We start from the raw sequence: 144179 nt of genomic DNA, 5'->3' as shown, positions 1-144179 counted from the left end.
ATCTGGATACTGGGGTTGAATATTTGGATTTTTCTGTTTTTAGCTGCACTGACCAGCTATAGACAGAAACAAAGCACTGGCCACTGAGGCTTAGTGTTGACCTGAGAATGTTGTTATAATTAGTGTATACCTGGACGTGTGAGTGCGGACTTTGGAGATCAGAAAAGTCTCTTTTTTTCAGTAGTGGTCTTGAATACTTTTCAATCATGCCTGTACATTAAACGTTCTCCCAAACCGGAAAAGAGTGGACTAATTTGACTACTAGAATTCTACCCCGTAGCAATCAGTTTGGGTCTCTCTTTCTTCCTCAGATTATACAGCAAAGGAATGGTATTGAAAAATCAAACGCTGGTTACTGGATTCATCCTCTTGGGATTCTCGGACTTGTCTCTGCAGGTGCAGCGATTCATTTTTGTCATGTTGTTTTTGTTCTACATACTGGCTGTGATGGGAAACCTGCTCGTCTTTACCATCCTCACGGTGGACCCTGTCCTTCATACGCCCATGTACTTCTTCCTCAGGAATTTGTCCTTCTTGGAGATCTGTTTTACAACCGTCACTATCCCCAGAACACTGGCAAATTTCTTGGTCGAGGACAGAAGCATCTCATTCCTGGCATGTGGCTTGCAAATGTATTTTGCCTTTTTTTTCGGCAGTGAGGAAGGCGTTCTCCTTGGTATTATGGCGTATGATCGTTATGTCGCAATCTGTAACCCCCTACGTTATTCCACTCTTATGAGCAATAAAAAGTGTGTTTATTTGGCTGTGGGGTCCTGGATGATGTGCCTTGTCTTGCAGTTTGGGCAGATCACGTTCATATTAAGCTTACCTTTCTGTAAGTCTAACATAATCCACCATTTTGTCTGTGATATTTCACCCATACTGAAGTTGTCTTGTACTGACACTTATTTTAATGACGTGGTCAAATTTGCAGCATCTGTGGTTTTCCTGCTCATACCATTCCTGACCATTCTTTCCTCTTACATTTCCATTATCTCTACCGTGCTGAGAATGAACTCCAAAGATGGGAGAAGTAAGGCTTTCTCAACTTGTGCCTCTCACCTCACTGCAGTTACCTTATTCTATGGGACTACCATGCTTGTCTACTTACAACCAAGTGAAGGCTATACAGATGAGAGAATTTTTGCTGTAATTTACTGCTTGATTAACCCAATGTTAAACCCTCTTATTTACAGCTTGAGGAGTAAGGAAGTTAAAGGAGCCATACAAAAAAGAATATTGGAGAAAATGTTGCACTTTAGGTTGTGATCAAAGTTCCCTTTAAGGTACATTGTAGTCCCCCAGTCCTACTCCTGCTACTTGGAGCGACGCAGAAATATTGCAGTTTCAATTATGTATTTATTTATTGCATTTGTATCCCGCATTTTCCCACCATATGGCAGGTTCAATGTAGCTTTCATATTGCTAAAAATGCAATTACAAAATTTTCTAGTACATAATACCTACGTGTTTATTGTACCCTTCTCCACCACCATCAACTCCAGGCCCCGCCCTTTCTGCCTCGCCTCACCCCACGCATGGAACAAACTCCCCAAGCCCATACGCCAGGCCCCCTCCCTGCCCATCTTCAAATCTCTGCTTAAAGCCCACCTCTTCAAGGTCGCCTTCGGCACCTAACCTCTACACCTCTACCCAAGAAATCTAGACTGCCCCAACTTGACATTTCGTTCTTTAGATTGTAAGCTCCTTTGAGCAGGGACCGTCCTTTTTGTTTATTTTGTACAGCGCTGCGTAACCCTAGTAGCGCTCTAGAAATGTTAAGTAGTAGATATGTTAGCATATTGTGAGAGAGGTTAATATTATTGTTTTCTGTTTCTGAACTTTTCGTGATGTATGGTGGTGTTGGATTAGGCAGATCCAGGGGGACAAAACTTCTTGAAAAGATGTGTTTTCAGGTTTGTTCTGAATGTAGGTCGTTTTCTGTGAGTTTCAGGTCTTTGGGAAGTGAGTTCCAAAGTTGTGTGCCTATAAACGAGAGAATGGCAGCATGTGAAGATTTGTATTTTATACCTTTGCAATTGGGGTAGTGAAGGGTTAGGTAGGTTCTTGCTGTTCTCGTCACGGGAGGTGGTGGAAAAGAAAACGGTAACGGAATTCAAACATGCGTGGGATAAACATAAAGGAATCCTGTTCAGAAGGAATGGATCCTCAGGAGCTTAGCCGAGATTGGGTGGCAGAGCCGGTGGTGGGAGGCGGGGATAGTGCTGGGCAGACTTATACGGTCTGTGCCCTGAAGAGGACAGGTACAAATCAAGGTATACACAAAAAGCAGCACATATGAGTTTATCTTGTTGGGCAGACCGGATGGACCGTGCAGGTCTTCTTCTGCCATCATCTACTATGTTATTGGTAGATCGATAATCTGGTGCGAGTCCGTAGATGATTCTGTGGACTATTGTGCATATTTTGAAAGTTATGCGAGCGCTAATAGGAAGCCAATGTAAGTTTCTTAGGAGGGGTTTAGCGCTTTCGAAGCATGTTTTTCTGAAGATGAGTCTGGCAGCCGTGTTTTGTGCTGTCTGTAGTTTTCTTATGATTTGATCTTTGCAGCCTACGTAAATACTATTGCAGTAGTCTACATGGGTTAGCACCATGGTTTGGATCATGTTGCTGAAAGAATCACTGGGAAAGTAAGGTTTTATACGCTTGAGCTTCCTCATAGTGTGGAACATTTTCTTGGTCGTGGCTTTCTAGTGTTAGGTTGCAGTCAATTGTTATGCCTAAGATTTTCAAGTGGTCTGAAATTGGGAGGGATGAACCTGTGCGTTAATTGCCGAGGGGCAGAGGAAGCAGAGAACCAGCGGAGCTGACACCCCCCCCCCCAGCGGCGTGCACCCGGGGCGAACCGCCCCCACCTTGCTACGCCACTGCTCGGAATGCTGTTTATTGAATAACACTCCATGTGAATTTTTTTGGCGCCCAAATTTGGGTTCCATTTACTTTATCTGGCCCTGTATGTGTGCTCAAGTATTTTATAAAACACTAGTAAAACATGCCCATTTCAGGCGCAAATGAAACGGGCGCTAGCAAGGTTTTCCTCCCGAACCCCCCCCCCTCCCTGCTCACCCCTTCGGTGTTGTGATGGCACTGACCGCCATTGTTGAGGACCTCGTCAACGCACGCCAACGCCACCTTCAATGTGCTGAGTCGTTGGTCGTGAAGCCACTGACGCCATTGCTCCGCCCTCGACGTCATCACGTTTGACGCGAGGGCGGGGCCCCAACACAGTGATTTCGGTGGCTTCACCACCACGAACCCTTCGAACCGGAAGGAAGTGCCCGGAGGAACTGACAGTGACGTCAGTGTCCTCAGAACGTTGAGGGTGAGTTTTATTATATAGGATGTTTGTAAATCAGAAATCCATCTCTGCTTTGCCCAAGCTACATCCCTAGGAATGCATATGCACAGATCACTTATTAATAGGTGTGCTCTGCATATAAAACAGTCTTTCTGTGATTTACAAATTTCCCTCATAATGCCATGAAAAGCATGAACAAGCATGTATGATACATGAAGGGCCATATTCGAAATGACATCTAAGTCTAAGAACCAAAACACATAAAGCCCGCACCCAGGGTTCAATAATGCTTCAATACAGCCACTCTGAATTCTCATCCCCTGGAATCTCACCACACTCATACCTCTACTCACAGAAAATGTATTCCATATGCTTTCTTGTTGTTCTGTACTGCCCCTTTTAGTTTCCCGTTGTTTCCCCCAATGTTTCACTGCTCTTTTCCATTGTTATATTCCTTAATGATACTCTGAGTTTGTCTCGCTTAACTCCTCACAATGTAATCCATAACCGAGTAGTAACAAACTGTATTTCTATCACTCACAGCTTATTGTAAGCCACACTGAGCCCGCAAAAAGGTGGGAAAACGTGGGATACAAATGCAATAAAATAAAATAAAAATAAGTTCAGCTTTGGATGTTTTGCTAAAAACCATCCAAAATTCAAGTGGGGAATATAGCCATTTTCAAAACAGAAAAACGACTCTCTTTTTCGTTGTTCAAAAATGTCTATTTGCTAGATGTTTTGGCGCTCTGTGCATTTATCTTCTTGGTCCGTTTTGAGGGGAAAAAAGTCCAAGTGAAAAAAAGCACAAAATCAAGCCATAGGGATGTAGGAGGAGCCAGCATTCTTAGTGGACTGGCCACACAGATATCCCGGGAGAGCAATGGGGCCCCCAAGTGGGCACTGCTGTGGACTTCACGCTCCCATGTACACATGTCACTGTTGTTCCCTCATCTTATCTGCTGTGCCCCTCAAAACCCACTACTCCTAACTGTACACCACTGCAATAGCCTATATAACATAGTAACATAGTAGATGACGGCAGAAAAAGACCTGCACGGTCCATCCAGTCTGCCCAACAAGATAACTCATATTTGCTACTTTTTGTGTATACCCTACTTTGATTTGTACCTGTCCTCTTCAGGGCACAGACCGTATAAGTCTGCCCAGCACTATCCCTGCCTCCCAACCACCAGCCCCGCCTCCCAACCACCGGCTCTGGCACAGATCGTATAAGTCTGACCAGCACTATCCTCGCCTCCCAACCACCGGCTCTGGCACAGACCATGTGGGTACAGAGGGTTTCTGGTGAATTGTGGAGGGCTCACAGTTTCCACCACAAGTGTAACAGGTGGGAAGAGGTATGAGACTAGGGCCCCCTGTCTGCAGTGCACTGCACCCACCAGTAGAATACTCCAGGGACCTGCAGGCTGCTCTAATAGACCTGAGTATTACATCTGAGGCTGTCATAGAGGCTGGTAAGTAATGTTTTGAATCACATTTTTGGGGTGGGTGGGAGGGGGCTCATCCCTGATTCCTGCTTGTGTTGGGCTTACTGCCGCTTAGGAAAAGGGGCCCAAAGTAAGTGACGGCAGATAAAAACCTAAACAGTCCATCCAGTCCGCCCAACAGTCACATTCATTCTCATGATGAAATCAACAATGAATGTGATATTATGTACTTGATCACGAGTCCTTCTTTGGTGTTTCTGGGACATAGACCATAGAATTCCACCCGGTTCTGTCCTTATGCTCCACCTACTGGATTGCCATATGCAGACACAGACCTACAAAGTCTGCCCGGCACAGGCCTTAGCTCTTTACAGCTGGAGTCGCTGTCCAAGCGTCATTCACACATCCACCCACCTGTAGCCATTGAAGGTTTTTATACCATTTATTGGTATATGGGTATGGTTGGTACTTATGAACAATTTCTAAGATATTTGCATACATTTACATCACATAAGCAATTGTTTAGATAACAGATTTTAATCTGTGCGTATACTTTTCCTGAGGTGGCTTTCCTTTTGAAACCTGAGGTCAAATTCACCTATAAGTGCAAATATAATGAACTTATAAGATTTCCTCAAAGTGATACCACCTCATTTCCCCAAACAGTATTCTTCACTGTCAGATATTCACAATGAATTGTCAACATAATATCACTACAAAACACGCACACAGTTTAACAAGGTCGTTGTGGAGGTCATTAGAAGTAATTAATATCCAGGGACAAGCGGCATGAACAAATACCTCCAGGGCTCTCTTTAAGGCACACACACAAGTACAGATCCAAATCAGAGAATATCACCAGCAGATGGAGTTGGAGAAGAATGATGTCTATTGTGAGAACACGGGGAAGGAGCGACAAGAATATAGACTAGGATGAGATACACAAGGTAGAAAAAAAATGAGAATGAAGACAAGAAGGTTACACAGTAGGTCAAGCAAACAGTTTAGTGCATGGGCTAGTTACGAAGCTTTTAAATAGGCATAAAAGCCCAGCGTTACTGTGGTCACAGCTTCATCTGGGATTGTTGTCTTCCTGTTTTTCAGTTAGGGGTGGCTGAATTAGGATGAGCAACTAATTCATGTCATAAAAAGGAAAGATAAGCTACTCCCGGTTTGCACTGAATTCGCCACAATCTGGATTCCTCCATCTCTTATTGTGCTCTTTGGCGTTCCAGCTGAAAATTGTCCTGACTTTCTGTGGATATCTAAAATATTTAGATCCAAGGTAAACATTGCTCTTGGGGTGTACATTTTTTTGTCTCTGTTTTCTAATGCATTTCATTTCTGATTTTAATGACATAAAGTTCAGAATTTTAATATGTATTCCTTTAAACGTTTCTTGCCTTACTGTGCTGGTAGAAATTCCTCTTTAGCTATGCAGCTCATTTACATCACTTCAATCTCTTTTACAGCGTTTTTTGGAAGTTCATTTCTGATGTGTATCAAAAAGGACTCAGTGTGTCGTCAAATTGCCTAGAATCTGATTAGAGAACAAAGGATAAGTTCACTATAGATGGAACTAACCCTTTGGATGTCATTCTGATTAAATCTGTGTCAACAGATATCATTTTCTAGAATAGGATTTTTAATTAGTATTATTTTTCAATGATTCTTAGTTATTTAGAGGGTAAAATTCAGCTGCTGGTGGTCAATATTTCTTTAAGTGTTGGCTGCTGGTGGCTAAATTAGACCCAGGTGTTGAATGCTCATCCCCTTTCCCCTATCCGGGTACTGGCACTAAATATCCAGGCAGAAGGTGACCACTCAGAGATACCTGGGTACCGATGGTATTCAGCAGCAGTACCCGGAAAGTAACCGGTTATCTGAGAAAAGGCTTTTTTTCTGTCCTAAGTCCACTGGATAGGTATCCAGATATCACAATTGATTATTGGCTCCCTGAGTCTGTCCCTAGATTGCCTTGATAGTGTGGGAGCAGTCACAGTTGGTTAAGTTCCACTGAATATCAGCACCAGGGGTTCCTTTTATTAAGGCATGCTGAAAAATGGCCTGTGCTGGTATAGAAACGTGTATTGGATGCGTGCATGTCCACTTTTCAGCGCGCCTCCAAAAAAGGACTTTTTTATTTTGGTCAAAAATGGACATGCGGCAAAATGAAAATTGGCATGTGTCCATTTTGGGCCTTAGACCTTGCCACCACACGTTGACCTAGTGGTAAAGTTTCACGTGTTAACCAGGCAGTAATGGGTCTATGCATATACGATGCCGATGACCTCCTGGTTATCGCCGCACGCCAGAAATTTTCCAGTGTGCTTAGTGGACACATGTAAAAAATTAAATTACCGCCTGGGCCACGTGGTAGCCGGACAGTAGTTCAAAACTGACGTGCATAGGAGGCTTGTACATGCCTACATGACTTAGTAAAAGGGCCCTTCCTAGTTAACAATATAACAGTCTTTCCTACCCAGTTAACTAGAGCTGGATAATGACCTCCTTAGAATCCAAGGCTCCAATACAAATCATCTTATGCAACCAGCTTTTCCTACATAAGTACACAACAGTGGAATGCACTACCAAAAGCCGTGAAAACAATATACGACCATCTAAACTTCAGGAAATCACTAAAAACCTTCCTGTTCAAAAAAGCATATCTTGCTGACACAACCTAAATGCTTGAACCCTGCTACACAACCAACTAAGCTAGAAACGGACTTAACCCAACTCCTCCTCTCTACGATTCCAAATGTGTCTGCCACACCTGTATTTTATCCTATCATAACTCCAACTCTGTATTTGTTCTTTACCGGTTTGGCACACGCCTACGGTACTATGTAAGCCACATCGAGCCTGCAAATAGGTGGGGAAATGTGGGATTACAAATGTAACACATAAATAAATATTGCGTGGAACAAACTCCCCGAGCCCATACGCCAGGCCCCCTCCCTGCCCATCTTCAAATCACTGCTTAAAGCCCACCTCTTCAATGTCGCCTTCGGCACCTAACCACTACACCTCTACCCAGGAAATCTTGACTGCCCCAACTTGACATTTCGTTCTTTAGATTGTAAGCTCCTTTGAGCAGGGACCGTCCTTCTTTGTTTAATTTGTACAGCGCTGCGTAACCCTAGTAGCGCTCTAGAAATGTTAAGTAGTAGTAGTAGTAGTAATCAAGGTTACACTGGCTGCTGGTAAAGACAAGAATTGAAATTAAGTTACTGATGTTCATTTGTAAAATACTGTATTAGCTCCAGATTATCTTCAAAATATGGTCTCCCTCTACTCAGCTACTAGACCACCACGTTCATCTCAGGAAGTTAGACTAAAGATACCTCCAGTCTCCACTTGTCGAAAATCTACTACTAGACAGAGATCATTGGTAGCTAGTGGTCCTGATATATGGAACAAATTACCATGTGATATTCAAGAAATCACCTGCTATCATTCATTTAACAGAGCGGTCATACCTTACTTATTTGCTCGATATCTGACAAGTATTTAAATTAGATATTTTAAACTGTTCTTAATTCTCTTGTAATTAAATGGGATTTGACCCATTTTTTTTTATTTTAGCTGTGATCCAATTTGAGCCATTAAGCAGAACAGAAATGACCCTATTAAATTAGATTAAATTAATAACACTTACCAACATTTTTGACATGCTACTCTAGGGGGTGTTAAATAGTGTATATTCTCTGGAGGGGGGGGGGGGGGTTGTATATTTTGCAAACACAGTTGTATTTGTATCTGAACTATGATTACACGTATTTAAATAAATGAGCTCAAGATGTTTAAAAAAAATGGAACACTGGATTTGCTGCAGGTTATCAGCTTCTTTCTCTTGTCATTTTCAACCAATAAGATACAGGAGTAAATGATAACCACACCTCAATGAAATGTTTTATCTTTTCAACAGAAACCTATGATTCAAGACATCTCTGTACTATTACATTGTAAGCAGTTCATGAATTCAGAATTTCAGGGCAATTTTTGTGCATTGTAAGACTCAGCATAAAATTTATCGAGGAACAATTTTGAAAGCATTTTTTCATGATGGGCCATTATTTGAAAAAACAAATGTGCTAAGCACTAAAATTTCAGCATTTTGATAAATGTCAAGATGTTTCACTTTTTTTTGTTTGTTTCTTGGCCTCTTTTGTGAAAATATTTCGAATTTTTGATCATAGGCTGGACAATATGAAAAGAAATGTATTAAGCCACTGCTGATAAGCTGAAATTATGATGGATGTGGCAAGTGATTTATTCAGGTCTATGAGACAGCCAATAAGAGTCTGGGAAATGAAAAATTAACTTTCAAGATGACGACAGATAAGGGGATATGTTTACTACTACCTACTACTTAACATTTCTAAAGCGCTACTAGGGTTACGCAGCGCTGTACAATTTAACATAGAGGGACGGTCCCTGCTCAAGGAGCTTACAATCTAAGAGACAAGTGAACAGACAGTCCGATAGGGGCGGTCAAATTGGGGCAGTCTGGATTTACTGAACGGTAAGTTAGGTGCCGAATGCAGCATTGAAGAGGTGGGTTTTAAGCAAAGACTTGAAGATGGGCAGGGAGGGGGCTTGGCTTAAGGGCTCAGGAAGGTTGTTCCAAGCATAGGGTGAGGCGAGGCAGAATGAGCGGAGCCTGGAGTTGGCGGTGTTGGAGAAGGGTACAGAGAGGAGGGATTTGTCCTGTGAATGGAGGTTACGGGTGGGAACATAGGGGGAGATGAGGGAGGAGAGGTAGTGAGGGGCAGCAGACTGAGTGCATTTGTAGGTAAGAAGGAGAAGCTTGAATTGAATGCGGTATCTGATTGGAAGCCAGTGAAGTGACCTGAGGAGAGGGGTGATATGAGTAAAACGGTTTTGGCGGAATATGAGACGTGCCGCAGAGTTCTGAACAGATTGAAGGGGGGATAGATGGCTAAGTGGGAGATGACGACAGATAAGGGGATATAAGTTTATAATAATATTTTATTCTTAGAACTTTCAATTCAATTTGACTAGAATCAAGTGGTCAACACGGAGTCTTTGATATGAAGTAGACATGGGATCTGGAAACAGTATATAGAAGAAAGTATTTTGCATAATGTACAGAGCTGCTGGGTGGAAGATAGAAGAACAGCTTCTGAGCTATTTAAATCGCCCACCATAATGAGAACATGCTAAATCATACCTAAACCTACATTACCCAAACTGCAAAAGGCTAAAATACAAAACATCCTATGCATCTAGCTTCTCCTACATGAGCGCACAACTATGGAATGGACTCCCGTATGCAGTGAAAACAATACGTGACCACCTAAACTTCAGGAAATCATTAAAACACCACCTCTTCAAAAAAGCTTACCCCAACGATCCAACATAAATCCCCACACCCAGTAACACAACATAATCAATGATCGTATTGGACAGTTTACTATCCACTACCCCTCGACCCCATGACACCTGATTCACTTCTATGAGCACAACACAATCTTGTATTTGTTATCAACCGAAATGGCAAACGCCTCTCGGTACTTTGTAAGCCACATTGAGCCTGCAAATAAGCTGGGAAAATGTGGGGTATAAATGTAACAAAAAAAAAAAAAAAGCAACACTGGGCCTTCAAGACTGAGACAACAGGAGTGTTTTATTGATAAATGACCCGACACGGGCCGTGTTTCGGCGTTAAACAATGCCTGCCTCAGGGGTCAAGGTTTGGGTGTAAGTTGTGTGAAGTTTGTATGTCTCCAATGTCTCCAAAAAATGGGGACAGAAAAAACTGAGAGGAAAACTGCAGGCCTCTATAGAGACAAATCACCTGTGTTGATTGACAACCTTTTAAGGTTAAGTGTTTTCCCATTACTGTTCCGGATATTGTCAACAATATTAAGCTCAATGTTTTGGTAATATTATTTTTGTGTGAATAATACAAAAAATTACATGGAGGTTTTTTATTGACCGATGAATTAAAACGGAGTCGTTATTGAGCCATCTTTACACAGGCTTAAAATACAGCTGCATTGGGTTGGTTAGTGACTGCTGAGGTCGTTTTCCTCCATTTGCAAAGAGAAAATATAATTGAGTGCTTTTTTTCACCACCCATTTCTCAGACTGAGGGGGTCCATTACCAAGGAGCAGTAACGTTTTTAGCTGGCACTAAATGCTGAGATTCCCATCATATTCCTTTGCGCATCTCAGCATTTAGGGGTCCTTTTAATAAGCCCAATTGCATGTCTATCTTTGTAGAATGAGGGGTAACATTTCTCTCAACCTGCAAATAAACCAGGGCTAATATGGTTAATAGAACCCTACCATATAAGAATCTTAGGAAATGTATTAGCAAGGTGTGTTCTCTCTTTCTTCTTCAGGTTGTACAGTGAAGGGATGGCAGTGGAAAATCAAACCCTGATTACTGGATTCATCCTCCTGGGATTCTCGGACTTGTCTCTGCAAGTGCAACGATTCCTTTTTGTGCTGATACTTCTCTTCTACATACTCGCCGTGATGGGAAACTTGATCGTCTTTACCATCCTCACGGTGGACCCTGTCCTTCACACGCCCATGTACTTCTTCCTCAGGAATCTGTCCTTCTTGGAGATCTGTTTTACAACGGTCACTATCCCCAAAACACTAGTGAATTTCTTGGCCGGGGACAGAAGCATTTCATTCCTGGGATGCGCCATGCAACTGTATTTCTTACTTTTTTTTGGCGGCGAGGAAGGCGTTCTCCTTGGTATTATGGCCTTTGATCGCTATGTTGCTATCTGTAACCCCCTGCGTTATTCCACTCTTATGAGCAATAAAAGGTGTGTTAATCTGGCTTTGGGGTCCTGGATGATATGCCTTGTCTTGCAGTTTGGGCAAACCACATTCATAATAAGTTTACCTTTCTGTAAGTCGAGGATAATCCACCATTTCTTCTGTGATATTTCACCTATACTGAAGTTGTCTTGTACAGACACTTATTTGAACGACGTGGTCAGATTCACAGTATCTGTACTTGTTCTTATCATGCCATTCCTGATCATTCTGTCCTCTTACATTTACATTATCTTCACCGTGATGAGAATGAACTCCAAAGCTAGGAGAAGTAAGGCTTTCTCCACTTGTATCTCTCACCTCACTTCTGTTACCTTATTCTACGGGACTGCCATGCTTGTCTATTTACAACCAGGCGTAGGCTATGTAGATGAGAGAATTTTTGCTGCGGGTTATTGCTTGATTAGCCCAATGTTAAACCCTCTTATTTACAGCTTGAGGAGTAAGGAAGTTAAGGGAGCCCTTCGAAGAAGAATCTTGGAGAAAATGCCACTCTTTAGGATGTGATCAAAGTAGCCTTTAAGGTGCATTTTAGTCCACCACCCATGCTCCTTCCATTTGGAGCGATGGAGAAATATTGAAGATTTAATCATGAGGGGCAGGCAAGTTCCTTAGCATTCCCAAAGGACCTTCTCACCCCTTGTGATTGAAACTGTGATCTTGATGCACCAGTCCAATAAGTAGGAGCCTGGATGGCAGGTTCCTCCACAGCTTAGAGAATAGAGATGTGCTTTCAATTTAATCAACATGGAAAATATCAATGACATTTCCCACATGAAATGATGGGGGAAAAATAGAATTAGGGGGGAAGTTATCAACATGGGTTATTTTACCCCAAATCGCATCATTTCAGCACAGAGTCTCATTGCAAAAGATGGAACCTTGTGCTAAAATAGCACGACGATTGTTAAACAACCCGTCTTAACAGTAGCCCATGTTGACAACTTCCTCCCTTAGTGAATATGACAATGAAGTAAATTATTACTCATAGATATTTCTGATACTGGGAATGCCCCTGAGTTCCTGCCAGAATTAAAGGACTACCACTTTCAAGTGAAGGCATAGGTACATGTCAGCTATGTGTGTGCGCATTGTCTGAAAATTTAGACTGTCCAATATTCAAAAATATTTAACCAGCCAGGCATGGCACCTGGCCGGTTAAATACCATCAAGCTGGCTATCTGCTGATATTCACCAAGAGATAACCGGATACTTCCCGCTGAATATCCCAGTCACCGACCATGTCTCACGAGTGTCAGTGGCCAACCGGTTAAGTTTAGCAACCAGATAGACCCATATAAATAATAGTCAGCTGATGAATATCAGATTAACTGACTCTGTTTGCAGCACCAAAACCCATGGGTTCGCCAGTGACAGCGGTCTCAATATTGGGGCCAATATATGTATATACTGTAGTTCCTTCCTTTCATGAAAGTGCTGTATTATCAGAACACTTCTAAGAGGGTGCAAACACTTTTAGGTGCCCTTATATGAATTTTTATGAATTATTTTCTGTAGCCATGGTTTTTGATTGATTATTTTCACTCAAAATATGACCGATGATTTTGCTTTGTGCAACAATTATAAATTTTGAAATGCGGTTGTTCGTTTTAAAAGCATATAGACTTACAAAGTTGCCAAGCAACCTACGGAACTGTCGAAGTCTATGTGCTTTGAAAATGAACCTCCACCTGCCCATGAAATACCATAAGTTTTCAAATGTCTCAATGGTTAGGTAGTTTTGTTTGAGGCAGGGTAATTAACATGTTGTTTTACTTAATCTTAGTAAAGAGGAACCAGAATGAAAACGTATTTTACTCTTCTGTTGTTTGGCATTTCATACTATTCAACGAATCAGAGGAGAGTTTTCCATAACTACTTTATGACTTTTCCATGAGTAGAGAGGTGTGGTAGCCATGTTAGTCCACTTTTAAAAGTAATCAATAGAAATAAAACAAAATAAAACATGGAAAAGATAATAAGATGATACCTTTTGTATTGGACATAACTTAATACATTTCTTGATTGGCTTTCGAAGGTTTCCCTTCTTCGTCAGATCGGAAATAAGCAAATGTTGGTAGATGACAGTATATATAAGTGAAACATTAAAGCATTTCAGTGGCAGTCTAACCGGATGGGGGTGGTACCAATCAGGATGTCACCTCTGTGGGGCAGCACTTTACAAAACCAGAACACTGTGCCAGTGATTTCATGTTAAGAATCTTGAAAGGGAACTTTAAAACAATACAGGAACGTAAGACCTTTGAAGTCAGAATGATTAAATATTTTGACACCCACCAGACGGGACTTAACAAAGATCTGGGTTTTCTAGCCCATTATAAACCATAAAATTGCACTGCTTTGACACCCTCCTGTCTCCATGCATATCTCCCTGTCTCTCACCTACCCACCCCCATCCTGTTAGACTGTCACTGAAATGATTTGATGTTTCACTTATATATACTGTCATCTACCAACATTTGCTTATTTCCGATCTGACGAAGAAGGGCAACCTTCGAAAGCTAATCAAGAAATGTATTAAGTTATGTCCAATAAAGAAGTCATCATCTCATTTTCTTTTCCATGTTTTATTTTGTTTTATTTCTATTGATGACTTTTCCATGAGTTCTACTAATGATTTCCCCGACTCAGAAGTACCATCTAAAGAATCAATCATATTCACTAGTGCATATTAAAGTGCCCCGGTATGCCAATAAGCATTGAAGAAGGTCTTTATCAAATAGTGTTGAGCATAGGATTCCGTGCTCAACTTTGGCTACGAGGACTTATGCCAGCAGACATTTTGTGTAAATCCTGGCACAAAAATTGGGCGCAGATTCCTGCTATCCTGTTTCACTGTGAACATCCTTTTCTAATTCCACTATATCTTTTTTGAGATGTGGCGACCAGAATTGAACACAATATTCGAGGTGCGGTCGCACCATGGAGTGATACAAAGGAATTATCACATCCTCATTTTTGTTTTCCATTCCTTTCCTAATAATACCTAACATTCTATTTGCTTTCTTAGCCGCAGCAGCACATTGAGCAGAAGGTTTCAACGTATCATCAATGACGACACCTAGATCCCTTTCTTGGTCCGTGACTCCTAACATGGAACCTTGCATGACGTAGCTATAATTCGGGTTCCTCTTTCCCACATGCATCACTTTGCACTTGCTCACATTAAACGTCATCTGCCATTTAGACACCCAATCTCCCAGTCTTGTAAGGTCCACTTGTAATTTTTCACAATCCTCCCTCTATTTGATAACTTTGAATAACTTTGTGTCATCAGCAAATTTAATTACCACACTAGTTACTCCCATCTCTAGGTCATTTATAAATATGTTTAAAAGCAGCGGTCCCAGCACAGACCACTGAGGAACCCCACTAACTACCCTTCTCCATTGAGAATACTGACCATTTAACCCTACTCTCTGTTTTCTATCTTTTAACCAGTTTTTAATCCACAATAGAACACTACCTCCTATCCCATGACTCTCCAATTTCCTCTGGAGTCTTTCATGAGGTACTTTGTCAAACGCCTTCTGAAAATGCAGATACACAATATCAACAGGCTCCCCTTTATCCACATATTTGTTCACCCCTTCAAAGAAATGTAGTAGATTGGTGAGGCAAGATTTCCCTTCACTAAATCCATGTTGGCTTTGTCTCATTTATCCATGCTTTTGAATATGCTCTGTAATTTTGTTCTTAATAATAGTCTCTACCATTTTCCCCGTCACAGACATGAGACTCACCGGTCTATAATTTCCCGAATCTCCTCTGGAACCTTTTTTTAAAAATCGGTGTTACATTGGCCACCCTCCAATCACAAAGAGCTGCAGTGAAAATTGAACCCAGTTCTCCAGGATCTCAGCTCACTGTGGTAACCATTAGACTACTCAGGTAGTGGACGATAAATTGCATGTATACTTGTCCTGAAACTGCTATCTTTTGAAACCTGAGATCAGATTTGCCTATCTACAATGAACTTACAAGAGTTCTCAAAGTCATACGATAAGGGAACCGTGCTCACCAAGTTTAAAATTTCCACTTTTTATCAAACAGTATGCTTTGCTTTAGGAAATTCACAACGAGCGGGAGAAATAACATCATTTCAGAACATGAAGACAGTTTAACAAAGTTATTGTGGAGGTCATTAGCAGTAATTAATATCCAGGGACGAACAGCATGAATAAATACCTCCAGCCTTTCTTAAGGTGCACTCAAGTACACACTTAAATGAAAGAATATCACCGGAAGATGGAGCTGGATAAGAATAACACTTGTGAGATAACAGGAGAAGAAGTGACAGAAATACAGATTAGGATGAGATACAGAGGTTAGATAAAGAAGAAAAACAATGTTTTACTGTAGTAGGTCTGGCAGGCAAGTTGGCGAATGTGCTACTTATGAAACTATTAAACAAGCATGAAAGTTCAACTTTGCTGTGGTTAGAGCTTCAACCGGAATCGTTATCTTCCTGCGTTCCAACTAAGGGTAGTTGAATTAGGATGACAACTAGCTCCATGTCATAAAAGGGAAAGCTATACTACTGAATTCACCACAATTCGGATCCTCCATCCTTTGTTCTACTCTGAAATTTGTCCTAACTTGCTGTGGAAATCTAAATTGTTTAGATCAAAGGTAAAACATACCCTGTTCCTCATTAAGTGTAATTTTTTGTCTCTTGAATTTTTTTAGTGCATTTTAATCAGATTTTAATGTCATAGAATTCAGAATTTTAATGGGCATTCCCTTAAAGGTTTTTTGCCTTACTCTACAGGTGCAAATTTCACTTTAGCTAAGCAACTTATCTACAGAATTTGAATCTCTTTGACAACATTTTTTTTGGGGAAGTTTACCTAAGGATGCAACTAAGGGCACTTTTTAATGCAGTTTGGTAAAAAGGTCCCTATGGGGATGCTGGGCTTGATGGACCTTCGGTCTGTCCCAATATGGCAATACTTATGTTCTTATGTTGGAGGGGAATTTTCAATATGATGTCTAAGTCGGACTTTAGACGTTTTGAACTAAACGTCCAAAATCCGACTAGGAAATAAGCCCATTTTTGAAAAAAAGAAAAAAAACATCAATCTTTTTTTTTAAAATACTATTTCAAACAAGGTTCTATGCTTTCCACATTTTGTTCTTGTCCAAGTGCACAATGTATAGAATCAAGCCATTGGGACGTAGGAGTGGCCAGCATTCTTAGTAGACTGGAAAGCAATGGGGCACCCTAGGGGTCATATAAATGCTCCCAGGTACGCTTCTCACCGTTGCTCCTTATCTTGTCTGCTGAGACCTCCAAAGCAAACTCAAAACCCACTACCCCCAACTGTACATCTCTAGACTAGCCCTTATTGTTGAAGGGAGCACCTACATGTGGGTACAGTGGGTTTCCGGTGACTTTTGGAGGGCTCACAGTTTCAACCACAAGTGTAACAGGTGGGGGGAGGTATGGGCCTGAGTCTTCTTCACTACGTGCACTGCACCCACAACTCCACTACTTCAGGGACCTGCATCCTGTTCTAATGGACCTGGCTGTAGCATCTGAGGCAGTCATAGAGACTGGTGAGTACTATACTATTTTTATTCGCATTTTGGGGTGGGAGGGAGTCTGATTCCCTCCAGTGGTCACCTGGTCATTTAGGGCACCTTTTTGTGCCTTACTCATTCTAAAAATAGATCTAGACCAAACTGTTTAGATTTTTGCCCTGGACATTTTTGTTTTGTTCCAGTATGGCTGAAAAACATCCAAGTGTTAGGTACACCCTGATCATGCCTTTGAAATGCTCCCGACAACCCCCCCCCCCCCCCCCCTTGTGATTTGGACATATTAGAGACATTGCATAGATAAACGTTTCTGTTATACTTAACAATATTGTTGGTACTTGCCCATATACTATTTAAACAAATCAGATCTATTAAAGGCAAGGTATCTCTCCACTACGATGATACTTACAAATTAATAGAGGAAAAGACTTCAGAACCTTGGTAACTGCTGACAACCTTTTTTTATGAAACAGCTGACCGCTCTGCTCCGCGTGGCTAAATTTAAGCTCACGCTGGCGAGAATCCTCATTAGTCAAAAAAACCTCTGTAACACTAGCAATGATATCCTTTCATATGAATGCTATGTATAAACGGTACTATACAAGTACTTAGCTGTGGTTGTGCGGGAGTAATTACGGATGTCCGCGCTCGACAGCGAGCTCCTGTTTCGCTCAGCGCTTCTTAAGGAGCCGGACCATACAACCCTTCACAGCACCTTCCAAAACCGCCAGCTGTCTTGATTATATAAACGTTTGGAAATCCACTTTAAAAAATACTGATTTGGACATTTTTGTGAGAAAAAAAATGCCCAAATGATGCTTTATGGCACTTTTTAAACATTTTTCTCTTTCACAAATGGGCTTCATAATGTATTAAATACATCGGTATGCCTGACTGCCCATAAAAGTGGTCGGAGTTGAATCTGGCACTCTGCACAGGTTCCAGATCTCCATGATTAAATAGTTTTGTACACAATAACAGGGTTAAATCACCTGAAAATTAGCCAACAATATATCAATGTATCTACCAGTATGACTAATGAATTTTTTTAACAATATCCAATATTTAATATTTTAATTAAACATCTCACATCACAATATCACAAATGGCTTTGTTAATACAACTTATCACACCTAATCATGCACACTTTCCTAAAGAGTTTCCCAATGAATTATACATGTAACAAGAGACAAACGTTTATCCATACTGCTGTTGAGGACTACACTCGGTGATCAAAATCACCCCTGGTTTAACAACAACATACATCCAAACTTGTATTCAGCTCCAAATGGCATTCTCATAATATCCATATAATATGCTGTTAATGCTGTAATCGCAGTAATTACTGCTGTATGTCCATTCTGTAGCTTTGATATTTTTGGAAAAAATAAGCTGACACTTCAATTAAAAGCTATTTCAAAAGTCCACAAACTGATACAACCGCTGATATCAATTCTCTGCTCAACGTTTCAACGTTCATCGGAACATGTCCTGAAACCTCTTCATCCATGGTTGTATCAGTTTGTGGACTTTTGAAAGAGCTTTTAATTTATTCAGTTCCACTACTCAACAGTGGTGAATTTCTAGAATTTGTTTTTTTGTTTCAATCGATGGCTTTAGGGGAAACCCCCCCCCCCCCCCCCCCCCCCCACTAACTGCTGTGTCTCAGTGTTGAGCTGAGAATGCTTACACATTTAATGCACAACTGGCTGTGTGATTGTCAACTTTCAAGATCAGAAAAGTCTATTTCTTTAAAAAAAAATATATATATATTTATTAAATTCCAACAATTTACAAGTTCAAAACTCTTGCATCAATCAAAATAGTAAGAGGAACAAAGGATATCGTAATATATTCCAAAAAAGGAGGAAAAAGAAAGGAAAAAATAATCTTAATCAATTTCCTTTATAACAAAAGAAGAATTTCTAATGTTACCCTTCCTTAGACCCCAAAAAGTGAGAGGGAGAGGACCCATTGATAAGCAGATCCAAAAAATAAAATAAGGAAAAGACCTAGCCAGAATATACAGCCAATACTTATAACTAATTCCATGTAGATGGTACACTGCTGGTCACTTCCTTTACATCAAGAAAAGATTGAAGATGTTCTGGGGCAAAAAAGACATATTTCATTCCCAGGTATTTCACCACAAATCTACGCGGGTTTGCTAATTTAAAAAAAGTACCACCTAATCTCTCATCACAAGGGATTCTTTCCATCTTTCCTGTGCTGTCTTAATCACATCTGGGTAAAACCAAATCTTTTGACCATAGAAAAGAACAACAGAGTTTCTAAAGTAAAGTCACATAATAGAGTTTAGGTCTTGATCAAAAACAAAGGCACCTAACAATGTCCCATGCTCGGAGGTTTCAGAAAATTTTTTTCCAAAAATGCTGAGAGATCTTTTAACTCATCCTTATTAGAAGAAGATTGAACTTGTGTATCCATCACTTGCGGACTGTGAAGTAAATTCTCTGCGGGATTTTTCTGAGCAGTTGGCAAAAAGTGAACTTTCTAAAACAGAAGCACAGCTGCCTGAGGCAACTTCAAACATTCCATAAGAAATTTTTTTTAAGAATTTGCAGGAGTTATTCCCATTAATTTGGGGAAATTCCTGGGCTGCTGCTGCCGAACAAGGCTCCCACCCCCGTGCATGCTCACTTTTCATGTATGCGTGGGAGACAGGTTTATCTCGCACATACTCAATTTCACAATTGTGGTCTTGTACATTAAACCTCAAATTCCATAAAAGTTGCTTAAATTTGCATGTGCGAATTTGGGTGAGTGCTCAATTTAATTGAATTGTGAACCAATTAGCACTGATAATTGGCTTCTTATCAAGCAATTATTGTTGCTAATTTGATTTAATTATAATTTATGCACATAAATTTAGACATGGGATCCATACCTAAATTTTATGTATGGGTTCAAAAAGAGGAAGTGGCAGTGGGATGCTTGGGGTGGATCAGGTGAGTTATATTCAGGTACACTGACTATTTCTCTGTCCCAGGAGGGCTCACAATCTAGGTTTGTTCCTGAGGCAATGGAGGGTTAAGTGACTTGCCCAAGATCACAAGGAGCAGCAGTGGGATTTGAACTGGCCACCTCTGGATTGCAAGACCTGTGCTTTAACCACTAGGCCACTCCTCCACTCCACCACATTATGAATGGGCTGTGTTGGCATTGCTGCTCGTCAGCCGCGAGCACGGCTTTATAAACAGCGGGAATAGGTAATGGAACTCTACCCTAGCAAGCTGTGTTCTTTCTTTCTTTTTTCTTCAGGTTGTATATAGTGAAGGGATGTCTGTGGAAAATCAAACCCTTGTTGCTGGATTCATCCTCTTGGGATTCTCGGATTTGTCTCAGCGGATGCAGCAATTCCTTTTTGTGATGTTACTTCTCTTCTACATACTCGCCGTGTTGGGAAACCTGCTCGTCTTTATCACCCTCACAGTGGATCCTGTCCTTCATACGCCCATGTACTTCTTCCTCAGAAATTTGTCCTTCCTGGAGATCTGTTTTACAACAGTCACTATCCCCAGAACACTGGCGAATCTCTTGGCTGAGGACAGAAGCATCTCATTCTTGGGGTGTGCCTTGCAAATGTACTTTTTCTTTTTTTTCGGCAGTGAGGAGTGCGTGCTTCTGGGTATAATGGCCTATGATCGCTATGTCGCAATATGTAACCCTCTGCGTTACTCTACTGTTATGAGTAATAAAAGGTGTGTTTATTTGGCTGTGGGGTCCTGGACGATGTGCATTGTCTTGCAGTTTGGCCAGATCACGTTCATATTAAGCTTACCTTTCTGTAAGTCTAACATAATCCATCACTTCTTCTGTGATATTTCACCCGTACTGAAGTTGTCTTGTACTGACACTTATTTTAACGACATAGTCAGATTCGCAGCATCTGTGGTTTTCCTACTCATCCCGTTCCTGATCATTCTTTCCTCTTACATTTACATTCTCTCCACCGTGCTGAGAATGAACTCCAAAGATGGGAGAAGTAAGGCTTTCTCAACGTGTGCCTCTCACCTCACTGCTGTGACCTTATTCTACGGGACTACCATGCTTGTCTATTTACAACCAAGTGTAGGCTATGCAGATGAGAGAATTTTTGCTGTGATTTATTGCCTGATTAACCCAATGTTAAACCCTCTTATTTACAGCTTGAGGAGTAAGGAAGTTAAGGGAGCCATACAAAAACGAATATTAGAGAAAATGTTGCACTTTAGGTTGTGATCAAAGTTCCCTTTAAGATGCATTGTAGTCCATCACCCACCATTGCTCCTGCTATTTGGAACCATGCATAAATATTACAGTTTATTATTATTATTATCATTTGTATAGCGCTACCAGAAGCACGCAGCGCTGAACACCTGATACAAAGAGACAGTCCCTGCTCAAAAGAGCTTACAATCTAAGTAATACAGACAGACAAGACAGTTACGGGTGAGGGAAGTAACGGGAGCTAAAAAGCAGCAGTGAAAAGGTGGGTTTTCAGCATGGATTTGAAAACCGGTAGAGATGGGTCTAGACGTATAGGTCCAGGAAGTCTATTCCAGGCATAAGGTACAGCGAGAGAAAAGGAGCAAAGCCTGGAGTTAGCAGTGGAGGAGAAGTTTCAATTACGAGGGGCAGGCAAGTTCTTTAGCATTCCCAGAGGACCTTCTCACCTCTTGTGATTGAAACTGTGATACTGATGCACCAGCCTCATAGGTACGAACCTGGGTGGCAGAGTCCCGCATAGCTTAGAGAGTAGAAATGTGCATTCATGTTAAATTAGTTCCCCAAAAAGCGGTATCCTTCTAATATTTCTTCAAAATAATTACAATATAAACAACTCTGTGGCCTTGATATTCGGACTATAGGAGATAGCAAGGCAGTCTCCGCAGTCCTCGCTGAACCCGGATATTCAATGCCGGGCTGTTTCCGTTGACCGACATTAAATATCTAGGTTGTTTTTGGCTGTTTTGAAGATAACATGTTATGTCAATACTCAGACATAGTCGGCTATCTTTAAACTAGCCAAAGATATACCAGGTATTGACATGGCCAAATCAGACCACCAAACCTGGTTTAAAAATCGGTGGATAGTCGGTTATATCGCATGTGTGACAAGGCAAGCCCCACAGACTCCCCAGTGAAGCAGATGAGCCCAGAACTACGGGTCCCAGAAGTCCTTGCTCTTTCCTGCCCGAAGAGGTCACTAGACCACCAGGGCAGTAGTAAGGTAAGGGGAGGAGGGTGACGGGGAGGGGGAGTGACAGGATGTGTGACAGGGGGGAGGGGAAAATGTGACAGGGGCAGGGTGGGGCGTGAAAGGGGCGGGGCATGTGTCCTCCCTTTTGGGGGACAAAATATGGTAATCCTAATTATGCTGATGCAAGCATTGTTGACATTAATGGTCATATTGGCAACTACTCCCTAATTTTATAAATGGTGCGCACTGTTGCATGCAAAAATGTGCGTACACTTTATAGAAAACCGAACTTTTGAGTGCAACTTAATTGTTCGTTTCACTAATTAGTGCTAACTAGCTCTAATTAGCACTAATTAACAGTTACATGTGTTAGAAAGCTATGCCTCTATTCTATGAAGTTAGCACCTAAATCCTATAGCATGCAACTGCAATGGGGGCAAACACATGGGTGGAATATGAGAGGGTCAGGGGTGTGCCAATTATTTTGGCTCACACTTTACAGAATACTGGCAGTGATGTATGTGACTGATACATTTAGGTGCAAGCAATTAGGCCTGCATAGAGCAAGTTTAAATGGTTGTGCCTACCAGAGGCATAATCAGACCTCAGGTTTTACGGGGGCCTGAGACCATGGGGGGGGGGGCACAATTTTGCCATCTTCCCTTGTAACCCCACATACCTGAGCTGGTGAGGGCTGCAAGCCCCACCAGCAGAAGACCTCCTTCTCCTTCAGCTGAAGCCCAGCACTTTTCCTGGGCTGCCGCTGCCGAACAAGACCCTTTCACAAAACTGAGCTTCCTGTTCTTGCTCAGTTTTTACCCATGCATGGGGGGAGGGGAGGTTTCTCTTGCACATACTACTACTACTACTATTTAGCATTTCTATAGCGCTACAAGGCGTACGCAGCGCTGCACAAACATAGAAGAAAGACAGTCCCTGCTCAAAGAGCTTACAATCTAATAGACAAAAAATAAAGTAAGCAAATCAAATCAATTAATGTGTACAGGAAGGAGAAGAGGAGGGTAGGTGGAGGCGAGTGGTTACAAGTGGTTACGAGTCAAAAGCAATGTTAAAGAGGTGGGTTTTCAGTCTAGATTTAAAGGTGGCCAAGGATGGGGCAAGACGTAGGGGCTCAGGAAGTTTATTCCAGGTGTAGGGTGCAGCGAGACAGATGGCGCGAAGTCTGGAGTTGGCAGTAGTGGAGAAGGCAACAGATAAGAAGGATTTATCCATGGAGCGGAGTGCACGGGAAGGGGTGTAGGGAAGGACGAGTGTGGAGAGATACTGGGGAGCAGCAGAGTGAGTACATTTATAGGTTAGTAGAAGAAGTTTGAACAGGATGCGAAAACGGATAGGGAGCCAGTGAAGCGACTTGAGGAGAGGGATAGTATGAGTAAAGCGACCCTGGCGGAAGACGAGACGGGCAGAGTTTTGAACCGACTGGAGAGGGGAGAGGTGACTAAGTGGGAGGCCAGCAAGAAGCAGATTGCAGTAGTCTAAACGAGAGGTGACAAGGGTGTGGATGAGGGTTTTGGTAGAGTGCTCGGAAAGAGTTTCAGAAAAAGCAAGCATGTGAGGGGGGGTGCAACGTGGCAGTGGCCCATAAAATGTAGCAGGCTTTGGTTGGTGGAGGGCTCCTGCTAGCAGGACGTGGGGACCTGTGCCAGCCAAAGCAGAAGACAGAGTCTCAATTTTAGGGGCAGAGGTCCCCAAGGCCCCCTTCTGGCTATGCCACTGGTGCCTGCATTTAGTCGCATCTTTGCTGACTTAAGTGAGTATTCTATAAATCCTTTAGTGAATACTGGCTTAGCCCTCACTTTCTAGGTACTCAAATTTTGGTGCCCCTATATGTCATTGTCGACGTATACACAGAAGAAGCAAATCCTCGCAGAGTAGGAAATGTAGAACACAACAGTGAAGATGACTCAAAAAAGGCAGAGGATGCTTCAAATGATCTAAATGTTTATTATGAAGCAAACCAGGCTCGACACAGCCTACAAGCTCATGTGAGATTTCGCTTCTTTTAGCGCACAGAGCGCTTTATGCGTTGTTCGTTTTTTTCATACCGATTATAGACATCATTCCAAGTTGACGTTTCAGTGCAATTTAAGAGACTCCTGGTGCAGGCCTTGTTGGTCGAAACACGGCTGTATTGAGTCTTGGTTGCTTCATAATAAACATTTAGATCGCTCGAAGCATTGTCTGCCTTTTTTGAGTCATCTTCACTATATGTATACCCTAACCTTACCTGCCCCTTATTTTAAACTGTATTCGTTTAATATCTACTGGACTTGGCGATCGCCTTGACGGTATTATGTAAGCCACATTGAGCCTGCTAATGGGTGGGAAAATGCGGATACAAATGCTACAAATAAATAAATATGTTATTGTCCCATATTATTTTATTAGCACAAGATGCACTATATTTAAATGAGCTAATTAGCATAACAAATAACTCATTAAAATGTTAAAAACCATGCAAGAGATGAAAACTAGCCACAGAACATCTTTCATGTACTAATGTTGACTTAATGCGCATTAATCACGTCAATGCTATTCACCCTATTGGCACTAGGTCACATCAACAGATCATGATCAAGAGAGGATTGGATCCTAAGAACTCGTTGCCGTATCAATTTACTGTACCTATTCCTGATAGTTCTGTACTTAAGTAAGATTATCTATATCCCCCTGGTCTTATCAACATAATTGTTGGAAACAATTTTGTCTTATTATTTTCTGTGTCATTTCGTCTCATTATTTGGGCCAGGCACTTAGGTCTTCGTTAGACATAAAACAAAATAAAAACCACCCTTGGAAGAATCCACAGAGAACCTTAATGAATCCAACAGGGGGCCTAGGAAGTCATCCACAAGGACCGTTTCATATAAAGGTTCCAGACCAAAGTTTTTTAAAGCAGACCTATCCATTTAACAGCCTTGCGTTATAATCACATCAAGTCTCCCAGTTTATTTAAGAATTTTCCACCCCACTCATCAATCGAAGATGTCTGAGCAGCTCACAGCAAACGATGTTCCATGTTTTCCTCTGTCTTGAATGTTGGAAAAAAAAAATCAAACGAGCATTGCATTGCAATTCAATTAAAATGCCACTATTTTAATGAATTTAAGGGCTTTTGGTGAGTGAAAAATTGCTGTTCATTAGAAGTATATTTTCTTTTCTGTTGTTCTATTATTGTGGAAGTTGCATTGACTTCCTAATTCTATAAAGTGCACAAAAGTCATGCAACAATTAGCTGTGTAACAGAAATTATGAGGTCCTTTTACAAAGTGGTAGAAAGCCAAATGCGAGCTTACCGCTCGCTAAAAGGGAAGTACCGCCGGTAGTTCCCAACCCCAGCATGCATCAGCGTGTACCTGGCAGTAATCGGGCAGTGTCACGCACTGTCTGGTTACTGCTGGGTTAGCGTGGGAGCCCTTACACACCACCTCAATGGGTGGGTGGGGTAAGTGCTTTCCCCTCAAAATGCCTTTTACCCGCTGCGGTAAATGCATCAAAAACACGCATCATTACCAGCGCAAGCCCCCTTTTTTTTGCCACAGTTTTTTTTTAAAAAGGGGCCCTAAGTGCCTAAACGGGGGTGCGTGGGAGGGACATGGTATTTACGGACTAGATTCTCTATATCATGCCTAAAAAATCTGCACGGATTAAAAATACACATAGGTGTATTCGATAAAGTCCGCCTACATTTAGATGGACTTTATAGAATAGATTTAAATTTTCACACGGTGTATAGAATACACTGAGCGGCTATCCGTGCAGCTAGAATTAGCGGCGGCCATTTATGTCAAGTAAAGCCTTCTATTCCTTGTGCAAAATTCAAGGTTGGTAGCACATAGCACAGCTGCAGTGTGGCTGGCAGGGATCCCCAAGCCCCACCAGCTGAAGACTCCCGCCATCTCTCCCTCCCTTCTTCCGCAGGTGATCGGGTTGCTCAACTCCATTCCCCCACCCCTCCGGTACCTTTTGAAGCCTTCAGTTCTTTGCCAGGAGCGAGTAGCAACTCATACTCAGTGCTCATGCTGGCCAGAGCCTCCCTCTGACCTGGTCCTGCTTATGCGGAAACAGGAAGCTGCATCAGAGGGATACAGATTGTGAGCCCTCAAGGGACAGAGAAAGTACCTGCATATAATGTGTACAGCGCTGCGTACATCTAGTAGCGCTATAGAAATGATTAGTAGTAGTAGTAGTATTCTATGTTACATTACAGCTGTAATATTCTCCTGACTCTAACAATTGTAATTCTGTTTACTATGTAAGCCGCATTGTACCTGCTTTTGTGGGAAAGTGCGGGGCATAAATGTAATAAATAAATAAACACCTAAATTAGGCATGGAGCGAGTCTGACCGCAATGTGGCTCACTAACACGCTCCATACATCATTTTTTACTTTCTTATTGTAACTCCGTTTTTTTGTGAAGCTTAAATTACTCTAATTACCAACATTTGTGTGTGTCCAAACAAAAATCAAAAACCATAAATCTAAATAAGAAAACCTAAAATTCAATCATTTCAATCACACAACCCCAATGGGTACAAAACGTTTTCGCACTGGATAAAGGGTAACAGGAAAAAGCTTATCTGAGTCTTGACCAGTTCGTCTCCATAATTTGAGCAGAATTGTAGAAGAATTTTCCTGGAAAATTATTCACATCCACGTCCTACAGAAATTTCCGGTTCAAAAACATAGTGTATTTTGATTTTGACCCTCCTGTTGGATTTCCTCATTGCATTGATAATTTTCGTCAGTACATTTGAGACACTGAGCTTGTTCCCAATGTAGGTACCCTTTCAGTAAGACGCGTGAGGCACCTAGACGCGTACAATTTGCGTCAAATTAGACCTACCACACAGCTACCGTGTGCCTCTGGCAGTAATTCTAATTTCTACGCGTGTCCAATATGCGTGGCAGCAAGGTCTCAGGCCCAAAATGGATGCGTGCTGATTTTTATTTTGCTCCATGTCCATTTTCGGCAAAAAGGGCCTTTTTTGCAGGTGCTCTGAAAAATGGACCTGCTCGCATCCAATACATGCATCTACACTAGTGCAGGACATTTTTCAGTGCACCTGTATTTATTTTTTGTTACATTTATATCCCACATTTTCCCACCTATTTGCAGGCTCAATGTGGCTTACAAAGTACTGTAAAGGCGTTTGCCATTTCGGCTGATAACAAATACAAGATTGTGTTGTGGTCAGATGAGGTAGAAGTGAGTCAGACGTTAGGGGTCAAGGGGAGAGGATAGCATGTTGTCCAGTACGATCTTTGATTATGTTGTGTTGCTGGGTGTGGGGATTTATGTTGGATCGGTGGGGTAGGCTTTTGTTTTGAAGAGGTGGGTTTTTAATGATTTCCTTAGTGAAAGGAAAAAAAATCAGCGTCAAAAAGAGCGCTATTTTATGAGCCATGCTTAAAGTTATGCACGGTTTATAGAATACTGCTTAAGCCCAGGGGGCCATGCGTAAATTTAGGCAGGTCCATTTGCACCAACGAAAACATGGTGCAAATCTATACGTTGAACCCCCTTATTCTATAAACGTGCCTGGAACCAAAAACCACAGCAACAATCTGCCCCGAACCACCCACGACCCTCCCATTGGCGTGCCCCCTTTTCCGGAACCTGCGTAAAATGTAGGTGTGGATCATGTGCTCAAATTTATGCACCTACAACTTACTTGATTCCAATTAGCGCCAATAATTGCTTGTTAAAAAGCCCGTTATTGGCACTAATTGGCTTGGTATTCAAATAAATTGCGCATATGACTTATGAATAACGTCATTGCTGTACAAGAGTCTATATTTTACAAATGTTGAATTGGTCTACTACCACAAGCTCTAACTTTATTCTTTTTTTAATGTCTATATAATCTTCCTACAGTATGGACAAAACCTCTGGGGAATGGATGAGAAAAATCAAACAATGATTTTTATTTTGTTGGGATTTCCGGGTCACTGGTACTTACATGTACTTCTATTTAACTTCTTCCTAGTAATCTACATTTTAACTCTGGCTGGAAATGTAATCATTATCTTAGTGATATTCTCTAACCCCCACCTTCACAAACCCATGTATTTCTTCATTGGCAACTTCTCCTTCCTAGAGATATGGTACACCACAGCCACTGTCCCTAAAATGTTGGCCGGCTTCCTGGCCGAGAAGAACATGATTTCATTCACTGCTTGTTTTGTGCAATTGTACTTTTTCTTCTCCCTGGGAGCTACTGAATCTCTGGTCTTAACAGCCATGGGATACGATCGGTATTTGGCGATCTGCAATCCGCTCCGTTACTCTACAATAATGAACAGCCGTGTTTGTACCAACTTGGCTGTGTCATGCTGGGCAGCTGGATTTACAATTTATCTGCTACCTATAAGTTTGATAGCTAGCTTGCATTTCTGTGGACCCAACGAAATCAACCATTTTTTCTGCGATGCTGGTCCTTTACTTGAATTATCCTGCTCTGAAGCACATCTCACTGAAATCATTTGTTACACTTATACATCCATATTAATCCTTTCAGCTTTCTTATTAACCATGGTGTCATATATTTACATTATATTAACCATACTAAGGATCCCGTCCACTTCAGGACGTCAGAAGGCCTTTTCCACCTGTGCCTCTCACCTCATTGTGGTAATAATATTTTACGCGGCCATTATTTTTATGTATGTGAGATCTAAAGCAAAGTACCCATTTGACCTGGACAAAGTAGTTGGGATATTCTATGCCATTTTGGTGCCTCTGCTGAACCCTCTCATCTACAGTTTACGAAACAAAGAGGTGATAAAAGGTTTGAGGAAAATAGTACACAGAAAGAGCAGGCTCCCAAATTTCTTAGACTAGACATATTTATTGGATTTTTTTCTTGATCTGTTTGGTCACTATGGGGTCCTTTGACTAAGTGGCAGTAAAAAGGAGCTGCGCTAGCGTCTGAATGTGCTTTTGATGTGCGTTGAGGCCCCATTTTACCGCTGTGTGGTAACTCCAGACTCTGTTCCTTTTATCTTGCTGCACCATATTCCTGGAATAGACTTCCTGAGCCGGTACGTGAAGCTCCATCTCTGGTCGTCTTCAAATCTAAGCTAAAAGACCACCTTTTTGATGCTGCTTTTAACTCCTAACCCTTATTCACTTGTTCAGAACCCTTGTTTTATCATCCTCACTTTAATATTCCCTTATCTCTTGTTTGTCCTGTTTGTCTGGCCTAATTAGATTGTAAGCTCTGTCGAGCAGGGACTGCCTCTTCATGTTCAAGTGTACAGCTCTGCGTAAGTCTAGTAGCGCTTTAGAAATGATAAGTAGTAGTAGTAGTAACTGAACCATTTGGCGCGCGGCCATTTCAGGGGGAAGCAATTACTGCCACCCACTGAGGCAGTAAGGGCTCCCCTGCTAACCCGATGGTAACCAGGAAGCTTATGGCACTGCTCGATTACAGCTGGGAATATTTTTGTAGCACTGGAAATTGCACACGCTAAGGGTGGGAACTACCACCAGTCTCTTGCGGGTTGCGGGTTCCGGGTTGGTGCATGGCAAGCCCGTTGCCACCTACCTTAGTTTGTCTGTTATTTTGCAAAAGGTATTTTATTGTGGATGATGGTAAAGGGTAAAAGGTACGGGGATGAATTCATGAAAATTCATGTTTGATCAAATTCGATGAAATGAAATTTGTTTCATATACTTCTACCCCATTTGTATAATTTGTTCATTACCAAAAAGAGTGAAAGCGATACATGACCATCTAGAATTCCAGTGAACTTTAAAGACCTATTTATTTTGTAAGGCCTACCCTTCTGAATCTGCCTAGCTGCTTCAACCCTGCACTGATTTAAAAGACAATGTTATTTCTTATTTCCTTTGTCATTTATTGTTCCCATCTACCTCTACCTTCCCTTACCCTATTTCTGATTGTATTTGTTTAACATCGACCCAATATGGTGTCTTGTAAGCCACATTGAGCCTGCTAGTGTGTGGGAAAATGGGGGCTACAAATACCGCAAATAAATGAATACATTTTTATTTTGCTATTTCTGTTAATCACTGATGGTTCTACATTCAGTGAAAGAAGTAGAAGAGGCTTTTCCTTTGATAAGTCATACTGGCTGGGCCATATTCAGATTTTCACTGTCACTATCACTTTAGTGCCAGGGTGGTCCGGGGGCAGAGTCAGGACATACACAGATGTTATACAGGCAATGGATAAGGGCCAGCACTGCATATCTGTGTCTAAATCAGCCCGCGTCTTGCACCATTAAAAAATATTAACCAAAGTAATTTTAATTCCATGGTGTTCCTCCAGTTCATTAAAGGTACTGTCTCATTCTTATGAGGTCATGATCATTTGCAAAAATTAATTACTGACAAGACAGAATGGGGTGTATTGGAAATGTAAGATACACAGGGCTTTTTTTGAGGGGGGTACTTGGGGGTACTGAGTACCGGCACCTTTTCCATTGTTTGCTAAAATTGAGCCATGGTCCCCAAGTTTTAATGAAAGAGCTCAGTCTCTACACACCAATTCTGCCTTGTCATAGATTCTGTGACTGGTTGCAGGGGCCCTGGCTATTGTGGGGTGGGTCCCTCAGTGATCACCCCACCCCTGAAGGGTGGCCTGACATTTGAGTATCGGCACCTCTTTTTGCTAGAAGAAACACACTGAAGATACATGTAATGTGTGGGTATCCATGATACATCAAAATATTATAGAAGGGGGAACAGAAGCAGAAGGAGCTTTCAAGAAGGGGGACATCAACTCAAGTTTATTAGACATAACTGACACTGTCTGTGTTTTGGCAGAAACTGCCTGTGTCGTGGGTCTTCAGACAGTGTACAAATGTTCCAGAATTGCATAAGTTAGCGATGGAACACTGCTCAATCTGAAGACGCTAAAAAGTAACACCAATACAGCAGTATTCTAAGTATCAAATCAAACCGCTTTGGTACAAAGCTGGGAACTGGCTGTATTTGTGGTATTTTTCCATTGCTAATTTATTCAATTCTTGGACATTTGTGCACTGTCTCAAGACCCCTGATGCAGTCAGTTTCTGCCGAAACATGGACTATGTTGGGTCTGTCTAATAAACTTGAGTTGACGTCCCCTATCTTGAAGGCTTCTTGGGCTTCCGTTCCCTGCTCTGGCATGAGTGTACTTTGGTTTTTCTCTCCTGCGTTTACAGAATATTATTTATTTTATTGCATTTGTATTCCACCTCTTTGCAGGCTCAATGTGGCTTACAATTCATCATGGATACTGGAAATAGAAGTGAATATACATTTGGTTTACAGAGGGTTTTGTGTTACATGGTGGTGAAATACATGATGGTGTTGAAGCAGAAAGACATTATAAGACAAATCTGGAAGTTTTAAAGATTTTACAGTTACACATGTTGATCTTTATGATATATCTTGTCGATAGTTTGCGGAAATTGGTCAATTCATAGAACACAACTTCCACAGTTTTATAATGATACTGTGACTCAACTGAAAGACTTCCTAAGATAAAATTCAGTTCATGACTTTGAGAACGAAAACCACTCAACTCAGAGTGCATCTGTCTCTTCATACTATTCAGTCTTTAAATTCTTTTGAAAGCTTAGTGATAGGCAATATTCAAAAATATAAGCTGATAATGTTCATGCTTAACCTAGTGCAAGAGAAGTCTCCACATTGTCTATTTTCATTTCTAATACCATGAGTCCTCCCAGCCTATAGGTGTCTACCTTCATAGGTTCTTTGTAGCACCCTCATTTATGCCGGTTAGGAAAAGTAAGACATGTGCTTGGATTTCCTCAGGGGCTGCATCTGAGTTATGGAATTTACTGTCACTTACTATCAAGAGCTATAATTGCTTTTTGGAGACAGGTAAAATGCATATAGCTTCCAGAAACAGACATTTATCATACCATATTAAAGCCTGCAAAAAACAAAAAATGTTTTAAAATTATATTTTAATTACTTCCATTTTATATTTGAGTTTCGTGTATTTTGCTTACATTTTTCATATGCTTTTTATAAACCACTTAATAAAACTTTTTGTATACGTATTTTAAAATAAATGCATACATAAAAATGCATTTACAAATGAAAATTCAAATATTCAGTGAATCCAGACTGCCCCAATTTGACTGCCCGTATCGGACCGACCGTTCACTTGTCTATTAGATTGTAAGCTCTTTGAGCAGGGACTGTCTCTCTTTGTTAAATTGTACAGCGCTGTGTAACCCTAGTAGCGCTCTAGCAATGTTAAGTAGTAGTAGTAGTAATATGAGGGAGATCTAGCACTACTTTGGGGAAATTAGTCCATGGGGAAAAAAAAACCCAGATACACTTTTTTAAAGACTGTCCATAGGCAGGGTCTCATGTTATTAAAATAATTTAAATGTTTTAACTAAAAATTAAAATCTTGGGAGAAACTGTGCAGTGGAAAAAAAAATCCTGAAAAGCTCATATGAACTCTTTGTGTGTTTTAAGTTTATGGGCAAATGAAAGTTCAAATAATGATGGTTAAGCTCTGAAATTAATGTAAGTTCTTGCAGGCTGAGATATGTAAAACTGGTGCAGCACAAGGATTAAGTAAAAATGTTATTGGATAAGAGCTCAAAACTCAGACCTGGCTCATGGATAGCAGATGCCCTAGGAATGGCTCAAAGGGCTATGACCCCACTCCCCTGTAGGTAAGCGTCTCCCCTTTGACTCTCTGTGCCCCCAAGTTGCCAGCATTTCCCTTTCTCCTTTCTACCTCCCCTCTCTCTACCTCCGCCCTCATGGTCAGCATCTCCCCTTCTCCTACTACTAGTATTTATCATTTCTATAGCGCTACAAGGCATATGCAGTGCTGTACACCATACACAAAAAGACAGTCCCTGCTCAAAGAGCTTACAATCTAGATAAGACAGGCAGACAGACAGAACGATTAAGGGTAAGGGAATAAATAGGTGAGGATAAAGGACAGGGCAAGTGAGTAGTTGTTAGGGGTCAAAAGCAGTGGTAAAGAGGTGGGCTTTAAGTTTGGATTTGAAAACGGCCAAGGACGGGGCTAGACGCACAGGCTCGGGAAGTCTATTCCAGGCGTTGAGGTGCAGCAAGACAAAAGGAACAGAGTCTAGAATTAGCAGTAGAGCAGAAGGGGACAGATAAGAGAGATTTATCTACACAGCGGAGTACCCGAGGGGGGCATAGGGAGAGACGAGAGTGGAGAGTGGCTGGCATTTCATCTTCCTTTCCCTACCTCCCCCAACCCCATGTCTAGCATCTCCCTCCTTCCTTCCTTCCCCTTTCCTCTTTTGGGCATCTACCAAGACACCCTACTTCCTCTCACATTGACTCAAAGGTTATAAAAGATTTTACTCTGTGAGGACCCTGTGTTCTCTCCCCCTCTGACAGAGTCTGTCTTGGAGGTGGTGATGCTGCTCAACACTGACTTTTTAAAGCTTTGGGTTGGTGAGGGAGAAGGGAGAGGCAGCAGCAGTGACAGGCCCAGCAATGGGAAGACTCTTGTGTGCTGGAGCCAAGCCACTGCCCCGAACTCTGCTGCCCTAGGCAAGTGCCTAGTCCACGTTAGCGGACCCTGTCAATACCAAATATATAGACTACAGACAAGGCAACATGTGATGGAAAGCACTTTTCAGAGGTGAAAGTGTGCTTCACTTTCTTCTTTACAGTACACACTCTCAGCATTGATACAAAGAGTTGGAGTATTTGACTCCTGATGTAGGCGTTTATGTCATGTTTCTTGAGTTGTGAGCTTTTATGTGAATCATGGACTGTTCCATTTTATATTATTTAATGAATAAATTGAAGTGACTTTCCTTCACATCTGATGGACTCTTCGGTCTTTGACCATTTTACTAAAACACCCAGTTTCAGTTGGCATAAGTCTTTGTGTCCCAAGTTGGGTGCATGAATCCCCTCTAGGTGCTATTCTAGAAAGGGTGCTTATCCTGGGTCACTCTTTTTAGAAAGCCCGATGTCTAGATTTCTCCTAGTGGCTATTTACTGAATCCAGCCCTCGAGTATAAATGTTTAGAACACTAGAATATAGATGTCTATGTACTATTATGCTGCTTAAGCACTATTTTGCAAATACCCACTAAACTTCCATAGTACGCATTTGCAAGAGGATGGGCACAGGGATGCATGGGTAAGACATAGGTAGAGCTTCTACTTACATACAAAACTTACACCCCCTGATACTCAAAACCATTTAACCAGCAGTTAACCTGGCTAGTTAAGTGGCACTTAACCAGCTATCTGGCAATATTTCGTGGGGGATAACCAGTTATCCCCGCTGAATATTCCCAATTAGCGCCTAGGAGATAACCGGCATATTGCGCAATATAGCTGGTTATTCCTGAATATTCAACTCATATCCAGCTATTTTAAGTGGCCACATTGGCTTGCTTAAATAGCTGGTATAGCTATAGATGGTTTAAAAATAACTGGCTATCTTTGGATATCGACTTAGCCAGTTAACTTTAAACTGGCTAAAAATAAACCGGATATTCAATGCTGGTCATTCCTGTGGTCTGAATATTGGCCCAGAAGACTACAAGCGCTTACACATACACCAGCTCTATAGTAGGTGTAAGTGTGAGCAGCGAATGCTAGGTACGCACATACCAGGTTATGCTTGCATTCTGTAATGAAATCTAGTCATCTACATTACTTTTTAGAATAAGCTCCTAATGCATGCACAGAGGGCACTTAAATGGAGGTGTCAAGTTGTAGAATTTCCCCCTTTGCGGGTGAGAAGTATAATCTTGAACCGGATGAAACTATATGATACTGATGGCCAATGGATGTTTTGCAGTTTCTTTAACTCCAAGATTTTAAGTTTGCTGTAGACTGAGTTACAATAGTCTAATCGAGAAATCACTGTAGCATGTATCAATGTAGGTAGAGCCAAAATATCTAGGAAATATTTCATAGACCAGATGGACCTAAGAGCTAAAAAACCCCACATACCTTTACCATCTGAGATGAAAAGTCCAGTTTAACGTCAACAGTAACACTAAGAATTATGAAAGCATCTTCGATAGAAATTGAAGAGCCAGCTAGCAGTGGTGCAATGTTTGGTTGAAGGAGTCTACTGGTAATCCACATTGTGGCAGATTTAAGAAGATTCAGTTTAAGATGACTGCCAATAAACCATCTGACGACTACCTCATGACAGTGATTAAGAAGACTCTGATCACGAGTTAGAGGGTCAATATTCTCAATAACTGGATGTCACCAGGTTAAAGGAACCGAATGAAATCAAGTTATGAATTAGACCAAAAGATGTTGAAAATTATTAGGGCCAGTCCTGAGTCAACAGTGCAGTGAGCGATATGCAGAGATTCAACAATCAACTATTTACCTAACCATCCCCAATAAAGTAGTCAACTAAAAATCAATTAATCACTGTGCAGACTGATTTAATGAGACATTTTGGGGAAACCGATCCTACTCCACATTGTTTTCTTCAATGCTCTTATCACTTCTTTGTTTCTTAAACTATAGATAACCGGATTTATCAGTGGCACTAAAATGGCATAGAATACACCAATCACTTTATCTAGATCAAATGGGTACTTTGCTGTTGGTCTCACGTACATGAAAATAATAGAAGCAAAAAATATTAATACTACAATGAGGTGAGAGGCACAAGTGGAAAAGGCCTTTTGACGTCCGGTGGTGGATGGGATCCTTAGTATTGCTAATAAGATATTCATATAAGACACCATAATTAAGAAGAATATAGAAAAGATTAGTATGGAAGTGTAAGTGTAGCAGATTATTTCAATTGTGTGGGACTGGGAACATGATAATTCCAGCAAGGGACTAGCATCACAAAAGAAATGGTTTATCTCATTAGGACCACAAAAAGGTAAGTTTGCAATCAAAACTATGGGGATGACGTAAATCATAAATCCAGTTATCCAACAGGATAGAGCGAGGTTGGTGTAAACTTTGCTATTCATGATTGTGGAATAACGGAGTGGATTACAGATTGCTAAATATCGGTCGTATCCCATGGTGGTTAAGATGAGACATTCAGTAGCCCCCAGGGAGAAGAAGAAGTACAATTGCAGAAAGCATCCAGCAAAGGATATAGTGTCTCGTTCAATTAGGAAACCAGATAGTAATTTAGGGACAGTTGTTGTAGTGTACCATATTTCTACAAAAGAGAAGTTACCAATGAAGACGTACATGGGCTTGTGAAGGTGACGGTCACATAGTATCACTGCAGTAATGATAAAGTTTCCAGTTAGAGTTAAAATGTAGAAAACTAGAAAGAGTAGGAAAAGTAAGACCCGAGTAAGGGGGTGGCCTGGAAATCCCATCAGAATAAACTCAGTCACTCGTGTCTGGTTTTCCATTCCCATCTTCAGAATGCCTTCTTTCCCATCTTCAGAATGCCATCTTTCTCCTAGAAGAAGAAGACAGGAAAATGTTGGAACGTTTACACAAAATGATTCAGAACACACAAGGGATAACGCTTGGGTTGTCAACTAATTCTGTTTCTAGCTAGCTGCTTGTACCAAATTACATTTTAAATATAGCGAATGATGGCAGATAAGGACTAAAATGGCCATTCAGTCTGTGCAGCTGAGATTGATGTTTGTATTTACATTCTATCCAACTTCTTCCACCCACATCTTTTACTTGACTACTTATACCCTTTTCCATCTTTCTATATCCTCTCTAACATGTCCAGTACCAGATAGTATGATAGTCTTTATCACACCTGTTGGTAGGCCATCTTCAACTTTACTTCTGGCAAAAGCAACATTTCCGTCAACACTCGGGAATGCTTCCTTGTTAAAATTTGGTCTAGCCTTGTTCATGGAAGTTTTGGATTTAACCATCTCCAATCTTTCTTGGACATCCAGTTAATGATACTAATATCTTTCAGAATCGCAACTGCTGTTCCATGCAGGTTCTTCCAATGCCCTTCTTTGATGCCCAGTGCTGATGTGTGAAGGGTATCTGCAAATCCATGCAGGGCTTCAGTCCTATCATCTTGCCACTAAGTTGTCCCTATGTATATCCTATGTTTTTGGGGGGATTCCATTGCCATTTGTGTCATAACCACTTCCTTGTGGAGGTTATTCAACTGAATTCAATTTCTTCTATCTTGCAATTACCCCAAATAGAGTTCGATGTGGTTTACAGGAAATAAACTGAGCATTCCCAGGAGCTACAAATTTATTACATTTTAAATTATCAATTTTTATCTAATATATATTTTGAGCTTTAAGAATTGTAGAAACACACCATAATTAATCATCATCCTAATTTTGACTGGTAATTGAAACCACCACTTAACAGCGTGGAGGGGCATTTTCGATATAACGTCTAAGTCCAACCTTGGACGTTTTGCTCAAAATCTCCAACATTCAAGTGGGGAATATAGTCTTTTTCAAAACAGAAAATGTCAATATATTTTTTTAGAAGATGGCTATTTTCTTTTTTTTAAATGTTATTTATAAGTTTTGAATAACATTCAAGCATAATACTTGTACAGAAAGGTTACCTGGTTTCGGTTAAACAATATATAAAGTCAAAGTATTACATTTATGAAAAACATAAGAAAAGAAAAATATTTTCATCAGGTAATCCTCAAGTCCACAATTTGGTAATTCAAAATGTTACATATATGGATATTTAGTTCAAATAACTAAAAAAACAAAACAGGAATTTGCAGAATCTGATTCCCAAAAAGGTTCAAGTTTATTTTACGCTGAAGTATTCTCACCCCTCCCAACAAGCTCCTTAGATGTTAAAAAGCGGTGAGTTGTGGTGGATCAAAGAAAATATACGTATTTGTCTGATATTTAACAACGCACTTACAGGGATATCTTAGAAAAAATGTCGCCCCCAAATGAAGAACCCTTGGCTTCATCATAAGAAATTGTTGTCTACGCTTCTGAGTGTCTTTATTCACATCAGGAAAAACTCTGATTTTCAGTCCAAGGAAACTTTTTTCCCTGTTCTGAAAGAATAGTCTCATTAACCAATTTTTATCTGGCGTCAATGCCACAGTTGCAAGTAAAGTCGCTGGTATTACCGTTTCACTTTCAGAAGCTTCTAGGATCTCTGAGACATCAAGTTCTTCAATCTGACGCTCTCTCATTTTTGTTGGCAAGTAGTAAATTTGAGAAACCAGGGGAATGGCCTCCTTGGCAACTCCCAATACATCTCTTATGTATTTCCTTAGCATATCCCTTGGAGAAGTCATAAATTGTTTGGGGAAATTCAAGAAACGAAGATTATTATTTCTTATAGCATTTTCCAACGATTCAGTTTTTCTTCTAAGGAATATTAAATCTCTAGTCATACATTCTTGATGTGATTGTGACTTTTTAACTTCATTTTCATATTCCTTATTTTTATTTACTATTATATCCATTTTTGACTCAATATCTTTAGTCTTTTGCTCTAATACAGATAAATCTTGAGTCAGTTTTTTAACCTGTGGAGAAAATACTTTTCCCAGCTCTACAATTAATGTCCATAAACTCTCCAGCGTTACTTCACTTGGTTTATCCAATAATATAGGAAAAGAAGTCGTTGTTACCTCTGTATTAGTAGGAGAAAGTTCATGTTCCTTCCTCACGACTGGAGTTTCTTTTGGTGTTCTGGGAGTAGATAAAACTACTCTATCAGCCTGGTTGTTTAGGTCTCCCTCGGTCCGGACTGCTCCGGTTAGCTGCACCTTCAAACTCTCTTCCCCCGTTCCACTTGTGGGTTTCGGGATAGAAGACGCCATCCGAGGAGTACTACAACCCGATGGTTGATGAGGAGGAGTTCTTACATTGGGGCTGAGCGAAAGCTCAAGCCCTGGGAGCGATACGGGGTCTCCATTCACCCCAGAACAGACCAGCGGGCTGTTCCCCGGCGTCTCTGGAGCCGTGTTCCTCTGAAGAAAAGTTTGTAAAGTAGGCTGATTAGAGGAAAAGCTTTGCCGCTGAGGAGGACTCATGGCTGCCTTTGTGATATATCAGAAACTCTAGAATATCAACAGAATGTATCAAGGGCTGTCTTCAAAATTGTGAAAGGGGACTCAGGGCTGTGAACGGGATGCCTCAGGAACTCAAGGCTGTCAATGGGATGTGTCAGGAATTCAGGGCTGTCTTTGGGATTGTGACTGGGGATTTAGGGCTGTGAACAGGATGTGTATCAGGAATGCAGTACTTTCAAGTGGTAGTCCTGTGCTAACCAGTTAGCTTGCGGTAATGTAGCCATGAAGTGAAGAAAGGTACAGGTAAGAGTAACTTATCAGATGAACGGAGATACTGGGGAGGGGTATAGGGAGCAATACGAGAGGAGAGGTATGAGGAGGTGCAGAGTTTGAATTGTATATGGAAATAGATAGGGAGCCAATGAAGTGACCTGAAGAGATGGGTTATATGATTTTAGCAACCCTAGTGGACAGATTGAAGGGGAGAGAGATGGTTTTACTGGGAGACCTGTGAGGAGCAAGTTACAGTAATCTATGCAGAAAGTGATAAGAATCTGAATAAGGGTTTTGGCAGTGTGCTCAGAGAGGAAGGGACAAATTTTGGTGATGTTATACAGAAAGAATCAACAAGTTTTAGCAACCTGTTGGATATGTGCAGAGAAAGAAGATTACCTCAAAGTTACAAGCTGATGAGACAGGAAGGATGAGAATGCAATCCACAGAAATAGAGAACAGGGAAAGAGGAGAGGTGGATTTAGGGGGAAAGATGAGAAGCTCAGTCTTGGCCATGGTCAGTGTCAGATGGCGATGAGACATCCAGGGAGTAATGTCATACAAGCAGGCTGAGTTTTGGGCCTGGATTCCTGCAGAAATGTCTGATGTGGAAAGGTTGATCTGTGAGTCATCAGTATAAAGAGATATTGAAAACCACAAGAGGACATCAGAGCACTAGTGAACAAGTATATAGAGAGAAGAGGTCCCAAGACAGAGCCTTGGAGCTGCACCAACTGATAGTGGGACAGAAGTGGAGGAGGATCCACCAGAGTGTACACTAAAATTCCGGGGACCCGCGTTCAACTTGCTTGCCAGGATTTAGACCAGGTTTCAGTTGGTATAAGTCCTCGCACTCACAGTTGGGCACGCGAATCCCTGCAAGGCGCTGTTCTATAAAGGATGCTCATCCTGGAAGAGGTAAGAAGTAAACCTAGACAGAACAGTGCCTCAAAATGCAAGTGAGGACAGCATATCAATGAAGAGCTGGTGATCAACAGTGTCGAAAGCAGCAGCTTGCAAACATTTAACATTTACAATCAACTAACCCTCCATTTGCCTGAGATAGGGTATTGAGCTGGCAGGACATGTCTTTCGATTTCCTTTAGTAATGGTTCAAAATCATCCCAGTCTCAAGTGCACACAACTTTATGCATCTAAACTCCCACTCGGATACATGCCTGCATTTCATTGAGCAAGTACCTCTATATGACTTACGATAATTATTTTCTCAACCAAATTCATTAAATCGACGAAAGCAGTGGCTCTTCACATATTTGAGCTTATGGGAAGTAGTAGCACTGATTTAACAGCAGTTGTCAGAGTAGAATGATATTTCAGGTTATTCACCAATGCGAAATAACCTCTGTTGTTCTGAGATTATCATACTGTCTGAAGCATGAGTTTGGTTAATAGTACTTGAGTGTAGCAAGACCAGTACAATCTACCATTCATAATGGTGCCCATGGCAATCCTTTATTCAGTTTTAAGTATTGTGTCAGTAGGGATTTGTTCACAGGAGGAGTCATTAATTTTGTTTTGATTTGCGATAAATGGGTGCACAGTGCCTGGCTATTTGATGATGAAATCATCTGATATTTACAACTCAATGAGAAAATTAACTGTAAATACTCTGGAATTTTTCTCTTTCTAGCCATGTTTGTGAAGGTGAAAAGGGGGCCTTTTTACTAAAGTGTGGTAGTCTTTGCACCTACTGCACATTTAACACAAAAATTGAAGTATGATAAATACAAAGCCTTCACAGTAAATGCAGGGGGGGTGTCTTGCATCTTCCCTACATTTAATACACAGAGCAATGAGTTAATGCACCCTCATTTTCTGGCACTGCATGTAATATGGTGCTGCTTACTGAAAATAAATAAAGCTGAAGAGGTGGCACACCCCCTTTTCTTCGTCCTTCCCCCAAGCTAATCCCCCCAGTCAAAGTCTCATATCTCTGATCTCCCATCTAATATTCCCAGTCACAGCCATGAGTCCCTGATCACAATTCTAAAGACAGTCCTGAGACCCCAACACATCCCTCACTGGGATCTACCCCACCCCATGATACAACAACTTTGACTCTCCAGATATCTCACCTATCCCCTGACCCTCCCTGGGACCTAGTTGGAGGCTTCACTGGTAGTTCAGGGGGTCCCAAGCCACAGCAATCACTCTCTGCTGCTGGCCAGCACCATCATCCCAAATGGTTCTTTTGCCCACTAGCTGTTAGGTGCAGTGTTGGAGACTAACTACTATCTTCAGGATTGTGATTGATGACTCATGGTTGCCTTGGGATATGTCAAAAGCTCTAGATTGTCATCAGGATATATCATGGACTCAGGGCTGTCTTCAGGATTGTGATTGATGACTCATGGTTGCCTTGGGATACAGTATGTCAAAAGCTCTAGATTGTCATTAGGATATATCATGGACTAAGGGCTGTCTTCAGGATTGTGATTGATGACTCATGGCTGCCTTGGGATATGTCAAAAGCTCTAGATTGTCATTAGGATATATCATGGACTAAGGGCTGTCTTCAGGATTGATGACTCATGGTTGCCTTGGGATATGTCAAAAGCTCTAGATTACACAAGGGCAGACGAGGGCAGACATTTTGACTTTCAACGATCTGCTTCATTTTCCAAAAGCTCTAGATTGCCATTAGGATATATCATGGACTAAGGGCTGTCTTCAGGATTGTGATTGATGACTCATGGTTGCCTTGGGATATGTCAAAAGTTCTAGATTGTCATTAGGATATATCATGGACTCAGGGCTGTCTTCAGGATTGTGATTGGGGACTCAGGGCTTTGAATGGGACGTATCAGGAACTCAAGGCTGTCAACGGGATATATCAGGAACTCAGGGTGGTCAACAGGATGTGTCGGAAACTCAGGGCTGGCTTCAGACTTGTGACTGGGGGAATCAGAAACATGCATGGAGAGGCAGAATCAGAGGGGTAGAGGTGCATCCATGATAGAGGACTGTAGCCATGCTACTGGACTGCCAACAGCGCTGCTGCATTTACCACTTCCTCGAGGTTATGCCCCTCTCTACACAGCCTAGCATACTTCTGGCCACAGCCGTTGCCGTGTCGCATTGTTTCATCGCTTTCAGATCCTCTGACACCAGCACCCCAAGATGTCTCTCCTGAGTCAAGCTTACTAATCTCTCCCCTCCTATCCGGTATCTCTCTTTTGGGTTTCCACACCCCAAGTGCATCACTCTACACTTCTTGGCAGACCCTCGATCATTCTTCTAATGTTCAGAGATCCCTTCTCATCGTTTCTACTCCCTCCAGGGTATCCACTCTATTGGCTATTTTTGTATCATCCACAAAAAGGCACACCTTTCCTTCCAGCCCTTCAGCAATATCTCCTACAAATATATTAAACAGAATAGGCCCCAGCACCGACCCCTGAGGAACCCAACTGCTCACCTTCCTTTCCTCCGAGCGCATTTCATTTACCACCACCCTCTGTCACCTGTCGGTCAAAGGGGACTTTTGTTCTTCTGTGGTTGTCAGTAAAATAAGCATACATACAGGGCTAGATTTTGTAAATGGAATCTAAAAAATAGATGTGTCCAAAAAAAGGCTTAGCGCTATTCTTCAAACTGCGCCTAAAGTTAGGTGTGGTTTATAGAATAATGCATAGGGCCAGGGAATGTGCCTACGTTTAAGTGCGGCCATTTATATCACTAAAAACCTGGTGTAAATATCCACACCTAAATGAAGTCACCTTCTCCCAAATTTTATAACCATGTATGTAAATTTGAGGAATGCCCCAACACAACTGCACTCCTCCCGTAGCCTCATCTTTTGCATCAAAGACTTTTGGCAATTGGACGACTTTGCAACTCAGTGTTTTTTGACTCAACGAGGATATTGTAGAATTTCTATAGCCAGAACTTTGACAACATTTCTCTTTGTTGTTAAAAATCTTCACCACAACATCAGAGATCTACTTGACCCCTGAGGCAGGCCTTTGTGCCAAAACATGGCCGTGTCAAGTCGTTTTTCAGCTGTTTCCAATAAAGATTACTTGATACCCTCCTCGGTTCTACCTCACTATTTTGTTCGTTACTCATGGTCACGTGAGGTTTGCTCCTCCTTTTCGCTTGTCTTGACCTAAATATAACTTCATTACAGCAAGATAACCTACGTTACAACCCTTTAAGTAGCATTAAGAGGCTAAAAATCCAGGTCATTGCCCTAATGCAACTTGATAACGTCCCCCGTTAGAATGTCGAGCAACCAATAAGTCATTCAAAGAAATCTCCAGCCAACTAGCAATCCAAATATCTAGTCAAATAATCAACTATTTACTTAACCACACCAATAAATGTTGTATTCAGTTGATCATTGTACAGACTGATTTAATGAGAGACATTTGGGAACAATCCTACTCCATATTGTTTTCTTCACAGCTGTTATCACTTCTTTGTTTCGCAAACTATAGATAACTGGATTTATCAGTGGCACTAAAATGGCATAGAATACACCAATCACTTTATCTAGATCAAATGGGTACTTTGCTGTTGGTCTCACGTACATGAAAATAACAGAAGCAAAAAATATTAATACTACAGTGAGGTGAGAGGCACAAGTGGAAAAGGCCTTTTGACGTCCGGTGGTGGAAGGGATCCTTAATATTGCTAATAAGATGTTCAGATAAGACACCATAATTAAGAAGAATGTAGAAAGGATTAGTATGGAAGTGTAAGTGTAACAGATAATTTCAATAGTGTGGGACCTGGAGCACGATAATTCCATCAAAGAGTTAGGATCACAGAAGAAATGGTTTATTTCATTAGGGCCACAGAAAGGTAAGTTTGAAATCAAAATGATGGGTACCATATTAATCGTAAACCCAGTTATCCAACAGAATGCAGCAAGGCTGATGTAAGTTCTGCTGTTCATGATTGTGGAATAACGGAGTGGATTACAGATTGCTAAATATCGGTCGTATCCCATGGTGGTTAAGATGAGACATTCAGTAGCCCCCAGAGAGAAAAAGAAGTAAAACTGAAGAAAGCATCCAGTAAAGGATATCGTGTCTCGTTCAATTAGGAAGCCGGATAGCATTTTGGGGACAGTAGCTGTTATGTACCATATTTCTGCAATGGAGAAATTACAGATGAAGCAGTACATGGGCTTATGAAGGTGATGGTCAGACAGTATCACTGCGGTGATGATAAAGTTGCCAGTTAGAGTTAAAATGTAAACAAACAGAAATAATAGAAAGAGCAAGATGCGAACATGCCAGTGGCCTGGAAATCCTCGCAGAATAAATTCAGTCACTGTCGTCTGGTTTTCCATTTCCAGTTTTAGAATGCATTGTCTCTCCTGTAAGAAGAAAAACCAGATGAGAATTTCAGGATTCTCACACAAAGTCATTCAGATCACAATTTAAGAGACAGGCGTTCAATACTTAACTGGCCAAGGTACACACATAAAATAGCATTATGTTACGCTTTACCTGCTTCTAATCCCACGTGATATTTTATGCACCCTCTTTGCAACAGTTCTGAAATTCTTATTCCATGATTGCCATGATATTCTTATGCACCTTATTTGTAACAAAATTCTGAAATTCTTATTCCACTAATGTGATTATTGTTTAACATATTGTAAGCCACATTGAGCCTGCAAATAGGTGGGAAAATGTGGGATACAAATGCAGCAAATAAATAAATAAAAGCCAGTCCGATCTTTATGTGGTGCTCAATAGCCAATTTAGGGGTCTTTTTCACTAAGGCGTGCCTACAGATTTAGAGCATGTTATTAGCATACACTGAATGCTAATACATCCATTATACCATGATCAAGTATATAATCTCACGTTCAATTGTTGATTTCATCTTGAATTGATCATGAATGTGACTGTCGGGATGCACTGCATAGAACGTCATCTTAAAATGGGTTTCAAAAATAGCAATTTGGACGTTTTTGGCAAACAAAACATCCATCTACCACTTTGTGCCGCTGTTTGGACATTTTTCTCCTTTGAAAATGAGCCCCAGAGTCAATCGAAACGGATTCCAAACTTCAAAGATGACAAATAACAAAAGTCACTACACCATTTGTAAGAAAAAGGGGCATCAATCAACAAGACAAGCATAAGCCCGAGAAAAGAAATTTTATTTATTTATTATCTCATTTGTACCCCACAGTTTCCCAACAGCGTCAGGCTCAATGTGGCTTACAACGCACCACAGAGGCAGACGCCAATGTAATAAGGTAAAGCTAATACAGCAGAAAACCTACACAAGAAAAAGTGGGGAGGATGAGGAAGGGACGGAAGGAGCAGGGAAACCAGGAGAGAGGAGGGAAGGGAAATATGTCCAAAAATTTGTCTCTAGATTGATGTGTGTCCAGCAGAGGAGACACATGTTGAGTCCTTGGGATAAGCTTTTCCAAATAACAAGGTCTTAAGCGATTTCCTGAAAGATAGGTGGTTCAGGCTCTTCCTTCAAGACAGCAAGGAATGAATTAAGGCATGATCACTTCCACCAGTCCTATAGCTGGTATAAATGATTGTGTCTGTGTTTTGCAAGACTGTATGTAAATTTATGGCATTCTGCAATCCATACGTGTATTAGTTTGTACTACCCACGCTCTGTCCGTGGGCAAACCTATAGTGAACGTCATACAAGTATGACACGTCTACTTGTATTTTGTTAAAGGTCACTCATGTGCGTATGTTTAATTAATTAATTCATTCATACATTTATGACACTTGTACCCCGCATTTTCCCAAACATGTTTGGGTTCAGTGCAGCTTACATCCAACAAATTAAAACAATGACAATAAGTAAACTAAACCTAAAATACAAACAGCAATAGGCATAACATCAAGATTCACCAAAAGATTAGCAATTGCCAACAACTGTTGTGATTCACTCAACAAGAATGCTTTCAGTAGTCTATGAAATTTCAAGTAATCCGTAACATATCTTATTGGCTTTGGTAGAGAATTCCATTTCTTAGTAACTCAATAAGAAAAGCTAGCATCATGAATTGACTTGTAACGCAGATTCTTGCAACACGGAAAACGGAGAAGAAGATAATCTCTCGATGATGGACGGGCATTAAGTAAAGGCAATTCCGATGAGCTTTGCATGTAATTAGGAAAAAGTACAAATAAAATCTGAAAAACAAGTACACATAATTTAAAGGTGACCCTTGCATAATTATTAATTTATTTAGATTTTGCTCACACCCTTTTTCAGTAGTAGCTCAAGGTGAGTTACATTCAGGTACTCTGGATATTTCTCTGTCCCAGGAGGGCTCACAATCTAAGTTTGTATCTGAGGCAATGGAGGGTTAAGTGACTTGCCCAAGATCACAAGGAGCAGCAGTGGGATTTGAACTGGCCACCTCTGGATTGTAAGACCGGTGCTCTAACCACTAGGCCACTCCTTCACTATAACAACATTCCATGTAGAATCTCAAATATTATTATTTAATTATTTAGACTTTGCTCACACCTTTTTCAGTAGTAGTTCAAGGTGAGTTACATTCAGGTACACTGGATATTTCTCTGTCCCAGGAGGGCTCACAATCTAGGTTTGTACCTGAGGCAATGGAGGGTTAAGTGACTTGCCCAAGATCGCAAGGAGCAGCAGTGGGATTTGAACTGGCCACAACTGGATTGCAAGACTGGTGCTCTAACCACTAGGTCACTCCTCCACTGGAAGCCACTGCAACTTGGGGCTCCGTTTACTAAACTGTGCTGTAGCCACGCTAGCATTTTTAGTGTGTGTTAAAAAATGAGCTTGCCCTAATACTAAAGACACCCATATGCTGTATTCTGAGCCATGTGTTACCACTTAAATAAGAAAATGACTACAATACCTGTGTCCTTATTCTATGTATCTAAATGCTATCTATGCATGCAGATATTTAACCCATACAATTTATTTACCTACTACTTTCATGAAGCATGCTACTGAGCTTCCTGGAGGAATCTTTTCATTGGGGTTAGCAATGATTCTTATTCATTCCTGGTTCCTTGTGCATCTAAAATCTCATTCAGCCACATGCTTGCTTATCCTTAAACAACCCCTATACGACTTGCAATAAAAATTCTTCTCAACAGAAATCATCAAATCGAAGGATGCAGACTGACTCTCACTGTCAAGCTGTGAGAAATAGTAATCGTGACTTAACAACATTCTCCATAGTGGTGTGCATGTATTAACTTTTGTTTTCTTGATATCTGCATCCTGTTTGAAGAGTGAGTTTGGCTAGTGATAGCTGAGTGTAGCAACCCCAATACCGGCCGTTGATAATGAATGCCCATGGAAATCGTTTATTTGATTTGTAAGTACTGTATCCATAGGGATTGATTCACAGAAGAAGTTATTAATTTTTGTTTTGATTTGCAATAAACGAAGGCGTGGTTCCAGGGTATTCCCGGCAGGCTGAAATAATCTGTGAGAATGAGAAAATGAACTGTATCGTACATAAACAGAACAGAATCCTTACAGACATGTCTGCTCTGGAAAAAGCTGGATCCTTTGTGGTTTCTGATCGTATTAAAAAAAAACAACAACAACTTAGCAGTACTCCAATTGCATCCCTTGTAATCAATGGCCACCTAAATCCCCTTCTCCAATGTGATCACTATTTTCTAATCAGGTTGCAAAAAAGTTGTTACGTGTGTGTGTGTTATTGAAACCAAACTATGATTCGGGCGAGTCACAGGGTGGTTTACCTTGTGTGAAATGAACCACTGCCGAGGCTCTTTCATGACGTCAATGAGTATTAAAGTGTCAATCTGAGATTGGGCTGGCAGAAGAGGAATTCAGTCATTCTACTTATGTCCACTTCTCTGCCTCCGTTCTTTTATTTGAGCTATAATGACATATGCTATCGACAAGGGATGGACTTGTTGGCAATGTCATAGGAAGTGTCAATCCATGTAATTACCACATGAAAATGAACAGAAATAATTTTCACCCTGATTCTATTAAGGCTGCTAAAAATTGTGTGTGGAAATCTAAGTGCATACCCAATTTGAATGCACAATTTAACAGAATGAGCCAAATTAGTGCGAATAATTAGCTTATTAACAAGCAATTATTAGCACTAAAGTAACATTGTAGATGACTACAGAGAAAGACCTGCATGGCCCATCCAGTCTGCCCAACAAGATAAACTCATATGCGCTACTTTATGTGTGTACCTGACCTTGATTTGTATCTGCCATTTTCAGGGCACAGACCCTAGAAGTCTGCCAAGCACTAGCCCCGCCTCCCACCGCTGGCTCTGCCATCCAATCTCCGCTAAGCTCCTGAGGATCCCTTCCTTCTGAACAGGATTCCTTTATGTTTATCCCACGCATGTTTGAATTCCGTTACCGTTTTCATCTCCACCACCTCCCGCGGGAGGGCATTCCAAGCATCTACCACTCTCTCCGTGAAAAAATACTTCCTGACATTTTTCTAGAGACTGCCCCCCCCCCTTCAATCTCATTTCATGTCCTCTCGTTCTACCGCCTTCCCCTCTCCGGAAAAGGTTCGTTTGTGGTTTAATACCTTTCAAACATTTGAACGTTTGTATCATGTCACCCCTGTTTCTCCTTTCCTCCAGGGTATACATGTTCAGGTCAGCAAGTCTCTCCTCCTACATCTTGTAACGCAAATCCCATACCATTCTTAGGGACTTCTGTATAAAGTAAGTACGGAATCTGCACCTAAAATTTATGTGTGGTCCAAAAAAGGAGACACAGAAATGGTAGGTTCATGGGTGTTTCAGGGTGGTTTGGGGGTGTGGTTTAGAGTTACACGTGTAATTGTAGAATAACATTACTCCACATATAAATTTAGGTGCTGGCATTTGCACCATAGTTTCATTGGTGTGAATGAGCACGCCTAAATTTACATGCAACCTCTCTGCTTAAGTGTTAATTCTATCAATCGTGCTGAATTTTAGGTGTGGCTTATAGAGTATCGCTTATGTGGAGGGGGGTGGAGCTAATTTTTTAGACATCATATATAGAATCTAGCCCTTTGTGTTTTGTTATTTGCCGATGATAGTGTGCATGATTTGGAAACAGCGTGCACTATACGGAAAGATGATGCACTATGTCAGAAACAGTGCACACTATTTCTTGATAGTGGAGCCACCCTGCATGCACGGGCCGTGCACGTGCACAAAATCAGAAAAGAGTGTGCCCTCTATTTCCAAACCATACATGCTATCACTTGAAATTGATAAAGTGAATGAAATGTATTTATTTTTATTATTATTTCTTACATTTGTATCCCACATTTTCCCACCTATTTGCAGGCTCAATGTGGCTTACATAGTACCGTATCGGCGTTCGCCAATTCCGGTATGAACAAATACATGTGATGCTGTGGTAGAATAAGGGTCATGTGTGACAGATACATTAGGGGATCTTAGAGAGGAAGAGTTAAGTTATGTCCATTACGAGCTTTGGTTTCGTTGTGTTGCAGATATTCAGGCTTTTATGTTGGGTCGGTGGGGTATGCCTTTTTGAACAGGTTTGTTTCTAGTGATTTCCGGAAATTTAGGTGGTCATACGTTGTTTTTACAACTTTTGGCAGTGCGTTCCATAGTTGTGCACTTAAATAGGAAAAGCTGGATGCATAAGTTGATTTGTATTTGATTCCTTTGCAGCTTGGGTAGTGGAGATTTAGGTATGTTCGAGCTGATCCTATTGTGTTTCTGGTTGGCAGGTCTATGAGGTCAGTAAACAACATGAGAAATTACAGAAAATGAAAATTTTCAAAGGTAAAACTGCTTTTATACAATATCATCAGGGAATATGCAGGTAAACGTATGCACAGTGACATGAACACATATGTATTTGTGTGATTCCCCATTTGGGCGAGTTTAGGGAAGGAGGTTGGACTCATGTTTATACACTGTAGTGGAAACCAAGTAATCAAGGGACACTACCATGAGAGGCTCCTGGCCAGTTAAATCACGTAGAATATAAGAACATAAGTGTTGCCGTACTGGGACACACCGAAGGTCCATCAAGACCAGCATCCCGTTTCCAACAGTGGCCAATCCCGGTCACAAGTACCTGGCAAGATCCCAAAACAGTACAATACATTTTATGCTGCTTATCCTAGAAATAAGCAGTGGATTTTCCCCATGTCTGTCTTAATAATGGCTTATGGACTTTTGTTTTAGGTAGCTATACATACCTTTTTTAAACCCCGGTAAGCTAATTGCTTTTTTCACATTCTCTGGCAACAACTCTCTGTTGAAGGATAGGAAACAGAGAGTGGGGATAAATGGGCAGTATTCACAATGCAGAAGGGTAGTTAGTAGGGTTCCTCAGGGGTCTGTGCTGGGACCGCTGCTTCGTAACATATTTATAAATGATTTAGAGATGGGAGTAACTAGCGAGGTAATTAAATTTGCTGATGAAACAAAGTTATTCAAAGTTGTTAACTCGAGACAGGATTGTGAAAAATTACGGAAGGACCTTACAAGACTGGGCGGCTAAATGGCAGATGACGTTTAATGTGAGCAAGTGCAACGTGATGCATGTGGGAAAAAATAACCCGAATTATAGCTACGTCATGCAAGGTTTCATGTTAGGAGTTGTGGACAAAGAAAGGGATCTGGGTGTCGTCGTCGATAATACACTGAAACCTTCTGCTCAGTGAGCTGCTGCAGCTAGGAAAGCGAATAGAATGTTGGGTATTATTAGGAAAGGAATGGAAAACAGGTGTGAGTATGTTATAATGCCGTTGTATCGCTCCATGGTGCGACCGCACCTTGAGTATTGTGTTCAATTCTGGTTGCCACATCTCAAGAAAGATATAGTAGAATTGGAAAAGGTGCAGCAAAGGGCGACTAAAATGATAGAGACGGCTGAGGGGAGACATGATAGAGGTATATAAAATAATGAGTGGAGTGGAACAGGTGGATGTGAAGCGTCTGTTCACGCTTTCCAAAAATACTAGGACTAGGGGGCATGCGATGAAACTACAGTGTAGTAAATTTAAAACAAATCGGAGAAAATTTTTCTTCACCCAACGTGTAATTAAACTCTGGAATTCGTTGCCGGAGAAAGTGGTGAAGGCGGTTAGCTTAGCAGAGTTTAAAAAGGGGTTGGACGGTTTCCTAAAGGACAAGTCCATAAACCGCTACTAAACGGACTTGGAAAAATCCAAAATTCCAGGAATAACATGTATAGAATGTTTGTACGTTTGGGAAGCTTGCCAAGTGCCCTTGGCCTGGATTAGCCGCTGTCGTGGACAGGATGCTGGGCTCGATGGTCCCTTGGTCTTTTCCCAGTATGGCATTACTTATGTACTTATGTATCTGGTCGGTAATAAAAGGAGCTCATTGTGAACACTATCCACCCTAAAAGGTTGTTTTGAGGCTGTACATGAGGAATTGTGATACTGAATAAATAAGTTTGTTTTTGTTCCTAGTCATGCATCAAGAAAGCCAGATAATCATGTTAGTGGAACATAACCACGGAGGCATGGTATGGTTTGTGCAGCGCTGCGTATGCCTTGTAGCGCTATAGAAATGCTAAATAGTAGTAGTAGTATGGTTGCATTTTCAGCATACTAGAGTCTAGCTAAGGAACAGGTTATTTTGAGTTGTTCTTCACAGGACCAAACTTGCTTTCCTTGTGCCATGCCATCCTGCTGGATAGGCAGTGTCTTAAAAGGTGGAAGATAAGGGATTATTTTTTTTTTACATTTATATCTCACATTATCCCAAAAGAACTGAGGTTACCACCCTTAGGATTCACCTACAGCAAAGGTCCTTAATATGTAATACTTGGTAGCAGTCATGAAACGGTGATGAAATATTTACAAAGCAAGCAGCCTGAGCCAATAGAGTTATTTTCCACTGAACATAATTAACTTCGTGTGAACTTGGAAGCTAATATTGTGCTCAACTGGACAATGTTGGTACATTTAGACTGACTGTGCTTTTGAGGAAAAAAAACGATGTTAAATGCTCCCAGGTTTCAACCTAATTAATGTAGCATAGAAAATCCAGTGATACAAAAATAATTATCCAGTACAGAGAAAACAACCAGAACAGGGTACTTTTTATTTCTCTCTGGAATTTTTTTGTATACATTTCTGCACCTGTCGTAATGAAAGCAAGAGTTCTTCATTTAGGAGGGACTTTTCTACTTAAATTTCTATGTAGATGTCATATATCTTTGGACTCTATTAATTTATTACCAGTAAAGAGTGGCATAGTATTTATCCTGGATCATAAGCGCTATTAATCAGTTGTGCCAACTCAAATTCCTTCCATCCTATTGATAAATATTGTACTGATCTAGAAGTGGGAATGACGAGTGAGGTAATTAAATTTGCAGATGACGCAAAACAATTCAAATCTGTTAAAATGCCACACGGGGGGGGGGGGGCGCCAACTGATAGTCTGCAGGGCGGCACCAGAGACCCTAGGTACGGCCCTGTTATGGTGTATCTAGGAAGATCAGAACGGGGGTCTTTTACTAAAGGTTAGCTCGAGTTATCTGCAGGAGGGCCCATCTCTGATAGGCGATGGTTGGGTTTTGTACCATTTCCTTTAATTTGGGATTCTCTTTGAAGTTTACTTTGTATTCGTTTGGTTCCTGGAACTGAGGAGTAGGAAACATATCTTTCAGTAATTCACTCTCCCTAAACAGCAGTTGAATGTCTTTCATAATTTCCCTTAGGTTTTCTAGTTCTGGATTATGTGCTACTAAAATTTCTACGTGCTACAGTTTTTCTTTCCTTGTGTTGGAGCAGATTTTGTCTTGGTTTTTGAGCAATGAAGCTTTCTTGGAGATTATTCTGGGGAGATAGCTCTATTGTTTGTAGAGTTCAGTCAAAATTTTGAAGGGATCAATATTTAAAGAGATTTAAAGAGGCAGGAGAGGTTCCTGGCCAGTCAAATCACCTGTGTATGGCTATTTGTGCATTTTCAATAGGACTTTGCCAAATAATGCTGCTGAATATCCTTGTTAACCAACTAAGCTATATTGTGGGCAGTCAAGTTAAGGGTGGGGAGTAAGCTCTTATTTTATTTATTTTAGTTAACATTTGTACCCCACACTTTCCCACTCATGGCAGGCTCAATGCGGCTTACATATTATATACAGGTACTTATTTGTACCTGGGGCAATGGAGGGTTAAGTGACTTGCCCAGAGTCACAAAGAGCTGCCTGTGCCTGAAGTGGGAATCAAACTCAGTTGCCCAGTTCCCCAGGACCAGAGTCCACCACCCTAACCACTAGGCCACTCCTCCAATTTTAAACAATTACAGTTTAAAATCTTATGTTCCACTACCCCCTAAAATAGTTTGGTAAATTACAATATAAGACAACTAGAGCAAATGGGAGTTTTACTTTTCTTAAGTAATCCTCAATAGAAATAAAGTAAACTAAAAGAAGTGGCCTAAGATGGCTACTACATCTCTCTACTTTTTTTTAGGGAATGCAACTGGGAAATCAGAACTTCAAACCCCTGTATATAATGGAGTAAACCTAAGTGGCTCAATCTGGTCAGAGAAATCGCAGATCCAGGATGGCTTCTAGGAGTATTTCTCTTGCCATCTTTTAGGCTAATCAAAGGTCAGTTTCCCTAGCTCATTTTTAAAGCTAATTTAACAGGAGAGTTGATTTCTGGCTCCCAGAACAAGGAGATTATGAATCCCTGAAGGTCTTTAAAAGCCCCCAAATGCCTGGATTTAAGCCACCCTGGTAAATGCAACTAAGTAACCTCTGTAGCAACTTTGCTCAGTTTCTGCAACAAAGAAACTCCCGCGCGCCACCCAACAGACCCAGCCCCACCCACAGAGCGAGACAAAGGTGCGCATGCTCCGAGCATCCCCGCGCCGGAACTGGCGTGAGCGGGACAGGAAGTACTACGCGTGCCCAGAGAGAGAGAGAGAGAAAGAACGCCCGTGACGTGCAACGGGAAGAAACGCGCATGCTCGGAAGCGGTTCCTAACCAACGCCCTCTCCCCCCCCCCCCCCCCTGTCTGGCTTCAGTGCGCGCACTCCGAAAGCGTCTACTTGCGAGCAGAAGTACTGCGCATGCTTTGAGATAGTCCCACCCACTCCCCTGCGCAGCGCGCGCCAAAAAAGTGTGCAGGAAGTTGCCTGAGTCTATCTGCCTAACAGTTATTCATGATTTGAAGTCCCTCGCCAGACCTTTTCTAAATGCAGCTGCAACACTATTCAGGAGCAGTTCCCATAGCTTATACAGAAAACATGCTTAATAAAATGTGGTTTAAGCCTGCCATTTTAATTGGAAATGCCCAGGGTGGCTGAATGTAAATCACCTTCAGCTAGTACTGAAAAAGGTGAAGCAAAGAGCTCAATAAATAAAATTTCAGTGAATGCCATGTAGGTTTAGTACAAAAGTAATGCCACACTGGGAAAAGACCAAGGGTCCATCGAGCCCAGCACAGCCAATCCAGGCCAAGGGCACCTGGCGAGCTTCCCAAACATACAAACATTCTATACATGTTATTCCTGGAATTGTGGATTTTTCCCCAAGTCCATTTAGTAGCGGTTTATGGACTTGTCCTTTAGGAAACCGTCTAACCCCTTTTTAAACCCTGCCAAGCTAACCGCCTTCACCACGTTCTCCGGCAATGAATTCCAGAGTTTAATTATGTGTTGGGTGAAGAAACTTTTTCTCCGATTTGTTTTAAAATGACTGCACTGTAGTTTCATCGCATGCCCCCTAGTCCTAGTATTTTTGGAAAGCGTGAACAGACGCTTCACATCCACCTGTTCCACTCCACTCATTATTTTATATACCTTTATCATGTCTCCCCTCAGCCGTCTCTTCTCCAAGCTAAAAAACCCTAGCCTCCTTAGTATTTCTTCATAGGGAAGTCGTCCCATCCCCTTTATAATTTTCGTCGCCCTTCTCTGCACCTTTTCTAATTCCACTATATCTTTTTTGAGATGCAGCGACCAGAATTGAACACAATATTCAAGGTGCGGTCACAGCATGGAGCGATACAAAGGCATTATAACATCCTCATTTTTGTTTTCCATTCCTTTCCATTGCTTTCTTAGCCACAGCAGCACAGTGAGCAGAAGGTTTCAACGTATCATCAACGACGACACCTAGCTCCCTTTCTTGGTCCGTGACTCCTAACGTGGAACCTTGCATGACGTAGCTATAATTCGGGTTCCTCTTTCCCACATGCATCACTTTGCACTTGCTCACATTAAACGTCATCTGCCATTTAGACTCCCAGTCTCATAAGGTCCTCTTGTAATTTTTCACAATCCTCCTGCGATTTAACGACTTTGAACAACTTTGTGTCATCAGCAAATTTAATTACCTCACTAGTTACTCCCATCTCTAGGTCATTTATAAATATGTTAAAAAGCAGCGGTCTGAGCACAGACCCCCGGGGAACCCCACTAACTACCATTCTCCATTGAGAATACTGACCATTTAACCCTACTCTCTGTTTTCTATCTTTTAACCAGTTTTTAATCCACAATAGAACACTACCTCCTATCCCATGACTCTCCAATTTTGTCTGGAGTCTTTCATGAGGTACTTTGTCAAACGCCTTCTGAAAATCCAGACACACAATATCAACAGGCTCCCCTTTATCCACATATTTGTTCACCTCTTCAAAGAAATGTAGTAGATTGGTGAGGCAAGATTTCCCTTCACTAAATCCATGTTGGCTTTGTCTCATTTATCCATGCTTTTGAATATGCTCTGTAATTTTGTTATTAATAATAGTCTCTACCATTTTGCCCGGCACCGACATCAGACTCACCGGTCTATAATTTCCCGGATCTCCTCTGGAACCTTTTTTAAAAATCGGCATTACATTGGCCACCCTCCAATCTTCTGGCACCACACTCGATTTTAAGGATAAATTACATATTTCTGAATAGCTCCACATGCTCATTTTTCAGTTCTGTCGGTACTCTGGGATGAATACCATCCAGTCCAGGAGATTTGCTACTCTTCAGTTTGTAGAACTGCCCCATTATATCCTCCAGATTTACAGAAAATCCGAATCATCAGCTTCGAATACCATACGCATTCAATACGCACTCAACTGTGGGTGCGAGGACATACACCAACTGAAATCAGGAGTAAATCCCAACGCGTGAGTTGGTTCACAGACCCTCATGATTCTAGAACACTGCAGCCCAATGTCCCTCCCATCATTTTGCCCCTTTTGCAGATCCACACAGAAATACTTAGTTGCTATTCTATATACAGACACGTAAATGTGTTTTCGTGTGGATCTGCTGTTTCGGCCCTTGCATCTATTAGAACACTTTTTCATGAGAAGAATTTGGCGTGGAAATACCTCATAATGTTAGACACCATATATAGAATCCAGGAGATAATGTCCAGTGTTCTATAACTTATGTGCATCACTGGGAGCCCTGCTCATGCTACACCCGTGTGCATACCTCTTTCCATTTATACACTCTGTACATTAGGTGTCCCTTACACAATAGCGGACAAAAAAAAAACACTGAATGCTGCCAGCTGAATATTTTCCCCTAGGTTTCTTAGAGAGTGGGTCTTTTAGAAAGGCGCGGTAGCATTTTTCACGCGCACTGATTAGCACATGCTAAATACTAGAGACGCTCATAGGAATAATGGGCGTCCTCCCTGCCCCCCATTTTGATAGCATGGGTGACTGAACCTCTTCCAAAGATGCAGCTGACTGAGTCATTAAAGGATAACCATTCCCTTACTATAGTAAGCTCCAGCACAGCTTACATCCACAACAGGCAGAATGCTGGTACTACAGTGCTAACTCCCCCCCCCCCCCCACACCCCAACCTGGTGTCTGAGGTGGGTGCCCATCTACACCTTCCGGCAGCCCTACATATGTATATGTAGACTGCATAAAATATGCAGATTTGTATGAAACTCCACTGGCACGTTTTTTACCGAAATTTTATGCTTTGTGTTCCATTCGCAGAATTTGACATTGATACTATCACACAATTAAAACAGAGGAAGCAAGCAGTGAATGCCCTTGTGGTCAATTAAAGATGCTCATCAGGTCGAGCTACTAGGGACACTAATTATGACCAACTGGGAGAGCAAAGCTCAAACATTAAGCACGGAGAAAGAGTTTACATGGAGTCTTTCTTCAGAAAACACAACTAAGACTCTTTTCCTCTGAGTGTAGCTGGGCCTAGAACAATGAAAACAACACCGTGTAAATGTAAGTAATAAAAAGTATCGATGCGTGATGGTCTGTTTCTAATACTTCTTGAGCTCAAATTCAGAATCAGTTATTCAGTTGGTGGTGGCAATATCCACATAACTTCATTTTTTAAAAATGCACCCTAATTTTTTAGCTAGCTGGCTTTTCAAATGGCCAAAATTATTATTATTTATTTTTCGGGCCCAACTAGGAGTGTTCTAAGGCTGGCCAAAAACGTATCCCTTAAATTAGTTATATTCAGTTATGGGATAGATGGCATCCATTTAAGTGGCATTTTAAAAATAGCAAATATAGGGGTCCTTTTACTAAGCCATAGTAGCGTTCTTAACTCATGGTAGAAATCAGTTGGTGGTAAACGCTAAGACACTCAAAGTAACATAGAGGCATATTTTCAAAGCACTTTGGGAGGCTAAGTTCCATAGGTTTCTATGGAACTTTGGGAGGCTAAGAGGCATATTTTCAAAGCACTTAGCCTTCCAAAGTTCCATAGAAACCTATGGAACTTTGGAAGGCTAAGTGCTTTGAAAATATGCCTCTAAGTGCTTTGAAAATGAGCCTGATGGTAACATAGTAGATGACGGCAGAAAAAGACCTGCACGGTCCATCCAGTCTGCCCAACAAGATAAACTCATATGTGTATACCTTACCTCGATTTGTACCTGCCTTTTTCAGGGCACAGACCGTACAAGTCTGCCCAGCAGTATTTCCCGCCTCCCAAGCACCAGTCCCGCCTCCCATCTCCGGCTCTGGCAGACCGTATAAGTCTGCCCTCCACTATCCTCGCCTCCCAACCACCAACCTCTCTTCCCCCACCTGCTCCGCCACCCAATTTTGGCTAAGGAATATAATGGACATCTCTGTGTTTATCACTAGCTGATTCCTACCATGTCTTAGTAAAAGACCCCAATAAATTCAAATGGATATCTTTCTCCAATAAATGAACAGCACTGATGGATAGTTGCATAGAGTTAAATGGATTTAAGGTTATCGGGCGGATGTTGATAGTATTTTATAAGACTAAATTAATGTGTGACAAGCTTTCAAAAGTTAGTTTCTTTATCAGATCTGTGAATAAACAGCACAGTTACACTGAATTTAAAACGTACAGAATAAACAATGTCTTACTCTTCTTATATAAGCCATTGCAGGTCAGAAAAAGAGGAGGTGTAAGTAACATAGTAGATGACAGCAGAAAAAGACCTGCATGGTCCATCCAGTCTGCCCAACAAGATAAACTCAAATGTGCTACTTTTTATGTTTATCTTACCTTGATTTGTACCTGTCTTTTTCAGGGCACAGACCGTATAAGTCTGCCCAGCACTATCCCCGCCCCCCAACCACCAGCCCCACCTCCCACCACCGGCTCCGGCACAGACCGTATAAGTCTGCCCAGCACTATCCTCACCTCCCAACCACCAGCCCCGCCTCCGCCACCCAATCTCGGCTAAGCTCCTGAGGATCCATTCCTTCTGAACAGGATTCCTTTATGTTTATCCCACGCATGTTTGAATTCCGTTACCGTTTTCATCTCCTCCATTTAGCCCAGTACCCGTCTTCCCAGCAGACATAGATGAGGCAGTAACATTATTAACTGTATCTGATATCATGAAATGACAATGTTAACAAATCTATGTAAGCCACATTGAGCCTGCAAATAGGTGGGGGAATGTGGGATACAAATGCAATATATAAATAAATAAAAATAAATACATTTTCCAGCTGAAAGTCCGCACATAAGATAATGGGGGAGAATCTCTGGGGGTCTTTTTACTAGGACGTGGTAGCGTTTTTAGATCGCAGTAGAAAACAGCTGGCGCTAAAAGCCAAAATACCCATTATATTCCTATGGGTGTCTTGGCGTTTACCACCAACTGATTTCTACCATGAGCTATCAATAGAAATCAAACAAAATAAAACATGAAAAAGAAAATAAGATGATACCTTTTTTATTGGACATAACTTAATACACTTCTTGATTAGCTTTCGAAGGTTGCCCTTCTTCGTCACCCTCCCACTCTGTCAGACTGTCATAGTAATGCTTGAATGTTTTCACTTATATACACTGTCAGCTAGCACATTTGCTTATTTCCGATCTGACGAAGAAGGGCAACCTTCGAAAGCTAATCAAGAAATGTATTGTTATGTCCAATAAAAAAGGTATCATCTTATTTTCTTTTCCATGTTTTATTTTGTTTGATTTCTATTGATAACCTTAAGAGTGGACTAACACGGCTACCACACTCCTCTATTTACCATGAGCTAAAAATGATACTGTGGCTTAGACCCCCTCTGTGTCTCTACTGAAAATTTCTGTGTTAGTTTCTAACTTCAGAAGTTCTCCATTCCTATATAGTTCTCACATTTCCTTAGGTATCTTGAGTCATTACAGGATCGATCTTCCTTTGAGAAATGTTCATGGACTGTGCTGTCATTCTGTTTTTCTCTGTGATATTTTATGGTGTATCTAGGAAGATCAGAACGGGGGTCTTTTACTAAAGGGTAGCTCGAGTTATCTGCAGGAGGGCCCATCTCTGATAGGCGATGGTTGGGTTTTGTACCATTTCCTTTAATTTGGGATTCTCTTTGAAGTTTACTTTGTATTCGTTTGGTTCCTGGAACTGAGGAGTAGGGAGCATATCTTTCAGTAATTCACTCTCCCTAAACAGCAGTTGAATGTCTTTCATAATTTCCCTTAGGTTTTCTAGTTCTGGATTGTGTGCTACTAAAATTGCTACGTCCTACAATTTTTCTTTCCTTGTATTGTAGTAGAAGCTTGGTTTTTCATCAATGAAGTTTTCTTGAAGATTATTTTGGGGAGATAGCTCTATTGTTTGTAGAGTTCACTCAAAATTTTGAAGAGGTCAATATTTAACTGGCTCCTGGCCAGTCAAATCACCTGTGTATGGTTATTTGTGCTTATTCAATAGCACTTAAGCAGTTAATGTTCCTGAATATCCTTGCTAACCACCTAAGCTATATTATGGGCGGTCAAGTTAGGGGTGGGGGGTGGGAAGTAAGCTCTTATTACAATCTAAAATCTTATGTTCCACTACCCCCCAAAATAGTTTGGTGCATTACATTATAAAACAACTAGATAATCTCTTGTGAATTACAAAGCAAATTAAATATAATTAAGAACTATTCCAACATCAGAATAAAATGTTTGAAAGAGAAACACTTTCAATAATTTCCTAAACTTTAAATAACGATTCTCAGATCAGACATGCAAAGAGAGTGAATTCCAGCAGTGTGGAGCTTGACAAGCAAAAGTAGCAGAATGAATGCTTTTGTGTTGCTCCATCGTGCAAACGCATCTTAAATACTTTGTGCAACTCTGGACATTGCATCTCACCAAAGATGCAGAGGGGCATTTTTGACATGACGTCTAAATCCGATTTTGGACATCTTAGTTCTATTTTCATGAGAACACAAATGTAACAGATCTTTTGATAAGATATCTATCTTCTTCGTCTTTTCAGATTAAGCAGCAAAGAGACATGGGAAGAGGTAACCATACTGCTGTGATTGAGTTCCATCTCATTGGATTCCCCACCGATGATAGGATGGGTATCTTCCTTTTACTATTATTCTCAGCTATCTACATCTTAACCATTAGTGGTAATGTTGCCATCATTGCTATAATTAGAGTGGACCCCCGCTTACACACCCCTATGTACTTCTTCCTGGGTAACTTCTCCTTCATGGAGATCTGGTACACCTCCGTCACTATCCCTAAAATGCTGAGAGATTTCCTGGTAGCGGAGAAAACAATTTCCATCAATGGATGTATTACCCAGTGCTATTTCTTCTTTATGTTGGGTGCCATAGAGAACTACTTGTTGGCGGTCATGGCCTATGATCGATACCTAGCTATATGTAACCCTCTGCGCTATGCAACCATTATGATCCCTCAACTTTGTTACTTGCTTGCTTTTGGGTCCTGGATTGTTAGCTTCCTAGGCTCCTTGTTTCCCATCTTTTCCTTGAGTAGACTTTCCTTCTGTGGCCCAAATCAAATAAACCACTTTTTTTGTGATGTTGTCCCTTTGTTGAGTCTCTCTTGCACAGACACATCTTTGTTGAAGATATACTTTTTCAGCATGTTATGGATGATCGTCTTCAGCTGTCTTCTTTTCACAATAGTTTCCTATGCCAATATACTCTTCACCATATTGAGAATCCCTTCTGAATCTGGTCAGCAAAAGGCCTTCTCTACCTGTGGTTCCCATCTGACAGTGGTCATTATATATTATGGATCAGTTATCTTTATGTATGTGAGGCCTCCTGGAAAACATACCTTTCAGTCTGACAAGGTAGTGTCCATTTTCTATGCTGTGGTAACTCCTCTACTAAACCCCATCATTTATAGCCTCAGAAACAAAGAGGTGAAACAGTCTTTAATAAAAACCTTGGGCAGAAGAACAATAGCTATGAACTAGAATTCATGAGATATTTCTTGTGAAAATACAATGGATTTTGGAGACAGATTTCTCAGCAGGACAGATTTGGGACTAATACATTTTTTGAACTGAATTGTACAGATTTTAAAAAATGTTAGGGAATGGATGTCTACCTTACTTGTTGTGACACCTCCTCTGGAGTTTTCCCTGGATTTGGAAGGGGGGAGGGAGTTTACCTGACAGATGCCCCCACCAGGGCTCGCTCTATTGTTCCCCCCTTTATATATCTCTGTGCTCTGATGTCATCACCCAGAGAGTATTAAAGGGTAGATTCCCCTTCTGTTCCCCCAAGGAACTACTATACAACCTCAGTGAATTCAATTTTCTTAAATTTCTCATAGCTATTCCTCATTAATAAGCTCTGTCCAATCTGACAGCCTCTCAGAGCTCCCACAAAATCTCTCACACCTCTGTCACATGTGATCTCCTCTCAAAATCCTTCATCCCTCTGTAATCTGCTCACTCTGACAGACATCACACAACTCCCTCTCTGTCTCTGAGCCAAGAAAACACCCACTGCAGGGTTGCCAGATTAACCAGTTGAAAACCCGCCCAAAATTTCACACCCCGCCCCCGCCGTCATCAACCCCGCCCCCGCCGTCATCAGCTCCACCCCCGCCATCAACCCCACCCCCACCGTCATCAGCTCCACCCCTGTCATCATCAACCTCGCCCCCATCATCATCAACCCTGCCTCCGCGTCATCAACCCCGCCCCCAACGTCAACCATGCCGCTGCGGGGCGAAAACCCCCAGCCGGCCAAGAAAAAAAAAACGCCCGGCCAAAATAAAAGCTGGCCAAAAAATCGCAACCCGCAGCGGTCAAAAATTTCCCGCAGCTTGTCGCGGAAAGCCGCCCAATTGGGCGGGAAAACCACCCATCTGGCAACCCTGACCCACTGCTATTTCCCTTCTTAGAAGCTTCTCCCCCTTCTGTATAGCTCCAGCTACACCCACTGATATTTCCCTCCTTAGAAACTCCTCCCCTTCTTCACAGCCCCAGCTACACCCACTGGTATTTCCCTCCTTAGAAACTCCTCCCCTTCTTCACAGCCCCAGCTACACCCACTGGTATTTCCCTCCTTAGAAACTCCTCCCCTTCTTCACAGCCCCAGCTACACCCACTGGTATTTCCCTCCTTAGAAACTCCTCCCCTTCTTCACAGCCCCAGCTACACCCACTGGTATTTCCCTCCTTAGAAACTCCTCCCCTTCTTCACAGCCCCAGCTACACCCACTGGTATTTCCCTCCTTAGAAACTCCTCCCCTTCTTCACAGCCCCAGCTACACCCACTGGTATTTCCCTCCTTAGAAACTCCTCCCCTTCTTCACAGCCCCAGCTACACCCACTGATATCGCCTTTCTCAGAAAAGTCCTCCCCCTTCTTCACAACCTCAGTTGCCATGCAGAAGACAAATTGATACATTTGCTGACCATTTGCCCTGGTGTCACTAATATGACATCATCAAGAACTGCCAAGAAATCACCCAGATCAAACTGTCAGTCTGCTTAACATACACAAACTATACTCCATCACAACTCAACGCATAGATGAGGTTGCATTAGAACAGTGATCTGAAAACAGGGAAGCTAAGGTTCAAATCCCATTTATACTCGTTATGGCCATGGACCTCCTACTATCTCAGCTACAAATATAACAATTAGCACTCACTAAATGCCATGTGACCCATTATATTTCTATGGGCTGCATGGCATTTAGCCTTAGTAAAAGGACCCTCTAGATTGGAAGTCCTCCAGATACAGGTACATATTTGAATTACTACTGAAAAAGTGTGAGCGTCTCTAAATGAATAATAAATACATCTAAATCAAGTTACGTTAGGCCCAAACTATTCTCTTTTTTATGCATTATGGTTGCCATGTTGATTCACTTGAATATGTAACAATAAGGGTCATTGAACAAGGTGTAGATGATAAATTTTTATTGAACTAACTTAATATGTCTGTGACTAATTTTTTTATAGCTATTCTGCCTTCATCAGGTCATTGATAAAGCAATTAGGATGATGACGTCATGACAGTCAAAGACTTAACAAGAATAATAGAGTGGAGGAGTAGGCCTAGTGGTTAGAGTACCAGGATGACAACAAAGAACCCCAGTTAAAATCCTACTGCTGCTCCTTGTGATCTTGGGCGAGTCATTTACTGGTAATTTCTCTTTCTTTCAGGTACAAACGTAGGAGTCCTTTTACTAAGATACACTAACAATTAGCGCGCGTTAAATACTAAAAAGTCTATGACTTTCTTAGCAATTAATGCATCTTAGTAAAAGGACCCTGAAGATTGTAAGTCCTCTGGGGACAGGCAATGCCTAATGTACCTGAAATGTAACTCACCCTTGTGAGCTAAATCCAGTCCTTTGGGACTGTAAAATTGTACTTTCTCTCTCGCCTATACCAGCTTCCATCTCCGAGTCCATTCCTTTAATAGGCTGAAATAACCTGCGCTGTGGATTTATAAAATTAGCTCATAACCTAAGAACATAAGCATTGCCATACTCGGACAGAGAGAAGGTCCATCAAGCCCAGTATCCTGTTTCCAACAGTGGCCAATCCAGGTTACAAGGATTCGATCTTATCACCAACCTTGACAGAATTGACTAGCATTGGCTAGTGCAGCGGACTTAGGTTCTGGCAACCTGGGTTCGATTCCTACTGCAGCTCCTTGTGAAAAGATATAGTAGAATTGGAAAAGGTACAGCGAAGGGCGACGAAAATGATAGTGGGGATGGGACGACTTTCCTATGAAGAGAGGCTGAGAAGGCTAGGGCTTTTCAGCTTGGAGAAGAGACGGCTGAGGGGAGATATGATAGAAGTGTATAAAATAATGAGTGGAATGGATCGGGTGGATGTGAAGCGACTGTTCACGCTATCCAAAAATACTAGGACTAGAGGGCATGAGTTGAAGCTACAGTGTGGTAAATTTAAAACGAATCGGAGAAAATTTTTCTTCACCCAACGTGTAATTAGACTCTGGAATTCGTTGCCGGAGAACGTGGTACGGGCGGTTAGCTTGACGGAGTTTAAAAAGGGGTTAGATAGATTCCTAAAGGACAAGTCCATAGACCGCTATTAAATGGACTTGGAAAAATTCCGCATTTTTAGGTATAACTTGTCTGGAATGTTTTTACGTTTGGGGAGCGTGCCAGGTGCCCTTGACCTGGATTGGCCACTGTCGGTGACAGGATGCTGGGCTAGATGGACCTTTGGTCTTTCCCAGTATGGCACTACTTATGTACTTATGTACTTATGTACCTTGAGCAAGTCACTTAACCCTCCAATGCCCCAGCTACAAAAACTTAAGATTGCGAGACCATTGCATAGGTGCTATAGAAATGATTACTAGTAGTAGTATGGGCAGCTGCAAGTCTAGGGATCACCCAGTTAGAGGGAGATAACCGAGTTATCTCCCACTGAATATCAGCCTCTTAAAAAATATATCCAAAACTTTAACTAGACCCTTTACATATAATCATTATATATCATCATAGTCTTTTATAATCAGGTCCCTGATTGGACTACAAAGCATCATGGTTGGTCCATGAAATCCCCACGTTGATGGCATGGATGACAGACATCTTCCAAAGATGCAGCTGCATAGGAGTAATGAAATCAGTAAAGGGGGACCAGGCTAGTTGTGGTTGTAGCCGCAGTGTAACCTGCAGTTGCTTACATTCACAGTGCTGCCTCCTGCACCCCCCACCCCAACTGCTGTTTCAGATGGGTGCCCATCTATGACAGTTCTTCTGGTAATGCATTTTATTTATATGTAGACTGCTTAAAAGATACGGATTTGTATGCTTTTTCTTTATAGAACTTTCAAGCTCTGTGTTCCATTCACATAATGAACTTTGATGCTATCACGCAATTAAAGCAAAGGAAGAAAGGCAGTGAACGCCTATGTGTTCACTTAGAGATGATGATCAGGTCGAGCTACTACGGACACTTATTCTGACCAACTGGGAGAGCAGTTCAACCCCCCCCGGAATCTATATATGGCGACTAAAGTTGCATATGCAAACTAGCGAATAGCTGATTTGGATGCGTAATGAGCCAATCAGCACCAGTAATTGTCTGCTAGCAATCAATTATATGTGGGTATAGTAGGGTTTTAGTGACTTTGGGTGAGGTCACAGTTTCCACCACATGTGACAGGTAGAGGGAGATAGGGACCTGGGTGTCCCCCCCTCCCACCCTCCCGTGAACTGCACCAACCACTACACTACTCCAGGGATCTGCATGCTGCTCTAATAGACCTGATTTTAACACATGAGGCTGTTATAGAGGCTGGTAAGTCATAATTTTATTTACATTTTTGGGGGGTGGGAGAGGGGGGTCAGTGACCACTGGGGGGTATTGGGCGGGGGCTAATCCTTGATTCCCTCCTGTCGTCATCTGGTCATTTAGAGCACTTGCACTGCCTTATTAGTTATAAAAACAGGTCTAGCTCAAAACATCTTAGTTTTAGTTTTGTTTTGTTCCATTATGGCTGAAAAACGTCTAGGAATGCCCAAATCCCACCCTTAACACACCCCTGACACCCCCCAACATGCCCCCTTGAGATCTGGATGCACTGCAGGTGAACATAATAAAAAAAACGTCTGAAAAATAGGTTTCAAAAATACCGATTTGGACGTTTTTGTGAGAAAAACATCCAAACACTGCCTTATGCCACTTTTCAGACTTTTTTTTTTCTTTCAAAAATGAGCTCCATGGCGCATGAGCATGTACACTTTTGCATGCAGTGTTCAAACTCTGAAACCCTTCAAGCGTCTTTCTTGACTTCAGCTTTGGCGTCCTTGACTTGAACAGGCCCCACGACAACGCTCAGCTCCTTCAGGTAGGAACTGGTGTCTCTCTTGCGCCTCCTTAGGCAGCCCTGGTAACAGCGGGAGGAGTAATCCCAGGTTCTGCAGACCACCAGCCTGCACTGCAGGAAAACCACTTGGTAGCGGTTCACGAACGTGAAAGAGTTGAACCGGAACCGAACAGTGTTGGAGGACGGGGAGCCGTAAGAGTAAAATGTTGAGTCTCTAACGCATCTAAAAAAAAAAAAAAAAGAAGATAATGAAAAACAATGAAAACTAACTTATTAAGAAAACAAACAAAAAAAATTGTAGGCATTACTGATGCCAGGAATGCATGCATTTCAAATTGCAAAAGTGTAATGCCATTAAGCCCTTCACTTTCATGACATTTGCATGACATTTACAAAGATTTTGAAATGTTAAATTAATAATATATTCTTATTTTGCCTCATTGTCTCTCTCTTTTTTTCTCTGGCTTTCCCTCTTTATTGCTACCATAAAAGCTCGCAATATCTCTCTATATAAAAGGCAACCCCAACGTTCTAATGAAGCCTCCACGGAAGTTGAGGCGCCCGAGATATCCGGTGTGCCCTGGAGTGTCTGCACCGCCCTCGCGTCAAAACGTCATGACGTCGAGGGCGGAGCAATGACACTCGAGGGCCGAAACGGAAACGCCACAGGCACGGCCACGGAGGCGCAGCAAAAAAAAAAAAAAAAACCCTCCCCACACACAGCGAACCCCGAACAACGACCGACGGTCACACGGAGGCAGGCAAGTAGCTCGGAGGGAGGGGGCCCCTTGCTAGGGCCCGTTTCATTGCGCTCAGAAACGGGCATTTTTTCCTGGTTTAAAATAAATAGTTATCTTAACTGAATTTAGCCATAAGCCAATTGACTTGATATATTAGCCCAGTACCATATTATTTCCTGCTTTATTTATAAGAATAAATGAGACACTTTTCCTTTATAAAGCTGTTTCAGTCAGGAACTGAGCCCAGGCTGTTGAAAAGTGTTAGTGGTGGCCGGTAAGAAAAGCTCTTGTTTAAAGGTCACAGTGGGCTAATGCTCTCTGCAAGGCAAGAGGGACCATCACCTGTTCCTAAATCCTCACTCTTAGTAGCTGCAGAAACATGTGCATTTCTGAGGACTTTTACAGGGGCGTAGCCCGACTTCGGCGGGTGTGGGGGGGTCCACAGCCCGAGGTGAAGGGGCACATTTTAGCCCCCCCCCAGCACCGCCGACCCCCCAGCCATTATCGACCCCCCCCCCCCGCCGTTGCCAACCCCCCCTGCTGCCGCCGCCAACTTTGACGACCCCTGCCGACGACCCTCTCGACCCCCCGCTCCCACCGCCAACCCTCCCTCGCCGTCGCCTACCTTTGCTGGCGGGGAACCCCAATCTCCGCCAGCCGAGGTGAAGGCTTCGTTCTGTTTCTGACGTCCTGCATGTTGTACGTGCAGGACGTCAGACTCACAGAAACAGAACGAAGCCTGGCTGATTTGCCTGGGTCATCGGCAGGGGGTCCAGGGCCAAATCTATGGGGGCCCAGACCCCCCTGGCCCCACGTAGCTACGCCACTGTTCTAGCATATAACTAGATAGGCCCCCACTGGCTCAGTGGCTTAATAGATTTTTCCTTATGTGAAAACTGTTTCCGCAGGGAATAACAAACTTCTCATAGACTGTTCCTCATGATTTGGCATCACCATAATGTTACAAGTATCATATCTATATGTTCTTACCCACTCTTGATTAAATCATAAGTTCTGGTTACAAAGTCCAAGGCATTTGGAGATGCCACACAAGAATCCAGGAACAGCACCAGGTTTTGATCTGAGCTGTACAGTCGAGCTTGGACATATACGTCTTGGTTCAGATCCACGTAATAAGGCCACTCGTGGACAGGATTCATGAAGGATGAAGAGTAGTAGAATGAGAAGCTCACATTGTATCGACCATATTGTGTTTCATGGATGTCAACTGTATCGTTGCTTATGTACACGATATCGAATGAGGTGTTCTGGAAAAGCCTGCAGCGAAGGTCAACATTCAGTTTCTTTTGCCTTGTGATGAGACTCACAGGTGGGTAAGCCCGAAGCGTGTTGGAGTAGACTATGGTACTACCATCTACCTGAAAAAAAAATTACAAAATGAAATGTGATCAATAAAGTTGGCACCCAATATGTGGCGAGGATTTTTAATTGATATTTGGGAAAGAAATGGATTTTTTTTTCAGGTAGTGTTACATTCTAGGAGGAAGTTTTGAAAGCAGTCAGGGATGCTCCAGGACCACAGATACTTTTCTATTCTGTTCTGTGGCTTATATTGTGCTTTTATCTCAGCAATTACTACTACTACTACTACTATTTAGCATTTCTATAGCGCTACAAGGCGTACGCAGCGCTGCACAAACATAGAAGAAAGACAGTCCCTGCTCAAAGAGCCTACAATCTAATAGACAAAAAATAAATAAAGTAAGCAAATCAAATCAATTAATGTGAACGGGAAGGAAGAGAGGAGGGTAGGTGGAGGCGAGTGGTTACAAGTGGTTACGTGTCAAAAGCAATGTTAAAGAGGTGGGCTTTCAGTCTAGATTTAAAGGTGGCCAAGGATGGGGCAGGACGTAGGGGCTCAGGAAGTTTATTCCAGGCGTAGGGTGCAGCGAGACAGAAGGTGCGAAGTCTGGAGTTGGCAGTAGTGGAGAAGGGAACAGATAAGAAGGATTTATCCATGGAGCGGAGTGCACGGGAAGGGGTGTAGGGAAGGACGAGTGTGGAGAGATACTGGGGAGCAGCAGAGTGAGTACATTTATAGGTTAGTAGAAGAAGTTTGAACAGGATGCGAAAATGGATAGGGAGCCAGTGAAGAGTCTTGAGGAGAGGGGTAGTATGAGTAAAGCGACCCTGGCGGAAGACGAGACGGGCAGCAGAGTTTTGAACCGTCTGGAGAGGGGAGAGGTGACTAAGTGGGAGGCCAGCAAAAAGCAGATTGCAGTAGTCTAAACGAGAGGTGACAAGGGTGTGGATGAGGGTTTTGGTAGAGTGCTCGGAAAGAAAGGGGCGGATTTTACGGATGTTGTAAAGAAAGAAACGACAGGTCTTGGCAATCTGCTGGATATGAGCAGAGAAGGAGAGAGAAGAGTCAAAGATGACCCCAAGGTTTCGAGCTGAGGAGACAGGGAGAATGAGAGAGCCATCAACAGAAATAGAAAACGGGGGGAGTGGGGAGGTGGGTTTGGGGGGGGGGGGGAAATGAGAAGCTCGGTTTTGGTCATATTTAATTTCAGGTGGCGTTGAGACATCCAGACAGCAATGTCAGACAAGCAGATTACAAAGGGAAAGGGGACTTGATATACCGCCTTTCTGAGGTTTTTGCAACTGCATTCAAAGTGGTTTATTTATTTATTTGTTACATTTGTATCCCACATTTTCCCACATAGTTGCAGGCTCAATGTGGCTTACATAATGTTGTGAAGGCATTCGCCAAATCAAGTACGGGATAGGTACAAAATGTTGTATTGGGATAGGGAAGATAAGATTCAATCAAGTTGGGTTGAGGTAAAAGAGTTCATCAATGTCCAATACGATCTTTAATAGTGAAGTGTTGCAGGGTTGAGTCATTTAAGTTGGGTCATTTGGATATGCCCTTCCGAATAGGTGAGTCTTTAATGACTTTCTGAATTTTAGGTAATCATAAGTTGTTTTCACCACTTGTGGCAATGCGTTCCACAGGCGTGTCCCTATGTAAGAGAAGTTGGACGCATGGGTTGTCTTGTATTTTAGTCCTTTGCAATTTGGGTAATGGAGATTCAGGTAAGACCGTGATGAACTGGTATTATTTCTGATTGGGAGATTGATTAGGTCAATCATGTAATCTGGGACTACTCTATAGATGATCTTATGGACTAAGGTGCAGATACTTATTTTGTATCTGGGACTACTCCATAGATGATCTTACGGACTAAGGTGCAGATACTTATTTTGTAACCAGGGGCAATGGAGGGTTAAGTGACTTGCCCAGAGTCACAAGGAGCTGCAATGGGAATCGAACTCAGTTCCCCAGGATCAAAGTCCACTGCACTAACCACTACTCTATGATAACAAACTCTTAAGTAGAAGGAGTTACAGTAAATTAAGGTGTCCTTTTACAAATCCGTGGTAAAAAGTGGCCTGCGGTAGTATGGGCTCAACTCTTGGGCGAACGCTGGGCCACTTTTTACTGCGGCTGGGAAAAAGACCATTTTTTTTAATGAGCCATGAACTGGGCGTGCACAAAAATTACCCAAAGCCCACTGAGGCTTGCTGTTATTCCTGCCCAGGCACCCAGCCCCCTTCCTCCTGGCAACTTACTCCATCTAAAGATGACAGCAGTGATCTCTAGAGCCATTTATAGATTTAAAGCTAACCATAGATATGTTGATCCAATAAATAGGTCATGACTGTGTACTACAATACTTTAAAATAATGTTGGAATGTGTTTATTTGTACGATAAGATTGAGTAGCAAGGTGGGTCACCAGGTGAGCGACCGCACCCCCAAAAACGGACTTCCGATGGTGCCGGTGTCTATTTTTCACCCGATCTCTCACTCTCCTTTTCTCCCGAAGCCTCAATCCATGAGTGGAGGAGTGGCCTAGTGGTTAGGGTGGTGGACTTTGGTTCTGAGGAACTGAGTTCGATTCCCACTTCAGGCACAGGCAGCTCCTTGTGACTCTGGGCAAGTCACTTAACCCTCCATTGCCCCATGTAAGCCGCATTGAGCCTGCCATGAGTGGGAAAGCGCTGGGTACAAATGTAACAAAAATAAAATAGATACTATTGGAGATTCTACATGGAATGTTGCTATTCCATGTAGAAGGCTGCGCAGGCTTATTTTCTGTGAGTCTGATGTCCTGCACGTCAGACTCACAGAAGCAGAAGCCTGCGCGCCACATTGGTGATCTGCAAGGGCCGACTTCTAGTGGAATAGCAACATTCCATGTAGAATCTCAAATAGTAGCAACAGTGGAGGAGTGGCCTAGTGGTTGGGGTGGTGGACTTTGGTCCTGAGGAACTGAGTTGGATTCCCACTTCAGGCACAGGCAGCTCCCTGTGACTCTGGGCAAGTCACTTAACCCTCCGTTGCCCCATGTAAGCCGCATTGAGCCTGCCATGAGTGGGAAAGCGCGGGGTACAAATGTAACAAAAATTTAAAAAAAACCCAGCCTGCTTTTGATGCTAATGCCTAAAGGAGTGGAAATCTATCATTTTGTCGTACCTTGTGTCACTTCATGTTGTTTTATACTATGTAAGTATGAAATGCTTACCTCTCTTACTGTGCCACAGCCATTGTAGCTGATGTTAAAAATCACATGGGTCCCAGTGATTTGAGATGAACAGTAGGGGTCATTCATAGTCAAGCTCCAGGGAGAGTAACCGAGTGACTGCAGATAGGCTCTGTTTACCGCTGCCTGCATAGCATCAGTGGAGCATGTGAGCGTAACTAGAAAAAGCAAAAAGTTGAATGTGTTATAATCTACCTATTCACGGATGAAGGACAACATCCGTAACTCCTTAAGATAGAAAAGTTAGGGGAGACTTTAAATACCATGCATTGACTGTTAACTCGTTTAAATGAACCATCCATTAGAATGGAAGAGCCTCTTACCAGATTTATTGGAAGGCGGAGAGACTGAGTAAAAGTGAGCACGGAATCCACCACTTGTAACACTAACATCACTGGAGAAGAGAACGGTAATAAAGTTTGAAGAGGAGGTGAATGTGGAGTTTGAGATCTGGCAGATTCTACGACGTGGAGATGACGATTGGAGAGGTCCATCATAGACTTCGATGAAGTCATATATACAGTTGCTGGAATACTCCAGTCTATGAATGAGGAGTGGGAAGGGACATTGTTAAAATGCGACAAAATGAGAATCTGAACACCTCCTACCGTACAACTGAATTATTTCAGTGTTATTAATCACTATCAATTTGGTACTACTACACACTTTTTAAACATTTTGGTCGTTGCAATTTTTTTGTGTTTTGGGAGGGTCAAGTTTCAAAGCCCCTTAGTCTTGTCAATTGACTGTATGAAAATCTCCCTCCTTCCAAGCAGCCCAAAGTGAAACAATGAGCACACTTTTAGCCATATGTAGATGAGATATTCCCAGAGGTATGTTTAATTCAGGGAGAGGCTCCTGTTTGCTGAAGTCCCACTCACTGGGTCAACCGTGAATTTTCAGAGGCACTTAACCAGGCATTACCAGTGAATATTGACTCTGACTGGCCTTTTTTGAAGTGCCGTTTGACTCAGCCTTGGACATTCAATGCTGGTGTCCAGACATGGTCCATCATCGAATACCTGGGGCAAATTCTGTCTGTGGCAGCTAGCGTTTAAGAAATCTGTCCACCGTGGGCTGAATATCGACCGGGTAAGTGGCACTTTTATTTGCACTTATGTTGCCAGGGCATACATTACTGAATGGAGAAAAGGGGTGTAAGGAAACAAGTTCCAAGACTCACAAGAATACAATCCAAACAAAGTTTATTCATCTAAACCAACGAAAAAAAGCCAAAGAGTGGCAAAGAGGTATCCCAAAAGACCTTACATGAGCCGTGCTTCAACACTAGGCCTTCCTCATAGGCCACCTGGGTTAAAAAAACTTCATGACTTCTGGATTGGAGAAATGAAAGGATCTGAACAACTTCAGATCTGAAAACGACGTCTACAGAGTGTCACGGAATGTTCAATCAGCATGAGGTTGTTCCGTTTTTTTTTAACTCAGTTGTCCCCTGAGGAAGGCTAAGTGCCAAAACATGGCCCACGTAGGGTTTTTTTTTTTGAGCTACCTCTTCACCACTCTTTGGCTTTTTTGGTTGCTTTTGATGAATAAACTTTGTTTGGATTGTATTCCTGTGAGTCTTGGAACATGTTTCTTCCACCCCTTTTCTGCATTCTGTTTCCTTTGTGGAAGTTCCATGGCCCCAGTGGCATAGCAAGGGCGGCTGCCACCCAGGGCGGTTTGCCGCTGTGCACCCCCCCCCCCCCCGGTGCAGCACGACACCCCACCCTCGGCGCATCAACACCTCCCCCCAATGGCGCATCGACACTCCCCCCCAGAGTGCATTCTTACCTAGCAATTTGAGTGTCATAACCCTGGACCCATTATATATAAAGGCAGTGGCGTAGGAAGGAGGGAGGGCGGGAGGGCCGGTCCGCCCCAAGTACACGCCGCTGGGAGCTGCATCGGCTCCGCTGGTTCCCTGCTCTCTCTGCCCCGGAACAGGAAGTAACCTGTTCCGGGGCAGAGGGAGCAGGGAACCAGCGGAGCCAACCCCCCCCCCCCCCCCCCCCAGCGGTGTGCACCTGGGGCGGACCGCCCCTCCCCCCTTCCTACGCTACTGCATGGCTCTACCTGTTTGGACCATGCATTACTGAATACACTTAGCCATAGAACTGCCCATCATAGACCTAATCAAAGCTTATTTACATATGACACATTCTCATTTTGAAGAGGATAAGTGTTCATTTTATTGCTCACACATTGGTGTGCATGGGGACTATCCCAACATACATGTTACATTTTTTTTAATGTGGGCTTTTTAAAGAGAGATCTGAACCTGTGAAAGAAAGCATGAGTGAAGGTGTCTTGTGTGGTCTACATGAATCAGGGCAACCGGTCTGTTGAAAACTAGGGTAGGAATAATAAAATCGATGGTGACAAGCAGTCAGAGTCTCAGAGGACGTCTTATCTGTGTGAGTAACTGGCATATCAGGGAGAGTGAAATACTCACCGCAAATCCGAAAAACTCAGCTCAATGCGATAATTGCTTCTGACTTGTATCTCCCAGATACATCGGGCATTGTTAGGGTAATTACTGGGGTAAAAGGGACTGGAGAATGATCCGGAATCTGTCAGTAAACCTCCACAGGTGTAGTTTGTTGGCGCTGAGGGAATTTAAAAGTGGACATTAGAATATGTAAAAACATTGACCAGAATTCTCACATATTTTTCATTTAATGGGAAAAAAACTACCTAAATATCTAAACAACGTCTCAAAAAAGTAACCTTAGTACACATTGAGGCATATTTTCAAAGCACTTAGCCTTCCAAAGTTCCATAGGTTTCTATAGAACTTTGGAAGGCTAAGTGCTTTGAAAATATGCCTGACTATCACCTGGATTCTATGTATCATTCCGAGATTTCTGCGTAGAAATTGGACCATATTCTATAACAATGTGCATAACTTAATTGGTTGACAAGCAAATCAATGCTGATAATTGAATGTTAACAACCAATTGTCAACACTAATTGGCATTAGTTAGAATTTATGGGCAGTACTTGCTAAGCGTATGCTGTAAAGTGATATGCATAAATTCTAAGTCACGTGGAGGGGCATAATCGAACGAAAACGTCTATCTCCATGGGCGTTTATCTCCGAGAACGGGTCCGTGAAGGGGCGGACCAAACCGTATTTTCGCAAAAAAATAGACGTCCATGTTTTATTCGACAATGTGTGAGCTGGGCGTTTTTGTTTTTCAGCGATAATGGAAAATGAAAGCGCCCAGCTCAAAAACGAATAAATCCAAGGCATTTGTTCGTGGGAGGGGCCAGGATTCGTAGTGCACTGGTCCCCCTCACATGCCAGGACACCAACCGGGCACCCTAGGGGGCACTTTTACAATAACAAAAAAAAAAGTTAAAAGAGCTCCCAGGTGCATAGCACCCTTCCCTTGTGTGTTGAGCCCCCCAAATCCCCCTCAAAACCCACTGCCCACAGGTCTACACCATTACTATAGCCCTAAGGGGTGAAGGGGGGCACCTACATGTGGGTACAGTGGGTTTGGGGGGGTTGGACGACTAAGCATTAAGCAGCACAATTGTAACAGGTAGGGGGTGATGGGCCTGGGTCCACCTGCCTGAAGTCCACTGCACCCCCTAACAACTGCTCCAGGGACCTGCATACTGCTGCCAGGGAGGTGGGTATGACATTTGAGGGTGAAAATAAAAAGTTGTGAAATATCATTTTTTGTGGTGGGAGAGGGTTAGTGACCACTGGGGGAGTCAGGGGAGGTCATCCCCGATTCCTTCCGGTGGTCATCTGGTCATTTAGGGCACTTTTTGGGGCCTTATTCGTGAAAAAACAGGGTCCAGGAAAAGTGCCCTAAATTCTAGCTACAAACGCATACTTTTGTTCCATTATCGGCGAAAGATGCCCATCTCTCTTCAGCCGATAACCACGCCCCAGGTCCGCCTTCGCCACACCTCTGACACGCCCCCATCAACTTTGTCCGCACCCGCGACGGAGTGCAGTTGAAAACGTCCAAAATCGGCTTTGGCTTATACCGCTTTATTCGTTTTTGTGCGATAAACGTCTATCTCCCGATTTGGGTCGCAATATAGGCATTTTTCTCTTTCGATTATAAGCTGGATAGTTGAAATGGGGCATGGCCAAGGGTATGGAATGTGTGGGTTTCTAAAATCTATACACATTGTTATAGAATTAGGCTTTGCCTAATGTAGGCAACAGTATTTACACCAGGAAATACTTGGCATTACTTCCCGCAACTAAATTTAGTCACATAGACTAGTGTATTCTATAAATCACGTGAAAATTTAGGCTTATTCTATAAAGCATGCCTAATTTAAGGCATATGTTATAGAATTCACTTAAGCAAATTTTATTTTGGCGCAAATTTTTAGGCATGACATTTAGTTATTTATTTGTTACATTTGTACCCCACATTTTCCTACTTCTTTGTAGGTTCAATGTGGCTTACATAGTGCCGGAGAGCAGTTGCAGGCTCCGGTGTATACAAATACAAGGTGAAGTTGTGATAGGGTAAGGTTCATGTGGTAGGACCACATAGAGGAATCGTTCGACGGGAGAGTTCGGCGATGGCCATTACAAACGTTTGCGTTGTTGTGTCTCAGAGATCAGGCATTTACGATGGATCTGTAGGGCATGCCTTTTTAAACAGGTGGGTCTTGAGTGTCTTTCTGAAGTGTAGATGGTCGTATATGGTTTTCAAGTCTTTTGGCAGTGCGTTCCATAGTTGTGTGCTGATGTAGGAAAAACTGGATGCGTAAGTTGATTTGTATTTGAGTTCTTTGCAGCTTGGGTAGTGTAGATTTAGGTACGTTCGTGTTGATACGGATGAGTTTCTGGCTGGTAGGTCAATTAGGTCTGTCATGTAATCCGGTGCTTCACCGTATATGATTTTATGAACCATAGTACAGATTTTGAAGGCAATGCGTTCTTTGATTGGGAGACAGTGTCGTTTTTAGCGAAGGGGTTTTGAGCTTTCAAATCGTGTTTTTCCGGAGATGACTTTATAGTTTAGTCTTGTAAGCTCATGTATTATAAACATTGATGGTTATAAATAGAGGGAGACCTTCAGTCAGCACTTCCCACCCCTTTTTAAATTGATGTAACACTCAACTTAGCAAAGTATAACAACAATAACCTCTTAAGGGGTATCGCCAATTTTCTCTAAAACTACACACAGTGGCAGTGGAAATTAAAAGGGAATCAATCACATCATCGGCCTGCCTCTATTAAGTCCCACCATCCAACCAAACTCATGTCCATAGTTAAAATCAAATTCTGAGAGAAAGCGCTTATCTCAATCCCAGCATTGTATATCACTCGCTGAGTTTAACTGAAGGTCTCTCTATTTATATCCCTGAGATTATAACTGATACTAAGGTCACATTTTTGAGAAGCTGTTTTGATAGTTTGTCACACAGTATCAGCTTCATTTACTGAGAAACATGGGTTACGGATTCCTACCGAGCCTGGCATGCATGCTCTTTTACCAGCTAGTGGACAGAAGCTTTGCAAAGATGCCTGGGTAACCCCTGAATGTTGCCACTGTACCCATTATAAGTGACACACGCTTCCAGTGGTGTAGCCACAGGTGGGCCTGGGTGGGCCAGGGCCCATCAAGTTAGAGGGCAGGTCCACCCAACAGTAGCAGACATTTGGTGATAGCTGGTGGGGATCCCAAGCTCAGCCAGCTGAAGACTTCCCCTTGATGGTAATGAAAACAGTACTGTCCATGATACCGGCACCTGCTCATGCCTGCTGCAGACTGAAAAGGTGGGAAGAAGCATTTTCCCACCTGCTGAGATTTTTTTTGGGGGGGGTGGGTGGGTGGAGGGAGAACACTTGGTGCCCACCCACATCTTGCCTAGGCCCACCCAAAATCTGTAGTCTGGCTACGCCATTGACGCTTACATACCCATACATATAAGTATACACTCAAATGCATATTTATTTAGCGGGATTTATTAACTGCCTTTATGAAAAGCTTCACTCAAGGCGGTGAAGACCTTAGGGTCCTTTAACAAAGCAGTGGTAAACCCAACGCAGGCTTACCCCTCGCTAAAAAGGAACTACCTTCGGGCTTCCGCAGCAGCCCAGCGGTAATCGGGCAGTGCCGCACGCTGCCCGGTTACTGCTGGGTTAGCGTGGGAGCCTTTACTGCCACCTCTTGGTGACGGTAAGGGCTGCCCTGAAATGGCCGCACGGCAAGCGCTTCACTTGCCGCGCGGCCATTGCTTTAAAAAAAAAAAAAAAGAAAGACCTCCCTTGTACCTGTTGCGGTAAAAGGGGGCCTCGGCACGTGTCAAACACACATGCTGATGCCAGCCCCCTTTTGCCACAGCTTGGAAAAAGGGGCCCTTAGCTAGACAGTCAGAGACAGAACTATGTACAAAGTCAACCAAAGAGACAAACCTCCCAAAATACCCAAGCGTGAAAGACCTGCACGGACAAACTATAAACATGCATTTTTCTAGAAAAAATATACACAAACGTGCACAGAGATGTATTATTACCAGTAGTCCATGGAAATGGTGTTGTTGTATAAAAATGCCCTGTAAAAAGAAAAGAGAAATTAAACAGCGGATGTAAGTAACTCTGAGACATGATTTTAAACATTCAAGTCTTTTGAAAACTGGTTCACTCTGCATGGATGATTCTTTGAGGATGCAGAACTTCCATAAAGATGTGCACAGCCAATAAAGATTTGAGGGGCCTTTTATTAAGATGCATTAACAGATGCGTACACTACCAATTAGCATGCACTAAATGATAAAATGCCCATAGGAATATAATGGATGTCTTAGCACTTAGTTTGCACAAGTTGTTAATACATGCAGAATCCACTGGTGTGCCTTAGAGAAAGGACCCCTTGGTTTATTTTCATTTGTTCAGAATGTTTTCCCCTGTTTTCTGGCAGTTCTCTCACACATTTGATTTTAATGTGTTTTAAGCACACACATGAATTGTACATGTGTTAAATTGTGGTCAAGCCACCAAAATGAACCAAATTCACTTGCTATCTCAATTATTTTTAGATTTTGCTCATGCCTTTTCCAGTAGTAGCTCAAGGTGAGTTACATTCAGGTACTCTGGATATTCCTATACAAAATGGCTACAGCATATATACATAGGTGCCTCACAAGTGATACAATTATTGTCTTAAGGGTCCTTTCACCAAGCTGTGGGAAAAAGGGCCCTGCACTTGCAGCAGGGTCCATTTTTCCCGCACACCAAGGCCTTTTTTTTTACCTCAGTAGGTAAAATGCCACCAGACAGGCCCACCCACTTTAGGCTCAGGCCCACCCATAAGTGGCACAACTGATGTGGCTGGCGAGCCTCAAGACTCATCAGTAGAAGACTCACAGCATCTCTCCCTCCCCTCCTCCAAAGGTATTTTGGCATCTGTCAACTCAACCCCCCCCCCCCCCCCAACCACTCTGTACCTTTTCAATTTTTCAATGTTTCGCAAACAGCGACTCATACCCGCAGCTCGTGCCAGTTCAGAGCCTTCCCTCTGATGTAACTTCCTGTTTCCACAATAGTGGTACCAGGTCAGAGGGAAGGCTCTGGACTGGTGAGAGCAGCAGGTATGAGTCACTGTTTGCTGACAGTGAAGCACTGAAGATTTGAAGAAGTATGAAGGGAAGGAGGGGAGGGTGGAATTGAGAAATTATTGGTCGCCTGGGGGGGGGGAGTGGAGGGAGAGATGCCGGATGGGATTTTTATGCCCACTCACTTTAGGCTCAGGCCCACCCAAAATTGGGTGCCTGGCTAAGCCCCTGCCGCCAGTGGTCACGTTGGGCCAGCAGTAGGCCTGATTTAGCATTCGGTAAGCCCGCATTGAGCTTACTGACGCTTTGTAAAAGACCCTGTTAATACATAGTAACTAATGAGTTGGAAATCTCTTGGAACACATTAATAAATGCTTTGAACGTATTTTGAGCTTATGAATTAGATGACAGCAAATCTTGGTGGGACTGTGTCTCGCCTGCCTTTGTGCAGGACAACTATGTTCAGAATCTATTAAATTTTTTATGGTGGCTGAGAGGTGAAAAATTACCTGTGCAGATGACGCCTACATCTTCATAAGAGGAACAGTTGTGATTGAACCATCCATTGTGATAGCACCTCCCCAAGTTGGATTCATAGCCTGAGCATTGCACATTATCAAGGTAGATGGTTCCATTGCCCGGCCCAAAAGAGACAAGCGAGGTGTAAACATCACCACAGCCCAGCTGGCGGCACAGAACTCGAGCGTTCATGAAACTCCATCCATGGTTACAAACCGTTCCCCAACCGTAACGGTAATAGACTTCCACAAGCCCAGCGCACCTGCTCCATCCATTCACTAGTCTGGCTGGAACATCTGTATAAGTCATAAATAAAAAGAACAGCTTAATTCGTTATTTTCCTTTATCCATCTCCCCTTTTCAGTTTGATTGGTCAACAGTTAATATCATTGTGTCAAAATGGACCAATTATGATTATTCCAGCCACTTCTGATTCTTCTTGAATACCTTTACTCTGTTAAATGAGGCTGTCTCTGAACACCAGAAGGGTCAAGAGTCAAGAGTTATTTACCCATGTAATTGATATTGGCATTATTTTAAACTTGTCCAACGTCTGTGCAGGTAAAAGTAAGTTGCATCATTCCGTAATGCATGCGATTTCACTCATATTTAATGCAAGTGTCCCCTGGGACAGGGCTAGGGAGGGGAAATGCCAGAACACATGTAGGTTTCCTTTTTTAAGACCAAGGGGGCATTTCTATGAATTGGTGCTTTGGTCTAGGTGCCCCAGTGCTGTGCCCTTTAGTGCCAATTCTACAATGGGATCTTCACACCAAGATTCCACAATAGAATACTAGGGAAAGGTTTGTATTGACATGCTTATGTGTAGACGCACCCTCTTTCGTCATGCCAATGGCAGGTATAATTGGCATGCCTAGGTGTACCAACTGACATCTGTAGTTTATAGTATTCTATACTGTGAGCTATTTTCTAGATATGGTGCCAAATAAATTGGAGCCAAAAAATGCTATTATATAAGCCGAGCTTCAAGTTAGGCGCAGTTTATAGGATAGCATTTATGGACAAGCACCTAAGTTTAGGTGTGGCCGTTTGTACCAACTGAAACATGGTGGAAATGTAGGGGGGGAGGGGCAAATTGCTTGTTCTTTTGGCCGCTGTCGGTGACAGGGTGCTGGGCTCGATGGACCCTTGGTCTGTCCCAGCATGGCGATGCTTATGTACTTATGTAGGTACCTAACTTAGTTGCATATGCCCCTTATTCTGTAACAATGTGTGTAAATGCTAGAATCATCCCTGTTCCACCCATTACCCTCCCATTTCTTCACCCCCTTTTCCCGATCACGCGTAAAATGTAGGCGTGGATCCTGTGCCTAAATTCATGTGCGTAAAGTCCAGTTAAATTTAATTAGTGCCAATAATCACTTGTTAAAAAGCCAATTATTGGCACTAATGGGCTTGTTATTCAATTAAATTGTGCCCCAATTCGTGCATTGAATTTTTGGCTGCTCCACCCACATGTACGCCCCCTTGTGGTTGGGCACTATAGCACTTAGGTGCTATCTTACAGAATAGATCCTAGTGTACCTAGAGGGGCATAATTGAACGAAAACCTCTATCTCCATGGGCGTTTATCTCCGAGAACGGGTCCGTGAAGGGGCGGACCGAACCGTATTTTCGCAAAAAATAGACGTCCATGTTTGATTCGACAATTTGTGAGCTGGGCGTTTTTGTTTTTCAGCGATAATGGAAAATGAAAGCGCCCAGCTCAAAAACGAATAAATCCAAGGCATTTGTTCATGGGAGGGGCCAGGATTCATAGTGCACTGGTCCCCCTCACATGCCAGGACACCAACCTGGCACCCTAGGGGGCACTTTTACAATAACAAAAAAAAGGTAAAAGAGCTCCCAGGTGCATAGCACCCTTCCCTTGTGTGTTGAGCCCCCCCAAATCCCCCTCAAAACCCACTGCCCACAAGTCTACACCATTACTATAGCCCTAAGGGGTGAAGGGGGGCACCTACATGTGGGTACAGTGGGTTTTGGGGGGGTTGGACGACTAAGCATTAAGCAGCACAATTGTAACAGGTAGGGGGGGATGGGCCTGGGTCCACCTGCCTGAAGTCCACTGCACCCCCTAACAACTGCTCCAGGGACCTGCATACTGCTGCCAGGGAGGTGGGTATGACATTTGAGGGTGAAAATAAAAAGTTGTGAAACATCATTTTTTTGTGGTGGGAGGGGTTAGTGACCACTGGGGGAGTCAGGGGAGGTCATCCCCGATTCCCTCCGATGGTCATCTGGTCATTTAGAGCACTTTTTTGGGACCTGTTCGTGTGAAAAGAGGGTCCAACAAAAGTGGCCTAAATGTTCGCTAAAAACGCCTTTATTTTTTTCGATTATCGCCCTAACGCGTACATCTCTCCTCGGCCGATAACCACGCCCCAGTTCCACCTTCGCCACACCTCTGACACGCCCCCATCAACTTTGTCCGCATCCGCGACGGAGTGCAGTTGAAAACGTCCAAAATCGGCTTTCGATTATACCGTTTTATTCGTTTTTGTGAGATAAACATCTATCTCCCGATTTGGGTCGCAATCTAGGCGTTTTTCTTTTTCGATTATAAGCTGGCTAGGTGCCTAGCTGTCAATTTAAGTTGCCTTTGACATGCATAAGCGGCCCTACCTTTAAGCGCCATGCTATCAAATTGCATTTTATGCATCTTGTTAGGAAGAAAACACCCCTGCCAGTGTAAAATCCCGGTATTTATTTCCCCCTGCATTCAATTATTTCACATGCACTTTCACTTAGAGAAGTGGGGACAAGTCCGTGGGTTAAAGTATCTGAGTTTTGGAAGTATCGTCTTATTTTGAAAACTGACCTTCATGTTAGAAGTCTACAAGATAATGCGCGGAGTAGAGCGGACAGATGTGAACATTAATCACCGCTTCTCTTTCTCTTTACCTCACTTTTGCCTTTCCCCCATTATACTTCTAGGACATTAATTGTTTGACCCCTGACTTGCTGTGTGTTTATGTAGATTGTTGTAAGCCACACTGGGCCTGCCCATGGGTGGGAAATTGTGGGATATAAATGCTGTAAATAAATAAAATAAATAAATGTTGTAGGGTATGGGCTGATCAGTTAGATACATTGCCCTCATAGATTTGTTTAAAATATTTAAAATTATTTTTAAAACGTATACCCTGCCGGCACCCCGACATAATAGACCATACAAAAAGAAAAAACCTTCCGAAACCCCCCCCCCCCCCCACAACAAAACAGATTTATGATTCTCACTAGATACCAAGTGTGGATAGTGAAGTCAAGCCGTAGGCAGGTGCCAGGACTTTCAAGTGACAAGCCCTGGACTTTCTCAGTAATTTTATGGCTCCTCCACTTCTTTGTACCCTTCAAATTCGTATCATTCAAAAATAAATCTATTTCACCAGGCCCTTTTGTCAGGAGTCTATTTTGTCATTTAAAACAAATCGGAGAAAATGTTTCTTCACCCAACGCGTAATTAAATTCTGGAATTCGTTGCCGGAGAACGTAGTGAAGGCGGTTAGCTTGGCAGAGTTTAAAAAGGGGTTAGATGGTTTCCTAAAGGACAAGTCCATAAACCGCTACTAAATGGACTTGGGAAAAATCCACAATTCTGGGAATAACATGTATAGAATGTTTGTATGTTTGGGAAGCTTGCCAGGTGCCCTTGGCCTGGATTGGCCGCTGTCGTGGACAGGGTGCTGGGCTCGATGGACCCTTGGTCTTTTCCCAGTGTGGCATTACTTATGTACTTAAGATACCATGGGAAGGTGAGCAGGGTTTAACAAACTGGGGTGAAACTTAATTGGAGGGGCTCGGGGTGAAGCAGAATGATGGATGCTGACTAGTGGGAGAAGTGGGCGAAAACTGAGAGTTGCTGGGACAGGTATGCATCGGGAAACAGAGTGTGTGTTGGGGACAGGTGGGATAGGGCGAGATGATATGAAGAAGAGACAGGGTGTTGGGGATTAGACGATTTTTTAGTTACATATGTCGCTTGGCGTTCGTCTAAGGAACTGTTGGTTGGCTGCATCATTGCAGGAAGTCCTTCACTCCCATTGACCCATAGCCCAGGGAATCGTGTAATTTGTTCCTGCAGTCACACGGAGGCTTGTTTGCTAAGGTAGCTCGAACTGAAGAATTAGTGAACACTTCTCTAAGTTCTTCCGACAGGAACAGCACAACCTGCGATTTATCATCTTATACTGCGGCATACAAATGTTCAAGAATTTCATTAATAAAGGTTAATACCTATAGGTATAGGATATACGGTTGGATGAGCTGTTAAAAAAAACAAGAAAAGATTTCATTAGGAAATGTGATTAGAAGAGACAGCATTTAGCTCTATCATCACTGCTACTGTATATATTATCACTAGATGCTTGCAGGCCTGAACAGATACACACAAGAGATAATTCCTTCTCTACAATTTAGACAAGAGATATGTACAGGCTACACGAGAAGCACTTATCAGGCCCGATGTGGCTTACATAGTGCAGTAGTGGCAGTCGCCAATACCGGCAAGAACAGATACAAAGTGAGGTTAAGACAGGCTAATGATCTGATTTGATAGACTTATTGGGGGTCAAGGGGACGAGTATGTTAGGTTATGTCCAACATGAACATTTGTATTGATGTACTGCGGGGTTAGGCATTTAGGTTGAGTCGTTGGAGTATGCCTTTTTGAACAAGTAAGTCTTTAGGAGTTTCCGGAAGATTAGGTGGTCGTATGTTGCTGAAATTTTACTGAAGCTTGCTGAGGATAAGAGACAAACCCACACCAGGTTCTGAGTATGTCAACATTTTAACAATGGAAACCTCAAAAGCTCTCTATAGCATCCTTTCTTGACCAGGATACGATGCACTTATAAGAGCACCATTACAATCATTGGTTTCCATCCTCAGCAAGTTTAAGCAACATTTCAACTATTGTTCAGCAAATTTTAGGTTGTGTACTAACTAAAATTAATATGAACAGTATTCAGCCCATAGCTTTTAAGCCATCTCTGGACACTGGAAATGAATATCCATGTCGGTTGCAGCTACGTGGAACCAGCTGATATTCAGACTGGTGCATGGTTAACTCTGTGGATAACTATATCCACTTAATTACCAGGTTAGCAGACTGGATATTGCTGCCAAGCAAGTAAATCCTGTCTCAGCTTCAACTTTGCACCAGATCACTCTGGCAATACCTGAACAGTCCGTGGCACTTAGAGGTGATATTCAGCAATACTTTCCAATATTAAGCGCCGCTGAATAACCCTCCATCCCGCTCAGAGTGGTTTATCTGAGCAGACGCCTCTCCTGCCTAGTTAAACCCCTTTTGAATATCAGATTAACATCATGTAAAATAGAATTAGGATTAAAAGTAGGCTTACAATGATCTGTTTATAACCCAGAGAAAGAGAGGGGGGGGGGGGAGAGAGAGAGAGAGACCACATGATATATGGACTCAGGAAGTCCATTTCAGGTATAGAATGCAGCAAGGTGAAAAACACAGAATTGCAGGATAGCAGTGGAGGAGAAGAGTGACGTTCTCAAAAAATGTATTTCACGTAGAAGGGCATAGGGTGAAAGAGGTGAGGAAGAGCTGCTGAGGGAATGCAGTGGCTAGTATGTAAAAGAAGACTGAACCAACTCAGTGGTTTGAGGAGAAGGGTTGTGTAGTTACAGTGACATTGGAAGAAAGATAAATTCATTTTGCACTGGAGGAAGATGACTCTCTGGAAGACCCCTTCCCCCATTCATCAGGTTGCAGTAGTCTAAATAGGAATGCATAAAAGATCGGGAGGGGGGGTTGGTATAGTAATATTCCTTACTCTCCTGTTTAACTTAACTGGTTCTCAGCTTGCACACAGAGCAGGTTGAAAGATATCCAGGTAAGTGTATCTGCTTAACTTTTACCACCTCTATCGAGAGGGAGCCATAACCAGTTAACACCCTGCTGATCATCCAGATCAACTTAAAACTGTTGACCAGCCTTGCTAAATATCCTTCTGTATGGTATTTGTACTCTCATAAACTGTACCAGAAAGTAATTATAAGAGGTGATTGTATATTGTAGTGTCATAATATGATGTTATGGAATGTGTGTTAATTTAATTATGCATGTTAATTTGTAACCCGTTCTGGGTGTTATTGGTGGAGCAGGCTAGCTACATGAATAAAGAAAGAAAGAAATTAAACAGAAAAACGTATTTAAAAACAATTATTTTTACCGGTGGTTGCTGTTTGATTGTCAGAGGTGCCTGTGAAAAGGAAGATTAGTGAAAGTTAGTCATATTTTTTTTGTGGTAGGTCCATGACATGTTTGATGCGAGGCAGTTTTTCTCTTTTAAGGTAATACATTGCATAACACAATCCCCCTGCCCCAGTCATCTCTCTATATAAAAGGCAAAACCAACGTTCTATGAAGCCTCCAGCCGGAAGTGTGAAGGGGGCGAGATATCCAGTTTCCCTATGAGTGTCTGCCCCGCCCTCTCTGTAACACAGTCAGTGAAGGAAAACAGCAGAGCACGAAATCAAATCGCTGGCTCTGTAACAGTGAAGGACTCAGAGGGGGGAGGGGAGAGAGGCCAGAGGGCAGGGACACACACACTCCCACATGCACACAGAAGAAAACATTGCTAGCCCCCCGTTCATTTGCATCAGAAACGGGGCTTTTTTACTAGTATATAATAGTTTACTGATCCATATTGTTTTCAGAGGTATTGGCTTACATGCAATAGAACTAAAATGAAACTGTTCTATTTCTGTGTGAAAAGAGGTGACGGATAAAATTGTGGTGACTAATACATCAATATAAAATGAAAGTGGGAGGACGACCAAGGATACCAAAGGCTGAGAAGACGTATAAAAATAGAGAAGTTTATTGAGGTCTTCACACCTCAATAAACTTCTCTATTTTTATACATCTTCTCAGCCTTTGGTATCCCTTGGTCGTCCTCCCACTTTCATTTTATATTGTTGTTTTCCGTGGGGTGTCTTGAGTTCTCCGCCTCTTGGCGGATTTTTCTTACTTTTGACTAATAAATCAATATCAATAGTGCAGGAGTGGCCTAGTAGCTAGGGTGGTGGACTTTGGTCCTGGGGAACTGAGGAACTGAGTTCGATTCCCACTTCAGGCACAGGCAGCTCCTTGTGACTCTGGGCAAGTCACTTAACCCTCCATTGCCCCATGTAAGCCGCATTGAGCCTGCCAGGAGTGGGAAAGCTCAGGGTACAAATGTAACAAAAATAAAATAGATACTATTGGAGATTCTACATGGAATGTTGCTACTATTGGAGATTCTACATGGAATGTTGCTATTCCACTAGCAACATTCCATGTAGAAGGCTGCGCAGGAAGTCAGACTCGCAGAAGCCTGCGCGGCCACATTGGTGATCTGCAAGGGCCGACTTCTAGTGGAATAGCAACATTCCATGTAGAATCTCAAATAGTAGCAACAGTGGAGGAGTGGCCTAGTGGTTAGGGTGGTGGACTTTGGTCCTGAGGAACTGAGTTTGATTCCCACTTCAGGCACAGGCAGCTCCTTGTGACTCTGGGCAAGTCACTTAACCCTCCATTGCCGCATTGAGCCTGCCATGAGTGGGAAAGCGCATGGCATGTCTTTTTTCGAAGCTGCAGCAAAAGGGGGCCATGTACTGGCGTTGTCGCGTGTTTTTGATGCACACCGAGACCCACTTTTACCGCTGTGGGTAAAAGGCAGGTTTCCCTTTTCTTAAAGAAATGGCCATGTGGCAAGTGAACCACTTGCTGTGTGGCCATATCGGGAGGGGGGCACTCACTGCCATCCATCTTTCCCCCTAAACCAACCTCTCCTCTTCCCCCGTTCTCTATTTCTGTGGATAACACTCTCATCCTTCCTGTCTGATCAGCTCGTAACTTTGGGGTCACCTTCCACTCCTCCCTCTCCTTCTCTGCACATATTCAGCAGACTGCCAGAACCTGTCATTTCTTTCTCTATAATATCACCAAAATTTGCCCTTTCCTTTCTGAGCACACTACCAGAACCCTCATCCAAAGAATATGCCTTGCCGGAAATGTTTACCATGCGGATTTTGTAGGTGTTTTATATAGAATTTGGCCCTTTATCTTCAAGAGAAGACTTTTTATGGGGTAGTTTATTGACTTTTACTTTTGCCTCTGTGATACCCGTCTTTCAGCAGCAACACAACGTTCAGATTCAAGATAACTAATTCGATGAGAAATTACCTATGCAGATGACACCTGTGTCTTCACCATGGCCACAGTTGTGATTGTACCATCCGTTGTGGGAGCACCTTCCCAGATTCCATTCATAGCCTGAGCAGCTCACTTCATCTAGAAGGATAGGGCCAGAGCCTGGACCAAAAGAGTAGAGTGAGGTGGAGACATCTCCACAGCCCAGCTGACGGCACAGAACCCGAGCGTTCGTGAAAGACCATCCGTCATCACACACTGTTCCCCATTGGTAATTGTAATAGACTTCCACACGTCCTGAGCACCTGCTCCATCCATTCACCAGTCTGACTGAAACATCTGTAAAAAAAGAGAATGGATTCAGTCTTTCTCTCCCTCTACCCATCTCTTTTACGATTGATTAAGTAGTATTTGGTCCGATGGTGCCCATACGAACGAAATCTGCTTAACTGGCAAATAGCCTTTTTCGAAACAAAAAGTTGACATATTTCTTGTTTGAAAAGGGCCGTGTTCACTACTGGAGTTTTGGATTTTTTTCACAAAACAGCCAAAATCAGATTTAGACATTATATCAAAAAGTGATGCTACTTGATTTGCTGTCTCACTGGCTGCACTATCCTTCCTTGCCTGATTCCCCAGGGTTCTGGAGTTCAGCAAAGACCCCGCTCTAAACTCTAATTGGTAGCATAGTGCAATTAGAGATTATCTTATATTAAACATGCAAACATAGTGTTTAAACGTTAATACCTATAGGGACAGGTCCTGAGTGTGTGGGATAAGCTGTTAAAAAAAGGAAAAAAAATGCATTAGTAATTGTGGTCCCTTCTGTGAAATGGTTAAAAACGACAGTATGTGGCCATACAACTACTGCTACTGCTTATTCTACATATAGCATTATGAAATCTGTACAGTGTTATACAGATAATGATAATCTTTCCTCCACAATTTAGTCAACACACACAGAAGCAGCTGTGGAAAGTGAATCGGTTCCAGAAAAATGGTTAAAATCAAATAAAGGTAACCTCAGAGTTAAGATTAAAAGCAGCTTCAAAAAACGTAGATTTGAAAAGAGGCCAGAAAGATCTAGTTGTACCCACTCAGGAAGTCTCTTCCAAGCACCCAGTCCTGCAAGGCGGAAAGCACAGAGGAAGAGGTTGGTAGCATACGCAGAGAAGAAAGGATGGATTTTTGGAAGTTATTGAGGAAGAAGTGAGGAGGGTGACCTTCAGCGAGCACTGATTCAGTTAAAGTCAAACTTAACTGGCTAAGTCAGTCTGCACCTATGGAAGGTGGAAAGATATCCAGATGACTTTATTTGCACAACTTTAATCACTTGTATTCCGCCAGACTCTTTACTGAAAATGCAGTTACAATGATCCAAATCTCAAGTTGCGGAAAGAAAGTGAAACAGAAGCAGCGTAAAATTTTAAAACAATTATTTTTACCAGGGGTTGGTGTAGTTATATTGACAGGTCCTATAAAAACAAAAAGATAGTAAACATCAGTCATATTTTCTGTAGTAGATCTACGACATGATTGATGAGATACAGTTATTCCTTTTCATGGCAAGTTACCTGTGCAGATGACACCTGTGTCTTCACCATGGTTACAGTTGTGATTGTACCATCCGTTGTGGGAGCACCTTCCCAGATTCCATTCATAGCCTGAGCAGCTCACGTCATCTAGAAGGATACTGCCATTGCCTGGGCCAAAAGAGTAGAGTGAGTTGGAGACATCTCCACATCCCAGCTGATGGCACAGAACCCGAGCGTTCGTGAAAGACCATCCGTCATCACACACTGTTCCCCATTGGTAGTTGTAATAGACTTCCACACGTCCTGAGCACCTGCTCCATCCATTCACCAGTCTGACTGAAACATCTGTAAAAAAAAAAAAAGAGAATGGATCCAGTCTTTCTCCCGTTTTACCCATCTCTTTTACAATTGATTGAATAGTATTTGGTCCGATGGTGCCCATATGAACCCAATCTGCATAACTGGCAAATAGCCATTTTTTCGAAACAAAAAGTTGACATATTTCTTGTTTGAATAGGGCCATGTTCACTACTGGATTTTTGGGGGGTTTTTTTTCACAAAACGGCCAAAATCAGATGTAGATGTCATATCAAAAGTGATACTACTTGATTTGTTGTCTCACTGGCTGCACTACCCTCCCTTGCCCGATTCCCCAGGGTTTTGGAGTGCAGCAAAGACCCCGCTCCAAGCTTTAATTGGCAGGGTAGTGCAATTGAAGATTAACTATCTTATATTAAACATGCAAACATAGTGTTTAATTAAGAAAAGTCAATACCTATAGGAACAGGTCTTGAGGCTGTGGGATAAGCTGTTAAAAAGAAAAGAAAAAGCATGCATTAGTAATTGTGGACCTTTCTATGAAATGGTTAAAAGCGACATTACGTGACCATACAACTACTGCTACTGCTTATTCTACATATAGCATTATGAAATCTGTACAGTGTTATACAGATAATGATAATCTTTCCTCCACAATTTAGTCAACACACACAGAAGCAGCTGTGGAAAGTGAATCGGTTCCAGAAAAATGGTTAAAATCAAATAAAGGTAACCTCAGAGTTAAGATTAAAAGCAGCTTCAAAAAACGTAGATTTGAAAAGAGGCCAGAAAGATCTAGTTGTACCCACTCAGGAAGTCTCTTCCAAGCACCCAGTCCTGCAAGGCGGAAAGCACAGAGGAAGAGGTTGGTAGCATACGCAGAGAAGAAAGGATGGATTTTTGGAAGTTATTGAGGAAGAAGTGAGGAGGGTGACCTTCAGCGAGCACTGATTCAGTTAAAGTCAAACTTAACTGGCTAAGTCAGTCTGCACCTATGGAAGGTGGAAAGATATCCAGATGACTTTATTTGCACAACTTTAATCACTTGTATTCCGCCAGACTCTTTACTGAAAATGCAGTTACAATGATCCAAATCTCAAGTTGCGGAAAGAAAGTGAAACAGAAGCAGCGTAAAATTTTAAAACAATTATTTTTACCAGGGGTTGGTGTAGTTATATTGACAGGTCCTATAAAAACAAAAAGATAGTAAACATCAGTCATATTTTCTGTAGTAGATCTACGACATGATTGATGAGATACAGTTATTCCTTTTCATGGCAAGTTACCTGTGCAGATGACACCTGTGTCTTCACCATGGTTACAGTTGTGATTGTACCATCCGTTGTGGGAGCACCTTCCCAGATTCCATTCATAGCCTGAGCAGCTCACGTCATCTAGAAGGATACTGCCATTGCCTGGGCCAAAAGAGTAGAGTGAGTTGGAGACATCTCCACAGCCCAGCTGACGGCACAGAACCCGAGCGTTCGTGAAAGACCATCCGTCATCACACACTGTTCCCCATTGGTAATTGTAATAGACTTCCACACGTCCTGAGCACCTGCTCCATCCATTCACCAGTCTGACTGAAACATCTATAAAAAAATAGAATGGATTCAGTCTTTCTCTCCTTCTACCCATCTCTTTTACGATTGATTAAGTAGTATTTGGTCCGATGGTGCCCATATGAACCCAATCTGCATAACTGGCAAATAGCCATTTTTTCGAAACAAAAAGTTGACATATTTCTTGTTTGAAAAGGGCCGTGTTCACTACTGGATTTTTGGGGTTTTTTTTCACAAAACGGCCAACATCAGATGTAGACATCATATCAAAAGTGATACTACTTGATTTGTTGTCTCACTGGCTGCACTATCCTCCCTTGTCCGATTCCCCAGGGTTCTGGAAATAAGCAAAGACCCCGCTCTAACCTCTAATTGGTAGGATAGTGCAATTGGAGATTATCTTGTATTAAACATGCAAACATAGTGTTTAATTAAGAAAAGTCAATACCTATAGGAACAGGTCTCGAGGCTGTGGGATAAGCTGTTAAAAAGAAAAGAAAAAGCATGCATTAGTAATTGTGGACCTTTCTATGAAATGGTTAAAAGCGACATTACGTGACCATACAACTACTGCTACTGCTTATTCTACATATAGTGTTTCGAGATGTGTACAACATTCTACGACTTAGTCAACCCACACAGAAAAAGCTATGGAAAATGTATATGTTCTAGAAAAATGATTAAAATCAACAAACGTCTTTAGCCTTTCCGTATAGGGAAGTCATCCCATGCGCTTGATCATTTTGGCTGCCATTTTTGTACACCTTTTCTAATTCCGCTATATCCCTTGTGTATACTTAAAAATTAGATAAGGATTTTAGTAGAATACACAGAATCCAGACTGCCCCAATTTGACTGCCCCTATCGGACCGACCGTTCACTTGTCTATTAGATTGTAAGCTCTTTGAGCAGGGACTGTCTCTCTTTGTTAAATTGTACAGCGCTGCGTAACCCTAGTAGCGCTCTAGAAATGTTAAGTAGTAGTAGTAGTAGTAGAAAGAAAAGGATGGATTTTGGAAGTTATAGAGGAAGAAATGAGAACGGCAACCTTCAGTGACAACTGTTTCAGTTAAAGTCAAGTAAATAAATTGATATTCTTGTTTCTCCAGTCAAACTTAACTGGTTAAGTCAATTTGCACAAATAGAAGGTGGAAAGATATCAGGACGAGTTTATCTGCACAACTTTAACCACATATTTTCAGCAGGAGACCTTATTGACTATCTAGTTAGAATGATCCAGATCAACTAATTTTAACGACGTTATCCCTGACCTCCATACTGAATACAATCCAGTATTTTATTTGCGCTCTCATACGCTTTTGCAGAAAGAAAGCGAAACAGAAGCAGATAAAATATAAAAAACTATCATTTTTACCAGGGGCTGGTGTAGTTGTATTGAAAGAACCTGTAAAAAAAGAAAAATGAGTAAATATCAGTTATATTGTCTGTAGTAGATCTGTGTATAACAGTGGATGTAGGAAAAAAAACTTTCACCCTTCTGACTTTAATCAGTGTTAATATATGTGGAGAAAAAAGCTTCCGTAACGCCACCCAGCCAGCCCGAAAACATCAGACTAGAAGGCGTGGGCCCAGCGCAACATCATCTAGCTCAAAAAAACTCCACAGTATTTAAATTAAGCTAAACAGGTGATCAATATAGTAGGTTAATTCCAAAATCACAGAATCTCTAACATGTACACTGTAGTAGATCTATGGCATGATTAATGAGATACAATCAGTACTTTGTTATGGTGATTTTCAAAAACTACATGACTGGAGCATGAGGGCATGGGCGGGGCTGCCTCCTATGTGTATACCTTACACAATGTTGTTGGTTGCATCTGCCCTGATGACATTTTGGAAAACGCAGTCATGCCAGGTCTATGGTTGATGTAATTTTGGTTGCGTATACGCTTCCACTCCAGTGCCAGGTTACTCCAGAATTCTATCAATGAATCTCAGTAGCTAGACACCCTTATGAACAGAACTCTCACCCCCAGATCTTATATAATAAAACTCACCCTCAATGTTCTGAAGACACTGACATCACTTCCGTCATCAAGACGGGTTCGAAGGGTTCGTGGTGGTGAAGCCACCGAAATCGCTGTCTCGGGGCCCCGCCCTCGCATCAAACATGATGATGTCGAGGGCGGAGCAATGGCGTCACACACTGAGGGCGGAGCGATGACGTACGGTGCGTTCAGGATGTGCGGAGCAATGGCGTCAGAATGAGGAAGGGGTCCGTAGGTAGATAGGGAGGGAGGGAGAAGGGGGGTGTTGGGGAGGAAAACCTTGCTAGCGCCCATTTCATTTGCTGCAGAAACGGGCCTCTTTTACTAGTTTTATATAAAATGCAAAAAATTAGGCATAAATTCTGCAGCCAGCTTTCCGTGAGGAAACATGAGCCAAAGACTGCAAGGCACCAGAACGGTGCTGAAACAGTAGATCGGTACAAGAAAGGACTTATGACACAACTTATAGAATAGCACCTAAGTGTTTCCATATGCAAATGGGAAGGGGGAACAAATGTTCCATAGGAGGGAAAAGGGCAGGTCAGGTGCATTCTGGACAATTGCATACAGCTTTACAGAATAGCGGGGATCTGCATCCAGATTGTATTCAGGGATTTACACCAGGTTTTAGCAGGTTTATAGGTTCATAGAATATCCTTCCATGCCAAATGTTTTCAGCAGCCAAATTTGGATTCCATTTACTGAATCTGGCCTTCACTTTGCAGCACTGGGCTCTTAAATTTTGTATTTGTGCACACCGGAGCCTGCGAACGCCTCTCCGGTACTATGTAAGCCACATTGAGCCTGCAAATAGGTGGGAAAATGTGGGATACAAATACAACAAATGATAATAATAAATAAATTAAGGCACCACTTAGAGAATCGGCCCGTCTATGCTTATGAGAAAAGATTTAATTGGAAGTAGTTTCATTCCAGTGAATATTAAAAGACAATTATCCGCATAGATCGCTTTATTGTAAAGTGCTATCAGTAAGAGGGTTCTGTGCAGCTTAGAGGGGAGGGGAAGACATTTTGACTGGCATGTTGATACTGTCAGAAATACTTGGAGTCTTGCTTATCTATATATATAAAAGGCAACCCCAACGTTCTATGAAGCCTCCAGCCGGAAGTGTGAAGCGCCAGAGATATCCGTTTTCCCCATGAGTGAATGAAAACAGCACAGCACGAAATCCCTCTCTCTGTAACAGTGAAGGACTCAGAGGGGGGAGGAGAGAGATGCCCTCACTCTCTCTGTAACACAAACACAGCACAGCAGGAAACTTAACACTGAAGGACTGGACTCAGAGGGGGGAGGGAGAGAGGGCAGAGGGCAGGGACACTCCCACATGCACACTCTGAAGAAAACCTTGCTAGCCCCCGTTTCATTTGCATCAGAAACGGGGCTTTTTTACTAGTATCCACATATCATCTCCATCATGTTTGGCTGCCTATATGGTTGGTATCATGTAGACTTGATGACCAGAATTTAAGCATGGGTGACTGGGGCCATCACAGAGTGGTGGGCAGGGTTGTTGCCGCATTGTTGGGCAGACTGGATGGACCATGTGGTCTTCATCTGCCATTATTTACTGTGTTACTATAGAAAAAACACCATTATCTAGATGCACATCTTAGTCTGGCTAATCCACTGATATTCAAGGATATTATCTGGATAGTGCTGATAAAATGTCATTACAGACCACCTTGGCACTATCTAGATGATCCTAGGTTGGCATGGGGCAGAGTGAAGGTGGAGCTGGAAGTAAGTCAGTTATCAGAGGACCTAACTATATGTGGTTAGGTAGCTGAAGAGAGAGAGCTCAATATTGCCACTGTATAGATTGTGGCACCAATCACATATCAGTACTGAATATCCAGATTTTTTAAAAAACAACTCTTATTGCGGCAACTAAATTTCAGCCTGATTGAATTTAACTATCGTATACCTTTCATCCTCAAAATAATGTTCAGATCCTACTAGGTAATAATTCCATTATGTGCCTCTGTGGCTGAGAGATGAGAGGTTACCTGTGCAGATGACACCTGTGTCTGCGCCATGGACACAGTTGTGATTGTACCATCCGTTGTGGGAGCACCTTCCCAGATTCCATTCATAGCCCGAGCAGCTCACTTCATCTAGAAGGATAGGGCCGGAGCCTGGACCAAAATAGTAGAGTGAGGTGGAGACATCTCCACAGCCCAGTTGACGGCACAGAACCCGAGCATTCGTGAAAGACCATCTGTCATGACACACTGTCCCCCATTGGTAGTTGTAATAGACTTCCACACGCCCAGAACAACTGCTCCATCCATTCACCAGTCTGGCTGGAACATCTGCATAAGTCATAAGAAATGAAAATGGCTTCAGCCTTTATTTCCCCTTACATATCTCTTTTCATTTCATCAAGAAACATTTGTTCAGATGGTGTCCACATGGATCAATTCTGTCTAATCAGGCAGCCCGCATCAGTCAAGCTACTCAAGCTGCTACATAAGGGCCTTTAGTCATTATGGGGAGATTCTATATATGGTGCCTAAAAAAATCAGTGTGGAAATCATTGCCGACTAAGCATATTCTATAAGCAGTGACTAGAGTTAGGAGCGTTATATAGAATACACTTAGTTGATATGTCAGGTCCTAAAACTACGCACCTTCATTTACACCAGCGAAAATGTGTGGTAAATCCCGGTGCGTAGATTTAAGTGCACTGGGCCATATTCTATAACTACGTGCGTAAATTTTGGAATGTCCACAGAATTTCCATTTCCCCACCGATAACCACATGCCTCTTTGCCTGTGCGCATTAGAAGTTAGGCACACTGCATTACAGAATGTGCTTAGTGGGTTGTGTGTGTAAATTCTAATTATTGCCAATTAGTGCTCGTTATTGCTTGTTAAGAGATGTCATCAATGCTGATTAGCTTGTTCAGCCAATTAAGTCATGCTCGTTCCAGAATATGCTTGGAGCAGATCTCTAGGCACGTTATAAAGACTCTGGGGGGGGGGGGGGGGTATATGCCAGCTTGACCCCTTTGTGGAAGTACTGCAAAACTACCCTAGGTGGGATGTTTGGAGGCGGGGAACAGGTGGTTAGCGCAGGAACATTGGCGCGTGCTGACCGATTAACACAGGATTAGTATGGAATCCTCCACCGCTTACAAAAGAGGTGGCGGTAAGGGCTCCCACGCTAATATTTGGAAATTAGCGCATGGCCATTAACGGAGAAAAAGAAATTGCAGCTAGTTTACAGCCTCGTTAATGGTAACCTCAACAACGCAGGGAACCTACGTGCTACTGATAGCGCAGGCCACTTTTTACTGCAGCCGTTATAGCATCCCGTAATGTTTAATTAATGAAGGTTCATACCTATAGGATAAGGTCTTGAGTACATTGTGGGATTAGCTGTTAAAAACAAAAGAGGGAAAAGATTACATTTGTAAATTTAGACCTTTCTATGTAATGGTTTGAAGAAACAGCATTTGGTCCTATTAAGATGTGTAGAGTATTCTTAGTAAATAGGATCTTTAAATGGTTAAGTCCCATGAACCATCTAATGAAGATTAACTTGTCTTGATAACTCTATCACCAACCTTCCTCCTAAACATTGCTGCACTCTCATATTCTACCAAAAGAGAGTGAAACATAAAGAGACTAGCACATCTAAAAGTGATTATGTTTACCAGTGGTTGTTGTTTCAGTTGTTGCTGTTAAATTGAAATATTCTGCAAAAGAGAGATTGGTAAAGGTTAGTCATATTTTTTTGTGGTAGGCTCTATGATGCAACTGATGAGAGACAGTTATTCCCTTTTATGTAACGATCATAAAAATATATAGTTCTCTGCCCCTCCTTCACTACATACACATCTCCTACCCCATCATATATAATCATTTGCAGATCCACCTTGCTTCTATTCATGGATCTGGTAGACAAAACTCCTTACGATTTCATTAGTGTCTATGGATTGGGTTGCCCTCAATGGACATAAGTGACATTGCTCCCCATCACTGTGAAACAGTAACGGGAAAATAATGGCTATGACCAATGAAATGATACCATTTTACCTGAAGTCTATGTCCTCCATTTAATTACTATTATCGTTCAAAAAGTAGGTAACATAAGCTATTCTCTAATTATGGCTTAGTAACTCTTGGTAACTATATTAAATCATTTTCATCATTGAGTTCAAATGATTTTGCTACAAAAATATGGATATTGTTGGATTACTGAATGATACCATAAGATATACATATGTCCTTCATGGTTGTTTGGGCATGTCTTCTTTATTGCTAGAACCTCTAGCCGATGGCAGGATGAGAAATTACCTGTGCAGATAACTCCTGTATCTTCATGATGTCCACAATTATGACTGTACCAGCCTCTGTGAAAGCATCTTCCTAGGTTGGCTTCATAACCTCTGCAGTCAACATCATCCATAAGGATGCTTCCAATGCCTGGCCCATAATTGGCTTGTGAGGAATAAACCTCGCCACAGCCAAGCTGCCGACACACAACCTGTGCATCCTCGAATGTCCATCCATCATCACAAATCGTTCCCCAGGTATAGTTGTAATAAACTTCTATACGTCCAGCACATCTGTTTCTTCCATTCACAAGCCTGATCGGAACATCTGTGCAAGGTGATAAGAAGGAAAAGAATGGTTTGAATCGTAGACCTTTCCCAAGCTTTCTTTTCAATTTGATTGGGTTACGTGTAGGTCACTAGTAAAGTGGTGCAGATGCTAGAGAATGAGCTGTGAACTAGAAATGGCCTGTCATTTGCAATTACCTGGATAATGTCAATGAGATATCCCAGGTTGTTGCATGTTAAATGAAAATGCACTAAAAAGACTATGAGGCATATTTTCAAAGCACTTAGCCTTCCAAAGTTCCATAGGTTTCTGTGGAACTTTGGAAGGCTAAGTGCTTTGAAAATATGCCTCTATATGTGTGGTGTGGATATATGGAAACTTCCAAAATAAACATTAGATTCCACAAAATACAAAATGCCTTAGTGTTAAGGGGGAAAGCCTCAAAGAGCTCCGAGACCTAGTTTTTGATCTCATGGGGCTAAACGGACCTTTCCAATGGTCCTCTCTTCATCATAGGCAAAATCCCCCAAGCCACAGATCTAAATAACTGTTTTTGTCTGTGGTAGCTATGTAGTAAATTTAGATATATTTTTTTTTGAAAATAATTTTATATTATAAACAGTCTATTATACTCTGCAGGTTCTTCATTTGCAGCCTGAAGCCCTGAAGAAGCAGCGAAACGCTGGCCACCGTTGGCTCAGGGCAGCAATTTGAGAAGGACCGCACAGCGGAGAGCAGTGTTCAGCAAACACCATCTTATCAAGATAAGTAAAAGAATGTCTATCTGATAATGTGTTTAGCTTCAATAGCGTCCCATTCATAGAACAGATAATAGACTGTTTATAATATAATATTCTAAATATCTAAATTTACTATATAGCTACCACAGACAAAAACAGTTATTTAGATCTGTGGCTTGGGGGCTTTTGCCTATGATGAAGAGAGGACCGTTGGAAAGGTCCGTTTAGCCCCATGAGATCAAAAACTAGGTCTCGGAGCTCTTTGAGGCTATTCCCCCCTTAACACTAAGCCATTTTGTATTTTGTGGAATCTATTGTTTATTTTGGAAGTTAAATGAAAATGGACAGAAAGAATACATTTTGGACTAGATTCTGTAAACGATGCCCATATTTGGGTACCAGCAAAAATAAGCGCTAAGTGGTATTCTATAAACGGTTGGGCTCAAAGTTGGCCATCGTTTATAGAATAGCACTTAGTACCAGGATCTGTGCCCAGACCATTTACACCGACTGAAACCTGGTGTACCTCCTCATGCCTCAATTATACACAGATCTGCCATATTCTATAACACTGAATACAAATTCTAGGAATGCCTCTGAGCGGCCTATTCCCCTCCCATGGCCATCAACCAGCAGGGGGAGATAGAGAGCACTGAAAAACCATAGTGCCTCATGGCCAGCTAGCTCCATCTGCCTCTTCAGTATTTGAAGCTTCCAAAGCAGTGTGACACCGCTACATATAATAACATGAACTTTCCTCACAGCAGATGAACGCCCCAGAACAGGAGCAACAATTCAAAGGAGGGACAAACTCAACCTCCTGTAACGGAACAGAAATCCTGAAGACTGTTTTCCAACTTCTCCCAATGAGGGAACATATCTACAGGAAAAACTGAACATAAAACCAGGATCAATCACATAATGAACCACTGAGGGAGGGCTCATGGATTCATCTGCTATGACTAAAGGAAAGAAAATTACCAAGGTAAGAACCATGTAGAAGCCTGCCCTTGCAGATCAGCAATTAGACCGCGCAGGCTTCTGTTTCTGTGAATCTGACGTCCTCACAGAAACAGAAGCCTGCGTGGCCGCGTTGGTGATCTGCAAGGGCAGGCTTCTACTTTACTACTACTACTACTTATCACTTCTATAGCGCTACAAGGCATACGCAGCGGTGTACACCATACACACAAAGACAGTCCCTGCTCAAAGACCTGCTATTGATGCAGCCAAATTTGGCCACAAAACTTAGCCAGCGAGGCACTGAAAATTGGTAGATAGCTGGTTATATTCACATGATATAAGCGGCTATCCACTAAGCACTAACCGGTGATATTCATCTGAATATTGCTGGATAGACGTTTAACCGGCCAGGTGTCGTTCCTGGCCGGCTGGTATTTAGGAAATGTTGTAAGTTGTCTCAAGTATTGTTTAGAACAGAAGAACAAAAACTCCAAATGATATATATTTTTATGCCTAATCCTGAGACATCCAGCATATATATACATTTTTTCAATTTCACCGATTACATTTTCCCAAGTTCCACACCACACCACGCGGCCACTTTTAGTGCAGCAGCAAAATGGCCGTTTTTTTTTTTTGTAGTGGCCACATGTTAATTTCCCAATTAGCGTGTGGCCATTACCATGGGATCCCTTACCACCACCTATTTTGAAGGCAGTAAGGGGTCCTGTGCTATTCCCATGCTAATCGGACAGCGCCTGTAATGTGCCCGTTCTGCTCATTTTGCATAGGCATGGCTACTCTCTGCCCATGGGCACGCCTCCAGCACTGAAAAATGAGAAATACTTTCCAGCGTGGCATTAGCGCATGCTAAGTGGTGCAGTACTGCAGGATGCCTCAGCATTTTTAGCGTTCAGTTGGCCCACGCTAGGCCTACTGTGGCTTAGTAAAAAGGTCCCTAGAAATGGTATGAAAGGGCTAGGAAGTTTACAGTCAAAATATTTCAAGCATAAATTTGCTAATAAATATATTTGCAAAAAAAAAAGAAGAAGAAAGAAACAGAAATCAATACAATATTTTAACAAATTTGTTTGAACTTTGACAGCCCTGCAATTGTTTTATCCTCTTTTTAATCATAAATGTTGTTGGCCTTTTAAACAATCCCTAGTGTCTTTGTGAACCAAACTACAGAATTTAGACCTTGGTAATTGAAGTTGTAGATGGCATGAAATCCAGTTCTTTGGACACTTCCATCACTGGAGAATAAGACCGTCAACCTGTTTGATGAAGAGATGAACGGTCTGGAGGTGAACGTGCAGAACTTCCCAATCAATGGAGATATGAAGGGTGCCCCGTCGTAGACTTCCACCAAGTCGAAAGCGCAGCTTGTGTGGTATTCCAGGCTGTGGGGAGGCCATGAATCTTTGTTAGTATGTATGTAACTACCCTGCATCCAATCGTGAATTCTCAGACTCATCAATCTTTGATGATTTTTCATGTTAAATGTGCTACAACAGCAAAGACATACAAAATGTATTGTGACTATGGGCCCTGTTTACTAAGTTGCGCTAGCATTTCGTTTCGATAATACGGCCGGGGACGCCCAAATCTCAACATTTAGGTCGACCATCTCTAAGGTTGAGATGGTCAACCTTAGAGATGGTCGTCCCTGGTTTTCAGCCATAATGGAAACCGAGGACGCCCATCTCAAAAATGACCAAATCCAAGCCCTTGGTCATGGGAGGAGCCAGAATTCATAGTGCACTGGTCCCCCTAACATGCCAGGACACCAACTGGGCACCCTAGGGGGCACTGCAGTGGACTTCACAAATTGTTCCCAGGTGCATAGCTCCCTTACCTTGGGTGCTGAGCTCCCCAAAACCCAGTCCCCACAACTGTACACCACTACCATAGCCCTAAGGGGTGAAGGGGGGCACCTACATGTGGGTACAGTGGGTTTTAGGTGGGTTTTGGAGGGCTCACATTTACCACCACAAGTGTAACAGGTAGGGGGGGTGGGCCTGGGTCCGCCTACCTGAAGTGCACTGCACCCACTAAAACTGCTCCATGGACCTGCATACTGCTGTCATGGAGCTGGGTATGACATTTGAGGCTGGCACAGAAGCTGGCAAAAAAAACATGTTAAAGTTTTTTTTAGGGTGGGAGGGGGTTGTGACCACTGTGGGAGTAAAGGGAGGTGATCCCCGATTCCCTCCGGTGGTCATCTGGTCAGTTCGGGCACCTTTTCACGGCTTGGTCGCAAGAAAAAATGGACCAAGTAAAGTCGGCCAAGTGCTCGTCAGGGATGCCCTTCTTTTTTCCATTATCGGCCGCGGACGCCCATCTCTTAATCACGCCCCAGTCCCGCCTTCGCTATAGTGCCAACACGCCCCCGTGAACTTTGGTCGTCCCCGTGACGAGAAGCAGTTGAGGACGCCCAAAATCGGCTCTCGATTATGCCAATTTGGGCGACCCTCAGAGAAATATGCCCATCTCCCGATTTGTGTCGGAAGATGGGTGCCCTTCTCTTTCGAAAATAAGCCTGAAAATTATTTACATATTCTCTGTTGTTAGTAGAGTCAAAATGTCAATGTCAGTATCAAAATGGCTCTTTTTAACCACTCATTTCCTCTAAATAGGGTTCAATGCGGTATACAATAATTTAAAGAAAGCAGTCAAGGATTATAATAAAATGAGTCAAAATTAACAAAAAACCCTAAACATTTTAAAAATCTCATATAATAAAACGCTCTGGGCCCTGTTTACTAAGCAGCACTAGAGGTGTGGTAGCATCAACCATCAAGAAACTCCAGACAGCCCAGAACACCACAGCCAGATTGATATTCGGCAAGGCGAAATATGAAAGTGCCAGACCCCTTAGAGAAAGGCTGCATTGGCTCCCACTGAAAGATAGTACTGCATTCAAGATATGTACCTTGGTTCATAAGATCATTTATGGAGATGCCCCATCCTACATGTCAGACCTAATTGACTTACCAGAGAGAAATAACAAAAGTTCATCACGCACCTGCTTAAACCTTCATTATCCCAATTGCAGAGGACTTAAATACAAATCTGTACATACATCTAGTTTCTCATACATCTGCACACAACTATGGAATGAATTACCGACCGCCATAAAAAACAACACACGACTTGACAAACTTCCGAAAATTCCTAAAGACTTACTTATTCATAAAGGCGTACAACAAAGATTCCCCATAACGATTCGACTCCTAAATTATTCCTATTACAATTATTACGGAGCCCTCCTATTTGTTCATCTTAATTACATCCTCATGACTGAATATTATATCTTGTCCTGATATCATTATGTTATGTTTATTTATCATCCACTTCTATTCCAATGTGATTTACTTATGCACTCTTATTTGTAACAATCGTAAAATTATTATCCCCTTCCTCTCTGAGCACACCACCCGAACTCTCATCCACTCTCTCATTACCTCTCACCTTGACTACTGCAACCTACTCCTCACCGGCCTCCCACTTAGCCATCTATCCCCCCTTCAGTCCGTTCAGAACTCTGCTGCACGTCTTATCTTCCGCCTTGACCGATATACTCATATCACCTCTCTCCTCAAGTCACTTCACTGGCTTCTGATCAGATACCGCATACAATTCAAGCTTCTCCAACTAACCTACAAATGCACTCGATCTGCAGCCCCTCAATACCTCTCTACCCTCATCTCCTCTTATGTCCCTACCCGTAACCTCCGCTCTCAAGACAAATCCCTCCTTTCAGTAAGTACCCTTCTCCACCACCACCAACTCCAGGCTCCGCCCTTTCTGCCTTGCCTCAGCCCATGCTTGGAACAAACTCCCTGAGCCCATACGCCAGGCCCCCTCCCTGCCCATCTTCAAATCATTGCTCAAAGCCCACCTCTTCAATGTCGCCTTCGGCACCTAACCACTACACTCTACTCAGGAAATCTAGACTACCCCAACTTGATATTTTGTCCTTTAGATTGTAAGCTCCTTTGAGCAGGGACTGTCCTTCATTGTTAATTTGTACAGCGCTGCATAACCCTACTAGCGCTCTAGAAATGTTAAGTAGTAGTAGTAGTAGTAGTATTCCGTTAATACGATTGCTATGATATTCTTATGTACCTATCTGTATCTATATTCTGAAATTCTTATTCTATGATGTGTATATGTCGTTGTAACATTTTGTAAGCCACATTGAGCCTGCAAATAGGTGGGAAAATGTGGGATACAAGTGCAGCAAATAAATGAAAAAAAAAATTTCTAGTACATGGTAAAAATTAGCGTGTGCTAACTGTGTAGATACCCATAATATTCCTATGGATATCTCCAGGGTTAGCACACGCTAATTTTTACCATGTGCTAGAAACGCTAGCGCACCTTAGTAAACACGGTCTGGCATTATAAAATAGACATAGGAATCATCTACTACCAGCTCCGAACGTAGCTGTAAAAAATTACAGTTTATCAAACAAGAAGGTTTTTTTTTAAACCTTTCTCCGAAATAACAGCTAATTTTGCTCAATTCTAAACAAGAAAGGAAGGGAATTCCACAAGGACACCCCCATAACTGAAAAAAAAAAAAAAATAGCACTGGCCACTTTAGAAAAATCGAACACATCTGAAAAAAAGGAGGTCTAAGCATCAATTGGTTACGAGATGACAAACTAAAAACAAAGAAGCAAATACCACGCTTATCAATAATTCAGAGGTTTAGCCATTCAAAATTTGGAAAAGCAAAATAACAGACAAGCTGTCTTTAAAGAGGATTCAAATACAAAGCAAAGCACCGAGGGCATTTCAATCGCGGGAAAGACAAGAATCCATGACCGAACAGCCCTCGGTGCTTTTCTTTGCATTTGAATTGTCGTGTGTACTTTAACCCTCTTTTAAACAGGATTGATTCATGTATCAGGAGCCAATGACGTTTAGCGATGTAAGAAGATATATTACTAAACTTATTAAGTCCAAAAAAATCAATCTTGCAGAGGTGTTTGAACCTGGGCCAGTGTAAGTGGTACAATGCATATTGCAAGTGTGGTCATTCATACTAGGACCAGCGCTGGTATAAAAGCCTGGACCAGTACTTTTTAAGTACACATGCAAAATATTATAATTCTATAATTCACGTAGATATGCACCTGCACCTCATGTCATTGATTACTTACTCAATATGTGGAAAGGTGAGGTTTACAACAGAGCCACTTGCCACCTGTATTTCCCAAATGCATCGAGCATTATTAGGATACAGTCCAGGGTAATTTGGTGTTGCAAATGACCCCTTGGGAGTTGTCAGTGCACTGCCACAGTTATAAGAATCTAGAACCAATGCAGAAAACAAAAAAGTGAAAGGATTAGACTAGGTGACAAGGAGACTAGGAGGCATTAGAGTGATCCAATCCAAACAAGCTAGTATATGCAGGAAGTGAGAACCACCGCCCTACATCCCAGGGACGTAGCCAGACCTCGACGGGAGGGGGAACCAGGGCCCAAGGTGGGAGGGCACATTTTAGCCTGCCTCCCCCGCTGGCACTGCCACTTCCGACCCTCCCCCGCCGCTTCCGACCTCCCCTCCGCCACTGCGAAAGTACGTTGGCTGGCGGGGGTGGCTAACCCCTGCCAGCAGATGTGTTGGTCTGTCCCGCACAGGTCTCATATTGCCTCTCCTGTTTTCAGCGCGCCCTGCACGCTCGTTTTTATGAAACTGAGCTTGCACGAGCATGCTCAGTTTCTTTGAAACGAGAGCATACACGGCGCCACTGAAAACAGAAGCAAAATAAGACAGCAGCAGGGAACAGACAAACGCTTCAGCCGCGGGGGTTGGAGACCCCTGCCAGCCAAACCGGGGGCCCCAGAGCCAATTTGGGGGGGGGGGCAGGCACCCGTGGCCCCCTGTAGCTACACCACTGCTTCAGAATGGAGGAAAAAGGGGCCCCAGTGAGTGCCGTAGCCGAAACAATGTTCCAAAAGGGTTTTTAGAAATGGGCTATTATCAGCTCTTCAATCATTGGCTCGCCTGAAAAGAACCTCCAAACGCTCTCTTGAATGTAAAGCTGTGTGTTTTTTTCTTTTTGTTTGTTTATTTTTATAATTTTAAATTATCTTTATCTGTAGAAAGTTGGTCAAATCTTCCTGGACAAAACTAGCTGGTAATCGGTAGTTGACACACACTGGACGCTTACTGCCCGGTTAGCGTGTGAGACCTCACCGTCAAGTCAACGGGTGGCGGTAAGGTCTCAGGCCGAAAATGGACGCGCGTTGGTTTTAATTTTGCTGCACGGCCATTTTTTGGCACACAAAAAAATGCCTTTTTTCCAGGCGCGCTGAGGAAATGGACAAAGCGTGCATCCAAAACACGCGTCTATGCCAGTGCAGGACGCTTTTAGGCAAGTGTTAGTAAAAGGGACCCTAAGGAAGCAATTTTATAAATGGTGCCCAAATTTGGACACTAGAAAAAAATTGGTTCAAAACACTAGTCTCTGAATTGAGCCCATTTTATAGAATAACGCTTACAGCCCATTTTCACGCAAACATTTGGGCACCGGTACTTATGCCTGCTGAAACCTAGTATAAATACCAGTGCCCAACTCTTGGCATTTGGGCATGAAAATGGCACTACTTTATAATTCTGCTTGCAATTTTTGGGACGACCCCTGCCCTGCCCCTAGCCACGCTCCCTTTTGAGTTGCTCACTAGAGGATTTAGGCACATGGGGTTATAGAGTAATTCCCAATAGTGCTCAGTAGTGCAAATTGCCAAGTAACTACAATAACTGATTGCTAACATCAAATTATTGCAGTTAATTCTCTCATGAGTCAATTAATTTGCATGCACGTCTTTGATCAGTGGCCAAATTTCAGCGCCCAATTTTGGGCATCATCCATACACTGTCTATTAAAATTTATTACGTATTGTGTTGACTTTGTAAATAGTACACTATGCCATACTGTTGTTATTTGAATATTTTTACTTTTGTAATTGTCTATTGCTGATGTTTGAGTTATTTTTACTGTTCATTGCCTTGAGTGAATGCCTTGAAAAAGGCAGTAAATAAATCCTAATTAATAATAATAATAAATAAATAATATTTTATATACTATGTGTGCTCTTAAAGTTGTAGAAGGAGGCGATAATTGTTTGGTTTCTCCAGGTCGATAACATCTGCCAAGACTTTCAAACATTGTTTGCCCAGCGGTAGCAGGTAAAAAAGTCTACAAGTCAAATATACATACACGCCCTTGTCTTCCAGGGATAGCAAATGAAGCTTAGAAGGAACGAAACACTTACACAAGGTATCATTACTGGTGACCAAAAGGCTGGTGTTGTAGAGGTCTGTTGAAAGTCAAATTGAAGAATAATTAGTAACTTGTATTCTCAAGGCCAGTTAGTCATTTAGTGCTAACAGGTTTACTGTTGATTTATGTTTAACCATAGCTTCTCTTATTAAAGTTCTTGCCAATCTTCCTGGGATCCTTCAATGCTCATAGCTTAGAGGAAAACAGTTGTAGAACCAGCTGGGACATGGGACTTCTCATGGGATCTGCTCACCCAATGCATTTGATACCGTGAGACAGCGGTAACACGTCTTATGGTTTGAATGTGGTCATCAGATTGTCAAGGATGTAACAGAATAGTTAAAAGACTTTAAACTGATGGGTCCAATATTCGGCCTGTGGTGGTCAGTTGCTTATTTAAATGCTAATCACCATATGCTGAATTGAGTCCTCATTTTCAGTTCTAGCATCTGTTCAAGTACTGGGTACTGCAGTATTGAGTTCATCACTCGGTTGGATGACTGAGGTCCGTGTTTACTAAGGCATGCTAGTGTTTTTAGCGTGTGTTGTTTAGCGTGCGTTAAATATGTTAGCGTGCCCTTAGTGCAGATTAGTAAACAGGGCCCTGAGTTAGCTAACAAGTAGTGGGCTGAATATTGTCACTGTCACTTCTGGGACTGCTCCAATTCCACCCCTGGACCACCTTCAGCACTAATTAGATAGTGTGGGGGTGGTCAAAGGGGATAGACAATGACACTGTCTGGGTAAGTGGTACTGAATGTCCCTGAATGGCCAGCTGAGAACCATTTAACCAGGTAGGAGCCTCCCCTATCAAGTTAAAGGTTTCAAATAATGGGCACTACATATGTAAAAAAAAAAAAAAAATTACATTGCACAACAAATTATCCTCTCCCTCTGTCATCAGATAAAGTTGATAACCAATCTATCATTCTCAGCATGCATGAACTCATAGAATCTCAAAGATCTGCATTAACCATTTGTCCATATTTATTGATTTTATGTGTGTAGGTGACCCAATAATTTTTATTTCATTTTACATTTTTTAAATTTTTTTTGTTTTATTTGTTTTTATTATTTCATCTGAAGCAAACAGAATGAAATGGAACAGAATAAGAAAGAAAGAAAGAAAAGTAACTGAAATGAGAAAAAAATTGAAAAAAATCCAGTGCAAGGACCCTACTAAATATTTTAATTTTGTTAGGAAAGTAAAATTTTACTTCAGTACTCGAATTGAGGGTAATTTTTTTTAATTATTTGGGTAAATAGGCATTTAGCCACAATATCTTAGGGGCATTAATGTACAGGAAGTGAGCCTTTTTCAAATGAAGGAAAACCCTGGAATGAGGGGGCATACGATGAAGTTAAGAGGAAATAGGCTTAGGAGGAATCTAAGAAAGTATTCGTTCGCGGAAAGGGTAGTGGAAGTGTGGAGTGGCCTACTGGTAGAGGTCGTGGAGATGAGGACTGTGTCAGAATTTAAGAAAGCGTGGGAGAAGCACATGGGATCCCTTAGGAAAAGGAAGAGTTAGTGGTTACGGAAGATGGGTAGACTGGATGGACCATTTGGCCTTTATCTCTCTCATCATGTTTCAGTGTTTCTATTGCAAAAACAAATGGGGTTCACAATTTCCACAAAAGTTCAACAGCACAAAAGAAAGTGGAAAAGAAATCAACTTCAAGAGATCAGCCCAAACACCAGGATGAGATGCTCCGAAAACAAACTTTATTTGGACCCTACACGGTCCGTGTTTCGGCTTTTAAAAAAGCCTTCATCAGGAGTCGATCAGTGAGTGCACAGTTGTATACCGATTGACAGTGGAGCACATGAATTGTTGTCTCTAAATAAAAGGAGGTGTACTGTCTCGACCCCTGATGAAGGCTTTTTTAAAAGCCGAAACACGGACCGTGTAGGGTCCAAACAAAGTTTGTTTTCGGAGCATCTCAACCTGGTGTTTGGACTGATCTCTTGAAGTTGGTTTCTTTTCCACTTTCTTTTGTGCTGTCAATGTTTCTATCCCCGTCACCTGCAGGTGAAAGTGCACTTCCAGTTCACAGTTCATTGATGTGTGTAAGGCTTTATTCATTCAGGGGAAAAAAATTGAGGCTGGGAAATATTTTCAAGGGAAAGATGAAATCTTGCACACATCTGAAATGCACAGAAGAGAAGTCGTTTTCTTCAACAGTGAACTAGGTGCAAAATGCATCATATATTTGGAACCTGTGCGGGATAGTCTAATGCTTGGCACTTGCACATCAAACAACGTTTTTAGTGAACCGGCTACCCTTTGTTTTGCCTCCTCTCTTGTAGAGTTGCCCTCGATTCTTAAAGCCTCATTTTGGATAGAATGCAGATATCGAAATTGACACGTTCAGGTCGGCATTTATACAATTCCAGTAGAATTTTAGGGAAGGATCTGCCGACCCAAGCCAACATTTTAGGCAAACCTATATGTGGAAGGAGGTGACTGTAAAACTTGATGTTGAATTATGAAATGGATAATGAACATGTAGATTGTTGACCTGCTCTAACCACTCCCAAACCTTGGCTCACTTGACAGTTATATGTTGTGAGAGTTTACAGGTGTAAATTCCAGATTTCTAAAATCATCCGAATCACGTACAGAGATTTTAAAATAAGGGCTTTAGTCTCAGAAGGTAAACCCCAGAGAATGAAAACAGATCTTCATTTACCAATTTCTTCTGTTTTACCTGGTAACGTGGTGATTTCTACAAGACAAAAATTGTGAAGTTTGGTTACATCAAGACCAGTACAAACCAGTTACGTTTGGGGACAGAGGCAAGTCAGGAGTACAGTTTAATTTTACCTGAATATCATCCACATTTAACACTATCCAGTTAAAGCTTTCTGGTTAGGTTTGGTGGGGGGAAATTGTTGTCCTAAAGTCAGATAACTTAAACTGGATAATTGGACTGAATATCTTGGATAAACTACTCAGTTATAATCAGGTATGTCAAAAGCAAGATATAGCATTTTGAAGGCTGTATAATGAAGTCTTTGTATTTTAGCTTTTAACTCACAGACATGCATACACCCTCCAGCACAGACAAGTAAGACATAGGGAGAGTGGCATTCGCAATCAGATATATCCAATAACAATGCTAATATACCAATATTGAAACAAATTTGTTTTTGAAATTTCTTTCCTCCTGATGATAGCATCAATTTTTTTTCCAGAGCATTTTTTTTTGTTACATTTGTACCCCGTGCTTTCCCACTCATGGCAGGCTCAATGTGGCTTACATATTGTATACAGGTACTTATTTGTACCCGGGGCAATGGAGGGTTAAGTGACTTGCCCAGAGTCACAAGGAGCTGCCTGTGCCTGAAGTGGGAATCGAACTCAGTTCCTCAGGACCAAAGTCCACCACCCTAACCACTAGGCCACTCCTCCACTCGGTCATGTTACTATTAAAAAAATTTTTTTTTTAATTTATAGAAGTCTTTATTGTGATTTGAGAGCATTAACAAAATTGAAAAAATTACAACCATACACATTAGCAAGTGAACACAAAATTGGTGTAATACAAAATTCCACCTTACTTTAGAGAATCGTAAACAATATAGTGAACTCTCAAAGCTAAGGTATCAGCTAAACGCATACTCCTGAGGATTTTAGTTTCGGTAACAAAATTGTACGTTTTATGTTAAACTTGTTTATATCGTCTTGAGTTAATCTCTTCATAAAGGCGGTTAATAAATCCCAATAAACAAACACATGTTAACGGTAGCCTACTTTGATAATATAAACAGGATATTCAAGGTGGAAGTTATCAAATTAATATGTGGTAAACACATAAATGCAGTTTAATAAATACAGCCCACACATTTATAAAATTACTAATGTGCTCAGACATGGCAACTTAATAATATATAGCTTGCACATGGCTATACCTTGTATTCCAATGGTCGTAGCAGTATCTGTCAAGACATGAGAAAAAAAAGTAAACCAATGTGCTTTTAACTGTTTACGGTGCTGTGTGGTATGACAGTTGAAGACTGACCGTTGTGAAATCAGGTGTTCATGATGTTCAAGGCTGATTTAATTTGTCGTCATATTATTTCAACCCTCTTCCCCTCATCATCGTAAGCTAGAGAGAGGTGTTCTTAATATGTCACCATCAGCCATAGCTTATTAGTGGACAGGCTCTGTTATTTCTGGGTTACCAAATCATCACAGCCCGGATAGAAATGTTCCTTAGATTTGATCTTGCAGCATAAGATCTCTCTGTAAGGCATGACCTGGAGATATGTTATCTTCACTATATCCTCTTGCAGTGGCGATCCTAGCCGGCATGACACCCGGGGCGGATCGCCGATGCGCCCCCCCCCCCCCAGGTGCAGCGCAGCCCCCCCCCCCCCGGTGAAATGACACCCCCCGCCGGTGCACGCCGCTGGGGGGGGGGGGGCTGCCGCAGCGCGCGCCTGTCAGCTGAGTTCGCTGACTTCGCTAACTTCGCTGCAGCTCCCTCTGCCCCGGCCGGAACAGGAAGTAACTTGTTCTGGGGCAGAGGGAGCTGCAGCGAAGTTAGCGAAGTCAGCTGACAGGCGCGCGCCGCAGCACCCCCCCAGCGGCATGCACCCAGGGCGGACCGCCCCCACCGCCCCCCCCCTTGGTACGCCACTGTCCTCTTGCATTCTTTGGAAGTGGCCTGTATTTTAAACACAACTTCCTGTCGCTCTGCAGGGAGACCTAGGCATACTACCGTTTGATTCAACATATCCTGAATTGCTGCCATATTTGCTCCAAGGGGGCTCCAAGGGGTTATTTTGGACTGAAGTGATATAACCAAGTCTGTTCCTTTCTGGACTGTGGTTGCTATAATTTTCATTCAGCTGTGGCATGCATTGCTTCAGCTTTCAATAGCTTGTCTATTAGACAGACCTGTAGGTGCAATTATCAAAAGAAAAACAATGGCCAGGATTGAGTGGAAGTTTAATTGTAGAATTTTGTGCACACAAACAAGGCAGATTTTCAACTAGGAGCAGACATTTGAAAGTCCAGAGGATGCCTGGTACTGTTGGCCCAACAGCATGAGTGGTCCCAGAGCATACTAACCTAGACCACTCATGCTGTTGGGCCAACTTGTCGCATTTTAAGTCCTCTGCCTATTCTAGAAAGTTCACTGTTGCCTCTATTTAATGGAGGGAGTCCTCAACTTGTATATATTGGCATGAACTCCGTAGGGTAGTTTGACTATCGCCCTTGGGAAAGATTCCTCCTCCCCCCCATCCCCATCCCACTTAACCCACCTGCGAGAATGCCTCCACACACATGCAACCGATAATGCCAATACTGGAGCTTGGCAAGTTTCCTCCTCTAGCAAACAACATTTTTGATTTCTTATCTCCCTTCCGCAGCTATGATGAATCACTTCAGCAAAAGTAGGCAGAGATGAATATACACAAATGCGTAGTTTTGTAGACAATCACACATACACACACACACACACACACACACACACACACAGGACAGCACTACCTGTCCCATGGAGGAATCCAGTCACCAGCAGCATCCAGAGGGCATTCTGTATGGCCCCCATGATGGGACGACTCCTGCCCAGTGGAGGAAAAGGAACTCTATGCACAGTATTTATAGATGAGCATGAGGGTGTGCCCCTTTCAATCTCTGCTCTACTTAAGCACCAGGAAAGGACAGAAGAAATTTTTTTTATTGGACACTCTTCAAACACATACTGAATAAAAATATAAACAGCTGTACTTCCTGAATAGGTTCATTGAAGATTTGGTTTTTGGACCCAATTAAGTGATATTTGGCAGTTTATAACATTAATAAACTCTCTCATATCAGGTTGACTTATTCCAGTGCAAATATCATGACGACAATGTCCAGATAGTCACAGTTTTCAATGCTCAAATGGTTCTGCATATCTGCAACTTCAGGGGCTTTGAAACCATTCTTCTAATGATCTTAATAAATTGAATTAAACAACATCAATTACCTCCAAGTCGTGCCGTGCTTTTCTTAAGACTTAAATTCTTCAGGTTCTATTTAATAGAACCTTTCCAGGTGATATTGAGCCCGCAGTGGTCAGCCGTTTTAAAGCCACTGACGACTGTGGGCTGAACAAAATTCAGATATTCAATGCCAGATCATGTCCGAGCACTGGCTTTGAATCTGCAGATCTTCAGAAGACCTAGGAGCTAGGTGGAGGCAGGCCTACGGTCAGTGCCAGCACCTGCTTACTTAATTCAGCAAAGAAATCTGTCTGGTTAGGTTTGTAAGCCCCGAAACTGAAGATCACCAGTGCTCTTATTTATTCTGCCCCCGATCACCCTGGCACTATCCAGGGGCGTAGCCAGATTTCGACAGGAGGGGGGTCCAGAGCCCAAAGTGAGGGGCACATTTTAGTCCCCCCTGGCGCCTCCAACCCCCCTGGTGCCACTGCCGCAACCCTCTCGACCCCCCCTTCCCTCCGCCAACCCTCTCCTGCCGCGTACCTTTGCTGGTGGGGGACCCCAACCCCTGCCAGCCGAAGTCCTCTTCTCGGCTGCGCGGCGTTGCTGAATGATCTGATCAAGTTTGAATCTGTTTCTGTGCATGCGTCTGAGGTCAGGACGTCAGACGCACACACAGAAACTTGATCAGATAATTCAGGAAGGAACGCCACGCAGCCAAGAAGAGGACTTTGGCTGGCGGGGGTTGGGGTCCCCCGCCAGCAAAGGTACGCAGCGGGAAGGGGGGGGGGTCGAGAGGGTTGCGGTGGGGGAAGAGTTGAGTTTTGTCCATTATGTACTTTAGTTTTGTTGTGTTGCAAGGATCACGCATTTACGTTGGATCGGTGCGGTATGCCTTTTTGAACAGGATAGTTTTTAGTGATTTCTGGAAGTTTTCAAGGCTTTAGGTAGTGCGTTCCACAGTTGTGTGCTTATGTAGGAAAAGCTGGATGCGTAAGTTGATTTGTATTTAAGTCCTTTGCAGCTTGGGTAGTGCAGATTTAGATAAGATCGTGTTGATTCGGATGTGTTAATTCACACAGGGGCCCTTTTACTAAGCCGTGGCAAAAAGTGGCCTGCGGCAGGGCAAGTACACCTTTTGGATGCACGCCGGGCCAGTTTTTACCGTGTCCTGGGAAAAGGACCTTTTTTTTTTATAAGGGGCCAGAAAATGGATGCGTGTCAAAATAAATACCAGCACGTGTCCATTTTCGGCCTGAGATCTTACCGCCACCGATTGACTTAGCGGTCAGATCTCATGCGCTATCCGGGCAGTAGACATGCAGCGTGAATCCACTGCTGTTTACTGCTAGGTAAGCGCCACGCAGTAGAAAATAGAAAATATTTTCTGCCGCGTGTTTTCAGCACGTGCCAAATTCAGAACTACCGCCCGGGGCATGCGGTAGCCGGGCAGTAATGTTGATTTAGTGCTCCACAATCTTGAAATACCTGTACTTATCTTTCAGTGCTATTTATAGAATCTGGCCCCATATGTAGAGGACCTGGGGTACGAAGTAACGTGAGTAACGTAGTAAATGACGGCAGATAAAGACCTTACGGTCCATCCAGTCTGCCCAACAAGATAAACTCATTTCACATGGTATGTGATACTTTATACCCGAGTTTGATTCGTCCTTGCCATTCTCATGGCACAGACCATAGAAGTCTGCCCAGCACTTTTTTGGTACTAAACGTTCTGAAGATTCTGGAACCCTAAAGAGTTACAAGATTCTGGAATCCCAATTAGTAGCAACATTCCATGTAGAGCCCCAAAGAGTAACGATAGTAGCATAGTAAATGACGGCAGATAAAGACCTGAATGGTCCATCCAGTCTGCCCAATAAGATAAACTCATTTTACATGGTATGCGATACTTTATATATACCGAGTTGGATTTGTCCTTGTTATTCTCAGGGCACAGACCATAGAAGTCTGCCCAGCACTGTTCTTGTACTAAAAATTCTGAAGATTCTGGAACCCTAAAGAGTTACAAGATTCCGGAATCCCAGTTAGCAGCAACATTCCATGTAGAACCCCAAAGAGTAACGATAGTAGCATAGTAAATGACGGCAGATAAAGACCTGAACGGTCCATCCAGTCTGCCCAACAAGATAAACTCATTTTACATGGTATGTGATACTTTATACCAGAGTTTGATTTGTCTTTGCCATTCTCAGGGCACAGACCGTAGAAGTCTGCCCAGTACTGTTCTTGTACTATGTTCTGAAGATAAACATCGAAGCCCCTTAAAATATACACTCCAGCCCATCCCTATCTATTCAGCCTCGATCAGGGTGTGAGAGGCAGAGGCCAATGCTAGTTTATTAATGTGCATGACTCACAAAGCAATTGTGAAGGTGAAACAACCTTTGTGAAACTGCCTTTGTCAAAGCAGACAAATGAATAGCTTTGGAATATATGAAAAAAAGGGAACTTCCCAGAGAAGAACTAATATGAAACATTCTTAAGGCACCACTAAAACCTATTTTTAAGAGTCTACTGTTTCCTTATCAGATTCTTTCTCATAGGAAGACATATTGGATCTGGTTGAGAAGTACAGTGAGCCAGACCACTTATAGAAGTGACATCAATATTTTTAGCTGTGCATAGAAGGTTCCAAGGGTCTTTTGAGGAGTGGAGAGGGGATGGTAGAGCACGAGTCATTTAAACTTGTGGTGTACACCCAGCTTGCCTGTTGTAATGCTTTGATTCCCTCATCCAAAATCATAGAGTTGGGAGTTTCCGCATTCTGATTGGAGTGGACCTTTAATGCTTCTGGGTGTGTCTTCAAGGAAGAGAACTCTGGTTTAGCTCTTCTGACTGAACTGAGACTTGTTTCAGTGGACAAAAGAATTTAAAGACTGCGCTTTGGAAGTGGAATAAATTTTAGTTGCCGCACACCCAGTACCATCCTGACACTACCGATACAGGAAGGTGGAGTAAGAAAAGGACCATGTCCTATAGCGCTTCTCAAGTGGAAGAGAGTTAAGGAGCCGATACAAAGGAACATTCACAGTAGACACTCTGTAATAGCCTGAAGGGTGTCCTAAAGTCAACCTAAAGGTTCCTGAATGTTCCATTTTGTGTTTATATAGATCTGCTTTCTAGATACAATAAGAAGGAAATGCACTATCTGTCAGATTATGTCTGCTCATCAGGGTTTGCACCAGTAAACTAATTTCATTGTAGAATAGCACTCATTGTGTGGCTGATGGTTATTTTTGGACTCTGTATAGGTCACTATAGCCCTTAGGGACTTCACGCACTGCTAAGCGCATCCTGGGGCTGATTGTACCACATGGGCAGTAGATCCTGGCACTGAGCAGAGCCCTGCCTTGTACTAGCCCCCACCATCTCCACTTTGACCGTGGGAAAGCTACTTCATTGTTTATGCTGAGGCCATAGTCCTAATTCCGAAATACGTTGCTTCCTATAAATTGTTAGGGTTTTGTGAGCGAGTATGTGGTTGTGCGACTGTTGCAAGGCTTATCAGAAGGAGCAGGAGAGCTAAGCTGAGGGATGAGGACCTGAGGACCTTGAAAGAGGCTGAACCTGTCTGTGCTGGGCTCTTTTTAACTAAAGGGTTGTCCTACCTCAGTCTCTAACATGAAATTGGAGTGGAGGAGTGGCCCAGTGGTAAGGGTGGTGGACTTTGGTCCTGAGGAACTGAGTTTGATTCCCACTTCAGGCACAGGCAGCTCCTTGTGACTCTGGGCAAGTCACTTAACCCTCCATTGCCCCATGTAAGCCGCATTGAGCCTGCCATGAGTGGGAAAGCGCAGGGTACAAATGTAACAAAAATAAAATAGATACTATTGGAGATTCTACATGGAATGTTGCTACTATTGGAGATTCTACATAGAATGTTGCTATTCCACTAGCAACATTCCATGTAGAAGCCTGTGCGGCCACATTGGTGATCTGCAAGGGCCGACTTCTAGTGGAATAGCAACATTCCATGTAGAATCTCAAATAGTAGCAACAGTGGAGGAGTGGCCTAGTGGTTAGGGTGGTGGACTTTGGTCCTGGGGAACTGAGTTTGATTCCCACTTCAGGCACAAGTCACTTAACCCTCCATTGCCCCATGTAAGCCACATTGAGCCTGCCATGAGTGGGAAAGCGCAGGGTACAAATGTAACAAAAAAAAATTGGCTGCTATTCCTGGTCTCACTTCAATTAACCCCAAATCTAAGGACCACAAGTGAAGAGCTGGGAGATAGGTGCTAGGCCACATGACAATGGACATATTGCAACCTAGGCAAAATTACAGAGTGGCAGCTTGAGGTCTTTCTCATCATCACCTCCCCCACTAGATAAACTTTAAAGGACCGCCATGAGATGCATGATGGGTATTATAGTTCAGCAGCTCCCAGAAGTGTGTTACCAAGGCAATTACATGTTTTTCTAATAAGATAATGAATAATAGGAGGGGGAAGTTTGGGGTTATTACTGGTGCACATGAGGTGGTTGTTATCAACGTGTAATTAAACTCTGGAATTCGTTGCCAGAGAATGTGGTAAAGGCAGTTAGCTTAGCGGAGTTTAAAAAAAGGTTTGGATGGCTTCCTAAAGGAAAAGTCCATAGACCGTTATTAAATGGACTTGGGGAAAATCCACTATTTCTGGGATAAGCAGTATAAAATGTTTTGTACTTTTTTGGGATCTTGCCAGGTATTTGTGATCTGGATTGGCCACTGTTGGAAACAGGATGCTGGGCTTGATGGACCTTTGGTCTTGCCCAGTATGGCAATACTTATGTACTTATGTTATCGTGTGTCTCTGAACTTGTTCATATCTGTTTCCAGTTTGGCTAGATTGCTTTGCAGCCCTATAATCGATGTTTCTTTTTTGATTGGGAGTGTTTAAGATTTATACTTACATGGTCTAATATTCAAAGGATTTATGTACCTCGCTTTGGGACCCTTTTAGAAAAGCACAGTGGGTCGCGTGTGAAATCAGCACTACCGTCGGGGTAGCGTAGGAGCACGTCGACAGGTCCTAAGTTGGCGTGCACAGTTTCCCACAGCAGGAAACAAATTTCTATTTTATTTTTTTACTGCGGGCGGGGGGGGGGGGGGCCATTCCTTGCAGTTATCGGAAGCGCGGAATTGCCGCGTGCTGCCTGATTACCGCGGGGTTAGCGCATGAGCCCTTACTGTCAAATAAGTAGGAGTCGCTAAGGGCTCACGCGTTAAATGGCCAGGCGCTAATTTTTGGACTTAGTGCCTGGCCATTGTTGCCCAAAATTGCAATTTGGGTTTTTGGCAGATGCACTACCTGAGTGTGCGGGAGAAATCACCTGCTAAAAGTAGTGCAGGCCACTTCTTGGCGTGCCTTTGTGAAACAGCCCCTTGATAGTTAAGGTGAAAAACTGGCCTCTTTGAAAATTTACTGGAGCTGAGTGCATACATTTTCATAAGAACATAAGCACCGCCATATTGGGAAAAGACCAAGGGTCCATCAAGCCCAGCATCCTGTCTCCGACAGTGGCCAATCCAGGCCTCAAGAACCCGGCAAAAAACCCAAAAGCAAAAGAAAAAATGTAAATAAATAATGTTCAATGGACTTTTCCTTCAGGAATCTGTCCAAACCCCCTTTAAACTCAGCAAGGCCAACTGCCGTCACCACATTCTCCGGCAACGACTTCCAGAGTCTAACTACGCGCTGAGTAAAGAAAAACTTTCTCCTATTTGTTTTAAATCTACCACATTCTAGCTTCGTCTTATGTCCCCTGGTTCTATTATTGTTAGAAAGTGTAAACAAATGCTTCACGTCTGTCCGCTCCATTCCACTCATTATCTTGTAGACTTCTATCATATCACCCCTCAGCCGCCTCTTCTCCAAGCTGAAGAGCCCTAACCGTCTTAGCCTTTCCTCATAGGGAAGTCCTCCCATCCCTTTTACCATTTTCGTCGCCCTTCTCTGCACCCTCTCCCTTTATATCTTTTTTGAGGTGTGGCAACCAGAACTGAACACAATACTCGAGGTGCGGTCTCACCATGGAGCGATACAACGGCATTATAACATCCTCGTGTTTATTTTCCATCCCTTTCCTAATAACACTCAACAATCTGTGCGCTTTCTTAGCCGTCGCAGCACACTGAGCAGACGTTTTCAATGTCTTATCAACGATGACTCCCAGATCCCTTTCTAGGTCCGTGACTCCTAACGCGGAACCTTGCATGACATAGCTGTAATTCGGGTTCCTCTTTCCCACATGCATCACTTTGCACTTGTCTGCCGGATTCTGTATATGACGGGCAGAGGTGCATGGGTAGATTACTACGCACACAGAGAGACAAAGCGGGGTTCACACTCTCCACAGCAATCGAACACAACAGAAATGGGGTGGAGAGGGCCCAATGTCAAGAGATCAGTCACCACACACAAGGGTAAGATGCTCCAAAAAACTTTAATTAGGACCCAACACGGTCCGTGTTTCGGCTATATCAGCCTTCCTCAGGGGTCTGTGATGATAGTCGTTCATTCAACCCCAAAGAAACCACATGTTTATCCATCGGGCCTACCGGGTTCGGCGTGAAGATTCTGACTTTTGCTTTCCACTAAACCAGTAAAAACAAAATGGCTAACAGAAAACATATTCCTCGTTGCTCTAAAGGGGAGGGGCAAAGGGACGTGCCCGATGGATAAACATGTGGTTTCTTTGGGGTTGAATGAACGACTATCATCACAGACCCCTGATATAGCCGAAACACGGACCGTATTGGGTCCTAATTAAAGTTTTTTGGAGCATCTTACCCTTGTGTGTGGTGACCGATCTCTTAGATTACTACGGGCACCTAATCCTTGTGCGCGCCTTAATTGTTTTGCGTGCCACTTAGTGTTGTTCATCGGCCGATATCAGGAAATTTGGAAAACACATAAAAAGTAACAAAGGGAGATTTTGGCTGTTTTTACTGTAATCACAAACTGCCACTTAAAAATCTCTCACTCCTTTTTTTTTTATGGCAAAATGCTATAAAACTGGCAAACATGATTTTTTAACAAGCTAAGCCAACTGGATGAGTCATTTTGGGTTTTATATGCCATCATTTACTGTACTTCAATAGGTCACTAAAAGGTGAGTCTGTTGACAAGAATTGCAGCATGTTTGCAAAAATCGTTTTGAAATGAACAACTGACTTGCCCACCTTCCTCAAGATTTAAAGAAACCTTTGGAATGTGACGAGAACAACAGACTTGCTCAGTTTTGGGACTATCCCCTCCATCTCTTTCACCCCATCCAGTTCCTCTGTTCTTGCCCCTCTACTTTCTCTTTCTTCCACTTTTCCCATGTTCTCCCCTCCTTTTTTCTTACATTCTGTTTCTTCTCCTGCTCCTTCCTTGCCTCGCATCCCCTTCCCCACTTCCTTCCTTTTGCTTTCTCCCAAGGTCCTCCTTCCTCCAATCCCTCCTCGGTGTTCGTTTTTTTTCCCCCTTTCTCTCTCCCACTATCCTCTCATTATTCTCATATTTTTCCTCTTTCCTGTATCCTTGAACTCCACATTTACCTCTTTTTTTTCAAACACATTTTTTTTCATTCTATGGTCACATTCAGGACTTGAGGGCTGGCAGTTTCCATACTGATTACGCTTGACATAATCTTGGCTGGAACACAAGCAAATACACATTCAATATCTCTTGCGACACTTATTGCTCAACATGCAGGTGACCTGATGGATAGGGTTGCAGGCTTCACATTTGCTGACCTCATTATCTCTTGGAGGTCAGCCATTTCTCTTTCAGGAACTTGTCAGTTTGTGATTGCTGTGGCTTATTGCCTGAGTGCTCTATCACTTCTGTTAACCCTGTGTGTTCCTTGAAGGTAGATGCCGACACATTAAATGTTATGGGAAGAAATGTAAATGGATGACGGAGGTGGTAGATGGAAAAAATGGTAACAGAATTCCAGAAATCCTAGGTTAATAAATAAAAAATAAAACAAACAAACAAAAAAGTAAATAAGGTGATACCTTCTTATTGGACTAACGTAATTCATTTTGGGGGCAATTCTATAACCAAGGTCAGGGATGAAGGACTTCAGACCGCATGCCACAAACAGGTCAGGTTTTCAGGATATCCCTAATGAACAGGATAAAAAAAAGAAGCAAAAATCACCGAAAAAATGTTTCATAAAAAGATGAAATTTATTTACCACAAAAGTTTAAAACAGTCGTATGCCGCACACGGTCATGTTTCGCTCTTCTAAAGGCCTGTGTCAGGGGCTTGATAATACCACCCAGTGGTGCAGTACAAACAATTCCACCTACTGGACTAAAACAACTTCTCTCTTGAGAAACAGCAAATTGGGAGGACGGGCTGAAAATTATGCAAATCAAACATATAAATGGCGAGTGACCGACTCACTCGCAAATGCGCAGTAGAGACTTCCCTCTCTGTCCCGCCCCGCGTCAATACGTGATGACGGGGAGGGGGGGCGGGACAGAGAGGGAAACTGCGCCGCCGAGGTTGCTACCGCTCCCCCCCCCACTCGGAGTCGCCGCCGCCACCCCTCCACCCGGCCCGGGCCCTCTCTTCCCTTCTGAACTTACACATCCATTCGCCGAACAAAGCAACGCACATCAGCTGAGCTGCAGTGAGCCCTTCCTTCTTTGCCTGTGGCCCCACCCTCCTGTGACGTAACGTCAGCGAGGGCGGGACACACACAGGCAGAGAAGGAAGGGGCAGCTCAGCTGATGTGCGTTGCTGCGTTCGGCGAATGGATGTGTAAGTTCAGAAGTGAAGAGAGGGCCCGGGCCAGGTGGAGGGGTGGCGGCGGCGGCGGCGACTTCGAGGGGGGGGGAGCGGTGGCGACTTCGCGGGGGGGAGGGGAGCGGTGGTGACCGCGGGGGGAGGAAAACCTCAATACCAGCCCGTTTTTACGGGCTCAACGGCTAGTAAATAAATAAATTAACCTCTTCCCAAATAAAACTGTGGAGGTCTTTTACAAAGGTGCGCTAGGGTTTTTAGCGTGTGCTAAAAATCAGTGTCGCTAAACGTATAGATGTCCATAATATTCCTATAGAGACGCTAATACACCTTTTTTTGAAAGGGGCTCTATATTTTTGATATCAATCTGTGCTCCTAGTTTCTGAACAGCAAAAAAAAAAAAAAGGATTGAACATTAACTTTGTACTAATGAACTGGACCATTCTATTTTTGATTTTAACACATGCAAAGAGTGTAATGACATGCCATAAAAGATTTCAGGACTTATCTGGATTGCTGATGGGGCAGTCAAGTTGCTCACCTTGGATGGGCAGAAAGAACTTTCAAGGTACATCCTGTTTTGCTCTATTGCCCACACCGTCATATCAATATTATTGTGTTATCAAATCTAGACTATTTGCTTTCCCACCATAAACAGCAAAGGGTGTGCGAAGCAGGGCTCAGAATGAGGAAGTGCCAAAATGTGTCAAGAGCATTTATGACTTATAAATAACAACTCGGAGCTTATACGCTGTCGTTCATTTAAAGATGACAGAGGGGACAGGCTCTGAAACCTTTTGTTAGAGTCACACAGAAATTAAAGTGGAATTCTTCGCTGTCAAAAATGTGCTATACCTTCTTTGCTGGATTAAATTCAACCAGTGTGAAAAGGGTCCACTGCTTCCCAGCAAAAGTGGAGCCGGCCACCCGCCGAACTCACCACACTTGGAGACAGTGGCTAGGTCAAACAATTTTTATTATCAGGCCAATAGCTGTCTCAAACTTCAGTACATACGTTATCCCCAAACAAACAGGTTCCACCCAAAATAGGTTTCCAACCCCGCAGGGTTTTCCCAGAACAAGGCAGGTTTTCAAAGTCAGGCTTTCTATGAGCAGGTAAATAAAGCAGGCTTTCAAAATAAAGCAGGCTTCCAGAAAAGCAGGTAAATAACTCAGGCTTCCAGCAAAGCAGGTTTCTCTCACCTCTTAACACCATTTCCAAACCCTCGGGAGCTGGCCATCCCTGCCTTGGAACTCTCCCACTCCATAGAGGCTTCTCCCCCCCCCCCCTCCTGGGATTCATCCCCCATCTGATCTAACCCCCCCCCCCCCTTCCATAAAATCCATCCAACCATCTTCTTCCCTCTCCATGGGCCGCATGGTATATTGATTGCGTATCCAGGGGAACTGAGCTTCTTCCCTCTGCCTCTCCCTAGTGGGTGACGAAATTATAGGCTCAGCCTCCCTCCTTGCAATGGCTTCTGGTACTTGTATTTCAGGGTCTAACTGCTTCATCCTAGCTGCCCTGGCAGTAGCCTTGTCACACCAGATCTTTTTTAAAAAATGGTAAAATAATATAAAAATGGATACTTTTAAGGATGAAAGATTGGGTTCATTTTCCCTTTATACTGTGATAAACACATTGCACGTGCCCAGTTCTATCCAGAATTAAACAAACAACTAGTATAGTACTAGCCAAGTCATCTAATGATCATATGTAGTTGACAAGTAGACAAAATAATAGCTTGCACACTGGACTTTAACATGCAATGAAAAGGGCAAGAACTTGCTTGTAAAACACACTACATCTAGAGTTAGTACCAATAGAATTGATGCTCTAAAACAACAATATAAATATGGGTGGCAGTTTACAAGCCTCAGAAAAACAAAAAATAACCAAAACAATGTATCTGTAGCTGCCTGCAGCAGTAAAGAGCTTCATAAGAACTTAAGCACCGCCATACTGGGAAAAAACCAAGGATCCATCAAGCCCAACATCCTGTCTCCGACAGTGGCCAATCCAGGCCTCAAGAGCCCGGCAAAAACAAAACAAAAATTTAAATGAATAATGTTCAATGGACTTTTCCTTCAGGAATCTGTCCAAACCCCCTTTAAACTCAGCAGTGCCAACTGCTGTCACTACATTTTCCGGCAACGAGTTCCAGAGTCTAACTACGCGCTGAGTAAAGTAAAACTTTCTCCTATTTGTTTTAAATCTACCACATTCTAGCTTCATCTTGTGTCCCTTGGTTCTATTATTGTTAGAAAGTGTAAACAAACGCTTCACATCTGTCCGCTCTACTCCGCTCATTATCTTCTAGACTTCTTTTATATTTGCAGTTATTTCTTTCAATATGGAGGTCTAAAAATAATGTGTTCCTCTTAAATATCAAGCCCTAGAAAATTTGTCATGGGAGGGGGGGGGGGGAATTCTATAACTAGAGACCTCCATTTAGATGCCCTAATGATGCACAGTGGGATCATATTCTATAATAGAATTTGGGTGCCAAGATTCCATTATGGAATCCTAGTGTAACCCATCATTGGCACGCCTACATGTATGAGCTTGCAGTTTTTTATCAGTCATAGACCTGGCGTAACTGCTGGCTCCTAAATGTGGTGAAGGTGTTATGTAACAAACAATATTCTGTAAGTAGCAGCTCCACCCTTGTGAACGTGGAGGAGTGGCCTAGTGCTTAGAGCACCGGTCTTGCAATCCAGAGGTGGCCGGTTCAAATCCCGCTGCTGCTCCTTGTGATCTTGGGCAAGTCACTTAACCCTCCATTGTCTCAGGTACAAACTTAGATTGTGAGCCCTCCTGGGACAGAGAAATATCCAGAGTACCTGAATGTAACTCACCTTGAGCTACTACTGAAAAAGGTGTGAGCAAAATCTAAATAAATTAATAAAAAATATGGAAGGCAACCTACTTGTGCAACCTTCTATAAATGGCGCTCAAAATTCAGCACCCGAAAGAATCATCACCAAGAGAGATTCTATAAAGCGTTCCTGCCCTTTATAGATCGCACTTAGCGCTGATTCCTTGGCTTAACTGTAGGTAGGCGCCAGAGGTACACCTGCTGAAACTTGGTGTGAATGTCTGCACTCAAGTTACACGAGCTGAGGCAGTAGAATGCCCCTGAACGTGGCCATGCCTCTTCCATGGCTATGCCCCCTTTGAGTTACACGCTTTTGGAGTTAGGCACCTTTAACTAAATTAAGCCCGACGGTGGTGTACCACATGCCAATCTGGAGCTACTGCCGGCCCAACAGAGGGCGCCGGTGGTAGGTTCCACACAGGGCACGTGGCATTCCCAGTGCTAGCAGAAATATTCACAAAAAATTTCTGCAGGGGGTTACCCGGCGGTAATCTGGCAGTGCCATGCGCTACCTGGTTAGATCGGGAGCCCTTACCACCACCTTAATGGGTGGAGGGACGTGTTCCTCCCCCGCATGGCCACACAGAAAGAGCAATCTTACCACATGGCCATGTCTGTTTTTGGCCTTTTTACCCGCTGTAGTAAAAAGGGTCCTTTACCATAGCTATAGTTATTGGTATAGATGCATTTTGAATCTTGTTACTTGTCATTCGAGGGTGGGGGGGGGGGGAGGTTTCTTGAATATAAACTGAGAAATGTTCAAACAAAAATTTTACAAAAAACGATGTACATCCTTAGAACAAGATATCAGGAAATATTTACATATCTCCTTGTCTATTTATTGTTTTTGGTTTATGAACTTTGTCTAGATGATCTCGTTTTGGGTCATTTGTATATATATCCTTAGTGTTTGCCAATATGCCTTCAGCTTTAAATGTTGCTGCTTGATGTCATTAACTCATTCCCAAAACATTCAACTGGAGTCTTCTCCGAGATCCTACTTGTCAACTTAGCTCAACCAAAATTCGATTCATTAATTGCAACTTCTTTTGTTTCCTCTCTGGTTAGTTCTTTTCTTAGTGCCATGTATGTCGTCTTATATAATTGGAGACTCTTCTTTTAATGGTATTTCATATACAAGCAATTCATGGGCCCTTTTACTAAGCCTTGTAAGCGTCTACGCACACCAAACGCGTGCAAAATTGGAGTTACTGCCCGACTACCGTGTGGCTCTTGTGGTAATTTCATTCTTGGTGCGTGTCCGATATGCGCGTCTGAACAATATGTTTTATTTTCGGGTGCGCATAACAGACGCGCGCCGAGTGGCATTTGGCATGCGAAGGTCATTACCGCCTGGATTCTTTACCACTAGGTCAATGGCTGGCGGTACAGTCTCAGACCCAAAATGGATGCGCAACAATTTAGATTTTGCCGCAGGTCCGTTTTCGCCAAAAAAGAAAAGGCAGTTTTTGTAGGTGCGCTGAAAAATAATTCTACGCACACCCAAAGCATGCATCTACACTATCGCAGGCCATTTTTCAGCGCACCTTAGTAAAAGGACCCCTTAGTAAAGAAGAGAGACTTATGAATATATGTTGAGCACAGGATGGGTGAAAGGATTATTGGAACAAGTGTTTTGAAATGTTGGGTTCAGAAGAGAAATATAGGGCCTTGAGATGCAGATGGAGAAACTTAAACATCAAACAGAAATGCATTAGAGTGCCAGTTAAGGAGCTCTAGGCGGGAGGATGGAGACCTTTGTTAAGAGAGAAAACATAATTAGAAACAACATCTGGCATGTGATGATGTTTCCAAGCATCAAAATCTTTTTTTCCCCTAGAGGAGCAAGGCTTCTGGGTTGAAGATACTGATTATCTGAGGACTCATTTCCCTTATTTAAGCCACCCTATCTGATCAACACATTCCAAGTCAACAATGACAATTCTTCTTTGCAGGCATTAGCAAAAACTGCTGCAAATGTATGAATGCAAAGTACCTGGGATTAGTCTCTACTGCGCATTTGCGAGTGAGTACGGTCACTCGCCGTTTATATGTTTGATCAATGACCATTTTAGTAGCTGCCTTCTGGACCAACTCCAACCGGTTTACATATTTTTGAAGGTGCAATACAGAGTACACAGTACTCCAAATGAGATCTCACCAGAGACTTATATAAAGGCTTAAATCACCTCCTTTTTCTTGTGGGTCATTCTTCATGTTTGATGCTGCTTTTAATTCCTAACTTGTCACCTGCTCTTAACCTTATCTTGTCTTCTTCTCTTCAATAGTCCCCTTTCCCTATGTGTCCTATCTGTCTGTCCTACCCTTATCTCTTATTTGTCCTGTCTGTCCTGATTTAGATTGTAAGCTCTTTTGAGCAGGGACTGTCTTTTCTTCATGATCACTTGTGAAGCACTGCGTACGACTGGTAGCGCTATAGAAATGATTAGTAGTAGTAGTATGTTTCATTTAGTCAAGATCAGGAGGCGGGGCTGGTGGTTGGGAGGCGGGGATAGGGCTGGGCAGACTTGTACGGTCTGTGCCAGAGCCGGTGGTTGGGAGGCGGGGCTGGTGGTTGGGAGGTGAGGATAGTGCTGGGCAGACTTATACGGTCTGTGCCTGTGCCAGAGCCGGTGGCTGGGAGGTGAGGATAGTGCTGGGCAGACTTATACGGTCTGTGCCTGTGCCAGAGCTGGTGGTTGGGAGGCAGGGCTGGTGGTTGGGAGGTGAGGATAGTGCTGGGCAGACTTATACGGTCTGTGCCAGAGCCGGTGGTTGGGAGGAGGGGCTGGTGGTTGGGAGGCGGGGATAGTGCTGGGCAGACTTATACGGTCTGTGCCAGAGCCGGTGGTTGGGAGGCAGGGCTGGTGGTTGGGAGGTGAGGATAGTGCTGGGCAGATTTATACGGTCTGTGCCAGAGCCGGTGGTTGGGAGGAGGGGCTGGTGGTTGGGAGGTGAGGATAGTGCTGGGCAGACTTATACGGTCTGTGCCTGTGCCAGAGCCGGTGGTTGGGAGGTGAGGATAGTGCTGGGCAGACTTATACGGTCTGTGCCTGTGCCACAGCTGGTGGTTGGGAGACGGGGCTGGTGGTTGGGAGGCGGGGATAGTGCTGGGCAGACTTATACGGTCTGTGCCCTGAAGAGCACAGGTACAAATCAAAGTAGGGTATACACAAAAAGCTGCAAATATGAGTTATCTTGTTGGGCAGACTGCATGGACCGTGCAGGTCTTTTTCTGCCGTCATCTACTATGTTACTAAGTATATTTTCTTTCATGTTTTATTTTTGCTGCTGATTTTAGATAGACGTTGTGTTCTTGTTATATGTTTTGAAATTTTGCAGTGAACAATGTGAAGCAGTTATACGTACATATTAATTTGTCCATGGTTTTCTATCCAAATCAAATACATGTCAGAAGCTACAAGGGGAACTTGACACAGGCCAATATTTTTACACCAGACATATGCAGGTAAACCTATCCCAGAAAGTCAATTTTACATTCTTGTTCTTTTCCAATAAATAATTGTGCCAGGTTCTAAATATAATTTATATTGAAATCTTTTCAATATTTCCTCTTCAGATGAAACAGAGCAAACAAATGACACAAGAGAACCAAACCCTTGTGACCGAGTTGATTTTGCTGGGATTTTCAGACTTGTCTCTGCCGTGGCAACATTTCCTGTTCTCTCTGTTTTTGATTCTCTATACCCTCACCCTGCTGGGAAACATGATCATCTTTGTGATACTTACAGTTGACCCTGGCCTCCACACCCCCATGTACTTCTTCCTCAGGAACCTGTCTGTTGTAGAGATCTGCTTCATCTCTACCACTGTCCCCAAGATGTTGGTGAACCTGCTAATTGAAAACAGGAGTATTTCCATCCTGGGCTGTGCCACGCAGATGTATTTCTTTATATTTTTTGGAGTCAATGAGTGTTTGTTTCTTGCTGCTATGGCTTATGATCGATATGTAGCGATATGCAATCCCTTGCATTATACAATGGTAATGACCAAAGAAAAGTGTGTTACGCTAGCAGGGGTACTGTGGGTTATAGGGATGGTATTTTCTGCAGGTCGAACAAGTTTCATATTCACTGTACCCTTATGTAGGACAAATGTAATAAATCATTTCTTTTGTGACATTCAACCAGTTTTGCGTTTAGCATGCATAGATACGTTCATCAACGGTCAAGTGACCCTACTATCTGGAGTCCTACTTGTCCTCCTTCCCTTTTTGTTAATTGTTATCTCTTATATTTATATCCTGTCCTCCATCAGGAAGATCAGCTCTTCTGAGGGCAGAGAGAAAGCTTTCTCTACCTGTACAGCTCACCTGACCTCCGTAACACTCTTCTATGGAACGGCCCTTCTGACTTATTTAAAGCCTCGATCTGGTTATTCGGCAGAAAGGGAGAGACTCTTTGCCTTGTTCTATGCTGTGATCATGCCTATGTTGAACCCCATGATATACAGTCTCCGAAACAAAGAGGTGAAAAAAGCTCTAAGAAGAAGAATTTGCAGAAATATGCATGTACAAGGGTTGAAAAGCACTTAGGGTGAATACAAACATGGTACTATCGAACCATGAATTATCTCAGAAGCATATTTATACTTCATCTTTCAGAAATTCACTCAAAGTGGATAACAAGAACATTGTTGTAATTACTAAAAATGCAAAAAAAAAAAAAAAAAAAAGGCACACAACTGCTTACAAAACAGTAGATGAAAAACAACAAAGCAGTGGAATCAAATGTATTTATTGGAACAATACCCGACGTGGCCACGTTTCGCCCTCAGGCTGCGTCAGGGGTATAAACTATTAAAAACAAACAAAACACAAGTATAAAAACATGTATAACCATACATATTAACAATGTCATAAGCATGATTCAACTAATAAAAGGCAATTATATAAAAAAGAGATTCAACATATATAAAACAATCCTTTAAGAGTTCTAAAAAAACATGTCTAGACATACATGATATCATCTGTAAAACAAATATTTATAATTATCATTAAAATCATACATCACATAAAATATTTTATCAGAACATCTACAATTACTCATATCACATTTATAACTCTCAATAAAAAATGTTAAGATCATACAATTAGAATCAAAACATTTCAATGAAGAGGGGAAGAAATTTCTTTATACATACCTATCAAAAGTGTATGTAAATATATCATACACACTAGTAGTTCCAAAATCTAGTTCTACACAGATATAAAAACAAAAGATAAAAATATCATCAGACAAGAAGTATATCTAAATGTGCACAAAACCTTGATCTTAACATTTTTTATTGAGAGTTATAAATGTGATATGAGTAATTGTAGATGTTCTGATAAAATATTTTATGTGATGTATGATTTTAATGATAATTATAAATATTTGTTTTACAGATGATATCATGTATGTCTAGACATGTTTTTTTAGAACTCTTAAAGGATTGTTTTATATATGTTGAATCTCTTTTTTATATAATTGCCTTTTATTAGTTGAATCATGCTTATGACATTGTTAATATGTATGGTTATACATGTTTTTATACTTGTGTTTTGTTTGTTTTTAATAGTTTATACCCCTGACGCAGCCTGAGGGCGAAACGTGGCCACGTCGGGTATTGTTCCAATAAATACATTTGATTCCACTGCTTTGTTGTTTTTCAATTACTAAAAATGCAGAAGTATATAAAATATCACGAAGGCATGAGAAATATAGATTAAAAATGACAATGAGGCATATTTTCAAAGCACTTTGGGAGGCTAAGTTCCATAGGTTTCTATGGAACTTTGGGAGGCTAAGTGCTTTGAAAATGAGCTTGAATGTAATTCAAAATAGTACCTAAAATGTGAGGATGTGGATGAGGTTAGATCAATAGAAAGAAAAACCAGGGTTCAAATCCCCTCTCTGTCATTGACAATCTTTGTGATCTTATTAGATTTACAGTGTCTCCCACCACCTCCTGTACCCCCTTAAATTCTAAGTTCTATAGACAGGGATATCTGCTGAAACCAGGTGTAAGTGCTGGTACATAAGTACATAAGTACATAAGTAGTGCCATACTGGGAAAGACCAAAGGTCCATCTAGCCCAGCATCCTGTCACCGACAGTGGCCAATCCAGGTCAAGGGCACCTGGCACGCTCCCCAAACGTAAAAACATTCCAGACAAGTTATACTTAAAAATGAGGAATTTTTCCAGTCCATTTAATAGCGGTCTATGGACTTGTCCTTTAGGAATCTATCTAACCCCTTTTTAAACTCCGTCAAGCTAACCGCCCGTACCACGTTCTCCGGCAATGAATTCCAGAGTCTAATTACACGTTGGTGAAGAAAAATTTTCTCCGATTCGTTTTAAATTTACCACACTGTAGCTTCAACTCATGCCTAAGATAGATACGCTAAAGACAAATTCTATAATTCCACATTGTAATGGAAGATGTAAAGGATTGCTTTTCAACCCTGCTTTGATTGTTAATGAACTCTGAAATCTTCTGTCTTTGACTGAAAGTAACTTTCCTTGTAAATACAAAAACAAGTTGGAAGACAAGAATTAATTTGGTATGCAAAGGGGAAGATGGTTCTTGTTTTCGGAGTTCAGCTTGGCCACCTGGACTTGGAAAACATGTGACCACGTTCCCACAGTATGGATTGTTCACTTAAACAGAGAAGCATTGTGTAATTTTCCTTAGCTCTGAACATGAGCTCTGAGCATAATAAAAGGGGGGGGGGGCTTGTTGCGTCCATCTGTGAGTGGACGCGCTATGCAGAGGATCTGTTCTTGGTCCAAGAAGGTCCTGGCTCTCGCTGTGAACCGGGGCCCCCCCCCCCCCCAGCTGATGTTAAGAGCCTGGATGATGTAAGGAGCAGTGATGATTGTATGTATAGTGTATGTATTGCTTCCTTTCCTGGTCTATGAACTCTTTGCATTGCTTAGATGTAGAGACCAGTGATGTAATGATTGTTTATGATCATTGTGTGTATATAGCTAATCATTGTATATACCTTAATCATTGTAGAATTTAGCACCTCTAATAAAAGTTTCATTTATCTAATAGGAATCCAAAAGAATCCACGGAAATTATTGAGTAGTCTGTGTCAATGAGACAGGCTGTAAATCCATAGCAGTACACACATGCAAATCTAAGGAATGCCTGTGACACACTCTTGACCATGCCCATTTTTCAGATCTGTGTGAATTGGTTATAAACACTCAATTATTGATATTCCGCCGTTCATTATTCAATATGTTTATAGCCACATTTTTGATGAGCAGGTAAAGTTGGGCACCAATTTTTGAGTGTCATGTATAGAATCACATCCTAATAATGGTCACCCCAACCTAGAATTGAGAAGAAAAACCTTATAAGGTGCCTCAGTTAGCCTAAGAAGGTTCCAAAAGGTTACTCTTTTTAGACAGCAGTTATAAGTTAAATTACAGCTTAATGTAATGGTTTAAAATGTTTATATATTTATTGAATTTGCCTTAATGATGAGATTCACCCAAGGAATATAATAATAATAATTATTATTTATTACATTTGTACCCCACGCTTTCTCACATACAGCAGGCTCAGTGTGGCTTACATTGTAAAAGAAAGCATCTTACATGGTAGAAAATAAAGCAAAACAAGAAAATGCAGGAAGAGTATCATAAACTGTGATGATCATAACTACTTACATAATGGCCATCTTATCATTTAGTATGCAATAATCATTAGCACACACTAAATCTTTGAATGGGCTGTGTTGACGTCACTATAAATAGGAGGGGGGTGGGTAGTGCATCTTAGTAAAAGGATCCCTTTGTTATTTTTTTTTTTTCCATTTCAAGTAAATAAAATTTATAACTACTACTACTACTATTTAGCAAATCAAAGACAACATGAAAAACATTGAATAGAGTGTATTATTTCCTTCCATTATAAAATTAAATGTCTAAATTGGGCATTGATGCATTTTGAGTCTTGTTATTTCCTTGTCATTTATAGGTTGTTTTTTTTTTTATCTTGAATGTAAGATGAAAATTGTAAAACAAAAAATGTACACACCCTTGAAAGGTATCATGAAATGTTTACACATCTCCTCCTTGCCTATATATATTTTCTGGTAAACAATTCCTCTATGGTTCATTTGGATAGTTGAAAAATCAAGTTAATACTCCACCTCCCTTGTATTCTCTCTCCAATATGCCTTCAACTTTAAATGTTGTTTCTTGGTCCTCTGAACTCATTCCCAAGAGATTAAAGTACAGGCGTCCCTGACATCCTGCTTGCCCATTTAGTTCAACTGAAATGATTCATTAATTGCAACCAATTTTGTTCCCTTTTTTGTCAGTTCCTTACTTACTCCCATGTACCTCATCCTCTATAATTGGAAAGCCTTTTTAAAGCTATATGTCATCTAGAAGGTTAACCCAGAGTAACATGGTAGACAAGACAAAAGGATGCTTTTATGATGAGGTGATAGGGCTACTGCCAGGCTGTCCCAGGAAAATATTTTTTAGTTTCACGTGCCAGTGGGCGGGAAGTGGGTGCTGCCCGGTTACTGCCTAGCCCTGATCACTTCCTAAATAGCAGGTGATAAAGGCTCCAGGAGTAGATGGCCACACAGCAATTTTTAAAGTACCACATGGAGTTCAGAATTTGCTTTTGCAAAAGACGAGGCTAACACAGGAGGTCTTCCACATCGCGGCTGTCCTTTCTGACAGCCTCGCTCGGTTTTAAAGATTTTTTTTTCCATCTCCTTTCTCGGAGGCATTGGAGATATATATATAAATTTCATACTATTTACACCCAAACCTCGACCCCTGAGGCAGGCGTTATTTTACGCCGAAACACGGCCCACGTCGGGTCATTTATCAAATAAATACTCCTGTCGTCTCATTCTTGAAGGCCCAGTGTTGCTTTTTTTGTTTGTGTGCTTTTTATGTATGCTGGCTACCCTCTCTGTTTGGCTTTTAAAGTACCACATGACCATTTACTGCCTCTTACCCACGGTGGTAAAAGGTGTCTTTGGCACATGGCAATCCCACACGCAAAGACCACCCTTACTGCCGCTTGGTAAAAGGACCCCAAAGATTTATAGGTGTATAATGAGCACAGGATAGGTGAAGAGATACATTGAGAAAAGTGTGTTGAAATGTAAGGTTCAGAAGACAGATATAGGACTTTGAAAGACAAATGCAGGAACTTAAATGTAAAGACGAAATGTATTAGGGTTGTCTGTTAAGGGACTCTAGGAAGGAGGACGCAGGCACATATTAAGAGAAGAAAAAATAATTAGAGACATATGGCATGCAGTGATGTTTATAAACTCAACATAACCTCTTTATCCCTTGAGGGAAAAATCTCCAGAGTAGAAGCTATCAATTATCTGAATTCTCACTTCCCTTATATAAACCAGCCTATCAACACATTCCAGGTAAGCAATATACTGTTTCTTCTTTACAGGCATTGACAAGAGCATCACAGACTAATATTGGCAAGGCTTTCATGGAAAATTTTGAATGGAACCCAAATCGATCATCTTCCAATATTCGGTTATCTTCCAAAAAATGCTATACCAATTGCATCTCTGACATATTGAAGTGATAGATCATGCAGCGTTTTTTGGTTATAGCCAGGTCTAGCCTTGAAAATACATTCATTTGTCTATGCTTTTAAGTCTTAAATCCTGGCTTTCTATATTTATACTCTTGCTGATTTAAACCATTCATCTACAATTTTTCTTGCTCTTCCGTCTTTGTTAATTTACAAGCTGCACACAGTAGACACTGCTGTTTAATATACCTGGAGAGCAATGCATGTTTTAGTTTTAAGCAGTAGTAGGTGGTAGTGATGGTGATAATTATTAGAAAGTATAGAATACTAGTGATATTTCAAGCTATTATACTTGCTAGATGTCTATCCATAGGTTAGGATAGGAAAGATTCATGCAACCAAAAACCACTCAACCATAAATAGAAGCTTTTTAATATCTTAGAGCAGGTGCATCTCCTGTTTCAAGAAACACCTTCTAAAACCACACCATAAGCAGCAAAAATAAATGAGTCTTTACTAACTTCTTAAAGTTTTGAAAACTCATCTCTCACATCCTGTAGAAGATGGTTCCACTGTACAGGAGTCAACCCCAAAAATGTGCATTGTGATTCATACTGCAAACTATTGCTCAAATTGTGTACTCTATTACGGGCTGCACAAGTGCATGTGAAAATCGACTACAAGTTTTAATAAATGGAACAAATAATTGTCAATGATCCTTAAAAAGTCTGGTAACGTTCGACAAAATTACTATGTGTCAATAGAATCTCAGCCTATATGGAAAAAATGGAGACATTTGCGTGCTATGGCTGGTCAAAGCATTTGTCTGTCTCTTTCTTGTTCTCCATTCACCTTTGTCTGTTTCTTTTTCTAGTTCTGTGAAGGATTATGTTCTTCTACGAATGTGTTTTTCAACAGTAGAAGTCGTACATTGTATTAAATAGAGTTATGGATATTTTTGTGATTTTCCATTAAAATGATATTTGTGAAAAAAATCTACTTTCCATGATGTATAAGTTGTATCATAAACTGATGTAAATAACAGAATTTATGACAGCATTACTTCAAGGAATATTGGGTTTTCCTCATTACGTCATCTTTGGGTTAAACGGACCAACAGATGACACCAGAGAATCAAACCCTAGTGACTGAGTTTATCTTGCTGGGATTGTCAAACTTGTCTCTGCCAGTTCAATGTTTGCTGTTCTTTCTGTTTTTGAGTCTCTACGTTCTGACTTTGCTGGGGAACATGCTCATCTTTTTTATTCTAACAGTGGACCCTCACCTTCACACCCCTATGTATTTCTTTCTCCGAAACCTGTCCATCTTAGAAATCTGCTTGATCTCCACCACTGTTCCCAGGATGCTGATAAGCCTTCTTATCAAAGACCAGAGTATTTCTATCCTGGGCTGTGCCTTGCAGATGTATTTCTTTCTCTTCTTGGCAACTGTGGAGTGTTTCTTTCTGGCCGCCATGGCTTATGATCGCTATGTCGCCATATGCAACCCCTTACATTATGCAACAGTCATGACCAAAGGGAAATGCAGCATGCTGGTAGGAATAGTGTGGGTCACAGGGATGCTTTTCTCAGCAGGAAGAACCAGTTTTGTCTTCTCTCTACCGTTCTGTGGGTTGAATGTTTTAGATCATTTCTTCTGTGACATTTCACCAGTTTTGCGCTTGGCATGCTTAGATACCTACACCAATGACCGAGTGACATTGATAGCAGGGGTGATCATTATTGTCTTACCCTTTTTGTTAATTGTGGCCTCTTATATTTTCATCCTGTCCTCCATCAGGAAGCTCAGCTCCTCTGAAAGCAAAGAGAAAGCCTTCTCGACCTGCTCAGCTCATCTCACTTCTGTAACACTGTTCTATGGGACGGCCATGCTGACTTATCTACAGCCTCGCTCCGGCTCTTCTGCAGATAGGGACAGGGTCTTTGCCTTGCTCTATGCCGTAGTGATGCCCATGCTGAACCCAATGATCTACAGCCTCCGAAACAAGGAAGTGAAAGGAGCCCTGAAAAGAAGATTCAGCAGGAGTATGCATGTGCAAGGACTGTAAATGGCACCAATTTGAGGGAACATTTTACTGAGCTGCAGTAGAGCTAATACGTGGTGCATACCAATTTGACACTACCGCCCAGGTAGTGCGGGTACACAGCAGTGATTTCAAAGTTAGCCCATACTATTTCCTATGCTGGAAAATATTTTTCTAATTTCTACAGAGGGGAGGGAGCATTCCCTGTGGTAATTGGCAGCGCAGCCACGTTAACTGATTACCGCACACGTAGTGTATGAATCCTTACCGCTATGTCACTGGGTGGCGGTAAGTCCTCAGTCTTTAAATAGCCATGTGCTACTTTTAATTTTAGCGCACGGCCATTTACCTCCCCACTAAAAAAAAGCCCTTTTTCCCAACCACAGTAAAATATTACTTAGCATGCGCCAAACTCACGTGTCTAAAGTACTGCAGGCCACTTTTTACCGCAGCTTAGTAAAAGGGCTCTTGAATTTGCATGTACATCTTGCTACACATTATTCTATAACAATGTGACCCAAATCCTATTGTGCAACCCAAAAGGGACCATGGCCATGGGAGGTGCATGGGTGGATCAGAGCCATTCCTAAAATTAATGTGCAGCGTTACTGAATAACAAAGTTGGTGGATGGAATTACACCTGGTTTCTGCAGGCGTAAGTCCTGGCGTCCAAATTTGGGTGCCAAAATTGGCACTCAATGCTATTCTATAATGGGTGCTTATCGTTGACTGCTCATTATAGAATTAGCATTGAGCACCATTTACTGAATGTAGACCATAACGAGCTTCTTTCACAATATGAACTAATTTTTTTTTTTTAATCTGGCATTATAATTGGCTACAGGGAAAAGATAGCCAACCCACTCATAAGCAAGATCGAGATAACAGCAGGATAGGTTCCACAAGGAGCAAAACAATACAAATGTAATCAATCCTCGTAATTCACGTGTTCCACATTCATGGGTTCGCTTATTTATGTAAAATAAAAGACTAACACATTTTGCGCTGTTCATGGGCACCTCTTGGTTATTTGCAGCCATGCGCAGAAGGCAAAAGGGTTTAAGATTCTCAGCGTGAAGCATCGGGATGGGGCTCAGCAAGACAACGCTGCCTCCTTGATCTCACAGATATCACTTCTGTTAAGACGTGTGTTTGTGAAGCGTCCTTTAATGCATATTTTTACGGTTTGATGCTATTTTTGATTTTTTTTTTAATTAGTAATTGCATCTAAGCACATAGTACATTTTATAGAGTGGCTTTTATACAATACATTTTAAATGTTGTTTTTATATGTTTTCAGTATTTGTTTTTAACAGAAGACACTATATATTGTGCTTTTACAAAGAAAATAGTGTATAAAATAAATGTATACAATACACAATGAAAAAAAGTAAGCTGTTTTTTTTACAAGGACGGTCCACAAAATGATGGGCCCCTTTTACAAAGTGTTGGTAAGCCCAATGCGGGCTTACCACTCGCTAAAAGGAAGTACCACCGGGCAACCACAGCAGTCCGGCGGTACTTCCCACTCCCAGCATGCCGTCATATCCGGCACTACAAAAATATATTTTTTTTTGCACCACCATATGTACCCAGCAGTAATCAGGCAGTGCCGCATGCTGCCCGGTTACCACCGGGTTAGCGAAGGAACCCTTAACGCCAACCCAATGGGTGGCAGTAAGGCCTCCCCTCTCTGAAATGACTATGCGGCAAGTGCTTTACATAGTAACATACATTGAGGGGCATAATCGAACAGAAACGCCTATCTCCATGGGCGTTTATCTCCAAGAACGGGTCCGTGAAGGGGCGGACCCAAGCGTATTTTCGAAAAAATTAGACGTCCATGTTTTATTCGCCAAGTTGTGAGCTGGGCGCTTTTGCTTTTCAGCAATAATGGACAATGAAATCGCCCAGCTCAAAAACGAATAAATCCAAGGTATTTGTTCGTGGGAGGGGCCAGGAGTCGTAGTGCACTGGTCCCCCTCACATGCCAGGACACCAACCAGGCACCCTAGGGGGCACTTTTACAAAAACAGAACAAAAGGTAAAAGAGCTCCCAGGTGCATAGCACCCTTCCCTTGTGTGTAGAGCCCCCCAAATCCCCCTCAAAACCCACTGCCCACAAGTCTACACCATTACTATAGCCCTAAGGAGTGAAGGGGGGCACCTAAATGTGGGTACAGTGGGTTCGGGGGGGGGGTTGGACGACTAAGCATTAAGCAGCACAATTGTAACAGGTAGGGGGGGATGGGCCTGGGTCCACCTGCCTGAAGTCCACTGCACCCCCTAACAACTGCTCCAGGGACCTGCATACTGCTGCCAGGGAGGTGGGTATGACATTTGAGGGTCAAAACAAAAAGTTGTGAAACATCATTTTTTGTGGTGGGAGGGGGTTTATGACCACTGGGGGAGTCAGGGGAGGTCATCCCCGATTCCCTCCAGTGGTCATCTGGTCATTTAGGGCACTTTTTGGGGCCTTATTCGTGAAAAAACAGGGTCCAGGAAAAGTGCCCTAAATTCTAGCTAAAAACGCATACTTTTGTCCCATTATCTGTGAAATGCGCCCATCTCTGTTCGGCAGATAACCACGCCCCAGTTCCGCCTTCGCCACACCTCTGACACGCCCCCATCAACTTTGTCCGCATCCGCGATGGAGTGCAGTTGAAAACGTCCAAAATCGGCTTTCGATTATACCGCTTTATTCATTTTTGTGAGATAAACGCCCATCTCCCGATTTAGGTCGGAACTTGGGCGTTTTTCTCGTTCGATTATAAGCTGGATAGTAACATAGTATGTGATGGCAGAAAAAGACCTGTACGGTCCATCCAGTCTGCCCAACAAGATAAACTCATTTTACATGGTATGTGATACTTTATACCCGAGTTTGATTTGTCCTTGCCTTTCTCAGGGCACAAACCGTAGAAGTCTGCCCAGCACTGTTCTTGTACTAAAAGTTCTGAAGATTCTGGAATCCTAGAGTTACAAGATTCTGGAATTACAGTTATTAGCAACATTTTTTTTTTTTACATTTGTACCCTGTGCTTTCCCACTCATGGCAGACTCAATGCGGCTTACATGGGGCAATGGAGGGTTAAGTGACTTGCCCAGAGTCACAAGGAGCTGCCTGTGCCTGAAGTGGGAATCGAACTCAGTTCCCCAAGACCAAAGTCCACCACCCTAACCACTAGGCCACTCCTCCACTTCCATGTAGAACCCCAAAGAGTGACGTGGTAACATTGTAAATGATGGCAGATAAAGACCTGAACGGTCCATCCAGTCTGCCCAACAAGATAAACTCATTTTACATGGTATATGATACTTTATACCCAAGTTTGATTTGTCCTTGCCATCTCAGGGCACAGACCGTAGAAGTCTGGCCAGCACTGTTCTTGTACTAAAAGTTCTGAAGATTCTGGAATCCTAAAGAGTTACAAGATTCCGGAATCCCAATTAGTAGCAACATTTATTTATTTATTTATTGCATTTGTATCCCACATTTTCCCACCTATATGCAGGCTCAATGTGGCTTACATAGTACCGGAGAGGCGTTTGCGGGCTCCAGTGAGAACAAATACAAAATGATGTTATGGTAAAATGGGTTCTCACGGAACAGTTGCCTTAGGGTATCATAAGTGGAAGGGTTGTGTTATGACCATTACGTACTTTGGTTTTGATGTGTTGCATAGTTTAAGCATTTAAGTTGGATCGGTAGGGTATGCCTTTTGAAACAAGTTAGTTTTTAGTGATTTCCGGAAGTTTGTTCTTTTCACGGCTTTCGGTAAAGCGTTCCAGAGTTGTGTACTTATGTAGGAGAAGCTGGATGCTTAAGTTGATTTGTATTTAAGTCCTTTGTAACTTGGATAGTGGAGATTTAGATATGTTCGTGATGATTCGGATGTGTTTCTGGTTGGTAGGTCTATGAGGTCTGTCATGTATCTTGGGGCTTCGCGGAAGATTATTTTATGAACTAGGGAGCCAGTGTAGTTTTTCATGGAGGGGTTTAGCGCTTTCAAATCGTGTTTTTCCAAATATAAGCCTGGCTGCCGTGTTTTGAGCGGTCTTCGGAACACTGCTGACACGCCCCCGAGAACTTTGGCCGGCTCTGCGACGGAAAGCAGTTGAGGGCGGCCAAAATCAACTTTCAATTATACCGATTTCACCGCCATTCAGAGATGGGCGGCCATCTCCTGATTTGTGTCGGAAGATGACCGGCCTTCTCTTTCGAAAATAAGCTGGTTAGCGTGTCTTTATAAACAGGGCCCTAAATGTATTTTTTAGTGCTGGGGGTGTGTTTGGGGGTGGAGATTAGGCATGTCTATGCTAATCTATGCTCTGGAGTGGAGGAGTGGCCTAGTGGTTAGAGCACCGGTCTTGCAATCCAGAGGTGGCCGGTTCAAATCCCACTGCTGCTCCTTGTGATCTTGGGCAAAGTCACTTAACCCTCCATTGCCTCAGGTACAAACTTAGATTGTGAGCCCTCCTGGGACAGAGAAATATCCAGAGTACCTGAATGTAACTCACCTTGAGCTACTACTAAAAAAGGTGTCAGCAAAATCTAAATAAATAATCAGTTAATGTGTGGGCATTGCTGCACGCTAATTGATTAGCATAGAATGAGTGCATGAGCCCTAACCACCTACAAAATAGGTGGCAATAAGGGCTCAAGTGTTAATGGCCACATGTTAAAAGTGGCCTCAGTGAGTATCAAAGACTTCCATTCTCAGGGCACAGACTGTAGAAGTTCTGAAGCTAACGTCAAAGCCCCTTAAAATTTACACTCCAGCCCATCCCTATCTATTCAGTCACAATCAGGGCGTAGACCGTAGAAGTCTGCCCAGCTCCCATTTTGTTTCCCAATTGCCGGCGTTGCCACCCAATTTCCGCTAAAATTCTGCAGATCAATTCCTTCTAGACAGGATTCCTTTGTGTTTATCCCACGCATGTTTGAATTCCATTACCGTTTTCATCTTCACCACCTCCCTGATTTAGTGCCTGATTTACAGCATCAGGCACTAAAAAGGGAGCCCACTTTTAGAATTGCCCCCTAACTGCTTAATGCAGGATGGAGTGGGGACTGGCTAAACTGAGTATGGGAGGGGTGGGGGGAGATTGGACTTGACCTGCACGTTGCAGTTAGCACACAGTAAGTAGCCTGAGCTTACTGTTAAATATATACTTAGGTGTTTATTTTCAAAGCGCATGGACACCTCAGAATGCCTTAAAAAAAAAAAAAAACCACCCATCTACTACAAATGTCCAGATCCTGATTTTGGAGAGTCGGAATTTGGATGTGTCACACTGCAGTGTGTCCAAATAGCAAGAAAGCAGGTCAGAGGAGTAATCTAATGCACCTACAGCAAGAAATTGACACCTTATGTGTAGTGTTTTATAATAATTTAACCTAAAAGAGCAAGGAGATAATGAATGTGTGCATACATATGTGTGTGGAGGAGGGGCAGTGATGAAGAGATTAAAATAGAGGCATCCTGACGGTGGAATTGTGGAAACAGAGAGCTCTCTCTTTCTTATAGGAATCAATAGACAAATCACAACAATAATTCTAGGTATGTAATGAGAGTGGATCAGCCTAGCCAGAAGAAATAAAGCCAGTTGTTAATTCTGCTTTCTGATAAAGCTCCCTGGAGCTAGCTATAATGCTGGAGAGAGACAGCATCCTCCTCTGACACCCGAGTAGCTCATCCTGCCTGGAGCCTGCAGCATTTCCCCTGACTCAGTATCAAGGTTATACAGGCAGAAAAACTCTCAAAGGTCAACGGTCTGAGAAGCAGGGAACCCAGGTTTGATTCTCCCTGCGGCTCCTTGCGACCCTGGACACTTCACTTAACCCTCCATTTCCCCAAGTAAAAATCTTAAAATTGTGAGCCCACTAGGGACAGAGTACCTGCATGCAATGTGTAAACCTGGGGTTTTATTTTGGTGTTTCTTGTCCTCTCTCCCGATGAGAATTGATTCTAGAGTTCTGATTTCGTTGCTGCCTTTTTGTTTTTCCCCCGTCCTGATACTGTGATGATGAGATCATATACCCCATCGCAAGTATTTGAAAACAGCACTGACAACCCTGGCTGAATATTGACCTTCCAACTTTTTCACGACTAAAATAGTTGCTAGAACTCTTAAGTGTAATTATCAGAGGAACCATAACTGTGGGACCATGCAAGCCATGTGGTAGAATCCAAGCCTCAGTTGCCCCAGTGACCATAATAGATTTAAATTGTTTGTTCCCTTTCATTGATGTTCTATTCAGAAAGAACCAGAATAATTAAAAAAAAAAGTTACCATTTTTGAGAAGCTACTTGACCCACAGTTAGCTTTCTCAGAGCCGTCTTCATTTCTTTATTCCTTAAGCTATAAATCAGGGGGTTCAGCAATGGTGTGACAACCAAGTAAAAGAGGGATATAATCTCTGCCATATCTTGGGTGTAGATTGATTTGGGAAGTACGTAGATAAGAGACCCTGAGCCATAGAACAAAGAGACAGAGGTCAAGTGAGAGGCACAGGTGGAGAAGACCTTGCTTCTTCCCTTTGAAGAATGGATCTTCAGGATGGCAGTGATGATGCTGGCGTAGGAGATCACCACCAACAGACAAGGGGTCATCCCGAAAAACATGCTGCATAGTGAAATCTCAAACTCAATCATCCTGGTGTCTGAACAAGCTAGATTAAGCAAAGGAGCTATATCACAGAAGAAATGAGTTATTTTATTTGGGCCACAGTATGGCAGATTGAAAATCAGACTGGTCTGGACCAGTGACACAAGAGTTCCAATCGCCCAAGACGAAGCTGCCAATCGGGCACAGACGTTGTTGCTCATCATGATGGTATAGTGAAGGGGATTGCAGATGGCCACGTATCGATCGTACGCCATTGTTGCCAGCAGAAAAGATTCTGTTACGGCTAAAAGAGTAAAGGAGAAAAGTTGTACTGCACAAGCAGCGAAAGAAATATGATTTTCTTCCAACAGGAAGGTCTGAAGCATTTTGGGTAGGATGACAGAAGTGTAACAGATCTCTAAGAAGGAGAGGTTCCGGAGGAAGAAATACATGGGGGTGTTGAGCACAGGTTCCACGGTCACTAAAGCAATGATCATCAGGTTCCCTGACAAGGTGATGAAGTAGATCAGTAGGAACAGAGTGAACATCAGAATCGGCAGTGGCACAGACAAGTGCGAGAAAGCCAGAAGGACAAATTCCATCACTGAGGTCTGGTTTCTCCATGTCATCAGTTGACTATGATTGATCTGTAAAGACACAGATGGGTAGATCTGAGTGGAGGTTAAACAGAAAATAAATATTTATGGGTGCTTAGTGACTCGAATCAGAGAATCCTCAA

The 144179-nt window shown here is 42.3% G+C and overlaps 11 protein-coding genes across 11 annotated transcripts; 7 read left to right on the top strand and 4 right to left on the bottom strand.

Moving 5' to 3' along the window:
* The first annotated feature begins 327 nt into the window (after nt 1–327).
* On the top strand, nt 328–1269 carry LOC115458390 (olfactory receptor 10A7-like). Its single transcript, XM_030188314.1, has one exon. The coding sequence runs from the start codon at nt 328–330 to the stop codon at nt 1267–1269; it is 942 nt and encodes a 313-aa protein (XP_030044174.1).
* Nucleotides 1270–11160: 9891 nt separating this feature from the next.
* On the top strand, nt 11161–12102 carry LOC115458409 (olfactory receptor 10A7-like). Its single transcript, XM_030188351.1, has one exon. The coding sequence runs from the start codon at nt 11161–11163 to the stop codon at nt 12100–12102; it is 942 nt and encodes a 313-aa protein (XP_030044211.1).
* Nucleotides 12103–20445: 8343 nt separating this feature from the next.
* Nucleotides 20446–21399, top strand: LOC115458090 (olfactory receptor 10A7-like). The gene has a single exon (XM_030187910.1). The coding sequence runs from the start codon at nt 20458–20460 to the stop codon at nt 21397–21399; it is 942 nt and encodes a 313-aa protein (XP_030043770.1). The 5' UTR covers nt 20446–20457.
* A 6882-nt stretch (nt 21400–28281) lies between these two features.
* LOC115457188 (olfactory receptor 6F1-like) lies at nt 28282–29226 on the top strand. The gene has a single exon (XM_030186613.1). It carries the CDS (start codon nt 28282–28284, stop codon nt 29224–29226), a length of 945 nt encoding a protein of 314 aa, XP_030042473.1.
* Nucleotides 29227–35795: 6569 nt separating this feature from the next.
* On the bottom strand, nt 35796–36746 carry LOC115457187 (olfactory receptor 11H2-like). Its single transcript, XM_030186612.1, has one exon. It carries the CDS (start codon nt 36744–36746, stop codon nt 35796–35798), a length of 951 nt encoding a protein of 316 aa, XP_030042472.1.
* Nucleotides 36747–43958: 7212 nt separating this feature from the next.
* On the bottom strand, nt 43959–44918 carry LOC115457186 (olfactory receptor 6N2-like). The gene has a single exon (XM_030186611.1). The coding sequence runs from the start codon at nt 44916–44918 to the stop codon at nt 43959–43961; it is 960 nt and encodes a 319-aa protein (XP_030042471.1).
* A 16373-nt stretch (nt 44919–61291) lies between these two features.
* On the top strand, nt 61292–62233 carry LOC115457185 (olfactory receptor 6F1-like). The gene has a single exon (XM_030186610.1). The coding sequence runs from the start codon at nt 61292–61294 to the stop codon at nt 62231–62233; it is 942 nt and encodes a 313-aa protein (XP_030042470.1).
* A 4682-nt stretch (nt 62234–66915) lies between these two features.
* On the bottom strand, nt 66916–113242 carry LOC115457854 (deleted in malignant brain tumors 1 protein-like). The gene is made up of 28 exons (XM_030187510.1): nt 113174–113242; nt 111586–111612; nt 110382–110399; nt 107665–107709; nt 105546–105696; nt 101572–101774; nt 98402–98707; nt 97759–97800; nt 97445–97480; nt 96106–96411; nt 93441–93470; nt 92514–92546; nt 91790–92095; nt 91661–91690; nt 90961–90993; nt 90225–90530; nt 90096–90125; nt 89398–89430; nt 88684–88989; nt 86687–86716; nt 84717–84746; nt 80453–80758; nt 78906–78944; nt 74857–75010; nt 72725–72942; nt 72384–72559; nt 68822–69210; nt 66916–67314 (listed from the first exon to the last, which is right to left on the bottom strand). Exons 1-28 carry the CDS (start codon nt 113232–113234, stop codon nt 67038–67040), a joined length of 3921 nt encoding a protein of 1306 aa, XP_030043370.1. The 5' UTR covers nt 113235–113242; the 3' UTR covers nt 66916–67037.
* A 15574-nt stretch (nt 113243–128816) lies between these two features.
* LOC115457184 (olfactory receptor 10A4-like) lies at nt 128817–135724 on the top strand. Its single transcript, XM_030186609.1, has 3 exons — nt 128817–129754; nt 131813–131828; nt 135659–135724. The coding sequence occupies exons 1-3, from the start codon at nt 128817–128819 to the stop codon at nt 135722–135724; spliced, it is 1020 nt and encodes a 339-aa protein (XP_030042469.1).
* Nucleotides 135725–135904: 180 nt separating this feature from the next.
* On the top strand, nt 135905–136852 carry LOC115457942 (olfactory receptor 10A4-like). Its single transcript, XM_030187657.1, has one exon. It carries the CDS (start codon nt 135905–135907, stop codon nt 136850–136852), a length of 948 nt encoding a protein of 315 aa, XP_030043517.1.
* A 6269-nt stretch (nt 136853–143121) lies between these two features.
* On the bottom strand, nt 143122–144069 carry LOC115457183 (olfactory receptor 10A5-like). Its single transcript, XM_030186608.1, has one exon. It carries the CDS (start codon nt 144067–144069, stop codon nt 143122–143124), a length of 948 nt encoding a protein of 315 aa, XP_030042468.1.
* Between the last annotated feature and the right edge of the window lie 110 nt (nt 144070–144179).

The sequence above is a fragment of the Microcaecilia unicolor genome, chromosome 14 (genome assembly GCF_901765095.1).
Source record: "Microcaecilia unicolor chromosome 14, aMicUni1.1, whole genome shotgun sequence".
NCBI classification, from domain to species: Eukaryota; Metazoa; Chordata; class Amphibia; order Gymnophiona; family Siphonopidae; genus Microcaecilia; species Microcaecilia unicolor.
Note: the sequence above shows the minus strand (reverse complement) of the source record. Positions and strands in the feature narration are given on the sequence as shown.

Coding starts and splice junctions, on each gene's coding strand:
- LOC115458390 (XM_030188314.1), top strand. CDS start 328: ATGGTATTGAAAAATCAAACGCTGGTTACTGGATTCATCCTCTTGGGA.
- LOC115458409 (XM_030188351.1), top strand. CDS start 11,161: ATGGCAGTGGAAAATCAAACCCTGATTACTGGATTCATCCTCCTGGGA.
- LOC115458090 (XM_030187910.1), top strand. CDS start 20,458: ATGTCTGTGGAAAATCAAACCCTTGTTGCTGGATTCATCCTCTTGGGA.
- LOC115457188 (XM_030186613.1), top strand. CDS start 28,282: ATGGATGAGAAAAATCAAACAATGATTTTTATTTTGTTGGGATTTCCG.
- LOC115457187 (XM_030186612.1), bottom strand. CDS start 36,746: ATGGGAATGGAAAACCAGACACGAGTGACTGAGTTTATTCTGATGGGA.
- LOC115457186 (XM_030186611.1), bottom strand. CDS start 44,918: ATGGAAAACCAGACGACAGTGACTGAATTTATTCTGCGAGGATTTCCA.
- LOC115457185 (XM_030186610.1), top strand. CDS start 61,292: ATGGGAAGAGGTAACCATACTGCTGTGATTGAGTTCCATCTCATTGGA.
- LOC115457854 (XM_030187510.1), bottom strand. CDS start 113,234: ATGGGGGCCATACAGAATGCCCTCTGGATGCTGCTGGTGACTGGATTC. Junction 111,613..113,173: donor TGGATTCCTCCATGGGACAG/GTAGTGCTGTCC, acceptor ATGTCTTGACAG/ATACTGCTACGACCATTGGA. Junction 72,943..74,856: donor CTGAGTTTTTCGGATTTGCG/GTGAGTATTTCA, acceptor CCTCATTCATAG/ACTGGAGTATTCCAGCAACT.
- LOC115457184 (XM_030186609.1), top strand. CDS start 128,817: ATGAAACAGAGCAAACAAATGACACAAGAGAACCAAACCCTTGTGACC.
- LOC115457942 (XM_030187657.1), top strand. CDS start 135,905: ATGACACCAGAGAATCAAACCCTAGTGACTGAGTTTATCTTGCTGGGA.
- LOC115457183 (XM_030186608.1), bottom strand. CDS start 144,069: ATGACATGGAGAAACCAGACCTCAGTGATGGAATTTGTCCTTCTGGCT.